Source organism: Atractosteus spatula, chromosome 22 (assembly GCF_055471065.1).
Source record: "Atractosteus spatula isolate fAtrSpa1 chromosome 22, fAtrSpa1.hap1, whole genome shotgun sequence".
NCBI lineage: Eukaryota > Metazoa > Chordata > Actinopteri > Semionotiformes > Lepisosteidae > Atractosteus > Atractosteus spatula.
This window is the reverse complement of record NC_142727.1, coordinates 1,826,122-1,963,147: the sequence shown is the minus strand read 5'-3', so window position 1 is coordinate 1,963,147 and position 137,026 is coordinate 1,826,122. Positions and strand designations below refer to the sequence as shown.

General features: G+C 44.5%; 10 protein-coding genes across 19 annotated transcripts; 9 read left to right on the top strand and 1 right to left on the bottom strand.

The window, feature by feature from the left end:
* The first annotated feature begins 9,652 nt into the window (after nucleotides 1-9,652).
* LOC148816486 (CD209 antigen-like protein C) lies at nucleotides 9,653-15,098 on the top strand. The gene is made up of 6 exons (XM_088940023.1): nucleotides 9,653-9,837; nucleotides 10,493-10,594; nucleotides 11,431-11,604; nucleotides 12,460-12,611; nucleotides 13,197-13,303; nucleotides 13,814-15,098. The coding sequence occupies exons 1-6, from the start codon at nucleotides 9,696-9,698 to the stop codon at nucleotides 13,971-13,973; spliced, it is 837 nt and encodes a 278-aa protein (XP_088796149.1). The 5' UTR covers nucleotides 9,653-9,695; the 3' UTR covers nucleotides 13,974-15,098.
* Nucleotides 15,099-19,205: 4,107 nt separating this feature from the next.
* On the top strand, nucleotides 19,206-50,303 carry ptpn6 (protein tyrosine phosphatase non-receptor type 6). 4 transcript variants are annotated; one of them, XM_088939491.1, is made up of 17 exons: nucleotides 22,119-22,239; nucleotides 23,865-23,889; nucleotides 25,676-25,798; nucleotides 29,469-29,663; nucleotides 36,540-36,732; nucleotides 36,930-37,046; nucleotides 37,350-37,472; nucleotides 38,092-38,188; nucleotides 40,427-40,506; nucleotides 41,739-41,885; nucleotides 42,780-42,911; nucleotides 44,083-44,237; nucleotides 45,353-45,420; nucleotides 46,277-46,428; nucleotides 47,491-47,561; nucleotides 48,528-48,654; nucleotides 49,374-50,303. In XM_088939491.1, exons 2-16 carry the CDS (start codon nucleotides 23,882-23,884, stop codon nucleotides 48,628-48,630), a joined length of 1,764 nt encoding a protein of 587 aa, XP_088795617.1. In that variant the 5' UTR covers nucleotides 22,119-22,239; nucleotides 23,865-23,881; the 3' UTR covers nucleotides 48,631-48,654; nucleotides 49,374-50,303. The 4 variants fall into 4 exon arrangements, with proteins under 4 accessions (XP_088795615.1, XP_088795617.1, XP_088795616.1 ...); XM_088939490.1 differs by having other exon boundaries at nucleotides 22,131-22,370; XM_088939492.1 differs by lacking the exon at nucleotides 22,119-22,239 and adding an exon at nucleotides 23,196-23,494.
* Nucleotides 50,304-51,257: 954 nt separating this feature from the next.
* On the top strand, nucleotides 51,258-55,954 carry rbp5 (retinol binding protein 1a, cellular). Its single transcript, XM_088939629.1, has 5 exons — nucleotides 51,258-51,979; nucleotides 53,102-53,280; nucleotides 54,340-54,441; nucleotides 55,531-55,637; nucleotides 55,882-55,954. Exons 1-4 carry the CDS (start codon nucleotides 51,907-51,909, stop codon nucleotides 55,582-55,584), a joined length of 408 nt encoding a protein of 135 aa, XP_088795755.1. The 5' UTR covers nucleotides 51,258-51,906; the 3' UTR covers nucleotides 55,585-55,637; nucleotides 55,882-55,954.
* A 2,479-nt stretch (nucleotides 55,955-58,433) lies between these two features.
* Nucleotides 58,434-67,380, bottom strand: LOC148816483 (tumor necrosis factor receptor superfamily member 5). 2 transcript variants are annotated; one of them, XM_088940129.1, is made up of 8 exons: nucleotides 67,115-67,380; nucleotides 66,036-66,164; nucleotides 64,707-64,853; nucleotides 63,743-63,836; nucleotides 62,913-62,995; nucleotides 62,619-62,777; nucleotides 61,682-61,807; nucleotides 58,434-59,482 (listed from the first exon to the last, which is right to left on the bottom strand). In XM_088940129.1, exons 1-8 carry the CDS (start codon nucleotides 67,173-67,175, stop codon nucleotides 59,280-59,282), a joined length of 1,002 nt encoding a protein of 333 aa, XP_088796255.1. In that variant the 5' UTR covers nucleotides 67,176-67,380; the 3' UTR covers nucleotides 58,434-59,279. The 2 variants fall into 2 exon arrangements, with proteins under 2 accessions (XP_088796255.1, XP_088796253.1); XM_088940127.1 differs by having other exon boundaries at nucleotides 62,619-62,735.
* Nucleotides 67,381-68,242: 862 nt separating this feature from the next.
* c1s.1 (complement component 1, s subcomponent .1) lies at nucleotides 68,243-86,764 on the top strand. 3 transcript variants are annotated; one of them, XM_088939328.1, is made up of 11 exons: nucleotides 68,243-68,311; nucleotides 72,518-72,731; nucleotides 74,327-74,504; nucleotides 76,577-76,699; nucleotides 79,831-80,024; nucleotides 80,466-80,613; nucleotides 81,589-81,710; nucleotides 81,911-81,986; nucleotides 82,571-82,702; nucleotides 83,278-83,352; nucleotides 85,481-86,764. In XM_088939328.1, the coding sequence occupies exons 1-11, from the start codon at nucleotides 68,304-68,306 to the stop codon at nucleotides 86,284-86,286; spliced, it is 2,076 nt and encodes a 691-aa protein (XP_088795454.1). In that variant the 5' UTR covers nucleotides 68,243-68,303; the 3' UTR covers nucleotides 86,287-86,764. The 3 variants fall into 3 exon arrangements, with proteins under 3 accessions (XP_088795454.1, XP_088795455.1, XP_088795456.1); XM_088939329.1 differs by lacking the exon at nucleotides 68,243-68,311 and adding an exon at nucleotides 69,539-69,581; XM_088939330.1 differs by lacking the exon at nucleotides 68,243-68,311 and adding an exon at nucleotides 70,507-70,570.
* A 1,864-nt stretch (nucleotides 86,765-88,628) lies between these two features.
* Nucleotides 88,629-95,534, top strand: LOC148816481 (complement C1s subcomponent-like). 2 transcript variants are annotated; one of them, XM_088940170.1, is made up of 7 exons: nucleotides 88,629-89,007; nucleotides 89,464-89,677; nucleotides 89,992-90,175; nucleotides 91,381-91,512; nucleotides 92,813-92,944; nucleotides 93,530-93,604; nucleotides 94,114-95,534. In XM_088940170.1, exons 1-7 carry the CDS (start codon nucleotides 88,982-88,984, stop codon nucleotides 94,917-94,919), a joined length of 1,569 nt encoding a protein of 522 aa, XP_088796296.1. In that variant the 5' UTR covers nucleotides 88,629-88,981; the 3' UTR covers nucleotides 94,920-95,534. The 2 variants fall into 2 exon arrangements, with proteins under 2 accessions (XP_088796296.1, XP_088796297.1); XM_088940171.1 differs by lacking the exon at nucleotides 89,464-89,677 and having other exon boundaries at nucleotides 88,924-89,007; nucleotides 94,114-95,462.
* Nucleotides 95,535-97,582: 2,048 nt separating this feature from the next.
* Nucleotides 97,583-105,260, top strand: LOC148816480 (complement C1s subcomponent-like). 2 transcript variants are annotated; one of them, XM_088940172.1, is made up of 7 exons: nucleotides 97,583-97,728; nucleotides 98,173-98,386; nucleotides 98,736-98,913; nucleotides 99,676-99,807; nucleotides 101,413-101,544; nucleotides 102,522-102,596; nucleotides 103,313-105,260. In XM_088940172.1, the coding sequence occupies exons 1-7, from the start codon at nucleotides 97,703-97,705 to the stop codon at nucleotides 104,119-104,121; spliced, it is 1,566 nt and encodes a 521-aa protein (XP_088796298.1). In that variant the 5' UTR covers nucleotides 97,583-97,702; the 3' UTR covers nucleotides 104,122-105,260. The 2 variants fall into 2 exon arrangements, with proteins under 2 accessions (XP_088796298.1, XP_088796299.1); XM_088940173.1 differs by lacking the exon at nucleotides 97,583-97,728 and having other exon boundaries at nucleotides 98,202-98,313; nucleotides 103,313-105,259.
* Nucleotides 105,261-107,650: 2,390 nt separating this feature from the next.
* Nucleotides 107,651-116,032, top strand: LOC148816479 (complement C1s-1 subcomponent-like). 2 transcript variants are annotated; one of them, XM_088940169.1, is made up of 7 exons: nucleotides 107,651-107,933; nucleotides 108,250-108,463; nucleotides 109,413-109,596; nucleotides 110,501-110,632; nucleotides 112,054-112,182; nucleotides 112,612-112,686; nucleotides 113,117-116,032. In XM_088940169.1, the coding sequence occupies exons 1-7, from the start codon at nucleotides 107,851-107,853 to the stop codon at nucleotides 113,857-113,859; spliced, it is 1,560 nt and encodes a 519-aa protein (XP_088796295.1). In that variant the 5' UTR covers nucleotides 107,651-107,850; the 3' UTR covers nucleotides 113,860-116,032. The 2 variants fall into 2 exon arrangements, with proteins under 2 accessions (XP_088796295.1, XP_088796294.1); XM_088940168.1 differs by having other exon boundaries at nucleotides 107,652-107,933; nucleotides 113,066-116,032.
* A 1,187-nt stretch (nucleotides 116,033-117,219) lies between these two features.
* Nucleotides 117,220-122,177, top strand: LOC148816478 (complement C1s subcomponent-like). Its single transcript, XM_088940069.1, has 7 exons — nucleotides 117,220-117,273; nucleotides 117,809-118,022; nucleotides 118,277-118,460; nucleotides 119,226-119,357; nucleotides 119,654-119,782; nucleotides 120,576-120,650; nucleotides 121,342-122,177. The coding sequence occupies exons 1-7, from the start codon at nucleotides 117,248-117,250 to the stop codon at nucleotides 122,127-122,129; spliced, it is 1,548 nt and encodes a 515-aa protein (XP_088796195.1). The 5' UTR covers nucleotides 117,220-117,247; the 3' UTR covers nucleotides 122,130-122,177.
* Nucleotides 122,178-126,779: 4,602 nt separating this feature from the next.
* Nucleotides 126,780-134,383, top strand: LOC148816477 (complement C1s subcomponent-like). Its single transcript, XM_088939972.1, has 7 exons — nucleotides 126,780-127,045; nucleotides 127,513-127,726; nucleotides 128,276-128,459; nucleotides 129,465-129,596; nucleotides 130,940-131,068; nucleotides 131,873-131,947; nucleotides 132,231-134,383. The coding sequence occupies exons 1-7, from the start codon at nucleotides 127,020-127,022 to the stop codon at nucleotides 133,040-133,042; spliced, it is 1,572 nt and encodes a 523-aa protein (XP_088796098.1). The 5' UTR covers nucleotides 126,780-127,019; the 3' UTR covers nucleotides 133,043-134,383.
* The last annotated feature ends 2,643 nt before the right edge of the window (nucleotides 134,384-137,026 follow it).

The following is a 137,026-nucleotide window of genomic DNA, read 5'->3' as shown; positions in this document are numbered from 1 at the left end:
CGCGCGGACAAGAAGCCCTTTGTACGTTTTAACACTGGCAAACAGCCCAGTAAGCTCACTTCACATTTTAAGTCATGCCGTGTCCTGTTAGTGTGAGAGTGCAAAATACACAATTTAAAAAATAATACATTTCTTTTTTACAAGTCAGCTATCCAAATGATTAGTCTACAGCTGAATGGAGCAATTTAGAAAAAGCGAAGCATAAAAAAAAGTTGACTGTTGCTCGCCGATACAGTGAAATTGCTTAACAAGTAACTGCCTTTCGAGGCTGTACTGTAGAAAACTCCTAAGGGTCCTTTTAAATCTGTACACATTAAGGAGTCCAATCTGTTCTGGGAGTTAGTGAGCTAATGTTAAACCACAGAGTAGGTCTAGTTATTGAGCTAATGTTAAACCACAGAGTAGGTTTAGTTATTTAAATGTTTAACAGTAATATGCAAAATGTTCTAACACTGCTGTCCCCAACGAGGTGTCTTCTAGGTAACTACCTTTAAAGGGACGATTTGAGTAATCAGCTATAGAAGACTTAAAAAAAATCTTCTGTGCAAGAAAATAATGAGGTTAATTGATTAATTGACACCTAAGGTTATAACAAAAGCCTGAAGACACTAGGCCCCCAGGAATGGAGTCTGAGGCTCCCGATTTGCTTAGTAAACACTGGAATAAATCTATTTATTTTAAGCACAGTGTCATGGCATCTTTATTTTAAAATGTGTGTTTTAAGTTTCACACCTGAGACTACAGAAGGGCATCATCATCTTCTGCTATTTGATTGGATCCAAACTTTTTTGGAAAACGTTTAACTTGCGAATGGGTCTCTCCAAAGAGAAAAAATCCCCTGACCTTTGCTGTTACAGGTTTAGATTCAATAAAAACAACAACAGCCCACTTTTTAAGTGCTATGAGCTCTCTAGCTTAAACCAATGAAAGCACATTTTGCAGTACACTGCGCACAACACAGTTTTCACACCCGTGCTTAAGAATCCTCCTACCTTCAGCAAGTTAACTGTACCAGCGAATATCATTTGTCATCGTCACCCAGACACGTACGCAGGTGAAATTGACAGAACAGTTTAGAGAGAGAAGCCAATCAGTTTTAAAGAAGTATTGCTTTAAGAATTATTGTAGGTCTCCGTAGGAAATGTTACTTGGTTAATACATCTTTGTTAGTTTAAATGAGAAATGCAAAACTAATTAAATCCTTTAGAAAACATATATATATATAATTAGAAACAAGAGCTTTAGCCTTCAAGCTTTATCTTTCCCATCTTTTAACCTTGAGTTTACGAAAGGGCTGTAATAATTTTCCAGGGTTTTCACAGGCTGTCATATTAATAACATGGGAAACGACATAAGATGCGCAGTACATGATTTAATCCCACTGTCCCTTATGGGGAAAGGGAAAATAAAAACTAAGATGACCCCACTCTTCTTACTTTTCACACTCTTACTAGGGGCGGAGCAGTTTCAGTCAATTAGATCAACCGAATGCACCGGGTCATGGCTGCAGCCATTTGCTCGGTTTGACATTTAGAAATGATATCGTAAAGAAAGTCCTGTGGAGGTGATAAGGAGGAAGAGCTTCACAAGATGCGCAGCCCAGGAAACTCCTCGAAGATAGCCGAGAACGAGATCTTCCTATTCACTAAAACTGCAGTCGTCACTTTGCTTAAAAAGTGATGTTAAAGTCAACTTTTTTTTTTTAACCAGAAAAATGGAAAACCTTCTAGACATATACTAAAAGATCAAATTCAATTTGATGGGAAATTAAAATCCACATACCCCACCTAACATCGAGTGCAGCCCATTTAAGATTAGATCACTTTATTGGCCATATACAATTTCTTGTGTGAGGAATTTGTCTTTTCGCAGACCCCAGCTTGCTCTCCAGGAGACACACAGACAGGGAGAGAAGCTGGGGGTCAGAGTGCAGGGTCAGCCATTTATACGGCGCCCCTGGAGCAGCTGGGGTGAAGGGCCTTGCTCAGGGGCCCAGCGGAGTAGGATTCCGCTGCCGGCTACAGGATTTGAACCAGCAACCTTCCAGCCACAGGCGCAGATCCTGAGCCACAGTGCCACCACTCTGATTTCTATCATTTAGGGAGAAAGAAATGAGTTTGCCTTATTTCAACAAATAACTAAACGGTACTCAAATTCAACAAAGTCTAATCTGGCCATCTCAACTACTCACAAAAACGATGAGGCACTACGTAGTAGCTGTGCCCTTGGGTGTAACTTAAATCCATGCAAGAAGAGGGGTTTAGCATTTTATTTCCACCCCTGCTATGCCAATTGTGATTGGCTGAGCCAGATCTCTTAAGCACCCTCTTGTGGTCTGGAGGGGGAGTTCGTCTCCTCCTCTTGTTATTCACACTGCTGTGGGGTATTAGGTTACATACTAACAGCTAACAGTGGCTAAAGATCTGCACCTGTGGCTGGAAGGTTACAAAACGTTAATTCTAAAAGCTGTTATATAGGTAATCTGTTATTCAACCACACAATGGGCTTTCCAACTCCAGGAAGACTTCTAGACAATCACTTGAAGAGCAACAATTCCAGCTGACTTGTCATTAAAACCCCTTTACCCTGCCCGACGCAGAGCTCAGCTCGTCTGGGATCTGCAAGACCACTTCAAATTCAGGCCGTAAAAGGCTCAAAGCGGCCTTCAACCTGCACGGAGATTCAAAACGCAGACGCAGAAACCCAACGGGGCCTTTGCACTCGGGTGTAAAGCCTTCTCCATACAAGATGGAGGCTTAAGGTTAGATTTCCAAAACCAACACGCAAAAGTAAGATCTGGCTCAGGCAAATCAACAAACAGCATGGACTAAAACGCCAAACCCGACTGGTCCCTCACAATGAACTCTTCCACTCTGAGACTGTGGAGAAGAGAGCTATGGTAGAGTACTGACCTAAAGACGGTAGATTGGGTATAAACCCACACTGGGCACCATATTTCAATCTTTTGTAATGGAAGAGGATTGCACAACTGACTTGGCACGCTGACCGCACTACACACACAACATACGTACTGCGTTTAAGATCACTGTTGCACCAATGTAAAATGCAAAGTGTTTGCTCCAACACTACAGTACGTTTTCAGGTGCAAACACCCAGGAGGCTCGCAGGGACCTGTGCTAATCCAGCCCTGGCAGCCCACTTGCTCAACAAGATGATTGCCAACGAACAATCGCAGCTCTGACGGGTTCAATTCTTTCTCCGTACACCCTGTTCAGCAAAACACAAGTCGCAACTTTAAAACATAGCCGTCGCCAATAAGACTCGGAGCCGGCAAACAGAAAGAAAGCTTATTTTAAGAATTCCAAAGAACTGTTCTAGTGCAGAAGCCCAAATCGCAACTGTACCCACTTTCAGAAAAATGCTGACTCAGCTCAAATCACGTAGACATCATACGATCAACTGAGGTCGAAGTTTGCTTAACCAAAATCAATTGGATACAAGTGAAGTCTTCCTTTTTGAGGCTTATAGACAAATGGTTGAACTGTTCTTGTCAGCGCTTCTCTCCCGACTTCTGAGAGGGCACTCTCCCCAGCCAAGTATTCAATAACCGTCTCTTCTGCTCAGCAAAAAAGTCTCCAGTGGATTTTTTTGCTCTACAAGTTCTTGAATTGAGAACTGTAGACAATGCCGTAATAAAGTTTATTTGCATTAAAAAATGAAATGAAAGCATACTTATTAGCATCTAGAAAGGGGATGGGGATTAGGAATAGTTTGTCATGTTTATAGCTCTGGCAATAGTTCCATGGTTAAGAAACATGAGGCACAGAGGGTTTGGAAGAGAAATCCTATCTCCCCCTCCCCCCAGCTGTACACATGGTACTCAAATTAACAGGCAACAGTTAACGGTAACCGTATGCTTTGTACTGTAAGTTGTGCTGGATAAAAGGCATCATCCCTCCATTTTCTAACTGCTTCTGCCAATGCAGGGTGGCAGTGGAGCCTGAGACTAACCCAGCAGGCAACAGGCACAAGACAGGGTACAGCCTGGACAGGACACCAGGCCATCACAGGAGACAGACAGACACACTCACACCAAGGCCAACTTTCCCAGAAGCTAATGAACCTACCAGTGTGTTTTTGGGCTGTGGGAGGAAACCACAGCACCCACACAGACACGGGGACAACATACAAACTCCACGCAGATAAGACGCCAGGAATTGAACCCAGTGCTCACCACTGCACCTCCCAAATATTCTCAAACCACATTTGCCAACCGTGCCCTTAAGCAAGATCGCCGATTGCACCACACTCTTCTTAAGGAGGATTTTAGTGAGCTGAGCCCTGCTAGGAAACAGACTGTGAATCACAGTTACAGGACACGTGGCAAGCTCTGCTGAGCTGTCATCCAAGCGATGAAGGCAACTTGACTTTTTCCACTCAGATGCAAAACTAGGAGGTATGGATGGGCAGCTCAACTCCTTTTAAACCTTACAAACAAATCCTGAAGCATAAATCATCCACTTCCAAAGCCAGGCTGCAGCTCTCACTGACCGTTGGTCAGTTAGTTAAGGGGGAGCTGCAGTCCCAGTTTCTCGGACCAGCTGAGAAGTCTCAATAACAAAATAAATTCATTGACGGCACAGGGGGAAAAAAGTCAGAATTCTGAATGAAACAAGGACACTGTGGAAGTACTGTAAGTCGCCATATTGTTGCAAATCCCTGGTCTCACCACAGGTGAGAACTGTGACGGGAAGAAGCCCTTCCTGCTCACTAGTCCCTGTAATGACTGATGTACTGTGATGGACGGGCGAATAAGTACAGGTTGTGCAGCAGACCTTTCACCCCAGAAATGTTCCAGCGCGATCTGTACAAGTAGTATTTGTCAGCAAAACCATCTCGAAGTGGAGAGCAATATTTCTACTGGATGAAAAGAGAGGGATTCACAAGCCTGCTTGTTTACAGTGTAACAGGGCCGCTTCGCTTCACCTCACCGGAAGTTTTGTTGCCTAATTCTGAATCGCAGAACATGGTTCTGCACAGACCTTGAAATTTTGTCTAAACTTGTGATGTAAAGCGGAGGTTTTTCAAACCTGAAATATAAAAACAGCCTTGCAGCTCCCCTTTAAGCCTGGGCCTGCCCCCCGGGCAAGGCAACTGATCACATCAAGGTTTTAAAAGATGCGTTGCTCCGAGAAAACTGAGCTGCTCTGAAACGGGAAGCAGTTGTTTCTAGTTAGCCATCACTTGCAGGCGAAACCCCAGCTAGTACCGAGACCTAGAATCTCCTTGCGTTGGGGGTATTACAACCAGGGTAACTTCCTCACTTCGTAAGGCTAACTCTTCCGTGCTTAAACTGCATCTGAAATTGAACTGCCGCACAACAGGTAGAGCGCTTCTAAAAAAAGACTCGCGTTGTTCCGAACACTTATAGGTCCCGTGTGGAAACAAATCACGCACCATTGGTTCCGCTTCCATTCCAACAGGTTTGCAAGTTTGCAAGTAGCAGTTGTGCTTCAAAATAATTTTACAAACAGTATCATACAAAGTTATTAAGCCTATGCAATGCCCGGCATGTTACAGAACAAATGATTCAATGTATAGCTCAAAGATTAATATACACGCTAAACACTTACAAGCATTTCAACTACAAAACCTTCATTGATACTTCTGCAATAGCGGCACATTTACAAAATAAGTGACACGTTGGACCTAGAAATAAATATGAAAGTTACCTTTTCGCATTCTTTCTTAACGGCGATTTTCCATCGCAGACCTCGCGGCGAGAGATCGTCGAGCAGGGGATAATTTTCGCCGACGGCAGCTCTCCACTTCTTCAGGACAATGCGATATCAATAACAAAATGCCGGGTTCCTCTATCCCCCTCTTTCCACAGCGCTCCAAACTGCCCGTGGTCTCGGACGCGCGTGTATTTACCACGGAACCGGCCGATTCGACCTGTGTGCGCGCATCCAGTTTGACTTCTGTGAAAAACTATATGAATCAAGTTTTTTAATTATTACTTTGCGTGTTAAGGCCGTTCACCCCACCTTCTCAGATTTTTTTAAAATTTAAGAGCAGAGCTTTAGGCGCGTTTCAATACGACATACCTCCTTTAAATCTCCACAACTCCACCTAAACCACCCCCCACAGGACTGCAAAAGAAAAACATACTTTTCATGAAGACAAACCTCCGCCAGAACAGTTACTCTCTCTCGACTGGCGCGAAAACACCTGACTGTATTTGATTGCTTAAGCGTCTCTTTGTTCTAATTGGTTAAAAAATTAAGACGCCACTTCCTGATTGGCTACGAAGGACAATCGACGTACGCAGGCCGAACGTTCATGCCCGTTGCTATGGTTGCTGATGAGTACGTGTCCAGTTCTCGCCTGCCGTGTGTTTCGCGTCCCATCCCATTACGAAAAAGCCATAAGGACACCATCCCGGGCTATTGCGTGTTAATGTCACAACTGTCAATTGTTGTATGATAATGCATTATAAGACCTGGTCTGATTCTCAAATCTGCCCCAGGGTGAGATTGGATTTGTTTGCAAGGCAGGCGTTACTCAGTTGGTCCCTCAGTTCTGTGGCTCATTCCCTGACGAAGATGATGGGTTTTGAGGGCGGGGACTGTTTCTGCTGCAGCTGGAGCCGTAGATGGGGGGGGGGATATTCATTTTGATTTCTTCTGAAGCAGCTCCTAAACGAGGCGACAAGGTATTTTGTGCATTAAGCACGTTGTTGGCATTTGCTAGGTAGCCCACTCTGTCCATCTCCCTCCACGCTCTGTGGGTTTCCCTTGCGTCTAGTCGACTTTGATTACTTTCCAGAGGAACAAGTCTGCAAAAGCTGTTAACGACATGTTTTGACCTCAAAATAACCTGAAGTGATTCAGCACACTGCACTACTTGGACATAATGTATTGCATACACTATGGACACAGAGCAGCTCTATTCATATTGACTTTTATTCCATTTCTATTACATTAATATCTCTTATCATGAAACATTATTTTTGTGAGCTCGCAGAAAAGACATTCCATTGCCAGCAACTACTGCTGCACGCTGTATTGTTGTGCATTTGATAAATAAACTTTGATTTGATGACAACTGCCTGCTCTTAAAACACAACACAAAGTATCTAACGTGTAATACATATATATGCTCATGACCTCAGTCCAAGTCAGCTGTGTCACGCTGATGATTGCTAAGAAGGATTAGTCAGCTGTCTGTGGCTGCTAAATGTGACTGTCCTAGAACGTTTTCATTTTAGATATTTATCGGTATGATTGGCACCCAGGACAGCAGTCCAGACACTTGTGCACAGATCATATATGTGAAATGCCCTCATTTCCCAACGTTGTCTTTGTTACCATTCTTTAACATTGTTGTGGCCCAGTTAGGTGCTGATTGGCTGTGTTTTATTTATGTGATCTGTATGTAAGGCGCTATGATCTGCTGAATAAAGCTTTATTTAAACTGCTGTCCTCCTCTAGAGCCAAATGACGTTCTCTTTCTTTAGCCCTTACTCAAGTTATCCCACTGCTACCACCACTGTCCACTGATGAGGACCTACCAGCACACTCTCATCCACTGTACTGGAGAACCACTAACAGATCCGAATGTCCACAGTCCTGCTACCACTGATCTTAGCTCAAAGCCATTCAAGGAAACACCCCATCTTGACCCTAAAAACAGGCTAAAGGCCATGAGTGCCTTTATTCCTTGAATAGCTCGTTTCACATTCATGACTCACCGTTGGAAAGACGCTCACAGACATTAAAAGCATCATACCCTTTACACAACGTCCTGTGATGCAATCAAGCCCTTTTTCCTACAGCACTGGAAGTCAGCTCACAGTTCTCACGCTACTTTGTTTTTTAACGGAGAAACAGTCAGGCCTCACAATACAGATCAGACTATCATGTCGGCACGGTTAGAAAGAACCCCTTCGCAGTCCGTAGGATGAGAAGGAATTTAAAATAATCTTCAGTTCAATGCGGATTGTGTTCAGCCAGCAGCTATATCACCCCGCAGCTCCCAGCTGGCAGCCCCACTGGAGCTCAGCAGGTGTGAGCCTGGTCAGTACCTGGAGGGGAGACTCCTGGGAAAGCTAAGGCTGCTGCTGGAAGAGGTGTTAGTGGGGCCAGTAGGGGGGGCTCACCCTGTGGTCTGTGTGGGTCCTAATGCCCCAGTATAGTGACGGGGACACTAAAAAGACTGTAAAAAGGTGCCGTCCTTCAGATGAGACATTAACCCGAGCCAGGTTCACACCCGCTGAGCTCCAGTGGGGCTGCAGGGTGATCTAGCTGCCCTCCTGAGTTGGGGAGGAAGGGAAAGGCGGCTCTGTCCGAGGCCTGTGGAGGTGGACGAGTGTGACTGATCTCGCAGTCACGGGACAGAGGGAGGCCCTCAGGCAGGCTGGGATTTCCGTGGCATTCCCGGGATGACGGGAGCTCTGCCCTTTGGGTGTCCGTCGGGCAGGTGGAAGAGGTCCGGAGCCGCGGGGAGATATCCGGTAAGGACGGCCGCTGATCACGTCATCCTGCGAAAAGGAATTACTCAAACACGTAAGCCGGTAACATGACATCTCGACACAGACGTGGGAGAAGTGACACTTTAGATCCTTTAAAGAATAATAATAATAATAATACCTGTGCTGGTCAGTGCTTTAGGAGCTTGGCTTACCAGTGCCTGATCACTGGTACGATCACCAGCCTGAAACAGGTGTGGAGACGGAGAACATCACCATCATGCATGACATGGCTGTTACCACCGTTGGAGCAAACCGACGGGGCATCCTCCTCCACGAGCGGAGCAGGAAGCGACGGTTCCTCGTCGATGTAGCTGTGCCAGGTGACGCGAATGTCTGCCTGAAGGAGGCTGGAAAATCGGGCCAATACAGGGACCCTGAGAACGAGATATCGCGCCCGTGGAACACAGAGGCAGGCGGGGCTCTTGGAGCTGCTCGAGTCGGGTTTCAGAAGCACCCCGAGGAGCTGCCGGGCAAAGCGGGTGCGGCTCAGGTGCAGACGATCGCTCTCCTCGGAACAGCCCACATACTCCGCCAAGTCCTGACCATCGGACAATAGCAGGACCTGAGGAGCCAGCAGAAAAGCTGAGAAGATAAAACGTTTAATAATAATAATAATAATAATTCCTTACACTTCTATAGCGCTTTTCTGGACACTCCACTCAAAGTAATGGGGAATCCCACTGTTACCACCAGTGTGCAGCCCCACCTGGATGATGCTCCAGTCCTCTCCCCACACACCAGCTCTCAGTGGGGAGGAGAGCAGAGTGATGGAGCCAGTTCAGAGATGGGGGTTATTAGGAGGCCATGACTGGGAAAGGCCAGGGGGAAATTTGGCCAGGACACTGGGGTAACACCCCTACTCTTCTCGAGAAACACCCTGGGATTTTTACTGACCACAGAGAGTCAGGACCTCGGTTTTACGTCTCATCTGAAGGACGGCTCCTACCCATCATCCTTTTTTTTTGTACAGTATATTGTCCCCATCTTTAGCACGAGTGACACACGCGCAGATTCTGATAGCCTTGCACTCTCTCAGATCTGCTGGACACAACAGGCCTTGCACAATTTCCGGGGATCAGAGCAGTCATTTTCCTCTCAAGTTAAAATAACAGAGAGAGAAGGAGAAGTAAGATCCAGTGCAGTGAACAATACTGAAGACCGACTGGCACTGTGACTGCAGCACACCGATCACAGCAAGGACATGGACAGGGAGTACAAAAACATAATCATATCTAAGATGTCAGAAGGAATATACACTGATTTAATCAGCCCTGATAATCATGTGTACAGCACAGTGGACCGGCGCCTACATGAAAACAGAAGACCGCAGGACAGACAGAGAGGTAACGTATGTCTTTAGAATCTGTTAAAGCATTGCTGTGATTAACCCTTGTATAGTGTGTCGGGCTTATGTTTCAACTCCCACTGATCCATTTCTGTTCTGCTGTGAATACTGACACACTGGGAGAATCTAAATTTCTACCTGCATGTTTAATGCAACAGCTTTATAGAAGGCTGCTAAACAGCCATGCCTTTGAACGGGACGGAGCCTTTGGAAGAGTTCAGAAACTGAAGTCATAAACACGGGCCATTTCTGAATGAACTAGATTCGAAACCAAGGGATGCTGTGTTAAAATCGCACAACTAAGGTGTTAGAATATCGCATACAATATTCAACATCCTCAGAGTCAACTCTGAATCCACAGGGAGACACTTTAACAGAGGGTACAGGAGGAAACGGTGTGGAAGTGCATTTAAAACTGAGAACGAGTGGCACTTCTTTACACAAAGGGTGGTGGGAGTATGGAACAAGCAACCGAGCCAGGTGGTTGAAGCCAATACAGCTGGATCAGATCTTTGGATCAGGCAGCCTGCAGGAACTACATGCGTTAGTTGTGCTGAAATGCATTTACTTGTTTGTAAACTTCCCTGTTTCCTTATGTCCCAGCGTGAGACATCAGCGTATAACCTTCTGTCTACTCATGTCTGTGTTCACAGTGAAAGCAGGGCGTGGGCCTCCTCCTTACAGACTGGTCGCAGTGTTTCTGGGGCTGCTGTGTGTTGTTTCACTGACTGGCTTCATAATCCAGTCCGTCTACTGTGAGTATAACACTGTATGGAACTATAGCCGTTTAATAATAATAATAATTAATAAAATCCTGCAATGAAGTCTCCCCCACTCTCCAACGGTGTGGTTGTGAGTTTTGATGTGATAAGATCCTTGGATCCACCTCTTAATTGCTTTTAGGAATTTTTGAACAATCTGATCTGTACGGAGACCACCAATCAAATAATAATAATAATAATTCCTGCATTTATACAACAATTTTCTGGACACTAAAACACTTTACAGGTAATGCTCCAGCCCCACCTGGATGATGCGCCAGCACTCTCCCCACACACCAGCTCTCAGTGGGGAGGAGAGCAGAGTGATGAAGCCAGTTCAGAGATGGGGATTATTAGGAGGCCATGATGGGTAAGGGCCAGGGGGAAATTTGGCCAGGACACTGGGGTAACACCCCTACTCTTTTCGAGAAACACCCTGGGGTTTTTAATGACCACAGAGAGTCAGGACCTCAGTTTTACATCTCACCGAAAGGACTGCGCCTTTTTTTACAGTCTAGTGTCCCTGTCACTATACTGGGGCATTAGGACTCACTCAGATTGCAGAGTGAGCGCCCCCTACTGGCCCCACTAACACCTCTTCCAGCAGCAGCCTTAGCTTTCCCAGGAGACTCCCATCCAGCCAGGTACTGGCCAGACTCACACCTGCTGAGCTCCAGAGGGGCGGCCAGTTATGAGCTGCAGAGCGATACAGCTGCTGGCTGAGAGCTTGTGTCGCTGCCTGAGTTTTTTTGTCAGCACCTTTCTAACGGCTCGATACCAGTGCCTGCGTGCTTCCATATGGTAAAGACCGAATGTCTATTCCCCACCAGGTTACGGATTCCTCCACGTCAACCAATCACAGAGCTCTCTACCAAGAAGGAACGAGCTGGATGAGCTCAGTGCCAACTATACTGCTCTAGCTGCTGCCCATGAGAAGTTAGTGGAAGAAAAAGAGGAGTTAGAGAGAGAAAACGAGAGACTCCTGTCCCTGACCGCAGATATCAGTAAGCGCTTTCACGTGCAATGTTACTGGAAAACAGGGATGATGGGAGATTTTTTATTCTGATGCACAAAACGAATTGTCTCTGCTTTGTTCTGCACAGTCTGCTCTCCCCAGTAGCTGAGAATGCATGCAAGCAGAGCCCATTCGTGCTCACGAAGTTACCTATCTTACTGAAAGCATTTCCAGTGTAAATGAAGGTTGCAGGTTGCATTCCTCAGAAATTGCCCATTGCCCCCTTTTAAAATCCCCAGCTAAGATGCATTATGCTACCGCAAGCTGTTCAGTCCTGTGACGGGTCAGCCCCTGCGAGGGGCAGAATAACTCTTTCGTTCCAACCTGCTGCAAAATCCATTTAGCGCTTAGTCAATATCGCATTGATCTCCAGCACCTGGGTCGCTAAAGCAATTAAGCACCAATTGAATTCATTTATCAGAAAGGTTCAAAGTCAGACAGCATGATGGCCCAGTGGTTAGCATTGCTGCCTTGCATGGGTGCTCCAGAGACGTACTGGTAGGTTAATGAGCTGCTGGAAGAGCATCCCTGGTGTGAGTCTGTGTGTACCCTGCAATACACTGGCGTCCCTCCCACGGTGTACCCTGCCTTGTGCACGTTCCCTGCTGGGATAGGCTCTGGCTCCCCTGTGACCATGAAGTGGATAAAGGAGTTTAGAAAAGGGATTGGAAGGAGACTCAAAGTCCTGGCAGGGCATTTAGACACGTTTGTCTAACCACTGGGACAAACTGAGGGCTGGGATGTCCCCATACACTCAAGAGATATGGGATTAAAGTACACTGTGTTGGACAGGGAACTGGACTGAGAGGAATCTCCTGTCATTGTCTGCGTTCTCCCTGTACAGAGAGACTCTGCAAACTGTGTCCACAGGGCTGGGATTTTTTCCAGTCCAAGTGTTACCGCTTCTCGACCGGTAGGCGGAGCTGGAGGGACAGTCAGGCTGACTGCAGGAGCCAGGGGGCTGATCTGGTGGTCATAGACAGCAGGCTGGAGCAGGTAAGTGACTATGAAGGAGAGCAGGGGCGAAAGCATTAGGGGAACCATTGCGTGTTATGGAGTTGACAAGAGACGTTTGGGAAGAAAGCTAGAGCCTGATCTTGCTCATTTCCTCCCAGCCATCTCCCTCTCTCCCTGGGACCTCCCTTCACTTATCTCTCTCACACCCTTGTGGCAGCTCCTCAGCTCATTCCTTGCAATAGTAAGGGGGCGGGAGGGATCAGCCTCATCCTAGTAGCTAGGCTGCCTTTCCCTCAGCTAGGAGAGTAACATTAGTTAGGACCCACACAGACTGCAGGGTGAGCGCCCCCTACTGGCCCCACTCACACCTCTTCCAGCAGCAGCCTCAGCTTTCCCAGGAGTCTCCCCTCCAGGTACTGGCCAGCCTCACACCTGCTGAGCTCCAGTGGGGCTGCCTGGGTGATGTGGATGTTGACAAGTTCACAGATAAAGGGAACTAAACCACGTCTCCCCACCAGACTTGACCATAGCACAACGCTTGTAATGGGGGAGTTCTAGTGGCTCCCTTTGCTGTCACGTTAATAACCAGCATCACGGATGAGTAACTCTGCGTCTCCCGTTCAGCTCTTTATATCGAGACAGAGCAAGGGAGGCAGTTACTGGATCGGACTGAGCGATGCCGACTCCGAGGGCACCTGGCTGTGGGTGAACGGGGCCAGAGAAACCGGAGGGTGAGTTCGGCGGAAAAGCCACCGGCCCCTGACTGTCTGGGCAGAACCGGGAAGAAACACACACGATGGCCGCAGAGAGACGTTAAATTGAGAGATTCTGCTGTTGTTTTATATTTTGTTAGACCTGATTCGGCGAAAGGGTGTGTTTTTATTATTAATCTGGTCATTATTTTTGGCGAAATCCACAAAAGTAAATGGCCTAATACTGCTCCTGTCCATTCGTGCTTTGAAGGTCGAATTCCTTTTTTTATTTCAAGGCAAGTAAGACGTGCAATGGAAACATGTCAACAGCTTTATTTTCAGCTTCTGTCACTGAGACTTTCTCTCTGGCTGTGAAGTGCGTCTATTTCTGTATCGGTTTGACTATGTTGTCTCCCTTTTCGTCTTTCTGATGTTCCAATGAGAAACGGTTCGGTTCCAGCTCAGTCCTGGAACGGTAGCACCACGCTTCACTGCTCTCTCCTGCTAAAAGGCTGGAATGACGAATACGCGTGAACTGGAACTTGACAGGTACTGGATGCCGAGACAGCCGGACAATCACCGGGGCGGAGAGGACTGCGCGATGATCTCCTCCCGAGCCATGGGAGCCGTGAGGAACTGGAATGACGACGAGTGCGGCCGGACACTGTCCTGGATCTGCGAAGCCGACAGTCCGCTCCTCTCCGCTTAAGACGCTTGGCGGCTCCGAGCAACAACAAAAAAACAACAACCCCGTGCTGCTCTTCTGGAGCCGAGCGCCTCGCCATCGGGCCACGGAGAGGCCGAAGAACCCACAGGGCTTGCGTGACGGCGGCGGGAACAAGCCGTAACTGCGCTTCACAGGCAATACGCTCGCTTCACACCTCACGCAGACTGCAAGCGGCTGCCGAGGAGGACGGCAAGGCGATCCCAGGATCGCGCAGCCCCAGAAAATTCAGTTAAACTCCGTTGCGATTAAGAAAGCAAAAAAAAACAACCAAAACAAACAACAGCCCGTAGCGATGGGGAATTCTGACCTTGGACGTTATGTGGATTTGGCTATTGAAATTGATTTTTTTTAAAAATCTAAATGTGCTTCGGTGTTCGCTTCGAGCTTTTTTTTTGTACTTCTGCCGTTTGTACTAGCGTACGGAGCCCGGGAGGGGCCATCGGTAGGGGGAAAAAAAAAGTTCTATCGAGGGAACGACTTACGATTCGTGCGCACGAAATAACGTTTTCTGTTTCCCCCGTTTTCGCACGCGCATAGAAAGTTTAAAACGCCAGCATTATCCCCGGCTCCTGACGACAACGCTATCAAACGCTAGTTAACACGTCACTGTGTCTTTATATCGGTACAATAAAGCCAAACTGTCTGACAGTGCTGTAGATTAGGATGATGGATAGAGACGAACTGATGAAGTTTTATTTCGGCTGGGGGCTGAGTTATTAGGGCACTGTAGCTACTGTACTCTTGAACTGTTGGGACTGCAGCTCTCTTTCACTGCTTGTGCCACGTCAGTCCTTGCGAGGGAGTTAGGAAACGTTATTTCGTGCGCACGAATGAAAGAAAACGAGGGAACGATTTAGGTATTTCGTGGGCAGGAACTGTAAGTCGTTCCCTCGATATAACCTTTTTTTTCTTACTGATGGCCTCCGCGCTAGCGCGTCCTCCTGACTCTGCAAATGTTGGCGGCTGTTTGAATTGAACCCCCTCCTGCTGTCGCGCTCGCTCAGATAAATGAACCACTGAGACCTGCCCTGTCACTGCTGCAAGAATCCCATTTTGTTCTGAAACTCCAGAGCGAATTGCGTATCGAGTTTTGTAGGCGGTGCAATAAAAAACCAATGTGTGCTCCTGTGGATATCCGCTTCAAAATGTTCAGAATAAAAAGTTACGATTCTGCACTTGTCAGAACATGTTCTGTGCCTTCGAGCTTGTAGCGTTCTGGTAGCCATGGTTACCCTCGGTTCCATGCATTCCGGTGGCTATGACGACCATGGATTTGCGGAAGGTGAGGTGTAGTGCTGTACGGCAGAAAAGCCAAACTACAACTCCCATCAGCCTTTTAGGCACGCTGGGCTTTTGCTGAGTCCTCATGGGTAGTGTAGTTTTGTGTGCCCTTTTTTTTGGACCGTGCCATTTGGTTAGCATTAAGAGGTCTTGGCAGACTGCGTGTTCACACACGAATCTCGCCGACATCATCGTTACTACACTTCTACAAACATCCCTCTGGACACCGGGGGAGAGAGTTCGGGTAGCTCGCTAGTGCTCTCTCCACTCGCGATACCTCCCCCCGTGGCTGTTACACGACCCCGGAACCAAGCAGAACCACAAACCAGGTGCGTTTGAGGGCCAACCAGCAGTTTTCCCCCCTTTCTATCTCTTTCCTACCAGCTCTGCAGGGCTCCGCTCCACCGTTACACTAACGGCTCACAAACCTAGTTAATATGTAACTCGACGAGTACAGTTTATTGTAAAGATTTACCCAACGCTAAACTAATATTTCATTCCCCTTTTCGTTGACATTACAAGGCTACCCAAGCGAATCATTAACTGACGCCGTCTGCCCCCAAGTGTGCAGAAGCCAGCGCTTCATCCGCCGAAGTGCGCATGCTCTGCCCTCAAGTATACGTCACCGTGCTTGCTTATAGGATAGCCGTCGGTATCGAGTTACCCAGCAGCGCTGTCCGGAGGAGAGGGAGCTGAAATGGTAAATGCATCGTTCATTTATCTCTGTGGTGCAGCTGTTCCTGAAATAAAACCGAATGGCTGTCGCTGCTGTACCTTTCCATCTTCATTTTGAGCTCTGCAGCTTTCAGTTCCAGTGTATCATAGGTCAATGTCAACCATATCGGTAGTTCTGATGTGCTCTCTTCTTACCTGTTCAGTCTGCGCTGAGTGCACGTAGCCTACTCTTATTGCGTTAGAGACATATGTACACAACAACGTGACCTGAACTTTTTAAACTTGCCCACAGTTTTAGTTTTTTGCTTGAAATACGGCAAGTCGCCTTAGACACGCATAACAAATTCGTCCCCACTTTTTAGATGACAAGCAAACAAGGTTGGTTTGCCCCCAGAGACGCTTTGCAACTTCTCTTGTGTGTGTCGCTGATGACTTCTGAGCGGCCGTGAAGTAAAACGGATAGGGATTGGACAGGGGGTTTTGAACAGTTCAATGGGGTGTCAGTTTGTATCAAGGTTTCGATTGGGAGTATGGGAAACGTAGTTTTTCTTCAGCCAGAATGCGTATACGTCAAAGTGACTTCTGAGGGAGTTTGCAAAGGTATTAATCAGCATGGTGCCGAACTACCAGAGCTTCACTGGTGCTAGAAGAATAGTTTCTTCTATGGTAAAGCGCAAAAAAAAGGTTGAAGATCACTTTTAAAGAATGCAAATTCTTAAAGAGTTATTATTGGTTTTTCAGCATTGCTTCAGATTATGAAACGTTGCTGTTTATCTTTAATACATTAAATTACACTCAAGATGTAAGGGCATTTTTCGCAGAAAAAATTAAATCTGAAAACAAGTAGCTGTAAGACCCAAATCTCTTATATGGTACTGAAAGATCTCACCTTTTTCTGTTGCACAGTCCAAGGGTTATTATTGTCTGGGGGAAGTTTGTTTTACGACATGGTCCAATACAATAATATAACAAGGAAGACAAAGCTTATAATCAGAGAAGACAGGACAGTAGTGCCACAGGAGTTCATTTACATTGTCTGGGACAGATGTTGCAGAGGGGATGAAAGATTTCCTAAATCTGTGACTTTTAGAGCTGGGAACACAGAGGTACTGTATCTCCCGGATGGTAGTAGTGTAAATTCACAGGGAAGCGGGCGAGACACACACTCCATAATGCCCTTGGTCTCCTTTAGCCATGAAACCAAAGCAAAATTTAGCACTTTCTCTTTTATTATCTCCCTTATTTGCTGTATCGCAACACGTTGCCCCTTGGGGATAAAAAGGACTCTCTCTCACATGCTGTTCTGAATATGTGGTGGGTTGAACTTTTACTGAATACTGTGTAAATTAGATTTCAAAAGGAAAATAAACAGCCTGATTAAAGCTATCCCCGAGTGAGATGTTGAAATGTTTGCACGCAGAAGTTTATGTGTCTGCTTTGCAAGTCTGATTAGAGCTCTGTTCGTGTGTCAAGTGTTATATTGTTACTAAGCAGAGAAATCAAATCGTTTAATTTCAATAGAAACGGATTGAATGGCAGGTGGCAGTCTGTGTGGAGTTTGCATGTTCCCCCAATGTTCGCATGGGTTTCCTCCCACATGCTGGGCTGCTGCCCCCTACTGGACATGGGACTGTACTTACATGAGTTAGCAGACACATGTAAACAATAATTATATACATTACCTCTTGTAGAATAAAGGCTTTTATCTGGCACTTAAAAAAGCTTAAGAAGGGTCTTATTGCAGAGTATGTTTTCTGTTGTTCTATATTTTTTACTGGCGTCTGTCTGACAACGATATTTCTAGCTTTGTAGCTGGGTTAAATATAGAGTTATGCGTGCTTTTGGAAACTCTACAGACTTCTGCTGTGTGTGTGGTGCCAGTGTGGTGTCAGGAATATAAAAGTGTCTGTTTTATTTAAATTTGGAGATTTTCTATATCGATTACTTGTTGTTGACATCAGTTTGATTATTTGTGATTTAGCACAATACACATGCACAAGAACTAAGTGACTTAAATAAAATAAGTAAAGTCCTTACACTTATGTAGTGTCTTTCTGGACACTCCACTCAAAGCGCTTTACAGGTCATGGGGATCCCCTCCACCACCAGCAGTGTGCAGCCCCACCTGGATGATGCTCCAGTCCTCTCCCCACACACCAGCTCTCAGTGGGGAGGAGAGCAGAGTGATGAAGCCAGTTCAGAGAGGGGGATTATTAGGAGGCCATGATGGGTAAAGGCCAGAGGGAAATTTGGCCAGGACACTGGGGTAACACCCCTACTCTTCTCGAATTTTTAATGACCACAGAGAGTCAGGACGTTGGTTTTACGTCTCATCTGAAGGACGGGGCCTTCCTTTTTACAGTACAGTGTCCCCGTCACTATACTGGGGCATTAGGACCCACACAGACTGCAGGGTGAAGCGCCCCCTACTGGTCCCACTAACACCTTAACCTTAACTTTCCCAGGAGTCTCCCATCCAGGTACTGGCCAGGCTCACCCCTGCTGAGCTCCAGTGGACTCTGGGTCGCAGAGCGATACAGCTGCTGGCTTAGTGAGCGAGGTGATTGAGCCACTTCAGAAGTGTCCAGGTCCTGTGAGCTGTGAGCGGGGACCGAGCAGCAGCAGCACAGCCAAAGGGAGATGAATGGAACAGCGATCGCTGGTGTGTGGGTAAAGGTGAAGAGGCGTTCTCAGTCACAGCCCACTTCCTCATAGTTTTTCCCAAATGTGCCCTCGGTTTCGCGTTTCGCCGTTCATTCTCAAGGCTGCTGGGACAGTGCGTCAGAGCCTGTGAGGAGTACAGAGACTTGGCTCGGGGCCCTCTCGTACGACCCTGAAGAAGGCCAGCCCCCCAGCCCCGTCGGTCGGTGTGGAGTCGATGTTAAAAGACGCAGCCCTCCGGATCTGTGCAGAGCAAGAGATAACCATGCAAACTGACTGAGCCGGCAGCACAGCGCCTGGGGAGTGACCCTGGGTCCTGGATCGTGTGCTCAGGACGGGGATGAAGACGAGCTTGCGCAGTTCAGAGCAGCCCGGCGCAGAAAGATAGTGAGACCAGCCAGAGGAACAGACATCCAGGAACGTAGTTATTAAGGGACAGACAGGTTATTAAGATAATTGAGGGAAATTATAGGGAGGGGTGAGAGAAGGGAGGGGCCTGTCAGACACAGGGGAACAGGGCAATTTCGTCAGCAGATATCTTATCAGAGTAAACATTATAAACAAGGAACAGAGGTTCTCTGTGGTGGTGGTGTGGGGGGGGGGGAGGGAGAGAGGGGGGCAACTGCACTGAGACTGCTGAGAAAAAGAGCGAGGGAGAGTGGAAGAGAGCACAGGGAAGGGTGTGATACAGATATCGGCTGGCTGGCTGGACACCCCGCTCCATTGGCACCAAGACCAGCAGGGGATAAAGAGAGAAAGAAGTGGCAGACCCAGCTCCAGTCATGGCCTGTGGGTGAGCACGCAAACCTTCTTCTTCCCTGAGCTGTGTGCTGCTCTTGTCTGGGAGCCCTGCTGGACTGCGCCCTCTGGCTAGTTACTGATTACCAGCCCGGCAGCCCTTGCCCTCTCTGAGCAAGGTGTCAGCTGGCCCTGGCCGTCCTGAGTCAGTGAGGGGGGCTGATTGTGAATCAGTGTGTCGGGGAGGGGGGCTGATTGTGAATCAGTGTGTCGGGGAGGGGGGCTGATTGTGAATCAGTGTGGCAGCTTGAGAGTCAGTGCGGCAGTTCGTGAGTCAGTGTGTCAGTGTAGCTGCTTGAGAGTCAGTGCGGCAGTTCGTGAGTCAGTGTGTCCATTTGTGAGTCGGTGTCAGTGTGTCAGTCTGTAAGTCAGCGTGTACGTTCGTGATTCAGTGTGTCAGTTCGTGAGTCAGTGTGTCGTTTTGAGAGTCAGTGTGTCAGGCTGTGAGTCAGTGTGTCAGTTTGTGAGTCAGTGTGTCGTTTTGTGAGTCAGAGTGTCAGTTTGTGAGTCAGAGTGTCAGTGTGTCAGTCTGTGGGTCAGTGTGTCAGTTCATGAGTCAGTGTGTCATTGTGAGAGTCAGTGTGTCAGTCGTTGATCACTCATGCAGTATCTTTCAGTACTTCAGTGTGGCAGAGAAGGGCTTGGTTATTCATTCAAGCAGCTGATCAGCTGTTCTGTGTATCAGTCAGTCTGTACATCAGTGGGCCTGTGAAATAAGGCTTCATTGTTTGACCACACCGTTTCACTTTTGCTCCTGAAAATTAATTTGATTACAGTGGTGAAGTATTCAAATTAGTTGCAGTGGCAACAAAAACAACTGATTTGAATACTTCTCCAGTTCCTGTAGACGAGGTCTTGAAACCTACTGGTGTTTACCTGACATTGTAACGAGTATGCAATGTTTGTGCTACGATATGTAAATAGAGAGTGTATATACGGTACTGTGTGCGCACACAGCAGGATTGTAAGGGTTTGTAAGGGCTATATTCAGTGTATGTTGGTCTTACAGTTTATATACTGTACTCAGCTGTCTTATTTACTGTCCATGTAAAAACACTGCATACAGTGTGTCTACTAGTGTTATAGGCTATATACTTTGAGTACTTACTATGTACATACAGTACACTTTGTGTGTACAGAGTAAGTATGCACAATCAGTCTCAAACCCTAGTGTCCAGTGTCTCTTCATCTGGGCTCTCAGGTAGTTGGTGTATCATTTTAAAAATTAAATGCATGGTTGCAGTACTCCTATGTTCTGATGTGCGTCTCGGGAACCGTGCCTTCAGGTGAGCAAAGTGAGTGTTTTGAGTAATCGGCTGTAAGAGGTCGAAAATAAAAAGCCTTTGTGTAAGAAACCCATGAGGTCAATCGACTGTTCATGTGAGCACAAACAACAGAAATAGGTAGTAGGAGCTCCAGGAACTGAGTTTGAAACCCCTGGTATACAGAATTTGCATGTGTAGAGTGTGTTTTTACAGTTATCAGTGTGTAGTTTTGATCCAGAGCAGCAGACATTTGTACCCATTGAGAGCTGTGTATTCCATTGGAGAAGTTCAGCTGTGCCTCGGCTGGGATTTGAACTCGCAACCTCCCAGTTATAAATCCTGGACCCTAACCGCTAAGCCACACGGTTGCCCCTGTATATAATGTGCAGATCAGTGAGTGCACCGTAAGTAAAGTGATCGTATTAGACTGTGCCAGGGACTCAAAGAGGAAATGCTGGGGAACAGCATAGGCAGATGGAGAGGCTGTGTCCAACACTGTAGTTTGTGTGCCAGCAGAGGGCAGCACATAGCAGGTTCCAAACACAGTTCTTCCTCACTTTCACTCTCTTCTATGGGAAGTGCTTTCAGCGGTGGAAGAGTTTATTTCCTCTCTGTGACAGCAATTGCACAAGCTAGTTATTATCTGCATGATTGCTGGACAATCGGTTGACTCACAGAAGCCCTGGGCGATTGCTCTACTGCTCTCTTTAGTACGTAAGCAGTCAGGAGTAACAACAGGAGTTAGCTCCTTCTTTGAGAGTCACGGGCTGTGTTCTTCTGATTGTTCATTACACTCCTCTACATATATATGTAAAGCCCATGATGATTGTAAACTTTCCCATCTTGCTCCATGGGCTTTGACTCCGTTGGCCTTTGTGGGAGCTGCAGTTTAAGGACTGTCAATCTAGCTTGAAAGAGTTTTAATTCTGAATTTGTGAACAAATTGGCTGAAACGCGCTCCTTATTGCATCAAATCGATTTTGTCTGATGAGATTTGTTTTCATTACAATCACATTATTTGCATGTAAAGTATATTGTGCATTTCTGCATACACACTATATGTGCCATATATACAGAACACAGTGTGTCTGTCTGTATATGTCTGGCTTGAGTCCTTACTGTAAAACAGATTTCTAAAGTGATTTCCGAACACATTTATTTCTGCAGACGCAGAGCTTTAAATAGTTGTTATGCAGGTAAGCACAGCTTATAAATACATTTCCATACTTATTTTTGCAGGCACGGATCATGCACTGACACACAGAGAAGTGTACGCTTGCAGCCCCGCACACTAACTCTCTCTCTCACACACACACACACATCCGCTGACAAGCAGGCAGAGAGACATGGCTCATCTCTGCACATGTGCGTCTAGGGAAAGAGAAACAGAGAGGATGAAGTGTGTGTGTGGGGGGGGAGGGTTGTGACAATGAGGAAGTTGCCTTGTTCTTACTAGTTCAGTTGAATGCTGTGCACCAGGCGGCACAGAGAGCTGTACATCTCTGGAAGGACTCTGACAGCCACAGAGGGGAAAGAGGTGGTTTGAGAAAACGAGGGGCTGTGGAGAGGTGAAGACAGTGCGTGGACCAGGGATTACAGACAGGGAGAGAAGGAAGGATAGATCACTGACAGCGAAGAGTGCCGTTACCCTTTTCTCCAAAGGATTTCAAACTCCTTCCACTGGACCACGGAGCAGACTGTAATTATTATTATTATTATTATTATTATTATTATTATTATTACCATCATGAGTCACGTGAGCTACAGTTCCCCTTCTACGCCCGTACAGTCACAGGGAACGCTCTCTCTGCAATAGGACCAGTGGTGGCAAAAGAGCAGTGATTGCAACAGCAGCAGCAGACAAGCCGAGAATAGCAGTAACAGCACTAGCGCTTGCAGCAAGAGTAACAGGGCATTCAGAGCAGGTCGCGGCCCATGCAACAGTCATTGCAAAAGCGACATTGTCGCATTCGGTAGCAGAGCCCGAGTTGTAGCAAGGATCTCGGCTACAGCAGTCAAAGAAGCGACGATTGCGATACCAGACTTGGCAATTCAGTGGTAGCAACTGCAATGATGCTGGTGCAACATCAGCTGAGGCCGTGCTGCAAACATAGCAGCACGCGTTGGGGGAGCAGCAGAAGTTAGTAAACTGTCCTGATCACAGGGCACAGAAGACTCGCAGCAGCTGCAGTGCGGCTTGGGGTGTGTCTCTCTGAGCAGATCTGTTTGATGGTGCCTAGCTAATGTAAGGAGTTGGGGGATAATCGTATTTCAGCTCAGGGGTGGGGGACTTGATCTGAATCGTGTCTGGCAAGGGACAAGAAAAAAGACGAAGAGGGGCAGGTTTTGACACCTAGCAGTGCACAGATGCACCAAAATGAGAAGCGGCCCCAAACACCAAGTTCTTGATGCATTCTGGGAAGCAGGTTTTTTCTGTGGGGGGGTGGGGGTGGTGGTGGATTATTTCAGTAGATTTCCCCCTCTTCCCCTCTTCCACTTTGTAACACGGTTGCACCATTCAGTCCATTCTGTCATTTGCAAAAGCTGCCTTTCACTTCTCTCTCTCTCTTTTGCTGAAGAAGCCACAAAAAAGGAAGGAAAAGAGACAGAACAAGAGAGGAGGGAGGGCGAGAGAGGCGGAGAGAGACATATATAGGTTTCTGAAGATCGAACGAGCCGCTTGTAGTACAGAAAGGGGCAGTAGGATCATAATACTGAGATATTTATAAATACCGAACATCTAAATAAATCCCAAATATTTATAAAGGCAGGAGAGAGAGAGACAGTGCAAAGAGAGAGTAAGATATTTATATATATAAAGAGGTAAGGATATCTAAATCTATATATAACGAAGATACTAGACAGTAATGGATTCATAGAGAGGAAAGCATCACTATGTGGAATCGAAAGCAGCAATCAGAGTAGTAGTAATAATAATAATAATAATAATAATAATACAATTCAGAGGCCTCTGTGATATTTGGCGAGAAAGGATATTTTGATGATGAAGTTTGGTCTCTAAAATTGCAACATTGCACTGAATACACTTCGGATCACAGGCAGAAGCTACGTTCATATACTTCCGAGTAAAAGTCGCGAACAGCTTCTTTATCATTTTTCGTTTATTATAATATGTATTTTTAAAATGATTTTTCTTTTTTTCTCTTAACTGGCCTTTTTTTTTAAAAAAAAGAGAAGACGCGCTGAAATATGGTTAGGTAAGTACTGCATATGAATTCCTTGCTTTTGATTTTGATCGCTGCGTACCTCCAGACTGGACTGACTTCACTTTGCGTTTGATTAGGTATTAAATGAGATTATAATCAGAATCCCCATTAACACCGACAGTGGTTTGAGTCATTCCTGGCTTTTCTGGACTGGACTGACTTGACTGTAATCTTGATTGGTTGTAAACTGAAATTATAGTCGGATACACTTTGATACTGGCATAACAGTTGGAGAAACTCCAGGCTTTACTGTACTGACTTTACTGTGCTCTGGATTAGTTAAGAACAGAGATTATATTCCGGCATCAACATTGCTGTGTGATTTAATACAATCTGGCAGATTACATTGGATTGAACTGAGACACACTGCTCATTAATGTAGACTGTTACCTGGACTCTCTCACATTAATTATATTGACTGAGACCAAAAAAAGAGGAAATTCTTGCCCTTTAAATATCAGAAGCCTTTCTATTAAATGAAAAGATTCACAGGGGACGATTGAGAAAACAACACTTCCCACAAGTCCTGGCCACCATGTTGTCTGTTTGGCAAGGTAGCGTTTTTTGCCTTTCTAGGATCGTGGGACTTGTAGTTCATTAACATCGGCATGGCCTAACAGCAGAGTGTTGAGATAGCTGACTAAAAAGCCAAGAGAATAAAGTCTGAACAAAACCTTAACAACTACCTAGGGAAATCAACATGGAAGGATGGGATCTCTAGCAGTATTAGGGAACTACTTTAATATGTAGTTGCTCCTCTTAATCATTGTGTTTGTTCACTGTTTCTTCCACTTGTACATGGGAACACGGTGTTGTTACTCTGGCTAGTTATGTGACTGTGGACATACATTCGCTCACTCTGGCCATAATAAAATAAGCAGTCAGGACCCCCGGCACGAACTGGCGCAGACTCAAGAAGAAAGTTCTGGCCCGGGTTTGTGTGCGAGTCCCAGGGTGATGGTGCCAGTGATGTTGCTGTGTGTGTTATGGACCGTGTGTGAATACGGTGTGTGTTGAAGTAGGACCAGCGAGATCTCTCGTGAAGTGAGGTTGGTGTGTTAATGATGCTTGTGTGTTAAGGGTGCTTGTGCATGAATGTGATTAGTGTGAGAATGATGCTTTTGTATAAATGATGCTTGTGTATTAAGCTTGTGTGTTAATGGTGCTTGAATATTATTTAAGCTTGAGTGTTAATGCTGTTAGTGTGTTAATGATGCTCGTGCGTTAATTATGCTAGTGCATTAATGCTGTCAGTGTGTTAATGATGCCGGTGTGTTAATGGTGCCAGTGTGTTAATGGAGTCAGTGTGTAAATGGAGTCAGTGTGTTAATGCTGCTATGCTAGTGTGTTAATGGAGTCAGTGTGTTAATGGAGTCAGTGTGTTAATGCTGCTATGCTAGTGTGTTAATGGAGTCAGTGTGTTAATGGAGTCAGTGTGTTAATGCTGCTATGCTAGTGTGTTAATGGTGCCAGTGTGTTAATGGAGTCAGTGTGTTAATGCTGCTATGCTAGTGTGTTAATGGAGTCAGTGTGTTAATGGAGTCAGTGTGTTAATGCTGCTATGCTAGTGTGTTAATGGAGTCAGTGTGTTAATGCTGCTATGCTAGTGTGTTAATGGCGTCAGGTGGCGATCGTGGTGTACATGATAATCACGCTGGCTGTGTACACACCACATTGTGTTCATGAGCGCTGCCGCTCGTGTGGGCGCCAGCAGCGTTCCCGCCGGCGGGCAGGGCGTCGGCGACGCCGGGCTGACTCCCTGTCTTTGTACGGGCAGGTGGTTTCACCGGGACCTCTCGGGGATCGACGCCGAGACCCTCCTGAAAGCGAGGGGCGTCCACGGGAGCTTCCTGGCCCGGCCCAGCAAGAAGAACCAGGGGGACTTCTCTCTGTCCGTCAGGTAACCCGCAGTCTCGCCCGCGCTGTGGGCACTGCGCCGGGAGTGACGCCAACACCGGGGTCCGGAATCGGTACAGACCCACGGCAGACCTAACGCTGCCGTGCTTGGCGTCGGCCATGAGATCAGGGCGAACAAACCTTCCACCCAGACCCTCAGTCACCAGGAATGAGCCAGGGAGGCAGCTGTGAGGGTGAAGTTAGGGCAGAGGGAGCAGGGCTGAGAGGCTCCGAGATGCCCAGTTTAACAGCCCCTGTTTCTTTAAAAGGTGTTTCTTTCATCCTCCTTGGGGAACGATATCATACTAAAGGATGGCAGGAAGCCTCCTTCAGTTCAAGCCTTTCTCCTGAAAGAGCTCCTTGCCGTTCCTCCAAGCAGGACTCAGCTCAGTTCATGCCAGCAATTTCGGAAGCTCGTTTAAATTTCAAGCCCAGGAGGCACTTCTTTACACAAAGGGTGGCAGGAGTGTGGAGCACTAGCCAGGCACTGCCGTTCTCTGGCTTCTCTGAAGGAAGGGCTGGATCAGATCCTCAGCCAAATGAACTACTAATTGAGGAACGGGCCAGACGGGCCCGAAAGGTTTGATCGCGTTTTTTGCAACGGCCAATCAAGAACTTGGATTTTCGGCTCCTGCAAGCCCTGGGCCGTCAAGTCAGCCCGGGGCAGGTGCTTCAGGGATTTATCTTCGCCAGAAGATCAATCTGCAACAGGGCTGGAACCAGGTCTTTCGGTACAGCAGCGTGGTTTAGTGAGGAAACCATCTGTCTGCTCTCGGGAAGGTGCGGGGGCCAAGCAGGGCTGCCTCCCTGCTTCACAGAACGCGGCGGTCTTTCTCGGCTTGAGAAGTGATAAAGAAAAAAGAAAAGATTTTAAGGGCAGATCAAAAAAGGCAGATAAAGGAGTCTAGCCCATTTGCTAGTTAGTAGTAGTTCATTTGGCTCGTCCGGCAGTTTATTGAAAGGCGCCAGGGTATTGGCTTCAACAACATGGCTGGGCAGCTTGTTCCACCCTCCCACCACCCTCTGTGTAGAGTAGTTCCTACTGTCCCGATTAGAGGATCTCATCCAGCTGTTTTTTTAAATACCGGTTCCAGCCTTTTTGTGTAAAGTAGCACGTTTGGAGTTTTTGGACCAATTAACTACTAATTACCTAATTGGACCCCATGAGTTAAATGCCCTCTTCTTGTCGGTCAACTCTCTTAGGAGTTCTGCGTACTCTGTTTCTTTGTTCATCTGCCTTTAACACTGAGGGCCAATAGAGGTGATTTCCAGAACTTTCTAAAGCCGTCATGAGGGTTTGTGAAACTACCAGCTGTCTGTAACAAATTCATTCTCTTTTGTTTTTTTTTAACACTTATTGTTGACACAGTGACAGGGTTTGAATAGATTGGAACAAAAAATGATCTCCACACGCACTGACCGCCAGTACAGATCATCTTCGTATTTTTCGTGTGTTCATTTCCGCGAGACATGCAGAATGTCCAGTTGAAATGTGGTTTTTGCTACAATCGGCGCTCAGTCGATACAGTCGAGGGCATGCATGCATTTGGAAGCCGAGTGTATGTAAAAAAAAAAGCTGCATTTGGAAATTCTCATTTTTCAGACGCGTTTCGCAAAAATGAGAAACCCAGTCCTGATCAATACGTTCATTAATCAAACCATCAGGAAGGTATTTTTTTCAAGACTTCAGTTAGAAAAAAAAACCCTCTTCCAGTCGTGTACTAACGGATAGTGGCTTTGCGGCAGGTACAGCGCTTTATAGTACTACGGCCACTTTTACTATTATTGCTGAAGTTCTTTGTGCAAAATCGGGCCACTTTGATGTGGTTGTAAACGAATAGGTTGGTTTCGAATCTTGGACCACCTACGCGCAGTCAAGCACATTTTCTTAACGTGTTTTTCGCCCCAGATCCGAGCTGTTCTTGTGTTTCAAATGAACCACATCATCTGGACCGCTCATCTTTATCTGGACCTATTGTGGACAAGTGTTTATTCTTCGTTTTGCTCTCGTTTTTACTAATCGTGGGCGACGTTTTCACAGCCGTAACCCTAAAAAAAAAGATATAAATACCACGTGTGAAAAAACCGCTCCATCAAACTCGCCAACAAGGTCTCTCGGCATTCTCTTATTTAGGCCACATGAATCGTGTAGTCATTTATTTAATGAGACGATTAAATGTTTATTCCCCTCTCCCGTGTCGCTTCGTCGGGCCGTCGAAGCACGGAAGGGGCGAGATCCGGCTCAGTTGGGGGAAACTTGCGCGACGCGTCGAAAGGTGGCCAGACGCGAGGTGCCCCCGCGCCCGCCATCTTGTTGCAATGTGGGAAATTTGGAAGGAGGTCTCTGGATCCCGACCGGCTGAACGCGAGAAAGCAAGACCGCAATGAAAAGGTCGTTCGCTGCCGCTGACACCACTTCAGGTGCTCCTTAGACCTACATCTGCACGGAGAGATTGGCCAAAGCGTCCCCTCCATGTGTAGACTTCGCATGAACTCGCTGTCTGGCGCCCTGAGGTTGCTTGGGCACGGGTGGCCGTGTACAGCGCAGACACGCACTGCGTATAGGTGAACTGGAAGAGGTGAATTCCACGTTGAAGAGTAGAAAGAATATTAAAAAAAAACAACAACTGGTTTCTGCCGTGCAACCTTCCTGAGTCCATAAACTTGACAAGCATGAAAAAGAGACCCCAGCCGGAGAGACAGTTGTACTTCAGTGTAAATTGACTTCTGCCACACTCTAACACACAGCTTGTTACATGAAGAGGAAATATTACCTTAAAGGAACTGGCTTATATCCGTCCCTTTTAAAACTCTTGAAGCACACGAGTAGCCACGTGAAACTAATTGCAAGTGGAGAGCCGTCATTTTAACCTTCCGTCCCTGAGCGCCTAGGCTTCGATGGGTGACTTTTTAAATAGGAACCGGAGAGGGAGACAGTAGAAATCTGAAAAGCAGAACGTCTCGATGTATTTTAAGCTGGGCGTTTACTGACCAGAGGTGCATTTACTGCTGCTGTGCCGGGCCCGTAAGGATGGAAATGAAAGCTAGAATTGCAGGAGACGGAATCGCGCCGCTGTTTTTTCCGAGGGCTTGACTCGCTGCCGTGCCCTGCTGGAGGCAACAGGCTGTAAGCGTGTCTTCCAGTCGTTCTTCGATAAACGCGTCGACGGTTCGCCCGGTAACCCTGTGCGCTGCTTTTGCTGAAATGGCAGAATCCTGAAATAAGCCCTGAGTGAATAATGTTGTCTAAAATGTGCTGGGAGTCCACAGTACCGGGATATAGCCTATCCGTGTCCAGGAACGGGAGAGGGGGAAACAATCTCGTTTTGTAATTAGGCTGCTTTTAACAGGTTTCTCTTGCAATATTGTGATTCTAAAACGCGTATGAAAGGGAGGACATCTCTTTTTGAGTAAACGTCGCCTTTCCTCGCTCCTCTTCAGTGTTTGTTTATCCAAAAGGTGAAGTAAAACCTGAGTCACCTGGTCTTCATAGGACAGTGAGCTGCTGTAGATAATGCGCAAGGTGCAGCCCCTGGCTCTGACTCTTTAGGGGAAAAGACAATCGGTTTTAATCATTTGAAGGCTGTTTGTATTCTATTAAAATGATCGCACTGCATTCGGCCGCGGCTGTTTCCCCTGCGAGTGAGCCGGCGGTTCGTGTCGCTGTCGCGCAGGGTTGGGGAGCTGGTCACTCACATCCGGATCCAGAACACGGGGGACTACTACGACCTGTACGGGGGGGAGAAGTTCGCCACGCTGTCCGAGCTGGTGGAGTACTACACCGGGGAGCACGGCACGCTGCAGGACAAGGACGGCACGCTGATCGAGCTCAAGTACCCCCTGAACTGCTCCGACCCCACCACTGAGAGGTCCGCCCCCCGTCTGTGTGCCCGTCCGGCTGTCTGTCTGTCCCTTTGTCTTTCTCTCCGTCCATTTGTCTGCACATGTGTCTGTCCTTCTGTCTGTCTGTCCATCTGCTGTCCTTTTGATTATGTGTCTGTCCATCTGCCTGTCTGTCCACCTGCTTGCTGGTCCATCTGTCTGACTGTCTTGTCCACGTGTCTGTACATGTCTGTCTGTTTGCCTGTGTCCATCTGTCTGTCTGCCAGTCTCTCTGTCTGTCTGTCTGGCCATGTGTCTGCCTGTACATGTGTCAGTCTGCCAGTCTGACACTTGCCCTGAATGGATGGCAGAACAGCAGCCGGGTTCAGTCCAGGGCATGAAGGTGTGTCCTGCACTGACAGGCAGAGAGATCCAAATCTTTCTAGGCCTCAACAGAAAAGACTGGGTGAGGGGACCTGATGCAGTCTTCTATAGGCATTTACAGTATGTCAAACTATGTGGAAGTGCATTTTGAACTGGGGAAGCAGTTCCTTACACAAAGGGTGGTGGGAGTGTGGAGCCAGCTGGCCAGCCATGCTATTGAAGCCAGTAGCCTGGCTTCCTTCACGGAAGGGCTCCACAGATCAGTCATATTCACGACCAGACTAGGCTCGATAGGCCCAATGTCCTGCTCTTGCTCGGAACCATTCTTGTGTTCTGCTGAATCCTCTCTGATCCTCAGCTTTCCTGATCCCAAATGCCAAGCGGTTATTTCTTTTTTCTTATCTTTTTAACGTGGCAGAACATTATGATGGAAGTGTGTCAGTTCCCTTACCTTAGTATAGTATGGCTCGCCGGGATATTTTTGGGGGTAAAAACTATAACTCCCACCATGCAGTGGAACACAGCTTCGCCTAAGGCTGGAGGAGGGAAAAAGCTTCATGGGAATTTTTTTTTTTAATCTCCATCGAGAGTGGGTGACAAACACCCACTGCTTACAACCCTTCGTTGGAAGTCATTGATCTATTTATTCTGGCTTTATCTTGCACCAATTCATTTCCAATTCATTGATCCGGCTCCAGATTTCCCCTCACAGCTTCAGTCATGCTCATGACTTTACGTGTCCATTTTTACTCTGCGCACAGTAACGCTTTCTCTCTCTCTCTGTCTCATTTTTGAACTTCCTCTATTCTCTGCGGTTGGAAAATTCAGTCTTTATACTTCTCAAAATCTTGACCAGGCCCCCCCTCCCTCCCTTCCTCTATCTCTCCCCCCCCCCTCCCCTCCTCTCTCCACCCTTCTCTCTCTCTCTTTCTGTCTTCCTCTCATCACAGTGTTCATGTATTCAAACAGGGATGAGCACGGCTCATGCATTTTGCCAGTCTCTTTCAGCAGCAGCTGAATAAGACTTTCTAGGGACTGATCGTGGGGCTATTACACTAGGTTGTTGGCACCTCAGCACCTGTCTGAACTATTATCGCCCTACTCCCCACCTCACAACCTTCGCTCTTTGAATTCTGCTCTCCTTACTGTCCCCCAAGCCCGTCTACACTCTGTGGGTGACAGGGCCTACTCCTGTTATGCCCCCAAGCTCTGGAACTTTCTGTCCAAGGATATCAGAGAGTCACCTTCTCTAAACTCCTTCAAATCCAGACTCAAAACCCTCTTCTTCAGAAGACCCTTTACTGAACTGGCTCCCTTCTTCACCCCTCTGCTCTTCTTAGAACCACCATCCACGCTCTCCTCTGTGTGTTGTCATTGTTTTTTATCTTGTGTATTCTTCTTATTTATTGTTGTTGTCATTCTGTAAAGCGCTTTGAGAAGCCACCTTTAAAGGCGCTATATAAAATAAAATTTATTATTATTATTATTATTATTATTAGCCAAATCATTTATTGAAAACTCTTTTGACACGCCATCTGGCTTGTTGGTTTGCCTACGGCTGTGGCGTTAATCACAAGAGGGTGGAACAATTTGTGAAGGTAACCAGCAAGATCATTGGAGCAAAGCGGATCGGCCTAAATATACTAGCAGAGGCTTGTAAAAGAGGCAGAGAGCATGATGGGGTGTGTGACTCACCCCCTCCGTTCCGAATCCACGCTCCGCCCCTCCGGGAGACGCCGCTGTGCCGCCAGGTGGATCAGTAACAGACGCAGGAAGTCTTTCTTCCCCGCTGCGATCTCGCGCCCTCGCAGTGCAAAATCACCGTCTTGTCTCCAGACATTCCTGCACTGGCTTCTTTGTTCAGGGACACTTTCCTGCAGGGCTGGCCCCGTCGCCCAGGGTGTCAGTGTAACCCTTCAGCCTGATCTCTCCCCACCAGTGACACTTTACTGCAGGATTCCCTCAGTCAGCCGGTGTGTCTGTCTAACCTCTCCCCCACCAGTGACACTTTACTGCAGGATTCCCTCAGTCAGCCGGTGTGTCTGTCTAACCTCTCCCCCACCAGTGACACTTTACTGCAGGATTCCCTCAGTCAGACAGTGTGTCTGTCTAACCTCTCCCCCACCAGTGACACTTTACTGCAGGATTCCCTCAGTCAGACAGTGTGTCTGTCTAACCTCTCCCCCACCAGTGACACTTTACTGCAGGATTCCCTCAGTCAGACAGTGTGTCTGTCTAACCTCTCCCCCACCAGTGACACTTTACTGCAGGATTCCCTCAGTCAGACAGTGTGTCTGTCTAACCTCTCCCCCACCAGTGACACTTTACTGCAGGATTCCCTCAGTCAGACAGTGTGTCTGTCTAACCTCTCCCCCACCAGTGACACTTTACTGCAGGATTCCCTCAGTCAGCCGGTGTGTCTGTCTAACCTCTCCCCCACCAGTGACACTTTACTGCAGGATTCCCTCAGTCAGCCGGTGTGTCTGTCTAACCTCTCCCCCACCAGTGACACTTTACTGCAGGATTCCCTCAGTCATCCTCTGTCTGTCTAACCTCTCCCCCACCAGTGACACTTTACTGCAGGATTCCCTCAGTCAGCCGGTGTGTCTGTCTAACCTCTCCACCACCAGTGACACTTTACTGCAGGATTCCCTCAGTCAGCCGGTGTGTCTGTCTAACCTCTCCCCCACCAGTGACACTTTACTGCAGGATTCCCTCAGTCAGCCAGTGTGTCTGTCTAACCTCTCCCCCACCAGTGACACTTTACTGCAGGATTCCCTCAGTCAGACAGTGTGTCTGTCTAACCTCTCCCCCACCAGTGACACTTTACTGCAGGATTCCCTCAGTCAGCCAGTGTGTCTGTCTAACCTCTCCCCCACCAGTGACACTTTACTGCAGGATTCCCTCAGTCAGCCGGTGTGTCTGTCTAACTTCTCCTGTATCAGTGACACTTTACTGCAGGATTCCCTCAGTCAGCCGGTGTGTCTGTCTAACCTCTCCCCCACCAGTGACACTTTACTGCAGGATTCCCTCAGTCAGCCGGTGTGTCTGTCTAACCTCTCCCCCACCAGTGACACTTTACTGCAGGATTCCCTCAGTCAGCCGGTGTGTCTGTCTAACCTCTCCCCCACCAGTGACACTTTACTGCAGGATTCCCTCAGTCAGCCGGTGTGTCTGTCTAACCTATCCCCCACCAGTGACACTTTACTGCAGGATTCCCTCAGTCAGCTGGTGTGTCTGTCTAACCTCTCCCCCACCAGTGACACTTTACTGCAGGATTCCCTCAGTCAGCCGGTGTGTCTGTCTAACCTCTCCCCCACCAGTGACACTTTACTGCAGGATTCCCTCAGTCAGCCGGTGTGTCTGTCTAACCTCTCCCCCACCAGTGACACTTTACTGCAGGATTCCCTCAGTCAGCCGGTGTGTCTGTCTAACCTCTCCCCCACCAGTGACACTTTACTGCAGGATTCCCTCAGTCAGCCGGTGTGTAGACATGAACCTCTTGCCATTCTTTACATCTCTGTGCAGAGCAGAACATGAAGACGGCACAGAAGCACAACAGCTGCTGTGGGAAAGAAAAAAAGAAGTGAATTTTATTAAAACCCCTGTCACATATCACAGAACCATGTGTGGGACCCGACCTGCGTCTAAACCCCCAACATTTTCAAAAAAGGCGATTTGAGTTAATCATCCAGGACTGGTAGGTTGAGGCAGACAGAGAAGTGCCTCATGTTGGAAAAAGACAGTCAGACTGAAAGAGAGACAGGGAGGGAGAATTTAAAACAGCCATGCTAACTGCCCATAATTAACGCCTGCTCTGATTTTCTGAAGGCATCAGGCTCCTCAGTCACTGGGGCTTTCAGAAGGTGAAACACAACCAAGAGAATCTGTAAAGCTCTTATGTGCACCTGGAATTGTGAAAGTACATTTTTGAGCCAGCAGTGAAACATCCAAATTTAAGAAAGTTCATTCAGTTCACCTGGGCCTGTTTGGTAGTTAGTTGCTAATTGATCCCATTAATCTCATCCGGCAGTTTCTTAAAACTTAAAAGAAGGCAGGGTATCAGTGTCAGCTTGCTTGTTCCACCCTCCCACCACCCTTTGCGTAAAGAACCCCCTCCTGCCCTCAGATGTGAATCTACTTTCATGTAGTTTACACTCGTGTCCTTAGATTCTTTTTTCACTGTGGATTTTGAAGAAGTCTGCTTGGTTTGTCAGAGCCTCGGAGTATTTTGAATGCCTGGGTCAGATTGTGCAGTTTTTAAGGTTCTTATAATACCATGTGTTAAAGGCCCACTGTTAGATATATGAAGATGCTTTTTCTGTGCCTATATTATACATGCTGTTTTCACCCCCCTATTTCTCTTGGTGCAGTGTATCCCAGCCAGCTGGTATGTCTGCATTAAATTCATCACCACCAATACTTGCAATATTAGTGTATTACAGTTAGTCAGCATGTGTGTATTAGCTGCCTTTTCTCTCTCAGTGCAGCATAAATGGTGTCCGGTCCTGCCTGAACACTGTAGCACATTAGACTATGAGCCCCTCCAACAGCAGGACTGTCTGGATCCAGATTTCCACAGAAGTCTCTGTGCAGAACGCGTCTCCGAGAATATTTAATTCAGTGCATGAAAGGCTTTATGCCACGAGTTGCGGGAGTGTGGAACAAGCTGGCCCGCTCTGTCGTCGAAGCCGATACTCTGGCATCCTTCGGCTTGTGGCTAAATGAGGTCATCAGATCCGTTAGCTGCTTGCTGTTTAAAGGGGTAGGGAGGCTGAGTGGCTGCTTTTGTGCCTTAAGATCATGCGTTCCTGTAGTATTTCTACATTCATGCTGTTCACCAGGTGTGTCTCTGTGATCGCCCTTCAGTACAGTGCTAATGTACCGTAGTATCCTGGCAGTGATAAGGCAGAGTGTCTGTATTATGATACCGTCAATCCATGACTTTGTATAGTGTTGTACTTCATTACTTAATTTATTATGACAAGTGTATCTGTCCCTATACATCTGGGCAGCCATGCGCTGAGAGAGACAGAGTGGGGGCACCAGGCGGGCAGAGAGGGCTGAGGGTGAGAGGAGAGAAAGCAGAGAGAGAGAGAGATAGAGAGAGAGAGAGTAAGGCAGTGAGCTATAAATAACGCTTGCTTTTTTCTGCTGTGTCGAGAATCTGAGACCAAATTTTCCAACCGCCAAACAGGAAGTTCAGACGGAGCGAAGAAAAAAACGACACAAAACTGAGAAGTCACACTGCTAAATTTACACATTTACACTTTCCACTCGTTTACACGAAACGCGCGCGCGCTCACACACACACACGCACTCACACTCTTGGGGTTACACTGGCTCCTACACCAACACGCAAGGCTGACACTTTTCTGTGTGTGGACTGTCGGGACCCAGGCCTTCAGACAAATCCTGTCCCTTCCCGCCTTGTCCTTCCTGGGGGGGGCGTTTTCTGTCTCTGCCAGAAGCCACAAGATATAAGATAAGATAAGTTCACTTTATTGGCCATATACAATATCCTGCATTAGGAATTTCCTCATACCCCAGCTTGCTCTCCATGAGACACACAGACAGGGAGAGAAGCTGGAGGTCAGAGTGCAGGGTCAGACATTTATATGGCGCCCCTGGAGCAGGTGAGGATTAAGGGCCTTGCTCAAGGGCCCAACGGAGTAGGATTCCTCTGCCGGCCGTGGGATTTGAACCAGCAACCTTCCAGCCACAGGCACAGATCTTTAGCCACAAAACCACTGCATTGCCCCCAGAATAAGCCCGAACCGCCATCTCCAGAGCACTGGCAGCCCCTGATGGCTGTTTCTCTGCCAGCCTCCTGGGTTCATCTTCCTGGTGAGTGTCTGCACTAGGCCTTGCACGACGCCCACAGATGAGCCGTGCCGCACACCCTGGGGCCTCGTGCCCGTGGTGTGTCGAGGGAGTTTACAAACTAGCCCTGATCCCCTCCACTCCCACTGCAGGGCTGGGGTACTGTAGCGACCCATCAGTCAGGTAACAGTCTAAATGAATCTCTTCTCTTCCGTCTCTCTGTCCCATTGCAGTGGTGCTGTGCTGTAGTGTCCAGTCGGTGACCTCATAATCTGAATTAATCTCTCTGTTGTCCTACTGGAGTATTACTGTTCTGTAATGTCCAGTTAGCTAACAGTCTGAATTAATCTCTCTGTCTTCCTAGAGTGTTACTATGCTGTAGTGTCCAGTCAGTGAGCTAATAATCTGAATTAATCTCTCTGTCCTACTGTAGTATTACCTTTACTGTAGTTTCCAGTCAGTGACCTCATAATTTGAATTAATCTCTCTGTCCTATTGAAGTGTCACTGTACTGCAGTTTCCAGTCAGTGACCTCATAATCTGAATTAATCTCTCTGTTGTCCTACTGGAGTATTACTGTTCTGTAATGTCCAGTTAGCTAACAGTCTGAATTAATCTCTCTGTCCTCCTGGAGTGTTACTATGCTGTAGTGTCCAGTCAGTGATCTGATTGTCTGAATTAGCCTCTCTCCCTTTGTCCTGCTGTTTTTCTCTCAGGTGGTACCATGGACACCTCTCTGGGTCCAACGCAGAGAAGCTGCTGTGGGAGAAAGGGGAGCCGGGGACCTTCCTGGTGCGGGAGTCCCTCTCCAAGCCCGGAGACTTTGTTCTGTCTGTGCTGACAGACGAGAAGAAGGACGTGGGTGGGCAGATAAGGGGGCGCGTGTCACACATCAAGATCATGTGTGAGGTGAGAGAGAGAGAGAAAGTGCAAGGCCAGTGGGAGGGGCAGTGGCGACGCACAGCCAATGGGAGAGGTGGTGGCAGGCGGAGTCATGGCGGTGGGCGGGGCACGTGTGGTGGGAGGGGCCAGAGCATGACAGACTGTGCAGGCTCACTGGCTGACAGACTGACAGATGGTGCTCTGTCCCCTTTTTTGTCTTTCAGAACGATCGGTACACAGTGGGCGGTCTTGAAATGTTTGATACTCTGACAGATCTGGTGGAACATTTCAAACGCAAAGGAATTGAGGAACTAAATGGGACCATGGTCTACCTAAAACAGGTAATAATAAAGGTCATGTAGCAGCGATACATAGACGAGTTTTACAGCTAGTAATGCAATACTATGCTAATCCAATTGCTGATTGCTAAAAAAGCAAAGCAGTGTTTTCTTCACGTCTGTGGGATCAAAGGGAATTATTTGATCAACAGCTCTGTGTTTCCAGCATTACATAGACCTCCATTTCCTTGATTGATCGGTGTTGTATTGTATTGGACATTCTGATGGTCGTAATTGTTAGTCATTGCGGACGTCCGAATGAGATAAAGATGGTAACGGCAGTTCTCCCGATCTTCTGTGTCCCAGCCGTACTACTCAACGCGGGTCAATGCGGCCGATATCGACAGCCGTGTCCAGGTCCTGGCGCAGACCGCTGGGAGAGAGGACGCCCAGAGCTCCAACAAGGCCGGATTCTGGGAGGAGTTTGATGTAAGGTCCAGTGGGACAGAAGGGGTGGTGAAACAGAGGCAGACGTAGAGTGGGGGCCAAGGGAGATCAGGGGTGTCCACCCTGCAGTTTCCTGCTTTCAAAGTCACCACCTCTTCTGGAGAACAGAGAGAGCAAGAGAGTGTGAAATTGATAAAGAAGAGAGGGAGTGGCCAGGGAGAAGAGGGAGTGGTCAGAGCCTGAGACAGTGTGACATTAATGAATGGGAGAGGGAGTGGTCGGAGAGGAGAGGGAGTGGCCAGAAAGAAGAGGGCGTGGTCAGAGGGAGAGACCATTATAATAGTGGGTGATAAGGATAATAGCCTGGATAAGGAGTGGGAGTGGTCAGAGTGGTCAGAGAGGTGTGTGTCCAAATGGGGGTGGGGTTGGTCAATGGGGAGGTGCGGTCACACAGGGAGTGGGAGTGCTCAGAGAGAAGGCAGCAGAATATTGAAGATTAACACAGGAATGGAGGATGGAGAGAAGAATGGGAGAATGAATTTGGGAGGTGCCATTCATTATCGATGGGAAGCACCATATGCCACAATTCCCCGTGTGTCTCCAAGACCCAGTGCATCCCTGCTCAGCCCCAAATCGCGCTCTCTCTCTCTCGCTCTTCCAGGCTCTGCAAAAACAGGAGGCGAAGCTGAGGAAGAGTCGCGATGAAGGGATGAGGCCAGAGAACAAGAGCAAGAATCGCTACAAAAACATCCTTCCCTGTAAGGACGAAATTGCCGTTGTGTTCCTGTGAGCAGAAGGTCTCTCCTGATGTCTTCTGGTGTGACCCTTTCAGCCTCACACCCGTTTACCACAGTGCGGCTCCTTCACAAAGAAGTGCTGAGATCTGGGTGGTGGAAAATATTCACACCGTGGCGACCTTTCTTGCTGCTGTCGCTGCTGTGCTTAATTTGCATTAATCACCTAGGTGCTGGTAGCTTTAGCGAACCAGTTAAGCTTTGCGGATTGCCCCCAAAGAGGCGTTGTAGAATCTGCCTTGCGAATCCAAGATGCTTTGTAAGACTACGCAAACACCTGGCGGAGGCTGTTTGCTGTCGGACGAGCGAGGGTTCGACATGCAGGGAGCAGAAATACGAATCGGAAATTTAAGATGGGGAAACGCCGAGTCGGGGGGAACTGCGTATGAAAAAGACTCGGTTGTCTTTGTCGACCGTTCATTTCCATCTTCCAAGACAACGTGGGGAAGCAGTGGCCGTTTAAACATTAGGATATGTGGATACAAGTCTAGAATTTAAATCACTGGATGTTATGTTTCAGTTGTGCAATGCACAACCTCAGACAGGCAAGAGATCTTGTTTAGGATGGCAGCCATGTTTGTAGGAGATTCCCAGGCTAAAAGGCATGTCCCACACTGAGAACAGAGAAAATGCTGAGGGGGGACTTGATTCGTGTATCCTCAAATCCTCAAAGATGTTAGAAGAGACAGCCCAGCAGGTTTTTACGTTATTAGCGGTGGAGCAGGAATCAAGGACCACAAATGGAAGCTACACAGAAGTGCATTGACAACCGAGAGTGGCGGGGGGGGGTCCATACACAAAGGGTGGCAGGAGCAGGGAACAGGCTCCCCAGCTATGATGGAGCAGTAACCTGGGCTCCTTTCAATAACCGGACAGAGAAAGCCCTCAGATACGAGTGGCTGTATCTTTGTAACCTTTCTCACATTTTGTGTTGCAAGGGAACGAGTGCTGGAGTGGTGGCAGTGATATTTTACGCTACAGGGCTGCGAGGCACGCGGGGTCTGGAGTATAGGGTAGGCCAGGGAAGAAGACTCAGCAGGGCCCAAGAAGTTAACAGGATGTTGACAGAGAGAAAGGCAGAGTGTTTGAGTGCAGGGTTTTTGTCATTTCCTGTCAACGGCAGTGCTGGGGTTGACACAAGCTCTCCAGGCCCTGATTACTGTACCTCGTTACCGGTACAGGTGACTCAACCTCTCGTAACAATCTGAGGCCGGTGGTAAGGGGTCGAACTGAGGACCTGATGACTCACCTGCGTCGTCTCGCAGACAGGAGGCTACAAATGAAAAGCACGCAGGCACCAAGTGCCAGGCTGATTCGAACAGTGCACAGAGGGGTGCGTTTCCTCATTGCGGGGGGCTGGAGAGCTTGAACAAAAGATGAGGCTGTCAGGCTGGACCCGAAGTGTTCATGCGTTCAGAATCACGGCTGGCGGTTGTGCTTCTCTTTGCACTGTGGAAGATAATGCTACGATGTACAGTTGCTCCTCAGGAAAACCACATCCGTGATTTAAGGTGGCAGTCCTCACGCTCTTCAAGATGGCAAAAACAAGAGGAAGCCGTTTTAAGGCTAATCAGCGTTTGGTCGTTAGTAGCTAACTGGCATGAGGATCTGATCCAGCCCTTTCTTGAGAGAAGCCAGGGGATTCGGCTTCAACAACGGGGCTGGGCAGCTTGCTCCCCCCTCCCACCACCCTTTGTGTAAAGGAGAGCCGCCTGTTCTCAGTTTCAAAGGCACTTTCACGCAGTCCTCGCCTGTGTCCTCCTGGTTCTTGCTTCGCTGCTGATTCTGAAGCAGTACACTGGGTTGACTCTGTCAGTGTCTCTGAGGGTTTCGGAGCGTGCATAAGGTGCTCTTGTAGTCTTCTCTGTTGGACTTCCCTTTAAGCCCCAGAATCGGTATCAGTAATCTTTCATACTGGGACAGGCTCCAGCTCCTCCACAGTCCCTGAATTGGACAAAACAGTTAGAAAATGGATGGGTGGCGACTATGGGAGAAGGAAATGGTTGCTTTCCAAGATCCAGTGTCCAATCGTCTCATAAGAGATGGCAGATCGGTCTTGATGGCTAAAATACCCTGGCCATGCCAGCCAGAAACACATGAGAATAGGAGGTAAATGGGGTAGTTTCTTTCAGTCTGCGTGGAGGCGTCGGTCTGTCCTTGTGTCTGTGGTAACTCTCTCTCTCTCTCTCTCGCCCTCTCCAGTCGATGACACCCGAGTGGTGCTGGAGTCTGGAGACCCCAGTGTCATCGGCTCGGACTACATCAACGCCAACTATGTCAAAGTGAGTCTCTCTCTGCTCGTTGGGCTGGAGACCCTGAACTCCTGTTGTGGTGCAGAACGTTCTGAGAGAGTGCTGGATTCCGTCTCCTGCATCGGAAATCCTTCAGTAGCACTCCAGCGCGACTCCGGCTGGTCTCTAATAATGCCGCAGACGTGCTCTGATAGTTAAGGAACGGTGTTCCAGTGGTACGCCAATAACTCTGCAACATCAGTGTGAGGAGTTCATCTTAACCAGCAGGGCTACCACCCTGTGGTCTGGTCCCATCAGATCGCAGGACCAAGGCAAGGCTGGGCATCTTGGTGGAGACCGTGGACATTGTGTTGTAGGATGAGGCCGTAAACAGATGTCCTAACTGCTTGGCCATCACTGGTCAATCAGTATCATTAACTCTGCTCTAACAGTAGTTAGTACAGTCGTTAACTGTAACATAACAGTAGTTAGTGAACTGTGTACTGGGTATTATGTACGTCTTATCACAATAGGAGTGCTATCACCATTGTCCTAGATAAATTCTACTCTTAAGTAATTGCTTCTCCATTACAGATCCCACAGCTTCTGTGTGTCACTTAGGTGGGGCAGCATTTCAGTGGTGAGCGAAGCATGTTGCAGGTCCTCTCCTACATGCCAAGAGTTTTAGGATCCTTTGGGATGCTGTTGTAAATGCAACAAACACGTATTCTAATTAAAACTACGGCGGCAATTTCGGATTATTGGACTGAAATCAGAAGGAATCCCTCATTGATTGATTCAGTCAGTTCCAGAAATCCCTGCTTTGTCAGAAATATTCCTGCGACCATCTGCAAATCCTCTGATCTCGCCACCACACTAACCCTGCGACCCTTCATCTGCTGTGCTGCACACAGAAGTCAGGGAATCTCCACTCGTACAGCAAGATCCGGCATGGCGTGGCTGTAATTTCGCTGAAAGGTTCTGAATTAATCCATCCTTCCGTTTCCTGACCTCTTTATCCACTTCTGGGTCGCAGGGGGGGAGCCGGAGTCTATCCCAGCAAGCAACCGGCACAAGGCAGGATACACCCCGGATGGGACGCCAGTCCATCGCAGGGTGCACACAGGCACAAAGAAACACACACACACAGTTTTCCCAGAAGCCTATTAACCCGTTTTGAATGTTCAAATACGGTAACCAGACTCAAATGTTAGCCTGTAAATGCCGCTATGTTAGTGCTCGGAAGCTCTGAAGACAACCCGTCGATTGTGTCCTGTCCGCAGAACCTCGTCAGGGAGCCCGGGGATCAGAAGGTCTACATTGCCACGCAGGGCTGCCTGCAGACCACAGTCAACGACTTCTGGCAGATGGTGTGGCAGGAGAGATCCCGGGTCATCGTCATGACGACCCGAGAGGTGGAGAAAGGCAGGGTGAGTCGGACCCCCGTTCTTCCGATTCCCCACTCCGTGCCAGGGAATGTGCCGCTATGGAGAAAAGACTAAATACTGATGGGACTGCCAGCAGCCAAGTCACCCTGCGACTCAGCACTGGCAGCCCCACTGGAGCTCAGCAGGTGTGAGCCTGGCCAGTACCTGGATGGGAGACTCCTGGGAAAGCTCTGGTTGCTACTGGAAGAGGTGTTAGTGGGGCCAGTAGGGGGCGCTCACCTTGCAGTCTGTGCGGGTCCTAATGCCCCAGTATAGTGATGGGGACACTAGACTGTAAAAAGGCATAAAACCGAGGTCCTGACTCTCTGTGGTTGTTAAAAATCCCAAGGTGTTTCTTGAAAAAATTAGGGGTGTTAATCAGTCATCCTGGCCAAATCTCCCCCTGGCCTTTACCAATCATGGCCTCCTAATAACCCCCATCTCTGAACTGGCTTCATCACTCTGCTCTCCTCCCCACTGAGAGCTGGTGTGTGGGGAGAGTACTGGAGCATCATCCAGGTGGGGCTGCACACTGGGGGTGGTAGTGGGATTCCTGCCTGTAAAGAGCTTTGAGTGGAGTGTCCAGAAAAGTGCTATAGAACTGCAATGAATTATTCTCAAATGAATTAATAATAATAATAATATTGATATGGTGCTCCCAACAAGGAGATGGAATTGATGCAAAGATCCTTTCTGCTAGTTACCTTCAAGGGCACGGTGCTTCCATATCTCTCAGGACAATCTAGCTTCTCTTCTGCCGCAAGAACCCAGCCAAGGTCCTTGGAAACCAGGAGGTATCCGATCGGGGTTTCCGAGTCGAACGCAGACCCGAGAACTGAGATCGAAGTTGCAGAGAGATCCCGGCCTGCAACGCGGTTGCCTTTTCTCGCCCTCCAGAACAAGTGCGTTCCGTACTGGCCAGAACTGGAGGGGACGAAGGAGTGCGGGAACTACCTGGTCCGGAATGTATCCGAGCACAATGCCGCCGACTACAAAGTCCGCATTCTGGAGATCTCGCCCCAGGACGAGGTCTGTGTGTGCGTGTGACTATGTCGCACATCATCCCGCGCGTCACGGTTGTCTGGTGCTGAAAACGCTAGCCGTTCATCCTTTGTAGCAAGAGGACAGTGGGAGGGGCTGGGAGAACCCGAAAGAAACCAGAAACAAAAAGGAAAAATCCAAAATGCGCCGTTTAGTCAAGTTCATGTAGAGCAGCGCCCAGGCTGGACCCCGTTAGATAGATAGCCCCCCAAATAAAGGCCAAAATAAAAACTCCAATTGTGGAAAAAGGTCAGCCTTCCCCGGTAAAGATGCAGGATATAGGCTAAAGGAAACGGGTACATAAAAAGGAGGAAACTGGCACAATCCCCCTCCGGGACTGCCGGTGTGTAGTGATCCTCCCCTTCCGGGGTAGCCCTGCTCGTCCTCTTCGGAGGAGGTGCTCAGTGTGCCTTTAAAGGAATCACAGCTGCACGCGCTACTCAAAGAGGAGGTTCCAGATTCCACACTGAACAGGCCCCTCGCGTGTAGGGCCGCAACGCTACTTCTTTAACAACATCATCGCGCTGAGTGCATTCTCCACAGTTCGCGGCTGTGCTAGACACTCCTCCCACACGAACACAGCCACAGCAGGGAGACTTCCATTCCAAAATGACTGCACAGTAAATACTCATTTTTAATAATAATATGCTAACACTACAAATGCACAAACTCTGCAAGCAGCTGACATAAACGAGCTGAAGATTATTGACTTTTACAGTCAGTACTTTACACGCTCTTGTTTGGGTGATATCTTAAAACTGACTGGACTAAAGGCTGGACTGTCAATACGTCATTGCTGTGATCATCATAAGTGAGACTGGGTTCATAATGTGAGTCCTCATGTGTCCATCTTGACCTTAGTCAAGGTTGGACAAACAGTACTTGATCACTGTGATCGTCATGAGTGAGACTGGGTTGATCATGTGAGTGCACATGCGTCCATCTTGACCTTAGTCAAGGTTAGACAATCAGTACTTGATCACTGTGATCGTCATGAGTGACACTGGGTTGATATTGTTTGTCCATCTTGACCTTGGTCAGTGTTTGGTGATCAGCATGCTAGTTAGCTGCTGATCACCAAACAATGGTGATCAGCAGCTACAACAGTGTGACAATGGATCAGCGGGCATGAAGTGACCCAGCCCTCTCTCTTTCTCAGAGTGAAGACACCAGGGAAATCTGGCACTATCAGTACATGAGCTGGCCTGATCATGGTGTCCCCTCAGAGCCAGGTGGAGTGCTCAGCTTCCTCACCCAGGTCAACAACAAGCAGCTGGAGATCCGTGGGGCTGGACCCATGATTGTGCACTGCAGGTACCCAGAGATCCAGCACAGAGTTACAGGGAAGGAGGGAGCAGACCGGGCGGCTCACTGAGTTGCTGGCTAGTTTAACAAGTAATAGGTTTATTCCCTGCTGAAAAAGAGAAGGATGAAAACACAACATTTCAGCTGTGGAGCCTTCTTCAGGTGTGTTCCAGAAGAAGGCTCCACGGCCGAAACGTTGTGTTTTCATCCTTCTCTTTTCAGCATGGGATAAACCTATTACTCGTTCCTTTGCAGCCTACTCGTGCTGACGCAGCTGCCCACCTGAACTATTGGCCAGTTTGTGTTGAGCTTGAATAAGAGAAAGAGACTCAAACCCGACTTTTATCAGCGGGTGTGGACAACCAGCTGTGAAAAGAATGATCATTTCAGAAGGCGTTCTGAACGCTTTTCTCTTTAATAAGTCTCTTTCTTAACCTCCCAACATATTTCTTGTATTTGAATAAATTAAAAAGTTTCCCTCTTTTAAACACAGCTCAAAGGAAACCTGCAGCAAAAAGGTTGATTGTGTAACGAGTTGCCTGGTGCTTAATTCCTTCGTCTTTGGTTTGCAATCTGTTTGTCCTGTCACTCCTGGGGAAAGCATTTATTGGCAATTTGCAGCACAGCATGCCTCCAAATATTTAAATAGCAAAATTGCTGGTGGGGGCTGTAGTTTTTTTGCAGTGGATTGTGAACAGCTCAACCTACCCTGCTTGTGACAACAGAGTTTCAGAGATGCTGTTTGCAATGTAATGCCATTTTCTGAGCTCTTTAAAAGATAAGTTGTTTTTTTTTAACGTGTACTGTATTTATAATTGCTTACTTTTCAATAATGCTGTATTAATCTCAAAATTCATCTTCTTGATAATGAAAAAGTATACATTTCACTGAAGGGTGATATATCTATGTAATATAATATAATAGCAAAGAGTATTATAGAGTACAGCATGAAGTCTGCCCAATGTCCTTAAAACGAACAATTCAGACAACCGAAACAAAACTTCCGGTTGTATCAAAAACCTCTATAACGAAAGGAGTGTCCGCTCATGCTGTGTTTGCAGTCGGTAGGTTGATAGTTGATAGTCTGTTCTTGCTGAGCTCACTCGATTTGTCTCCCCCTACAGTGCTGGAATAGGACGAACCGGCACCATTATTGTCATTGACATGCTGGTAGAAACCATTGACACCAAAGGTAAATATCTGACTCACCGTGGACACATCGTGGCAATATTGTTTGTATGTGAACTTACGTAGTGTTGAAAATGCTCTAATCCCAAAACAATGACACGGTTAGAAAATAAACTACAGTTCCCACAAAACCACAGCTAATTTGTTATGAGATTAAAAGCATTGTGGGATTGTGAGCGTTGGTATAGTTATAAGGAAGAAACACTTTTATAATTATATCCTTACAATTATAAAGCACTTTTTGGGACAGTCCACTCAAATGGGGACTACCCTCCACCACCAGCCCCACCTGGATGATGCTCCAGTACTCTCCCCACACACCAGCTCTCAGTGGGGAGGAGAGCAGAGTGATGGAGCCAGTTCAGAGATGGGGGTTATTAGGAGGCCATGATGGGTAAGGGCCAGGGGGAAATTTGGCCAGGACACTGGGGTAACACCTCTACTCTTTTCAAGAAACACCCTGGGGTTTTTAATGACCCAGGAGACAGGACCTTAGTTTTATGTTTCATGAGAAAAACGTTTAATACATTTTATGTTTATACTGTACACCTTTTGTACAGTACAGTGTCTCCATCACTATACTGGGGCATTAGGACCCACACAGACTGCAGGGTGAGCGCCCCCTGCTGGCCCCTCTAACACCTCTTCCAGCAGCAGCCTCAGCTTTCCCAGGAGTCTCCCCTCCAGGTACTGGCCAGGCTCACACCTGCTGAGCTCCAGTGGGGCTGCCAGCTGTGAGCTGCGGGGTGATATAGCTGCCGGCTGTTTGCTGCTAGCCAAACCAGAGGAATTACATTTCAAGACGAGCTCTCAAAAAATGTTTTGCGTGATGCGGACAATGAGACGGCTCGTGTTCGCAGGGCTGGACTGCGACATTGACATCCAGAAGTGCATCCAGATGGTGAGAGAGCAGCGGTCGGGGATGGTGCAGACCGAGGCGCAGTACAAGTTCATCTACCTGGCTGTGTCCCAGTACATCGAGACCACCAAGAAGAAACTCGAGGCCTCGGGGGTAAGAGAGAGGAGGGGTGACTACTGCAGATTACTGTTTCTGTCGAAATCAACTTTATGTCAAAGAAAACATCTCACATTCCAGCATATTCTACATTATATGATATGATAATATATATCAGATTATACATTGCAACAGAATGTCAGACTAACATGAAAGCAAAACTTTCCATTATCAGTCAGTGCAAGCAGACGTTACAGCAGCAGATGCCGCAAGTGCTGGACTGAAAGATACGGAGGAATTCAGGGAGCTGCATGAAAGGAGTGATAAATGTTGTTGTCACGCACAGACTTGCTTCCTGCTGAATGACATTTTCACATTTGGGGTGTTACACTGACCTCTGCTGGACCAAATGAGAAATCGTTTTCAGCGGTACTTTCTTCCTGATCGCCATCTCGCCAGGAAGTCACCTGGTTTACACCCCTCCCTGTGACAGTCCTCCTTCACCGCTTCGCTAAACGTCAGGAAAGGGAACCACCCACAATCCCCATGAGCCCTCAGCAAAGAGCTTTGGGGAAAAGCCTCGTGGGAGTTGTAGTTTTAATTTTTAACAGCAGTCCAGTACCAGATAGCAGACGCATTCATCCTGCACCCCCCGAGATCTGAGAAATTTAACAGGAAGTGGTGAAGGTGGGTTCCCGAGTTTCAATTTCTTTTAAAATACAGAAATGCCCACTCTTTTAGTGAGTCGGGCGTAGTGTAGAAGAGGGATCTGTTCTAGAAACCAAAGCTGAAAGTACTGATGTGTCGCTTAGTGTGTGTTTAGCTCTACAGATGTACATATTCTGGGACATCACACTATGCCTGGGGCAATCAGTACAGAGTATGCACCTCCAATCCTTAACATGTGTCAAACATCCTTGACATAGACACTGATAAGGAACACAAGGCAGAAGGAGAGGAGTCTGTTTGGCCTGTCTGGTAGTTAGGAACTAACTGATCCTAGCATATCATCCAGGTGTTTCTTGTAGGAAGCCAGGGGTCTTGGCTGTGCCTTAAGACCAGTGATTGTGCTTGTTTTTGTTCATTCTCTCTTCTCGTTTTTTTTCTCCTGTTTTGCAGTCCGCCGAAACGGAATACGGCAACCTCTCCTTCCCAAACAAGCACACGAAGGCCAGCCGCAAAGTGTCCAAGTGAGAAGACTACATTTCCCATGAACCCGCACCCTGGCGGCACCTGTCCCAGGCTGTGCTGCTGCCTGCTGCCCTGACTCTCTGCCTTTGTAGTTGCAGTCTTAGCCAATAAGAAGAGTCAGCTATTGGCGAAAACACACTGGTTGTTGCTTGTAATATGATTATTATATAACAATGATGGCAGAAGAGGGAGAAAGAACGCCCTGGGGAATTGCAGGGAAAATCATTTTAAACTATAATATTCTCAGCAGCAGCATGGTGGCACAGTGGTTATCATTGCTGCCTCACAGCTCTGAGGCCCTTGGTTTAATTCCTGGGGTGCTGTCTGGGTGGAGTTTGCATGGTCTCCCGTGTTTGTCTGGGTTTCCTCTGGGGGCTCTGGTTTTCTCCCACAGTCCAAACACATACTGGATGGTTAATTAATTAATTGCCAGCAGCCATATCACCCTGCAGCTCACAACTGGCACTGGAGCTCAGCAAATGTGAGTCTGGCCAGTACCTGGGTGAGAGACCTCCTGGGAGAGGAGTTAGAGGGGCCAGTAGGGGGCGCTCAGCCTGCGGTCTGTGTGGGTCCTAATGCCCCAGTATAGTGACGGGGACACTATACTGTAAACAGGCGCTGTCCTTCTGATGAGACATAAAACCGAGGCCCTGACTCTGTGTGGTCATTAAAAATCCCAGGCCAAAAAGAGTAGGTGTGTTACCCCAGTGTCCTGGCCAAATGTCCCCCTTTACCAGTCATGGCCTCCTAATAACCCCCCTCTCTGAACTGGCTTCATCACTCTGCTCTCCTCCCCACTGAGAGCTGGTGTGTGGGGAGAGTGCTGGAGCATCATCCAGGTGGGGCGGCACATTACCTGTAAAGCGCTTTGAGTGGAGTGTCCAGAAGAGAGCTCTCATTATCATTACACTGATGACAATGATGTTGTTATTAGCAGTGAAATTCCCAATAATTATTCATTCCAGGAATAAAGAGGAGGTGTATGAGAACCTTGGAGGGAAGGGGAAGAAAGACGTGAAGAAACAGAAATCGGAAGAGAAGAAGAGTGGCTCTGTGCGCAAGAGATAAGAGAGGAAGAGTCGAGAGAGAGAGGTGAGACACACATTGACAGAGGGAAATAAACTACATTTCCCACAGTGCACTCGTTTCCTCCCACACTTCCTGTATTTTACAGGACTACACTTTTTCTATAGGCGTGGAGGTCTGATATGTTATTGAATTAAAAAAGAAAGGAATTTGGCTCTTTTAACAGCACAACAAACCGCTGCGGCCATAATGCTCAGCTGGCAGGGAAACCGGTGAGGTCAAAAGCCAGGCAGGGGGAGGCATCGTAGGAGCTGTGCTCTAATTTTCTTTAAAAGGAGCAAAGCAGACACCCACTGTGGAGCTACATTCCACAATGCTCTCAGGTGGCAACGTTTTCTGTCAGCACAGGGAGGGAACAACATTATGGGATATGTGTGTATCACTTCCAAGTACAAAAGCTCCCTTTTCTGGCAGAACATCATCTGTGTCTGTTTTTTTTTTAAGATATGATCACTTTATCGGCCGTATGCAGTTTCTTGCATTACGAATTTGTCTTTTCGTGTACCCCAGCACGCTCACCATGAGACACACAGACAGGGAGAGAAGCTGGGGGTCAGAGCGCAGGGTCAGCCATTTATACAGCGCCCCTGGAGCTCAGGGGCCCAACGGAGTAGGATTCCTCTGCCGGCCGCGGGATTTGAACCGGCAACCTTCCAGCCACGGGCACAGATCCTGAGCCACAGAGCCACCTCTCCGCCCATAAGCTTTTGTTCTGTCTCTTCCAGGACGTCTAGGAAGGAGCCCAGAAGCAGGAACGGGAAGAAAGTGGAGGAATGATGTTTCTTCGTAGTGTTAAGGAACAGCCGCGTCGGATTTCCGTTACGAATGCTTGTGAACAGTGTACTGCGAGTGAGCCGCCTGTAGTTTCCTCATGAAAGGGTTCTGGGAAAACAGCACCCCTTTTTGTCCTGTAGTAACCTGAGAACAGTACATAAATATCATTGGTAAATGATCTTGCAAAGGCTTCCTAGCAGTTTTTGAGTTAATTATGCCAAAGCGAGAGGGCTCTTTAAAAGACTGTATTTTGGTTACATTACAGCCTCTCCCTCATTCTCTGTTTCTCGTTTGGCCTCCATTATTTAATAGCGAGTGTTTTTTGAAATGTTACAAGAGTTGAATTTGAAAGATGACCATTGCCCTCTTTCACTGTGTAGTCTCGGAAGACACACAGCACTAGAGGAGCTGATCGTGGATAAAGAGAGGAGAGGCCTGAGAAATCAAGGGGATAGGAGATCACAGAGTAATAGGTGCACGCAATTGGATAGGAGACACAGTTCGAGCGAGGAGATCACAGAGAGCCCATCTGTAAACAACACGCAACAGCACAGGAGAAACAATGAGAGGAGATTGCAGGGGATTCCTCAGTAATAAACGCACACAATTAGACAGGAGACACATTGAGAGGAGATGACAGAGAAGCCCGCAGTAATAGACACATCATAAGACAGGAGACACAGTGAGAGAGAGAGAGGAGATCACAGAGAATCCCTCAGTAACAAACACTCTGAACAGGACAGGAGACCCAGCGTGAGGAGATCGCGGCTGATGGCGCAGGACACGTTCGCATTTAAACACCTTTTTGCTGTTTGTAGTTCGAATTAACTTTTGGAATACATACGTTTTTGTTAATAAAGAAAAGTGCTTATTTAACGGGACGCATGCCTCTGCTCAGTAGAATGTGTGCGCCGCGTAAGAGCGCCGTTTGGAAATGTCTGGGCTTGGACGTGGCTGCCGTTTGAGTGACTGTGGAGCAAAGAAGACATCGTCCGAGTAACTTGTGCGGGACGCCCAGCTCCTAGACAACCTCTTTAAATATTGGGAGCCCTCTTCACAGGACACTGAAAGCCAGGACTCCAGGACTGACCACCAGGAGTCACTAGAGTGTGTTGCACAGGGATTTGGGGGCACCTGCACATCAGACTACACTGTAGCAAAATTGCACTGTAAAACTTTGCTAAGGGAATAGAAAAGCAGGATATGCAATTAGCTGCTTTATTCAATGGAGGGGAGAGCAATGGGTACAAGGTGGGATAAACCCAGGACAAGACACCAGTCCATCACAGGACACACACATACATACAGACACAAACAGCAGGGCTAATTTTTGCAGAAGCCATTCAACCTCCCAGAATGTCATTGGACCGTGGGAGTAAACAGGAGCACCATGTGAAGCCGGGGAGAACATGCAAACTCCACACAGACAGCCCCTGGGGAATCAAACCCCAGGCCCCCAGCTCTGCCAGCCACTGGCTGAAATCCTTTGCACAATCACTGATGAGAATCGATCCACGTCGAGCCGCAGACCTTTCTTGGAAGGTTAAAGCATCGCAACACATATTTTAAGCATTTGCATTCATGTTCCTCTTCTTTGATGGAATCGGGACAGAAAACGCTTAAAAGAAGAAGGAAAACATATGTAATCTCTGGTATATCTGGAAAGCTTGTTTAAAATTGTTTTTCAAACGCAAAAGTGCTCTAATCCTTCAACTTGCCCCCCCCCTCCGCCCCCCAAACTCTCCCGCCCCCCACTGTCGTTTCTGGTATTCAGCCCGAGATGAATGAGGGCTGCTAGCCGAGCAGCTGAGTGACCCCGACTGTGAGGAGAGAGAGAGAAGGGCCAGAGCGAGCGAGCGAGGTGGATGAACTCTCTCCCCTTTCCCCTCCCCCGTGGAAATGGAGATAAAAGACTTGGTTCAAGAACTGAAAAGGAGGCGAGCGTAGCAGAGAGAGGGAGGGAGAGAGAGGAGAAAGTTGCTGTGGACCCGCAGATACAGGAAAAAAAGCCCTCGTCCATGAAACACAGAAACAGGACGGGGAGGAGAGGTTCAGCGAAGGGCAGGCGCACGCACCGAAAAGGAGAGAGTGTGCGCAAAGTTCAGGGGCTTTGTCTGTCGAAGAAACAGGGACGGACTGTTCCTGCAGAAGCAGCGAGGGGGAGAGATTAGCGAACTTCGCCTAAACAAAAAGAACAGAACACGGCCAGGGGTGGATATTCGCGGTCCTGCACAGGCACGTCTTTTTAAGGAGCTACCGGGACAAAAGAAAAGGAGCCTGACGGTGAGAGAAAGAGAGTCAGCGACGGTAGGAGAGTGAAAAAAAAATCCCATTCCAGTGCGGGAGGCAAGTTCTTTTTCCAGTTCTGTCCCAGGGGGAGCGATTGGAGCACGGACGCCGAACTACGGTCTCGGGAGAAGGAGGGGTTGACGCACGGGAGCAGACAGCCACAGCGCCCGCACCTATAGGTCCGAGACGAGCACGATGCCACCCAATCTGACTGGAGTTTACCAGCTGGTGTCGCAGGAGAACATGGACGAGTATCTGCAAGCGCTGGGTAAGACACTCCGCTTTAGTAACCAGCGAGCACAGCGAGACCTACCTGCACAGGGTTCTGCTGAAGTTAGTAATTTGATTAACCCGTTCTCTTGCCTGCGATGTATTGAGTTTGGATGAATCCAGGTTTTCAGACAATTTCCGAGTACCTGTTACCTGTGAAGGGCTTTGGGTGCAGTGTCCATAAGCGCTATATGAGTGTGAGGAATTATTATTATAGTATGATCTCTTTCTCTCAGTGTGGTGTGGAGCTCATGTACTGTCTCCGAGCGCAGTGTTCTCCCCCACTCTGTGTGATGTCAGTGTACTGCACTGTGTCCGGTCATTAGGTTTATCTCTGTTCCGGGATGTACTGTGGGGGGGGGGGGGGGTTGGTGTGTGTCTGTGGGTTTTCATTCCAAATCTGCTCTTAATGAGCTGGACCAGCTGGCTGACGTGGAAGAATTCAACAGCTTCTCCCAGCTCTGGTGCTGCTGCTTTAAAGAGACCTGGACAGCCCTGCTGCAGACACACTGACCCCTCCAGGAGCAGGACTGGACAGCCCTGCTGCAGACACACACTGACCCCTCCAGGACCAGGACTGGACAGCCCTGCTGCAGACACACACTGACCCCTCCAGGACCAGGACTGGACAGCCCTGCTGCAGACACACTGACCCCTCCAGGAGCAGGACTGGACAGCCCTGCTGCAGATACACACTGACTCCTCCAGGACCGGGACTGGACAGCCGTGCTGCAGACACACACTGACCCCTCCAGGACCGGGACTGGACAGCCGTGCTGCAGACACACACTGACCCCTCCAGGACCGGGACTGGACAGCCCTGCTGCAGACACACACTGACCCCTCCAGGACCAGGACTGGACAGCCCTGCTGCAGACACACTGACCCCTCCAGGACCAGGACTGTACAGCCCTGCTGCAGACACACTGACCCCTCCAGGACCAGAACTGGACAGCCCTGATGATGCAGGCACACACTGACCCCTCCAGGACCAGGACTGGACAGCCCTGCTAAAGACACACTGACCCCTCCAGGACAGGGACTGGACAGCCTTGAACTCCCTCCCTCTCTGATTGGTGGAGTGGGTCTGAGAGTGTCTCCTCTCCCCTTTCTGCGTTAGATATTAACTTCGCTCTTCGGAAGATCGTGTGCCTGCTGCGTCCGGACAAGGACATCGTCCAAGAGGGAGACCACATGGTCATCCGTACCCTCACCACCTTTCGGAACTTCATCATGGACTTCACGCTGGGCCAGGAGTTCACCGAGGACCTGGGCCCTGTGGACGGCAGGGTCTGTCAGGTCAGGGCCTGCAGCTAACTGAGCAGGGTGACCACTGGGTGTGTGGGTGTATGAGCATACTGACCGCCTGGACATTCACACTGCAGTGTGCGAGAAGGAGAGAGGGAGGAATCAGTAATAAAAACATACTGACCGGTCATCTTCTCTTCTGACAGTGTTAGAGGAGTCAGTACAGCTGCGCTGACTGGTCAGTCATCTTCCCTTCTCACATAGCAGTGTTAGAGGGGTCAGTACATGCACACTGACTGACCGATCATCTCCTCTTCTTACATAGCAGTGTAAGAGGGGTCAGTACAGCTGCACTGACTGAGCGGTCATCTCCTTTTCTCACATAGCAGTATTAGAGGGGTCAGTACAGTTGCACTGTCCAGAGAGTACAGACACTCAGACTTTGTTATGTTGTTGGTGTCATGAGAACTAGAGTGGTTAATGATCTGTTTACTGGCCAGTCAATCATTCACTGCATTAGTCTGCAAGCTGGTCAAAAGGACATTACGATCTTGTACATGGGGAGAGGCTGTGGAGGGGGCGTTCTCAGAGATGCATTGTGTCACATTTTGTCAGTATAGGATCTGCAAACCTTATGTAGGCAGACGTTACCATTTTGTTCAGTGAATGTGGTGTCACGTAACCCATTTCTTCATTTCTAAATGCTGGTTGCACAGACAATGAATAAAGGGGCTCTGTCCTGAAAAAAAAAGATCAAATCTGATGTTGCTGAATGTCATTTAGTGAGTTTGTAAGTTGCACTCCAACATCTTGGCATTGCTTCATAGTGAATTGCTGCGGAGAGCCCCTCTTGCTGAACAGTTAGTGTGTGGCCAAGAAGGTGCTTTGTATGGATGCCTTTAGAGGTGCATTATGGGAAAAGTAGTTTTATTTGGTTATTCTATTGTACCTACCTTTCTTATTTGAGTGCATGCACTACAGCCTCCAGAGCTCCCTGGGACACAAAACCAAACTTGTGTGCACTACGGGAAGTGTAGTTCTCCTCAAGGTTCCTCCTGATCATGCCTGGCAGCTAACTGGTCTTTCTCTCCCCCCTCACCCCCCCAATAGACGACTGTGCAGTGGGAGGGAGACAGACTGGTGTGTGTTCAGAAGGGAGAGAAGGAGAACAGAGGCTGGACCCACTGGCAGGAGGGAGACCTGTTGCATCTGGTGAGTGTGTTGTTCAATACTATTCCACATATTAGAAAGCGGTACAACATACAACTCATAACAAATAAAACAACACATATACAGGCATTTGTTATGAAACAATGTGTAATATTTAAGAAGGTATTGAAGTGCATGCACTTGTAGAGGGGGATCTATGCAATAGACATCATATCGATAAGATGTCTTTACTGCCATTGTTTGAAAGCGTGATGGCCTCTAGAACGATGCTATGTTTCCTTTTATTTGTCTTGCACTGTGGACAGCGAATATGTCTTCTTAAAGGCAAAACGCCAGCAGCCATATCACCCTGCAGCTCACAACTGGCAGGCCCACTGAAGCTCAGCAGGTGTGAGCCTGGCCAGTACCTGGAGGGGAGACCTCCTGGGAAAGCTAAGGTTGCTGCTGGAAGAGGTGTCAGTGGGGCCAGAAGGGGGCGCACACCCTGTGGTCTGTGTTGGTCCTAATGCCCCAGTATAGTGACGGGGACACTATACTGTAAAAAGGTGCTGTCCTTCAGATGAGATGTTAAACCGAGGTCCTGGCCAAATTTCCCTCTGATCTTTACCCATCATGGCCTCCTATTAATCCCCATCTCTGAACTGGCTTCATCACTCTGCTCTCCTCCCCACTGAGAGCTAGTGTGTGGGCAGAGTACTGGAGCATCATCCAGGTGGGGCTGCACACTGGTGGTGGTGGAGGGGATCCCCATGACGTGTGAAGCGCTTTGAGTGGAGAGTCCAGAAAAGCGCTATATAAATGTAAGGCACTAATTTATTTAAAGTTCAAAAGCCTTATGAAGGATATGGATCTTCACTGACGGTACAGATCGTCCTCAGGGTCTGCTGGGGTCTTAAAGACTCGCCAATGACTTGAGAGTTGAGATTTCCAACACTTTGAAGGCATTTTTTGTCTTTTTGCCTGAGTGAAGTGAACCAGTTCAAATACTTTTCGATGAAAGAGCTGTACAATGTTGATGGAATTCTCTTTTGGACTCAAGAGGAACTCAGCTTTCTCAAACCATAGAAGCGCTGCTGGAATTTCTTCTCAATGTTTTAATCTTCATCAACCTTCGTCTGCCTCTCTCTGCAGGAGATGCGAGTACAGGGAGTGGTTGCTAAGCAAGTCTTCAAGAAAGTCAAATAACAGCCGGACCTCTGCGGCACCATGAGTTCTGGTACAGCCAGATCCAATCCAAGGTAGTCTAGTGATATCAAAGAAAAGATTAACTGTTCCTTGTAGTTCTATTTAATCAGTTGTTATAATGCAAAAAGCACTAATGTCTCTGTTAATTCAGTAGTCTAACATTAGTGATGTTTACAATACATCTGTCTCTTTTACTTTTTTGTTGTCAAAGGGACTTATTGTATAATTAAAGATGCTAGGGTTTTTATCATTTTAAATGATAAGATGTTATAATACATTTCATTCATTTTGGTCCAGGCACTCCGGGAGCCTGCTGTAGTACCCACCTTTAGCCACAAGATGGAGACATAATAAAAATGAATGTGGATCCTGGATTTGTGACGGTGTGCTTCATGAACGCAGGCGCCTTCGGTGCGGTACAGCCGTGATTTCTTCTGGCATTAGTGCGTCTCAAAACATCAGTCGCACACAATAAATGGAGTAAACATGCTTCTGTTTATAAAACAGTATTGTAAAGGTGGATGCAGGTAATAGAAACATGAACTCCAGATATAAAATGGGAAATATTAAGCTTGTAGAGGTTACCAAAGCAAAATACTCCAGTGTTTGTGTTGCGAGTGACACGGTGGCACAGTGGTCAGCTTTGCTGCCTTGCAATGCTGGGTTCAGTTACTGGGGTGCTGTCTGTGGGGAGTTTGCATGTTCTCCCCAGGTTAGTGTGGGTTTAATGCAGGAGCTCTGGTTTACCTTCCACAGTCCAAAGACATGCTGGGAGGTTAATTGGCTTCTGGGAAAACTGGTGTGTGGGTTAGTGTCTGTGTGTGCCCTGTGACAGACTGGCGTCCCGCCCAGGGCGTATCCTGCTTTGTGCCAATGGCTTGCTGGGATAGGGTGGGCTCTGGCTCCCCTGTGACCCTGTATTGGATAAAATAGGTTGTGCGGCAGACATTTCATTTCACTGCAGAAATGTTCCAGCGTGGTCTGCATGCAGAGTTAACAAGTAAGTGGTATTTGTCAGAAAGATCCTCTTGAAGTAGAGAGCAATATTTCTATTGGATTATAAGAGATGTATTCACCAGCCTGCTTATTTACAGTGTAATAGGGACATATCACCTCACCAGAAGCTTTGTTGCCTCGTTCTGAATTACAGAACATGGCACTCTGCCAATTTTGTCTGCTTTACAGGTTTTACAAGTTACTTTTTACTTAATTGTGGTTTGAAATGCACTCTTCGATGCAGATTCTTTCTCACCCTGAAATATAAAAATACCATTGAAGTTCCCCTTTGAATTGATAAATCTGTATCTGCATTCTGAGGGGAGTAACTGGAATTCATGAAACAAAGGGTCTTCTGGAATGGACCAAGCTTTATGGAAGACTCATAACCGATAGATGTAAGATATAGCCGAAAACATCAGCACCAGTGACTTTCTGACATACAGTCGTTTCACAAGACTCCCCAGTCTGTTCTTAGTCCTCAGATTCAAATTCCCAAACCAGCCCATCAGGGTAATAAGGCAGAGTCAATAAAAGATGATCAGCAACGAAATATCAACCTTAAAATGTTCTCGCTTCCTTAAAAATAGACACCATTTATTTTTCCCATTGTATTGAAGGGGCATCGATGTCAAAAAGTCTAAAAATAGCAAGAATGCAGAACTGGCCTGGGATGTCTGTGAATCTCGCAGAGAAAACAGCCCAGGTTCCTCCATAAAGGTGATCAGCAGCGTTCACTCACATGGGGATGTGAAACCTGGCGAGCCAACACAGAAATGATACAGAAAGGTGGAACCGAATGGGTCTGGGCTGGTGCTTTCGACAGGGGATTGAAGAAATGCTCCAGGGTGTCCCCAGAAACACAGGCGCTTTCCCCCACAAATCGGGGACCAGTTCTGGCTGGGTCTGTGTGACTGGGCCCTGTTGCTGACCAGTTGTCTTGGTTCCTGATACGAAAATAATACTACAGAGGCTCAGAGGTCCTCCTTGGACAACCAGGGGCAGTCTGTAGTCACTGCAGCCAGGAACTGCAGCTATGTTACAAATTTGCTTTTTTTTTCCAAAGAGGTTTTTTTTGGTTTATAAAAACCCCCCAGCAGGAACACCAAAGTCCTTCTTAAGTGTAACTAGAGTCTACGTTCGCTCCGAAACAAAACAACTCTGTAGGAGTAAGGGACCGCCCAGAGCATAACTGGGCTGCTGGCCGGCGTTTTCTTTCAGAAGTCCCTCAAAGTCATTCTGCTGCTGAACATATTCGTTTCAGAGGTTCCCCAAAGGCAAGCCGCTCCTTTCCAGACAATGATACAAAAAGATCCGCCCTTCCTCCCACAGAAATGCTCACATAAGGTATCGGCTGTATTTTCCTAAGACAAATATTGTGGACGCTTATACAGTAGTGTGATTTAGGGGTAAATGGTTAGGCACCAGCCGGTTTCAAATTGATGGGGAGCCCATCTCCCCTCCAGACCACAAGAGGGCGCTGCAGAAGCTGGTCGGCTGATGACTGCAGCCTGGGCTATAATGTTAGCCTTGCGGTTGAATGTGGTTTTGGCCTGTAGTGTAGGTGGGATGCACAGGAGCTGCTGCTTTCAAAAACAAACCCAACAATCCTGTTTGCAGCTACTTGCTCAGTTTTTTTTTTGTTAATAGCTTGCAGTCGTACCGGGCAGCACGGATGTTCTGAAACGGGTAAGTGCACAGCTTCCTTTTGATTTGAAAACAAACCAGCTGCCTCAGCCTGTTAGCAGAATGGGACTGAAGCTGGCAACATGGCGACTCAGCTGGGGACCACTAAGGGCCCCCAGCTCCGACGCACACCTTGAGCCTGAACAGGCCCCACGCATCACTGCTTGTTTCGGTTATTATCGTTTATTGATTTTTGTTTTCAGAATTCCCGCTCCCAAACAATTGTTTTTGTCAATGTATATACATAGAAAAACCAAGTCCAAGTCCATCACATGGTACACAGTTCTTATAGAACAAATCTGAACCCAAATGTACAAAAATAGATTATAATAAATAATTCTACAGCATTTAAAATATATACAAACTTTAAAAGAGACAAAACTGAATAATCAGATACGTCGATTAATTCAAAATTCACAGCTCTTCTGATGTAGCAGTTGGCTCCCATATATTTTTTTTTCAAATGCGCTAGGTTGTCCCTTGGCTTCATTCCGATGCTCGATGATGCACTGGGATTTTAGTGGGATTAGCGAGTGATTCATCACTGCAAAGCGTTTGTGGTCCAAATGGATTTGGCAGCATTTGAAGGTGGGGGGGGGGAAGAAATATCCTTTACTTTCATTCCGAGAAGCGGGACGTTGTCTGGAAACGCGCGTGCAGTTCGCAAGCTTCTCACGCAGACGTGCAGTTTGTAGGGTGACGCTGGTGCTGCCTTTCAAATAAAAATTGCTTTTTAAAAATGTGCTTAAAAAGAGTGAGTACCATGCATAACTTAATGCATGCCATATACACAAAGAGATTCTCTCATGTACTTATCAATGTACTTGCACAGATATACATAAAATGCATTCATGTATCTGTTAGCAGTCTTCTGTTCTAATGGTAATGAACTAGAACTATTGGTCTTAAACAGTCAGGGAAAGGGAGACGGCCGAGACATGTGCTGACCCTTTCTGGGGACTGTAGCTGCCCAAACGCAGTATCAGTGCACAGAGCAGAATTATCAGTGTCCTTCAGTACAAATCAGTCCATTCATCTTCCTGGGGCTCTGAGTAGTACATGGGTACACTGAAGCCATTTCCTGTCCCAGTGCCCTTGATGGCTGCTCGGTCAAACCTCTCAGTGGCCGTCAGTGTTGGCAGCATCACGCCATCCTCTTCAATGTCAAAGATCACGGAGGGGTCGCATGTCTCACTTGGTATGCCAGGACAGAGACCTGCAATATCACGAGGGCAATGAGGCTGATGGTTTTCATATGAAAAGGGAAAAATCGTATAAGTTAATATAATCTAGTGGTTACCGATGCTACATTGTAGCCCTGGTGCCATTCCTGGGCTGCTGTCTGTGTGGAGTTTGCATGTTCTCCCCAATATTTGTGTGAGTTTTCTTCCCACAGTCCAAAGACATGAGGTAAATTGGCTTCTGGGAAAATTGCCCCTGGTGTGAGTGTGTCAGTGTGTATCTACCTTGTCATGGACTGGTGTCCTATCCAGGGTGTGTCCTGCCTTGTACTTGTTGCAGGCACCAGTTCCCCCCCATGACCCAGTTTTGGAGAAAGTGGTTAGAAAATGGATAGATAGAAAACCTGAAGGAAATTCACGGAAACCTGGGGAGAACATGCAAACCCCATGCAGACACCACCCCAGGAATGGAACCCAGGGTCCCAGCACTGTGAGGCAGCAATCTCAACCACTGAGCCACCATGCAGCCCTCTAGGATGACAAAATCGCCTGCGTGCACCAAGCTGTGGGCGAGAGGATCTGTGAGAACTGATCATTGTCAGTGTCTCTGTCAGTGGTGTCAGTGCTGACTTCCGCAATGTACTGGAGAGAGATGCATTCCTTTGTCCCACAGATATCAAAAAGCAATGGATCTGCCAATCCCGATGCGAAATCAATCAAGAGTCACTCATCCGTTCCTCTACTTGCTCAGGACTAGAGAGTAATTGATGAACGGGCCAGGAAACCTCTCGCCTATCCTAGCTAGTAAGTGAGACCTCCGTGCAACAACATCAAAAACCAGAACTGCACAGAGCCGGCATCGGAACCCTTCATGATCACGGCCTTCACCCTTCTTATTCCCAATACATGCTTTAGTAAGTGCTCAGTAACTCAAAAGACTGCACAACAGTGTGTTCCTGTGGATCTGACATGCTGTGGCTTTTCTTTTCCTGTGCCTTTTGATGTAGTCAGTGTGTAAAATTGCGCATGACTGACGAGTATGAAACAACCTAGAACAGAGCAACCGCCTGATCAACCCAACAGAGCTCTTTCACTGCAAGATGTGCAATTTCACCTTGAGGGAACGGCACTGCGCCGAGGGAGTGGGGACTGTGGTGAAATGTGTAACGGCAGTAGTAGTGTTCTAAGAAAAAGAGCCTCCTTACACTGGAAACCCACAGTGGGGGACCTGTAGCTCACACGAGTACTAGTAACAGCACCCTCAGTACTGATGAAACTAGAATTCTGTAATGGCAGTAGCCAAGGGGATTTTGGTGGAGTACAAGTGTTAGGGATGGATGAGCAGGTTACTGGGTAGCAGGGGAACTATGAGAGGTAACTAGGTGGGATGTTCAAGATTATATAGAGGGTATATATGTAGATAATAGCATGTTGGTAGTACTTTAGGGTGTATTGGGATAGTTTTAAGAGTTTTGAGGGTAGTAGAGGGGGTATTAAGGACAGATAAGGAGGATACTAAGAGTATAAGGTGTAATAGCAACAACTAAATCAGCCTGCAACTCACAACTGGCCAATAACCTGCTCATTTATCCTTAATACCTGTACTACACCAAAATCCCCTTGGCTACTGCCAGTAGCAAAGTCAAATTTCATTAGTATTGAAGGTCAGTAGGTGTGAGCCTGGCCAGTACCTAGATGGGAGACCTCCTGGGAAAAAATGAAGTCGTTGCTAGAAGTGGTCTTAGTGGGGCCAGTAGGGGGCGCTCATGCTGCAGTCTGTGTGGCTCCTAATACCCCAGTATAGTGATGGGGACACTATACTGTAAAAAAGCCATTGTCCTTTGGATGAGATGTAAAACCAAAGTTCTGACACTTGGTGGTCATCAAAAGTCCCAGAGCGTTTCTCAAAAAGAGCTTACCTCAGTGTGCTGACCAAATTTCCCCCTGGCCTTTACCAGTCATGTCCTCCTAATAACCCCCCTCTCTGAACTGGCTTCATCACTCTGCTCTCCTCCCCACTGAGAGCTGGTGTGTGGGGAGAGTACTGACGCACTTTGGCTGCCGTCACATCAAGGATGATGATGATGATGATGATGATGATTATGGTTATTATTAATAATAATTGAGGAAAGGAGAGGGGGAATGTTAAGGGTAGCCGAGGTGAGGAGGTTATTATGGGTAATAGCGTGTAACCGTGAAGGGTTATGGAAGAGACTGAAGGTTGCGGTTTTTACCTCTAAGTTCAGGTTCGCAGATCAGTGTCTTGGGGCTGTCGGGAGAGAGGACTGGAAGCTTCTGATCGGACAGTGGGATGACAGGAGGGATGATGAGCTTGACTTCAGGGTCCGCAGACTTGGCCACTGAAAGGGACGTATGAGCCAGTGAGAGCAACAGCAGCCAAGGAGGAGAGATAGTGGAGCACACAGAGGAGATGGAGAGACACGCAGGCGGAAAAGGCAGCCAGATGAACAGACACAAGTAAAAGACAAAGACGGGCAGTTTAGACCAGACAGGGCATTCTGACAAATGGATCCATACAGCAGTATGATCCCAAACCTTGTCCTGGAGAAAGGTGGTTTTTGTCCCTCCTGAGGTTTTAATCACTCAATCACAGATTAATAAAAGTTATTTTCCTATTTGGGCTATACCTGTAAATCTACTCTGAGCTCTGAATAGATCAAGGGGGGATTTGTAATTTGTATCAGCCCAATACCCATTTCTGAGTTTCAGATTTACACTCATTGAGGGGTACTGTCTGTAATGTAACCAATTGTAGGAGAAAGACATGGCTCATTATGCTCCTTGTGGATGCGTTGGATGCAGTGTCTATGGGCGTGTCGGACGCAGTGGCACTCCCATTGTGGGTGTGTCGGATGCAGTGGCACTCCCACCTGTAACTGTTCATCACCGATCGACCATCTAGCACTTTTTGGTATTTTTGGATTGACCAAAGAAACGTGTTAGATAAAAGTTTAAGTCAGCAAGCAGAACAATGAAGTCGTCAGTTAGCACTATAGATGTAGAGCTCAGCTGGGATGAAAACCAGCAGAGACAGTGCTCCTCCAGGACCAGGATTGGGTACGACTGGAATAAAGGGATGTCAGTCGAGAACAGAGGAGCCAGTGTGAACCAACAACATGGAGAGTTACCTAGACAGCCAGACAGACCCACCTGTGAAGATTGTTTGCCGTTTGTTCCTCCAGGAGCGAAAACCCAGGAAGATGAAGAAAACCACAACGAACAAAGTAAATCCAGCCCACAGGCTTGCAGGTAATAGCCAACCACTGCCTGAGACAGTGCAGAGAGGGTTAATACAGGAGATCTGACTGACTACAAGAAAAGAGAACATCTGCCCTAAGAGATACTAATGAGAACATGTTCTCCAACGAGAGTCACACCAGCTTAAACAATCCAAATGACTTCAGCAAGTAGAGAGAGGAAGTAACAATGAAAAAGGTTTCTTACTGTTGGGGCATTGGTATGGACCACAGATGGAATCTGAAATGTTGGTTCCTGCTGTTTTCAAAACTTTCCCCAGAGTGGTGCAACTGTTACATAGAATGAGAAGTTAATGTAAATGCTGGAGGTGTGCGGAAGAAAGGTCGATTGAAACAGACGACTGTATGTGAATTTAAGATGGGAATTCTGATTGATTTATCTTGTTGTATCTCCGGTTTCCAATTGTCAGTCAAATCAATGATAGTTGTGGCCCTTGTGCAAGCGTGGGAGCCATGAGGACAGACCACACCCTCCTCTGAATCATGTGCTGGTTAGAGCCATCTGCCCTTTTCCCCAGTGCAAGTCTCGGAGTGCCCACGAGGAAAACGGACTTGACTGGAAGAGCACGGGGTTTGCCACTGGCCTCACTGTCATATAAAGTCCTAGGATCCACTGCTAGATATCAAGCTAGGAATAACCTACTGACCTAATTTCACCCTCACTGTGCCAGTGGTGTTTGACTATTATCTATTATCTATGATCTATTATCTATTATCTGGCTGACCGCACTGCTCACACATGAACTAGAGACATTTGAACTATTGGACCTCACCAGTATTACAAACAAGGTACAGGTCCTTAACTCTTTATCCATTTCAGAACAACAAACCCTAATATATATCCTACACTTAGCAGAGAGAGTTCCATATACTGTAGATCCCAGCGTAGACCCCAGAGGCACACCTGACACTAGAGACATGCCTAACAGAGAGAGATCAATGCACAGGGGCCTATATGAAGATTAACGTCGGGTTTGTAGAGAGAGGCAGACCGGCTGCAGACGGACAGATGCTCACTTGGTGTGCTGAAGGCAGGGGGTGTGTGAGTCAGTCACGTTGTTATAGGTTCCGGGAGGACAGGAGTCACAGAGGGTATTGTTTCTGGGGGTGGCTACAATTACCGCGGTGAGAATAAAAAGAGGAAGAATAAGAAAAAAGGCTGCTTGCATCACTAGAGCACGTCTTCACTCCCTTTGGTTTTTACTCCTCGCAAGAACAGCAATGATAATGAGTTCATGCCAAAGAGCTCTCCATCAGCCATGTAAATCCTTTTTCCAGTGATAAGAAATGCATTCAGATCTAGTGTAGGAGCTCTATTTTACAGTAAACATATTGCGTTGACCCAAATATAAAATCTTGTGCTATTTTAATTCCTAAAGAGCCATGATTAAAAATATGCAACAGCCCAGAGCCCCTCTGAGCAAATGCTTTCTCAAGTGCAGGATTACATTCAGTGACGCACGAGGAGAAATAAGCACTGACGTGCTATTGGGGCTGTCAGTGATGTCTAATTCAATGAACATACAAGTTGTTCATGATGACTGGAGATGTTCTGTGTTACAAGTATGGTAATGTCATCAAATTATTCAAGCATATTGTAGTCTACTTTTTCTTAGCAAGTTTTTGATGTTGCTTTCTGGTCTAGATTATCTGCCGTTATTGCTTCGCAAAGAAAAAAGAATCGGATATCATCTGCGTTGCTGTGGTTAACCCAGGATCAGGGCAGGTTCACACAGTAGGCGAGGAACTGGATAGTTTTCATCTAAATATCTAAACTATGCAGTTTGTTCAGGCATTCCTCTTGGCACAATCAAGGAGTCCGATTTTTGTTCCATTGCATCAGTCTATGAAAATAGAGCAACGTGCATGCATCGTAACCTTCATTTTTTAAAATAAAGCCTTTATTTGGGTCAATATAGTAATTCTGTTTTCCATGCGGTCATATGTGCACGTACACTATACGTGCAGATTGTAGTCTCACCTGGTATCCTAGCCCCCTCTCCAGGTTTACAGATCGTCCAAGGCAGACAGTGTCCACAGCTGGTGTCTTCACAGTAATACCCTGGCACGCACTCGCACTGCGTGTTTTTGTCTGCTGAACACTTGGATACTGTGATCTGGTGACTGTCTGAGAGAGGAGGTAGGTTAAAATAGATATGGTGTCTGCCTAGAGGTTTGTACAGTAGACACATTCAACCTGTTCCAACCTGAGCATGAGGTGAGCCCATATAAAGAGTGTTGAAGTCGGCAGCCCAGGGTAACACAAAGGTATTAAGGAAGGGATGGGAGGAATTCATGCAGAGTATTTGACCCATTTCATCTTACACTACAGTAATGATGAACTGTATGAGAGGACACCAGGAGGCTAGATCAGGGTTCCACATCGCTTGTGCTGGATGGTGTTTGGTAAATGTCGCCAATTTTATTGTGATCCTATAAAATAGGGGATTCGTATAATCAAGCAATTTAGAAGTCATTTAATACTAAAATATAAATACTCTTCAGTCCTCAAGGACAAGATTTCTATTAATTGAATAGATTTCTTGCTTGGAATGAGATGACGTGTAAGACGAATCGAATTGAAGCTTTAAGACAGGGTCCAAGACCCCTGGAGTCACTGGACCGGGGTTACAGACCCCTGGAGTCACTGGACCGGGGCTCTTTGAGACCGGGGTTACAGACCCCTGGAGTCACTGGACCGGGGTTACAGACCCCTGGAGTCACTGGACTGGGGCTCTTTGAGACCGGGGTTACAGACCCCTGGAGTCACTGGAGCGGGGCTCTTTGAGACCGGGGTTACAGACCCCTGGAGTCAGTGGACCGGGGCTCTTTGAGACCGGGGTTACAGACCCCTGGAGTCACTGGACCGGGGCTCTTTGAGACCGGGGTTACAGACCCCTGGAGTCACTGGAGCGGGGTTACAGACCCCTGGAGTCACTGGACTGGGGCTCTTTGAGACCGGGGTTACAGACCCCTGGAGTCACTGGACCGGGGCTCTTTGAGACCGGGGTTACAGACCCCTGGAGTCACTGGAGCGGGGTTACAGACCCCTGGAGTCAGTGGACCGGGGCTCTTTGAGACCGGGGTTACAGACCCCTGGAGTCACTGGACCGGGGCTCTTTGAGACCGGGGTTACAGACCCCTGGAGTCACTGGAGCGGGGCTCTTTGAGACCGGGGTTACAGACCCCTGTAGCACTTGGACTGGGCTCCAGACAGCATGGATGGAGAGGAGATAAATGGAGAGAATGAAATGAGGCAACAGATGATCCAGGGAAAGGAGGGAGGTGATGTAGGGATGTGGTCACTCACTTGTATCGCAGTGTTTGCAATTGATGCATTTATACAGGTAGTTCTCATTATCCATGTACGTCCCTTTCTGACACGGGATGCAGTGTGTCAGAGAGATAGAGTCCACACACGACCCATTGACATGCTGTCCTGAGAGAGGAGGAGACGGGAGAGTGTTCACACTGAGTGCGCACTACAGTACGTCAATACAGATCTGAGAGATAAGCAGGAAGAAGTGTGTTGATACTGACAGACCGACTGAGAGAGCACTACAGAAAGTCAACACAGATCTGAGAGATGAGCAGGCAGGAGAGTGTTCATACTGAATGAACACTATAGTACGTCAATACAGATCTGAGAGATGTACCTAGAGTAAACTGTAAATACTGACACACCAGCTGAGAGAGCACTACAGCAAGAGCTGAGAGAGAAACAGAACACCACTCTAGCAAACTGTAAACTACTGACACCAGCTGAGAGAGCACTACAGCAAGAGCTGAGAGAGGGACAGACGGCAAACTGTAAATACTAACACACCAGCTAAGAGAGCACTACAGCCAGAGCTGAGAGAGAAACAGAACACCACTCTAGCAAACTGTAAACTACTGACACCAGCTGAGAGAGCACTACAGCAAGAGCTGAGAGAGGGACAGACAGCAAACTGTAAATACTAACACACCAGCTAAGAGAGCACTACAGCCAGAGCTGAGAGAGAAACAGAACACCACTCTAGCAAACTGTAAACTACTGACACCAGCTGAGAGAGCACTACAGCAAGAGCTGAGAGAGGGACAGACAGCAAACTGTAAATACTGACACACCAGCTGAGAGAGCACTACAGCCAGAGCTGAGAGAGGGACAGACAGCAAACTATAAACTACTGACACCAGCTGAGAGAGCACTACAGCAAGAACTGAGAGAGAAACAGAACAGCAGAGTTTTAATTCTGACACGCCAGTATTAAACTGAGTCAGCACTACGATAAGTCAACACACATCTGAGAAGGGACTGAAGTAGGGGAGGCTGCAGACCGACTGGATGCTACATTTTAAAAGTGAGCTGAGCAAGAATATTAACACGATAGGACAATATAGACCCACCTTTAGGACACATTTTGCAGCATTTCTCCTTGTCTTTATATTCTCCCACTGGGCAAGTCATCTCGGAGGAGTCTGAATGATGTCGTCCCTTCTTCCTCCCTCTGTGTCTGAAACGTGATCTCTCTCTTTCTCTCCTCTGCTCGCCCGTGTTTCGCTCCTCTCCACCGTAGTTACAGTAGGTCTGCCTTTGTGTTAACACTGTCCACCTACGTCTGGCCTCTCTCTCCCCGACCCCACACCTCACTATTTCTGAGCACACAGCGGAAAACCCCTCCTCCCTCTTCCTCTCCTCCCCCTTCCCCGTCTCCCTCCCCTGTGCTCTCACTTCCTCTGAACTTTAAAGTAAAGCTCTCTTTTGTGGTTTCCTGTCTTTAGCGTATCTGAAGTGACAGTACTGTATGCTGTGAAAAGAGTTACTGTACATCTCTTCCTCGTCCTTTCCCTCTGACTGTCCTGGGCAACCTACAGTGGTACTGTACTTTAGAATTCCGTCAGAGAGAGTCTGTATTCTTTGTCTGCCTGTCCATTTTTCTGTGTCCCTCTTTCTCCTAATGTGACCATGCACTCGGAGCGTGTGAGCACTGCAACCCCGAGTCAGCTATCCCTCACACAGAGGACTGTCGATGCACTGCTAGTGTTCATTCAGGGTGTTTGTGTCTCACCCCTCCTCTCTCACTATCACAGCTCTCTTCCTCTGGCATCTCGATGTTCAAGATGTTCAAGACAATCTTGCTGAAAACAAAAACAGTGCTGGGGGAAGGTCCAAAGATACGACAAAGCTACTTTTAGAGCAGCTAAACAGAATGATTGACAACCTTCTTATGGTTGCACACAGACTGTATGGATTAGCTCACAAACGTGAATTACTGCCGTGCGCAGTGTGGATACGGCTTTTCTCCCTCTGTGTGGTTGGTGGTGACGTGATGAGTACTATCAGTTGTGTCATCCTGTCTTCCTGTCTGTCTTTTTCACCCTGTCTCACCTTTTGCAGTGCTGTCTGCATGTCCTGTACTGCCTGGCTGGCCCGTGCGTGCGATTCCAGTAACCCTCCCCTCCTCCCCTCTCTGACCAAAAAGCAAACACACAAAAACATTGATTTTGGAAGAGAAAAGAGAAAATGTTTGGAAATTGAGCGAGTCACAGAAAGGTAGAGAAATCAGAAAAGTGACAGGCAGTGTCTTTGTGCAGTATGATCAGGTAGGTCTGCTTTTAATTTGACCAAATATCCACCATTTATAGCTTAATTTGCTCATTAGCTGAATTAGCTGAATGGCAGGCAAATAAACTGTTTGATGGTGTTTTGCTCTCTCGAGAGGTGCTTCAGCCTGTCTCTGTATTCCTTCCCTCCACAGACACCTTTGGGCGTTGTGTTTAGAGCCCCTTAAAAATCTGTTTTGGATCTCTAGATACAACCTGAAGGGTCTGATCCTGCTCGAAATTCTGGCCTTTTGAAAAGCCGATGCATAAGCAGAAAAGTGGGTCGTCTTATTTAAGTACGCTGGCACTAATCTAGGCAGAATCAAAAAGTCTTTCTGCCCAGAACAGTTCCAAAACCCTCTCGGAAATCGGGAGATCCTAGCTGTTTGGATGTATTGGAGGCACCGATGTCTGTGCTTTGCGAGTAGGTGAATCAACTTGTTTTGCCGTCCACGGGCATAGTGGGATTGTGAAACTCTCTTTCCAGGAGGTTTCTGCATGGGTATGCTGGATTTTCACTGCGAGACAGAGTCAGGTAGCTCTCAGCTGCTCCAGAGCCTTGTATGGATTCGAGACGCATTAAAAACACAAGAAATGCTGATTGATCCAGTATGTTTTTAATGCCACACGGCATATACAGGGAAGAAGTCTAAATCCAGCTGTTTCAATAGTGGATAAAATGCCGTGTGAAGTGAGAACAGGAAGCTGTTCTCTGTTGTCATAATGGCTGCCCTGCCCGTCTCGAGCGTTCCGCTACTGTGCTACGTTCTGCGCCACAGGAAAGCAACCCTGACAAGACGTCTTCCCACACCGCAGGAGGTCAGCTTGCCCCCGGAAAGTTAGCAGGGTGGAGGAGCCGTTGGAAGAGCCGGGGACACTTGGCTCCAGGGGTTTCTAGGAAAAAGACCCACTGCTCTGGTGCATCTGTTTTTCCACTTTAGCCTGGAAGAAAATTGAATAGGCGTGCAATGTTTTTGAGAAGCAGCGGGTTGGACGTCCTGGCTCAACCAGCTTGAATAAAAAGTCCAACCAAACCCCTCCCTCCCCTCTGGATTGAGGAAATTAGGAATACTTCCTAAACAGCTGGAAGAGATCCTCCTCTCGCTTTGGAACCATCCTTGTGTTTTTCTTCCCGCGCAGAGAGAGATGTTAACTACGGGGCAGCTGCTCAGGTGGACTAGACTGTGACTCTAGGTGACTAGAAACATAATGCAACTATTCAATTGAAGTAACTACTTCGATCCAGTAAGGCTTCACTGATCTAATGCAGGTGGGTTGGAATGAAAACCAGCAGGTGTGTGAGTCCCCCCGATCAGGACTGGGCCTTAACATGGATATGTCTCTATGGCAGGCCAGCTCCCATCCATGCAAATGGAGAAGGGTGAGAGTCACGTTCTCACATGGGTGTCATTTAGAGTACCTCTTGTGTTACGTTGCTAGAGCAGGTTTCCTTTGGTGTCTGTCGTGGAACATAGCTGAAATAATGTCTCATTTCGCAGTCGCCTTTGTTTCCATCGCGGTTTGTCGCGGCTGACCTGTCCCGCCCTCAGCTTCACCAGAGTCGGCGCAGCCTCGCTTGCGTTCACAGTTGTACCTTTTTATTGTGTGTGGTGCATCAGTGTCCTCGTAGCCAGTCTCAGTAAAATCTTTCAATGCTGCCCTTGTGCTGCACGAAAACAGCAGGACTCAAACGAGCTAAAAGGATTGACTGAATTCCTTTCCAGAAGGTTCATTGTCAAAATCCTCTGGATTGTGCTCTATGCCATCTTTGGTCTAAGTCCTTTTTTATTCTATTAATACAGCGTCTTTGCTGGCCTTTGTATAACTTAGTATAACTTTGAGTGTTTTTCAGGCTGATGTCTAACTAGCTCATCTAAAAGCTCTACTTTTGCAGGTGGGTCTTACAAAGAAAGTCATATAAGGTCACACCTTAAACAGAAAACCCACTGCCGAAGACAACGGTTAGAATTTTTCATGGGTCTAAAAATATCCCCTTAGGGCTAATCTTAGATAATGTAGGAGTGAACGCTTGAGTTAAAAATGTTACCTGATGTCAATTTTACCTATCTTGGTGTTAAATGAAAAGCTTCTTTTTATGTACATTTTGTTTCAGATCGTTTCAACCAAAGCACTGTTCATGTGAGCTGAGACTGATGACTAAGACAGAGGCTTTCTGATTTATTGTGCTTACTTAGCGACGTTTGAATCTGCATCTATGCACATAGTCATTCGGTTATCAGTGATCTATCTAGTTTAATGGTAAGACGGTGAGAATTGAGGTTTCAGTTTTTCAGCTTCTTCAGTTAGCAAGTCATTCAATCTAACACTAAACCACACTGGCTGCTAAATACATCTTACATTAATTTGTGGATAATTCACACTTATGTTTGAAGATGACACACTGCTTTTCTCCCAGATTTGTTTATTCTGTTATTCTCCTAGTCAGACTGCACCTTATATTCAAAATTCAAAATATATCCCCAGTTTTAGCACCTGACAATACCTGAAAAATGGACAAATTTCAACGTGTGACTCAAGGGAACTTTCAGAAGTTTGTATTTTTTGTGGTGCATGTTCTCAAGCAACAAATAACAGATGATGATTTTCTAAGACCATTCTTCTGGCAGTAGAAGAATTTGTAAATCCGCAAAACTAACACTGGGGCCTCAAACTCTGGTCCTGCAGATCCTCAGTTCAGCATGTTTTAGAGGTAACGTTCGAATCATCAACGTCTAATGCCTTGAAACTACTTCACTGCAAACAATGAAGCAGTGATTAGTTAAATTAAGTAAATTAGTGATCATCTGGGGTCAGACATCTCAGTACCAATTAGCTCACAAGGCTGGAGATCCCTGAGCTCACCTTTGGGAAATCATTAAATTATAAGGTCACTTTAAGAACTTAAGAACATAAGAAATGTTACAAATGAGATGTTGCCAGTCATCCCATGGTAGTTAGTAGCAAACCTGAGGATCTCATTAATCCATTTCTTGAAAGACACCAGGGTACTGGCTTTGTCAGTGTGGCTGGGTAGCTTGTTCCAAACTCCCACATCTCTCTGTGTAAAGTAGAGCCTCCTGTCCTGATTGGAGGATCTCATCCAGCCGTTTCTTGAAAGAAGCCAGGATGTCGTCTTTGACAGCATCCTGGTTCCGGATTCCCATCCCATTTTGTCCCATTTTATCTGCATTAAAAACCGTTGCCTGGATAATGTTGTGCGTTGTGGGACAAGGTCCTGTCAGTGTTGGGTTTCTGAATCGGTGGCAGTTGTGCTGCCACTACAGTACCGTGAGACGGTGTCTTGATGGAAATGAAGTGTCTAGACCGTAATAAAAACCAGCCGGTTCAGGAGTTTTACTATTCATCTGCAAGATGCCGAGATGGGCAATCTGTGGCAAAGAAGAATGCTGGAACGTCATCAGCACAACATTTTAAAACCCCTCCAGTGACCAATTTAGCCATCTGGTAAAGGCGACTAATCTTATCAGTGATTGTGGTTGTCCTGTTACCGCCCACGTCATGACAAAACAAGAGCATCTTTATCTTCAACACCATAACAATCAGCATTGTCACCAGGCTCGAAGCGGACCTTTCAGGTCACACTGGTTTGTAGATCTGTAAGAGCAATTCATTGGAAGTATGTCTTTTTATCACGGAGAAACAAGAAATGCAATCTACGGTATATAAACGGCTGCTGTTTCAGATACAGGATAAAACAAGAATTGTACAAGTGTTTAAGTCACTCTAGTGTGATCTTACACACCCCCTCCCCTCCTCCACCCCTGCCCCCACTGGAAACTTAAATGCAATCTTTCTCAAACCACTTTAAACGCCGCTTTACGTCACAGCCAGCACTCTCCGACTCGCTGAGCTGTGCCTGCTTCCTCTGCTCGCTAAATTGATCAGCTACCAAGTTCAAACAAACCGTTTTGCCGGACAGACATTACTGGAGTCACAAAATGATTCAATTCTCAGAATTGCGCTTTTCTTGTCTGCGCATGTAGTCAAGAAGCAATTTTAGTTATAATCTTGTTAATTTCTTTCTGCTCTCTCTTGCTGCCCTCCTTCTACTGCTCTTGCGCTCATTCTCTCTCCTTGTCCCTCTTTCTCGATGAAGGCAGTGTTAAACTTATGTGCTGAAGTACAGTATTTGTTCAGGATGTCAGCACCTTATTAACGCACTCCTTTTTTCCATCTTTGCTCCAGGCTTTCTCTGCTGCTCTCTCTCTCCCTCTTCCTCTCTCCCTCCCTCTCGCTGGCTCTTTCAGGCTGGCTGCAGTCGCCGCAATATCCTGAGGGGTACCCCGAGGATGTAAACAAAATGTGGGAGCTGCCAGTGCCCCAAGGGTTTGCCCTGACGCTGCAGCTCATCCATCTGGACCTGGAAGAAAGTGAGGGGTGTCAGCATGATGCACTCAATGTGAGGAGATGTCTTCATCACCATCATCTCCAGCACCATTAAGATCTGAACTGTCATCTTCATCACCGTCATCTTCAGCACCACTAACATCTGAACTGTCATCTCCATCACCATCATCTTCATTACCCACTAACATCTGAACTATCATCTCCATCACCTTCATCTTCAGCACCACTAACATCTGAACTGTCATTTCCATCACTGTCATCTTTGGCACCGCTATCATCTCCATTACCATAATTTTCAACAGCATATCTTCACTATCACAATTGCTATAATCTCCAGCGCTACAATTCAATATCACCTCCATCATCTTCATTCTCAGCAGTGCTGTTATCTTCATGATCATCTTCATTACCATCATCTTTACTGTTTTCTATCATTACTATTATCTTTGCTTTCATCATCATCAATATTATCTTCTCTGTCATATCCATTATTATAATCATCAGTGCTATTATTCTATTTACTATCACCTTCATTATTTTCAGTCTCAGCACTGTTACTATCTTTCCTATAATTATAATTACGATCATCTTCAGCCACATTATTATCCTCATTGTTGTGTTCAGCAACATTACCTTAACTATCATCTCCATCACCATTTTTATATTCACCATCATTTCCATGACTACCCTGCTCAGCACTAACAGCACCGTTATTATCTTCACTGTCATCGCTGTCAACAGTTTCAACTGTCTTCTTCAAAATTATGTAAAATTAATGCAAAAATATGCATTATCTCCAACACCAGTATCTTTATCATCATTATCTTCATTGTCTGTATTATCATTAATGATGAAAAACAAAACTAAGTGTATATTCACTATATATGAATTCACACATATATAAGGAGGCACAAAAACAAGTTCTGTTACTATTATTAACAGAATTAATGACATTTGTATGAGATGTCATGATGTTCTCTGCTAATTTGTAATCCTCCATGACATCACTAAAGATCTTAAAATACCACCTTCGAAAGCGTTTTCATTGCCAGCCTCATTTTTCAATGTTGTAATCAAATCACTCAAGCACTTGGCATCATCGCACTTTGCCTCCTGCTCTGAAGAGTGATCGACAGCTCCAGCCAACACATCTCCCACCCAAAAACCATGGGAGATACTTTTTCAGATCAGGAAATACCTCCCGTCTGCCCTCTATTAACTGAAGGACATGATTGTGTCTGACCACCACGTGAAAGATGTCAAGAACAGCTTCCTCACGTAGGGCTCATGGAGACCCATTATATCACAAATGAATACCAGGACAAAAAACATGTTTGTGTGTTCCAGGCTCGATCAGTCATATCAATGTTCACGATAATTCAGTTGATTTCATTTCATTCCATTAGTGCACTTCTCCCAGCTCACACATCTGTTGAGGAGAGTTTAAGAGGGAGATCCCAGCTGCTGCCGATCAAGGCACTAAGTGGCAGCAGCTGTGGTCTCCCAGGGGAGAACTCACTGTCACGCAGGTCAAAAAATAATAATAATGTTACATAGATCTCTACGAGCGCCGTTTCTCTGAGTGCTCTGCCTCTCCAAATGCGATGCTGGCATGAGAAGGTAGACGTGTGTATCGTTTTTGGACAGATCTCAACTGATGGGGTACAGCTGGCATCGCTGTGTGGTCAGCTGTCCTTCGAGGAGCTGCAGTCCCGGGTTAATCCCATGCTGCACACCTCTGGCAGCTCTCTCGTCGTACGTTTCCATTCGGACTATTCCAACACCGAGAGACACACCGGCTTCCGGGCAATATTTTCTACCCAGGGTAAGAAGGAACAATACGAGCTTCGAGCGCGACATAATGTGTTACCGGAGCAGTAAAAGCAAGGTTAATTTGACTATAAAATGCAGAGACCATATCATGGAAAATATATAATATTGCTTAGCATTTGAACCAGGTAGAAACATGGCTGTGGCTGCTCTGTATGTGATCAGGTGACAGGAAACAAAGCTGAGCATGATTAAGGTTTTTTTGCTTCACCTGGAAATTATGATGAGTAGACTCACATGTGCCGTGAGGTCATGCTGTTGGCAGTATTGCTGAGAAAATCAGAGAGGCTTTTAATAGCGATGATGTCCACGCTGTCACAATCACTCATCTCTGACTTAAGCTGAGTTTCTCGAGCTCAGCTGTCTATAGTCCATTGCAAGCAATGCCTTGACACATGTTGATGACTTCAAATACACTTACTTTACTTTATTGCTGATAGCTTTCATACTATTTCTGCAGGAAGAAGACTAATAAGAGAAATGCTTTTATAGAGGCTACTGTACATAATGTGCTATGATTTATGACTTGTCCTTAACAACATAATGTGTACAAAAACATTTTATTATACAGTATAATACTTGTCTCATTTGTACCAGTGGTTAAAGTTGAGATCATGATTTGTGGTAGAATTTTGCCTCCACCTTATTTATTTTTCAATGTGTGGCATGACATTGTCTTCCGAATACTATTTTTAGTATTTCTACTTGTACTAAAAGTTGATTGCTGCTCAGCATAGAAAGTCATTTGCCAGTTTGTGATTTGATCTGCACTGAGTGTGAAAAACTGTCTAGACCTTCCAGATCGGGAGGAGATTTGTGAAATCTTCCCCACATATCACTTTTTTAAGCAGAAATGTATATGACTATAACTTGAGGATGTTTAAGTCAGTGCTCTCTGTGAGTCATGTCTGGTGGCTCTGAGAAACAAGCTCCATCAGATGCTATTGTGAAAGGCTTCTTACTTAGGAAATTGTTTGTTAACTTGAAATTTAACTTCCTCATTCTCAACCAGCCAACCATACATTCCAACCAGTCTCCGTCGCAATTGTGTAGCAGAAGAAATGTTTTACTTCATAAGATAAGATCACTTTATTGGCCATATATAATTTCTTGTATTAGGAATTTGTCTTTGCGCATACCCCAACTTGTTCTTCATGAGACACATGCAGGCACATGGAGAGACGCTTGGGATCAGAGCTCGGGGTCAGCCATTTATACAGCACCCCTGGAGCAGTTGGGGTTAAGGGCCTTGCTCAGGCGCCCAACGGAGTAGGATTCCTCTTCCAGTCACTGGACGAACAGGCAACCGTCAACCGGCAACCACAATGTTTCAGCTGTGGAGCCTTCTTCGGGTGCCACACTGTAAAATGCCCAGCTAAGTGACGAAAAAGATAAGTGATGGCACATATATGATGCTTTGGATAAAAATAACAGCCAAATAAATGTAAGAAATATATTCATAAGTTAACAATTACTGTATTACAGGAATCTGCCAATTCTTAAGTTCTATAGATGGGACCAGGAGGTGGTGCTGTCATTGAGCTGATACTAGAACTGTTAGATCACGATGGGGACTCTAAAGAGGCCACGTGTGCTCTGCAATTTCAGGGAGAGGGGTGTTACAGACTGGGCGGTCATGCTTATTTCAGTAATCCAGCTGGGAAAGAGGCCAGCTGGGGCTAGAACATGAGAGAGGTTACAAAGAACAGAAGTTGTGTTGCTCGCAGGGTTGCAAGGAACTAATCGATCTGAGGATCTTGTCTGACTAGTGGCAGAGGCTGGCAAAGCAGTCTGGTTTAGATTGGGTTGCATTCAGGGTTTGTTTTTGAATACTGAGACTTTGGACTTCTGCGCTAATTTTACACCTGTTACATGTTTATATATATAGAACATTACTGTACTTAAGAACATTACTGCTTGGATGAATCTCATGTCACAAAGCCCACCCCCTCACAATCAATGCTTTAAATTTGTGAATCTATCCCATCGATGTAAGTGTTCTGTCCTTTGTGCTTCATTGTGCATAAACCATTCATTCTGTGTTCCTCTCTCTTTTCTCTCCCTCAGATATTGATGAGTGCTCAGACCCATACAATGAATGCACACAATTCTGCAACAACTACATTGGGGGATACTATTGCTCCTGCCAGCCAGAATACTCCTTGGACCTTGACAACCACACCTGTACAGGTACACTGAAATCCCGACTGACACCAGTACAGGTACTTGTGAATACATGACCTACACCCGTAACCAGCAGCCATATCATCCAGTAGCTCAGCAGGAGTGAACCTGGCCAGTGACGGGGACACTAGACTATAAAAAGGTGCCGTCCTTCAGATGAGATGTATAACCAAGGTCCTGAGTCTCTGTGGTCATTACAAATCCCAGGGTGCTTCTTGAAAAGAGTTGGGATGTTACCCCAGTGTCCTGGCCAAATTTCTCCCTGGCTTTTACCAATCATGGCCTCCTAATAATCCCCATCTCTGAACTGGCTTCATCACTCTGCTCTCCACCCCACTGAGAGCTGGTGCGTGGGGAGAGTACTGGTGCATCATCCAGGTGGATGCTGCACACTGGTAGTGGTGACAGTGGAATTCCCTCTTACCTGTAAAGCACTTTGAGTGGAGTGTCCAGAAAAGAGCTATATACAGTAAGTGTAAGGAATTATTAGTAATTATTATCAAGTACAGGTAGTACAGGTACAGTGAATACACCACCTACACCAGTACAGGTAAAATGATACAAAATGGACACCTGTACAGACTCGATAGGTGCAGTTCATGCAGAAAAGATCAACAGAAAGATCTGCATAGACAGATACTCAGACAGATGTGTTTTCACAGGTAGATACATCAGTGGGACAGCTTGCATGGGGAGGTACTGTACACAGACAGAAGGCCCCCAGTGCTCATGTACAAATCTGTGGTGAAGCTCTGATCTCCTGATCTCTATCAGAAACAAGACCTTTGTAGGAGGATTTAAGCTGTGATTTTGATAAATATGGAACATTTTTCCTGAAAGAGTATTTTACCTGCCCACTAAGTGCACAGTTGTATTCTAAAAGAAGAGATGTGTACCCTTACCACTTTTTTTAGTCCCAGTACTACCAGCAGTGAAAGCAGTAATGTTAATGGGTTTTTATTTATTTATTATTTACTACACTATAAATGAGATAGGAATCATTCATAAAAACCAAGCAAAATGTCCCTCAGCATCTGACTTCAAAATGGTTAACTTATGCACATAGAACAATTTTTATTTGTTACAACAGGAAGTGCTTTTTACTCACAATATAAACACTAAAAATGATAGTTTGATAACTGGTTAGAGTTCTGGACATGTACTGTACCTGGCAGGCTGTGGATTCAGATTCCAAGTAGGGCACAGCTGTTGTATTCTTGAGCAAGAGACTTTCCTCACACTCCTCTCAGCTGCATATACTGTATGAGTAATAATATATGGCTTTGGAACAGGAGTCAGCCAAATTATATGATTATAATAATTTAGCTGCAGTGCCTGACTTATAGTTTAGACTGCAGTCCAGTTTGAGACATTCTTGGTTGTGCAATATCAGGATCTGCTAAATACCAGAGAGATCTGCTTCTACAATACATGTAGCTCAAAAAGTAGTTGTAGTACTGTACATGCGATTGGGTTGCAGAGACTCTGTGATTGAGATCTGATGCCAGCTAGTGGAGAAATAAAAAAAACCCATTATATCAGCTCGTTTGTGTTACCCGTGACTTTTATTACCCTACTAAACGGCATATAGTATGTCTTTTGTCAAACTATCATTCCCATTTTATTGTTTTGATCTGTTATGGATTATTGTGGTTTTAACTGAGTAAAATAAAGATGGATTGTAAACGTCCTTAACTTTTAAACCGTTGAGCTGCTAGCAGAGTCAACAACTGTGCTGGTACAGCTTCATCACACTAAGGAATTTAGACTTGCACATTTCTTACTAATGTGTTCCTGTTGTTACCAGTTACCATGTGATAAATCTGGGCTTTCTCTCTTGCACATACAGTATAGGAATGCACTAGGTATATTAGTAACAGTTATTTTTATATACTGTATGGTACCAAAGATTTATAGAGGGGAACTTTGGACAGGAAAGACTGGACAAAGCCCAGAATGGAATAAAAGCCAAAACACTGGATGTCTGAATGACCGCAACATGTAGTGATCATTCTGCTAGAGCATGGTTGCTGTGTGTCACCCAGGTGGCTCCACTTTAGAAAAAATAAAGTTGGTCCCCTATATGTGAAATACCCTATATGTTAAACACCCTATATGTGAGATCCTTTGGGATGAAATAAGCTATATTATAGCCATTAATTATTATTAGATTAATATTACTATAGACTCGGGGTAATTATCAATATATGACAGCCCTGAACCTCTCACCCAAAAAAACCCAAACAGTTATCGGTTTTGAGTAAGCTGTTAGGTTGTTTGATGTATGGTATGTAAAATCAGATGTTTTTTCCTCAATTCAGGACAAAATAACAGTAAAGAATTAATTACTCCCCAAACTCAAAATTAACAAACATTCAGTCCCCCCCCCCCCAAAATAAATCTGTTTTTAATTATTATAGCAGCTTTCAAGTTTTGAGTATTACGCCGCGGTCCCTGAGATATCAGATGACAAGCCGAGCTCCAAGTGCAGGGTCTTCTGGACAGCTTGGTGGAGGCGAGGTTTATAGAGGGACTGCAGTCCCAAGTTCTCAGACCGGCTATGACATCTCGGCAACACAACAAATTCATTGACAGTATAGAAACATTTCGCAAATTCTGAACGGAGCACAAAACAAAATTGTGAACTTTGGGAGAGTATTGCAAGTCGCCTTTGTTCTCACAAACCCCTGGTCTCGCCACGGGCGATAGCGAGAGTTCCCACAGACTGTGACGTGAAGTGTGATACGAGGTACTGCATTTTTCCTTAAATCAATGACCAGCTCCTTTGTTTTAAAAACATTTAATAGCAAAAAGAATTTGTCGCACCATTTCGTCATTTGCTGACATTGGGCACTGATCAATTGTTTGCAGTTGTGTCATTTTTTGGATTGTGGTAACACAGGGTTACATCTGATAAGAACATGTGAGTGGGATATTGATGCTAAAAAAGGACCAATGTCTATATGTAAGGGGGTGTCGTTGCAAATGTATCATCTTTATTCATCTGTTAAGATGATGACATGTTTGAAGCATAGTAGGTGAGTGTTCTTCTATGTTTAAATTATATGTTACTCCCACTCCTCTTGTTAAAACCCCCTGACCTAGTCCAGTGGCTCAATTTGTCCCTTTCCTCTCAGTCAATTGCAGTGTTGACCTGGGGAGCTCCAGCAGGGGCTCAGTGTCCAGTCCTGGACATCCCGGCTCCTACCCAGAACACGCTGCCTGCTCCTACCGCCTGAGCATTGATGAAGGATTCCAGTTGGTCATTGACTTTGAGGATCCCTTTGACATTGAGGGACAGAGAGGAGGACCCTGCATAGACTCATTGCAGGTCAGTGTTCGGTTTCTCTGTATTAATCAGTATTAATAAACATCTCTAGGATGTACATAAAATTCTGAATGAATCTATGTTAGGTGTGTCTCTAAAGTCAATATGGGGGTATTAATCCCTCTGCACTAGGTGTGTCTCTAGGGTCTTTATTAAGGTCTGTATTAATCTCTCTGTGTTAGGTGTGTCTTTTGGGCCTATATTGAGGTCTGTATTGATCTCTGTGTTTTAGGTGTATCTGTAGGGTCTGTACTATGATCCACATTAATTTTTCTGTGTTAGGTGTGCCTCTAGGGTCTGTACTAGGGTCTGTATTAATTTCTCTGTGTTAGGTGAGCATCTAGAGTATATATCAGGCTCTCAATTAATCTCTCTGTGTTAATTCTGATTTAAGAGACTATGTTAAAGACCATATTGATCCTGTAAATACTTTCTACTTCTCAGATTAAGACCCCATCTCGTGTATTTGGGCCCTTCTGTGGTGACCAGGCCCCCCCTTCTCTGATCACTGGGTCTCATCAGATGGAGATTTTATTTAACACAGATGGCTACGGAACCAACACTGGCTTCACACTCACCTACAGAGCTAAAGGTAAAGAGCGAAACACGTGCGAAAGAGACAACGACAAGTTCCCAAAGGTCAGGAGAGTTATGGAAATTAAAAATGAAAAAGTTCTCTTTTCTATAATACATCCCATCCTTTTTGAATTTCCAATATGAAAGTGTAATCAGTGTCTCAAGCAAGGGAGAGATTGTGTTTCTAAATCTAATGCAGTTGGAGATATCCCATGTGGTGTACTCCACTGAGTGGACTGGTATCTCTTCCTCAGTGGGTGACTGATTGTGCTGGTGTCTTCCCCAAGATGGACTTACTTACTGAGCAATGAAGAAAGATATGAGATTTGAAAAGAGGGTTAACTAACTTCTTTTTGCACAAAGACTTCTTTTGGTACAAAATATTCCATGCTTCAGCGCTAGAGTTAGAGTAAGAATGGGAGTTAACTGATAAGAAATTCCAAGTGCAAGCTAGAGACTCCCTAACTATGGGAGGATGAGACCAGCCATTCAAAGTGTTCAAGGCCTTGAGAATGTCCGAACACAGATGGTCTTCCCCCCCATTACCATGGTAACAATTTGCATCAGAAACAGATGAAGTTTTTTATATAAACTGGTGCTCTGCACCTATAATCTTTGAACAGTTCCGATTGTAGTGTTCCTTGCATGCAATAAAACTCACTTGTTCAGCTTCATCTCGGGGGTCCAGAACTTATTTGTTTGTCATAACAAGCAGATACCTGTCTCCCCAGGTGGATGACTTAATGATTAGACGGGCATCTGGCCCTGAGTGACTGACATCTTGTGCAGGTATCTGCTTTTCCAGCCTATAAGACATTTTGGGATATACAACACTCTAGGCACGCTGTCAATTAAGGGCAGGAACCTTTGTCTCCTTAAATGTAAAACAGGTTCTGAAAGATGTGGTGAAAGTAAACTTCTCATTACATTAGTGGTGATGGTGTTCATCATGAAGAGTGAGGAGATGATGATAATAATTATGGTGTTTCAGCCAAGACGTGTCCCAGTACAGTGACAGCTCAATCCAGTCTGATCCCTGGATGGCCCCAGTATGAATATGGAAACAAAGTCACGGTGCAGTGTGACACTGGGTTCGAGGCTGTGATGGACTCTGTGAGTACATACAGTTGATATATAATAAAAAAATAAACAATATGTACATTCTCTGCTTCTATTTAAAGCAGTATCAGTGTAATTTATGTGTTTTTCAATAATCCTACTCTTTCTCTTTTTTCTAATTTTTCTTGTAGAATTATTGCACAGAAGTGACCTCTATCCCACCTGACTTTATTCACTTATTATTTTTTCTGCAGAAGGGTGACATGAAGACCAACTATACTTCATTCTGTCAGAGAACTGGAGTCTGGAGCCCCATTCACCCCTGTCAGCGTGAGTCACTGAATACTCCTCTACACTGTGCACACATAGTGTACTGTACTGTACACTGACCACACCCTCACTGACCCTGCACACTGACCACACCTTACTGTACACTGACCAACCCTCCCTTACATTGTACACTGAGCGCACCTTCACTGACACTCGACACTGACCATGCCCTCCCAGATACTGCACGCTGACCACACCCTCAGTGATACTGCATATTGATTTCAGCATCAGCTAGATCAGTTTCATATTCTCTGAAGCTGCAGGACTTTTTCACATATTGTACTTTTTGTAACTGAGAGGAGAGGCACCCACATAGTTTTTCAGCTTAGTTTGTCTGTGCCTGCCACTAGTGTTGACAGTGTTGACCTGATTGTGATGGAAGTGCTGTGCAAAAGGTACCAAAGCACAACTGATTGATGTACTTAATGGACTTTGAAAACAATAGCATAGACCACAGACTGGAAGACAGAGAGATTCAAACACAAGGAGATGCAGTGTCCTACAGACACGCGGGAAGTCATAGTCACTTAGACAGGACCCTCAATGTTGTGCTACCATCCAGATGTGTATGCTCGCCATTCCAGGTGTGGACTGTGGCACACCTCTTCTACCTGAGAGCGGAGTACTGCAGCTGGTCAACAAGAAGCCGAAAACTCTGTACCAGGATGAGATCCAGCTGAAGTGCGAGTCAAAATATTACAAGCTGGAGGGAGAGGGTAACATTCCTGTCCTGCTCTTGTTTGACTCACTCACCCGTTTTCTCAGTACTAGAACTTGTGAGATTTACAATTAAAGACTATTGATTTTTTTGTAAGTTTGTCTTTAGAATCTATATGGTCTATACTCTATGGTATGTGTCTCTATACTGGGGCAATGTGGTGGTTTTGTGGCTAAGGATCTGCGCCTGTGGCTGGAAGATTGTTGGTCCATATCCTGCAGCCGGCAGAGGAATCCCACTCTGTTGGGTCCCTGAGCAAGGCCCTTAACCCCAACTGCTCCAGGGGCGCCGTATAAATGGCTGACCCTGCACTCGACCCCCAGCTTCTCTCCCTGTCTGTGTGTCTCATGGAGAGCAAGTTGGGGTCTGTGAAAGGACAAATTCCTAATACAAGAAATTGTATATGGCTGAGAAAGTGATCTTATCTTAGCTCTCTCATATTGCATATTAGAATTGTTTTGACTGTATGGTGTTTCTATTGTGTGTTTGAAAGAGCCTAACACTAATGTCTGTTATACTCAACACTGTGATATAGTGTCATATCATAATAATGAAACTCTCTCTCATTTCCAGATGTGTACAGATGTGATGCGCAGGGTGAATGGAGTTCTGTGAAGGGAAGCAGTGATTGGCCAAAATGTGTTGAAGGTACACACGATCACTACTCCTACTACTGCTTATAATAATATGACTTGTGATGTGCTGGTGTAACCCACCTTGAGCCCGTTGCTTGCTGGGATAGGCTCCGGCTCCCCTGTGACCCTGAATTGAATGAATTAATTTGAAAACAGATAGAGGGATTACTACTGCTACCAATAAGTCACTCCACTCAGAGCACTCTACATAACAATAAGTGGTCATTATTATTAGGAATAACAATATAGGAATGAAGGCTTTCCACCCATTTTCACATCTGTTCAAGTAGAGTAGGGAAACTCCAAGTCACAAAAAAACACTGGTTTTATACTGTTTTGACTCTAGGATATACTTTATAATTGCTTTGTTATACAGCGGGCTCACTGTCAAATTGGTAAAGACGAACAAAAATAAACATATAAAATAAACAGCACATCCGATACTTCTTGAGGAAAAAATTGCTGAACATTTGTTTTGAAAAAAAATCGTATTAGAATAAGAGCCTGTGGTTTTCTCATTTTGGAGGCCACCAAATATAGCTCCTTATCTGTGCTGTTTATTTTATGTGGCTTTTTTTTGTTCTTCTTTGCTGATGGTTCTTGAGCCCCCTGCAGCGGCAGTCATTGATGGTCCAGCTTATTTGTTAAATTATAACTGTTGTTTAATTAGATCATTAGTATTTGTAGGAGTTTTGTGAATTTGCTGGGACAATTTATTAATTGTAGCAGTGACCATGAGGTGATACTTATATGGCTATTAGAAAATCAATCGATCAGCGACACACACACACGGGTTCAATACACGAGATACATTTATTAATACATAAATTGTGCATATAAAACATATACCAGTCTGCCTGGATACAGATGGCAGATCTTACTGTGAGGGTTATCAAAGTGCAAGGTATATAATCACGAAGAGATGCAAAGCAAGGAATATACTTCAGTATACCATTTGGCTATACCATCGTTAATCAGTCTCATTATTACCACTTCTACATTAGCTACTCAAAAGTCAATATTTACTCATATGAATTGAATTGATATCAACTTGTGGTGGGGTAACAGCTGAATTCTCGAGATGCAATGTAGAACATTGGGTTTACTTATCCAGATGTGGATTCGTATTTCTGGGCATGGACACCAAAGACCAGCTGGCGGGCTCTGTCCAATCGGCGTCCTCTCGGCGTCCTCTGGCTCAGTGTCAGTCCTGAAGCTGTTCCAAGTCGGAGAAATTAGGAGGAGAGATTTCTGCTGTCAGACAGTGTCTCTCTCAGGGACCTACTAGTAGTCCGGCTGACTAGTAGAAGGTCTCTATGCACAGAGGCTGATCGCGGGTCTGAGCAAGTCACTCTTTTGGGGGAAGAAACGTGGTTTGTTTCCAGTATCCAGTTGTCAACAAGAGTCCAAGCGTTGACTCCGGTGATGATCAAGCAAAGCATCCACGTTGGCGACTAGCAATTTGAATTCATACGTACGGGCATTCCCCAGGCCAGTGCTTTCCTGAAACAGGCTTCCAGTCAACAGACAACACTGGCTGTTACAAGTTACAGACAACACTGGCTGTCACGTGATTGTCTCTGAGGGTGTGAAAACGGCCGGAGAAGCCAAGTTCTGATTCTTTCCAGTGCCTTTTAAACTAGAACCAAAATGGGTGATGATTGGTGGAGAGTTTAGCGGGCATTTGAGACCCACGTGGGGTTACCTTGCCCTGAAGGTTCCTGATTGGTTGGTCAAGGTGAGAGATGAGTTACAATGACTTCTGACATCTAGGACTGCAATCCAGATGTTCCCAGGAATTCCATGGACAGATAGGAGCTAGGAATGGCAATTGATTGTGATAGTGAAGCATGGCTGGGCGCATCCCCATTTGGGAGCTGCTCGTTATCGGAACGAGAGCACTTTAAATCAGAAAGCTACATGAGTAGCTTCTCTGTGGCTGCACCACAGAGATGAGGAAGAGAGATGGGGCCTCATTTAGGAAAGCACAGCAACACCTAATTCTGTCTTATTAATAAGCATTGCCGCGACACAGTACATGATAGTAGAGAAATTAATCAATATTAAATTGCATGGCAAATGAGTTCCTCCAAAGTTTCTACTCTTTCTACTCTTCTCTCTGCTGTACTCTTTTCTCTCAGTGTGTGGAGAGCCCGAGAGCAAGCACTCTGATTTTGGCCGTATTTTTGGAGGCAGTGAGGCAGAACTGGGTCAGATCCCCTGGCAGGTCTATGTTGAAAATCCAAGAGGAGGAGGAACTCTGATCTCCGACCGATGGGTCCTCACAGCTGCTCATGTGGTTGAAGGGCAGCAGAGTGTGCTGATGTACGGGGGGGCCGTGGACATTGAGAATATAGGAAACTCAGAGAACGCTGTGATTCTGGAGAGTGAGAAGATCTTCATCCACCCAGGATACCCAAAAACCCCAACAAGTGGGAGACGCACCAATTATGACAACGACATCGCCCTGGTCAGACTGAAATCCCGCGTGCCCCTGGGACCCAACCTTCTCCCCATCTGTCTCCCCGAGAGGAAAGACGATGGGACTCTGATTCCCGAAAGACTGGGGTTTGTTTCAGGATGGGGCAGGACAGAACACGACACACTGAGCTCGAAACTGTTGTATGTTGAGATCCCTGTGAAGGACAGAGCCACCTGCTCCAAGAGGAAAGATAGAAAACCACTGGCGCAGACATTCAGTGAGAACATGTTCTGTGCTGGTGAGAAGGATAAAGATAGCTGCAAAGGAGACAGTGGGGGTCCCTTCTTCCTCCGAGAGTTTCGGAGAGGAGCAGGAGGACAGATAGAAAGGGGTCCATTCCGTCTCTATGGTGTTGTGTCCTGGGGAATAATCTGTCAGGAGAGGGGTTACTACACTAAAGTAGACAATTACCTGGACTGGATTACAGAAACCATGGAGACAGAGGAGAGAGATGAACAAGATTAAGAATAGACTGGTTAGCGCAGATCATGGGATTATTCCACTGTAGGTTAAGCAAACATAACTTTCATTAGCTGAGGATAGGTTAGACACAAATAAGTGGGTAATATAGAGTGCATTAGGTTAATTTAGATTATAACAGTGTTGTAGAACATCATCTTAGATTATACTACATTCACCTTCAATTAAATGTGTGGAATTATCAGTGGTGAAATCAATATATTCTGACACACTTCAAAGGGTTACAAGAAAAAAGTGCACCAGAAAATAGGTTTTACTGAATAAAACAGATTTAATCTGGAGTACATTACGTAAAAATAAAATATCCTTATTTTTTAATTATATCATGTGTAGCTGAAAGTGTGTTGTATTTAATTTCATACATTATAATAAGAATATATTATATTATATTGTGTTAAATATACAGGTAATCATAGTATATTAGATATAGAGTTAAGGGGAAAATTGTGGATAAATTAATGGACTTTATTTTGTAATTACAACAAATAATGTTTTATTCTATTGTGTGTCATTAGATGGCAATAAACTACTATATATTGTACAAAAGTATTGGAATTGTCTTTTGTTACATTGCAGGAACCAACTTCTAATACATTAATTACAGTGAACTGTGTAAATAGTAATAAATGATATTACTTTGGTCAAGATAAAATAAGACATTATTTTCCTATCCTGACCTATTCTATCAGATCACAATAGGTCTAAACAGATCATAAGAAACTTCCTCTATGTAAATTGGTATTTTTTTCAAAACTATATTGATTCCCCCAGAAAGCAGAGACCATAATATTATTTAATTGTTCTTAATTTTAATTAATTATACTTAATTGTATTTAATTACACATTATCTAGAAGATGAAAAAGGTATGAAAACATACCTTTCACTTGTACATACAGTAGTTGAAGCTTTTTCTATTTATAGTTTGATTTTTACTTCCCTTATACACAAACACAATCTATGCAATATTAAATGTCATCAGCCAGGAATTTTCCAGTCTTGAGGTTTGTCTTAATCTTTCTGTCATGTCCTTCACAGCTTCTACAGTGTTTACCTATCTTACCAGTTTGGAGTCAGCTGTGAATGTGACTAGTTTGCTAACTGCACCGGAATCTGTGTCACAGATGTGAATAAGGACAGACAGCTGTCCTAGTACTGATTTTTTTGGTACAACACTAATCACAACCAGATTCCTTTGGTACAGCATTAATTACAGCACCTTAGCTGTACATTGTTTTCTGTCCAGCTCTCTTATCCAAGATATTGATTACGTTCAATGACGACTCTAAATTAAGAATTCGCTACAAGCATAAAAATGAAATTAACCATTTTTCAGTTCTCATCCATACCACCTCAGTGGTACTCCCTTCTAATTGTGAAATCTAAAGACCTCTAAATTATGGTCAAGTAGCTACATTGCATTCCCCAGGGAACCAGGCTTTGACTGTGTCAGGAGCGGCATCCAAAGTCTCCACTATCCCACGACTGGCACCACGGGCCAGGCGATCAGTTGATCCATGTAACTAATGTCAAGTGCCACGTAAATGATATCTTGATAGATCAAGCTCCAGTAAAGATTCCAGGAGACTGAGTTCCCAGTTCAGCTAAGACAGCCATCCAGATCTGTTTCTGTCCTCATGATCCAGACAGGAGTCATCGACTAAGCAAAAGGTATTGAATACAAAAGAGGAATATTCCTATTTCGAACACTACACATGAGTACCACAGGGATGACAAGAAGTCTTTCTTATAGCTTGTACAGTATAGCTCTTGCCTTTTTAAATATTCTATACTAGTGTCTTTGATGTGTTGTACTTCATTTGTTTATCTGGATACTCTTCTTTTTAAACATTTTACATGGTAAATTAATGAATTTTTAATCGATTTATTAAACTGTGCCAATGCTGCACAATTATTTTTTAGATAAGACCTGTTTTTGTTTAATTCAATTATTATTTAGATAAGAACTGTTTTGTTCATAAGGAAAACTGTTAGCTTGGATTCCATAGTTATTCTATTTTATTTCTATTGAAGTATGTGTCATTCTTTCACAGACTGCATTCCTGAAATTGAAGACCACAGATTTGGACACGACCTGCACACTTGACCAGATCAGTAGAAGTGTTTAGCATGGAGCTAAAGGAGTTAACAGACCTGAATATACAGAGTGTATACTTGTACTCTGCACTTGTACTTTAATGAACAAACAAATGGTTGTGATATCAAACACTGAAATACAACTGCCTGTACAGTCCCTGCCCCCAACTGTCTGCCTCCCTCTCTTACCTTGTTCTGTTTCACTCAGTAAGGAAAGAGACAGGCACATTGACCCTAGTTTCTCACTGCGTATGTCTTGCCCTGCCGGACTTTCCACCCAGTCTGAGATGTAATCTGTCTATTTCTTCCTGGGGTTTGATCATCTTCCGTTTCCCTCTTTTCTTCCGCTGTGAATTTAATGTAGTGTTTTTAAGTCCACCTCTGTATCTCTATCTCTCTCTTCTTATGTTCTCTTTCAAAAGTTAATTTTTGACTCCGTTAAGACCTATTTTTTTATTTGTTTTTGGGAGGCACGACACATTGCTCTTGAAAATAACACTGCCCTGTAATAACTGCCCGAGCTGTAATATTAGTGCTACATGGAAAAGGAGTGTTTGCAGTGATCCAGCACTAACGGTGAAGAGTATGAGTCTGTTCACCCATGTGACATGGTGAGTGAGATGCCCAGCTTTCATGTGTTTATATGCACAGAACGATAGTATAGTACCAATGTACAGAATCAAGCATAGTTGTATTTCTCTTTATAACAGTCTGTGCAAAAGAGTAAGAAAAAAAAATGTTTTGTAGATATACACATCTGAAATGTATTGTTTTATTCTTCATTTGCTGATATGTAGTTTCTCTACATATACCATTAAATATACTTACTTGCCTGATTGTATTATGTGGTTATATATAATGTAGATTTTTTTATCCATAACTCTACTTTTAACACTTAATAAAATCCTTATTACTTTGCCTGTTTTGCTGTTTTGGGGACAGAGGACAGCTAAATGGAATAAGTGTTTCTGGCATCTATGTTATTACAGTTTCTGTTGTGTACTGTTACAGGTCTCACTGTGTTATTACATTGTTATTACTCCTCATTATAGTCAACATTCTTCCAGGTTGCTGTGTGTGTTCCAGTATTTGGGAGCAGTGATTTCAGGGTCCGCTCCAGTAAAGTATGGGGAAGTGCAGTCGCCTGGTTACCCTGCTCCTTATCCTCCCTCTCACAATGAGATATGGGACCTATTTGTACCCCAGGGGTACACCTTGAACCTCACATTCCGTCACCTTGATATTGAGCCCTCAAAGAACTGCTACTATGACTCTCTTATGGTGAGATACACAGAATGACAGGAAATCTATTGTAAAAACTACTGGACAAACTCAATTTTGTTTATAAGTTTTATATCATCTCTCTCTTGTTAGCTTTGCCTCTAGAGTACCTCTTTAAGATCTATATTATTGTCTTTCGTAATTCTCAGTTTTGACTTTGTATCTTAGGTCTCTATTAGTCTTAGTATCAACTTCTCTTATTTAAATTTGTGACTTATATCCATCAATTTATTTTTCTAGACTTTTTCTGAAGTCCTCATTTTATGCATCTATTGTGTGTCTGTTTTTTTTTGTTGTTCTCTCTTTTGGTCTAGGTTCTTTATGAGAAAAGAATTCTGGGAGTGTTCTGTGGTCAGAATCATGTCTCCAAGGGTGATCACCCTGGCAACTATACCGTCATGTCACCCAGCAACAGTCTGCGCCTTGTCTTCAAGACAGACGCCTCATCCCCAGGACCACACAGACACAGCGGGTTTTCGGCCATCTACCAGGCTGTGGGTCAGTCTACGTGTTTGTGTTAAAATTTTCCAGTTCACCTAGAATTTGAACAGTGCCACCAAATTTATCACTGGATAGAGCTCTCAATATGATGAGGTTTAATATTAAAGGCAGAGGTTTTTGGAAGATTACTAGTCCCTTAACAGTAATACTGAGGCCCCAACTAGCTCTGTGGTAGAGCATGAGACTCATAATGTCAGGGTAGTGGGTTCCTGTCCTGGGTTGGGTGCAGGATTCCCTAATAACCCATTCTGGGCAGCAGCAGTATGGGGCGGTGTTGGTGGCGGAGAATCACATTCTTGCCATGAAAACTCTATGGATAGTGACAGGGGAACTATCCATAGGGTCGCCATGAGTTGGCACTGAATGATTGAGCGAGCGAGCGAACAGTAATACTACAATGGTTGTAACGGATAAAGATTTAAACTATATTTTCTGTCGATTATAAATCTAGATTTTGTTATAAGTTTATTCTTTGCTACTAATATCCTTACCATCAAGTAACACCGCTTATATATCAGACCGTTTATATTTCAAACATTCCATTCATCACACCCATGTGACAATGTCCCCTCTAAGGCCTTCAACTGTTATTTAGCTAATCATCACCCGGTGTGACTATTGACAGGTAACGGATACCTTTAGTGGCCTTCCTAGCCTGCCGCAACCATGTTTCAGTGTCCTATACCTGTCATGAGCCCCAGTTCAGTAGGCATTCCAGGTTAGACATGCAAACCTTCTTCTGACACTCTCTTTAGTAGCTGAGCAGATATGCCAGTTGATCATCAGTTGGCATGTTGGGATCCTGGGTCATGTCTTGTCCATGCATATTTAAATAAACAATCCACTTTTTTGTTGATTGCAAATGGCCTGTGATGTTGTTGTCACACTGCAGTGAGCTCACTGTCTGAAATGCGTGCCTCGCTGGGCCATCTTGTGGAGTTGTACAAGGTTTTATCTCCTCAATCTGAAGGTGCTTGGCTCTGAAAGCTCATTGAACACAGACGTGTGAAGTGCTCAGCTCTGGGAGATCTGAGTTCACCGCTCGCGAGTGTAGGGATCCAGTGTTACATTCTTTAATCTTAATGTCTGTCAAAACTAAACTGAACTACCTGTATCCCTCTCTGTTGGTTCAAGGTTGATGTATTATATAGAGGTGGAGTGAGTCAGTCAATGGGTTTGCTCAACTCTCTCTTCTCTCTCAGATATAGACGAGTGCTCTGCAGAGGATGAAAAGGGGCAGGCGTGTCACCATGAGTGTCAAAACACCCCAGGCGGGTTTGTGTGCTCCTGCCGCCATGGATACCAACTACAGCCTGACAACAGCACCTGCCAGCGTACGTATAGGGGGAGAGAAGACCTGAGAGATCAAGTACACCACAGAGAAGCAGACAATCTTACCTTTGGACCAGGCAGTGTAATCTTTGCTCATTTACCATCTTAATAGTTTGAGACTAACTGACAATATGCAGTAGCAAGGTAGATTTCATGACTTCTTCTGTGGGCCAGTCCTATGCACTGGCACCTTAATTCTGCTAGCCTTGATTTCTATAAGGTCTGACCCTACTATTTCAGGTAGGAGATCGAGAGTAATTTGGGACAAAGTGTTAATTTACCCAAATATTGAAGAATATGTGTAAACCTGAGATTGTTAATCTACATTAACATTGAAACTACATTTCAGAAAGAAAAAATGGTGATTCATCTGATGCCCGCCAATGCAGAGTAGCATAATCTGAGAGATGAATGATCAGGTTAGCAGCTGATCACACTGGGTTTTTGCATACACGGTGACAAAGTGGTAAAGCATTGGCTCAGAATTGGGATCCTGGGTTCAGTTCCGGGGGTGCTATCTGCATGGACACTGGCATCCTGTTCAGGGTGTATCCTGCCTTGCTACTGTTGCTTGCTGGGATAGACTCTGGGCCACCGTGAAACTGTATTGGATAGAACAGTTGGAAAACGAAGGGATGTTACTGTCCAGAACTTCTGTATGGCAATGGATTTTGAATGGTAAAGAATTTGTATAAGCTGAGGTTGGCTGGCCATTAAAGTTTTTAACTTGTAGACCTGGGCCAGGGATCAATTCTGTGCTAGGGCACCTTTTTGATAGAGTTTGCATGTTCTCTCACATTTTCCTCTTACAGGCATGCAGGCTAGGGATAAATTCCTAGCATTCTGCATTCTGCAAAATTCTGCATTTTACCTCCTGGACTTTTCAGCCATAGCCAACTGAAAATATACGAACTTGCCATCTCTTGGTGACACATGCCATCATATAGGAGGAATATTCCAGGTTTCAACGAGCATGAAGAGAATCACATGGTTTCATTCTGAATCTGAGAACCTGTTACTGTACATACATGATAAGTGGCTCATCGTGAAATGATTTACTAAACATTACTTAAGTCAACACATTACCCGCCTTTGCTGTAGATCACATCAAGTACAGAGAAATGCACCACCTGAGTGTTGTATGACTGTGGACAGAGACATTACTGCAGAGAAATAGTCAGATCAAGAGACACACAGTGGTAAATCTCTCACAGAGGTGCACCCAGTGGAGATGTGCAGGGCAATACTGGTTCTGTTGTCTTGCCTGACACTATCCTGATGTTTGAAATATTACTCTTTCAGCTGTGGACTGTGGCACACCTCTTCTACCTGAGAGCGGAGTACTGCAGCTGGTCGACAAGAAGCCGAAAACTCTGTACCAGGATAAGATCCAGCTGAAGTGCGAGTCAAAATATTACAAGCTGGAGGGAGAGGGTAACATTCCTGTCCTGCTCTTTGTACTTGTTTGTCTCACTCACCCATTCTCCCAGAAACAGAACTTGCGAGATTTATAATTCAAGACTATATTAAACTTTAAAGGACTTCACACCTGTTGTGTTTCTTTCCTCTTCTTTTCAGCAGGGAATAAACCTTTATTTATTTTTGCAGCCTGCGCACACTGATGCAGCTGCCTACTTGAACTATATTAATCTTTCTCTAGGTTTATCTTTAGAGTCTGTAGAACTCTGTGTTATGTGTCTCTATATGATGTATTGTAGAGTCTGTTTCAACCTGTGCTAGATAAACCACCAGTGATTTTATACTGTCATTTTCATCTCTACGGTATGTGTGATGTGTTATCGCATATAAAGGTGGTTTTATGGTCTGTTTGTATTGTGTGTTTCAAAGTGCTTACCAGTAATTTCTGTTATGTTCAACAAATACATAAAAGTCTTACTGAACATGTATTTTGGGCCGCAATCAAAGTCCTTCAGTTGTCATGCAGTTTTTCAGTGTTTGAGGTGCATGTGTGTGACATAGTGTCATACATATTAATCAAATTCCCTGTATCATTCCCAGATGTGTACAGATGTGGTGCGCAGGGTGAATGGAGTTCTGTGAAGGGCAGCAGTGATTGGCCAAAATGTGTTGAAGGTACACATGATCAATATAATAATCATCATCATCATCAGCATCAGTGCAGTACAGCAGCGCTGTTGCTTCATAGCTCTTGGGTCTTGGGTTTTATTCTAGACTATAGTCTTCTTTCTGTAGAGCTTGCGTGTTTTCTTGAGTGAGTTTGCGTCACTTTCCTTGGTGCTCCGGTACACTAATTAGTGTCTCTTGATTCTTTCTGTGTGTTTATGTTCTCTGTGATTAACTGGTAAACTATCCAGGGTGTAGTCCATCCCTAAGCCTGTGGTTCCAAAATAGGCTCGGAGCTGCCATTCTTGTTAGGAATAGCAATAGAACAAAACAGTTAACGACCACAGTTTTTCATCAGCCCCATGGTTTTTGAAACATAGAAGTAAATACTTTATAGTAACATTTATTTGATATAAGCAGACATTGACAATATCGCTTCTTAAACAACAGTTTTGATAAAAAAACACTAAATATTGATGGCAACTGAGTTCTTTGAAGGTTTTTCTCTTTTCTCTCAGTGTGTGGAGAGCCAGAGAGCAAGCACTCTGATTTTGGCCGTATCTTCGGAGGCAGTGAGGCAGAGCCTGGTCAGATCCCCTGGCAGGTCTATGTTGAAAATCCAAGAGGAGGAGGATCTCTGATTTCTGACCGATGGGTCGTCACAGCCGCTAACGTGGTTGAAGGGCAGGACAGCCTGATGATGTATGGGGGGGCCGTGGACATTGAGAATATAGAGAGCTTCAAGAGCGCTGTATCTATGGAGAGCGAGAAGATCTTCATCCACCCAGGATACCCAAAAACCCCAACAAGAGGGAGACGTACCAATTATGACAACGACATCGCCCTGGTCAGACTGAAATCCCGCGTACCCCTGGGACCCAACCTTCTCCCCATCTGTCTCCCCGAGAGGAAAGACGATGGGACTCTGATTCCCGAAAGACTGGGGTTTGTTTCAGGATGGGGCAGGACAGAACACGACACACTGAGCTCGAAACTGTTGTATGTCGAGATCCCTGTGAAGGACAGAGCCACCTGCTCCAAGAGGAAAGATGGAAAACCACTGGCGCAGACATTCAGTGAGAACATGTTCTGTGCTGGTGAGAAGGATAAAGATAGCTGCCATGGGGACAGTGGGGGTCCCTTCTTCCTCCGAGAGTTTCGGAGAGGAGCGGGTGGAGAGATAGAAAGGGGTCCATTCCGTCTCCATGGTGTTGTGTCCTGGGGAATAGTCTGTCAGGAGAGGGGTTACTACACTAAAGTAGACAATTACCTGGACTGGATTACAGAAACCATGGAGACAGAGGAGAGAGATGAACAAGATTAAGAATAGACTGGTTAGCGCAGATCATGGGATTATTCCACTGTAGGTTAAGCAAACATAACTTTCATTAGCTGAGGATAGGTTAGACACAAATAAGTGGGTAATATAGAGTGCATTAGGTTAATTTAGATTATAACAGTGTTGTAGAACATCAGTTTAGATTATACTACATTCACCTTCAATTAAATGTGTGGAATTATCAGTGGTGAAATCAATATATTCTGACACACTTCAAAGGGTTACAAGAAAAAAGTGCACCAGAAAATAGGTTTTACTGAATAACACAGATTTAATCTGGAGAGAGAAGAGAGAAGAAATACAGAGAGAAGAGAAAAATGAAGAAGATTAGGAATAGAATAGATTAGATTAGGTTTGTGGGACTATTTCATGATAGGTTATTCAATGTTAAAGACTAATTGAGGATAGGTTAGCGGAGGGTTATGTATAGTGGACTAGGTTATTTTGGATTATAGCACTCAAGAAAATTAAGACTACCTTTAATTAAATGCAATTGAAAGTATTGGATTATGTGTTTTTCTTGTCTTGACTGCCTTGCAGAGAAGCACAAGAGTGTGTTGCAGATGTAGTGGGGACAGGTCACAGGTTACTGAGGAGATAGTATGAAACTTTAAGCAGCTGGTTGCAATGAAAAGCTGCATTGCAACAGTAAATTGGTGTAATTTTTTCCAGGCTATTTAAAGTGAAACTGCAGTCCCAATTTCCCAGACTGGTTATTAAATCTTGGTAACAAGATAAGTTAATTGATTTGAAATTAAGCACAAAATCGTAAACTTTGTGAAACTACTGTAAGTTGCAAACCCCTGGTCTCGCCACAGGTGAGAGCAAGAGTTCCGATGAATTGTGACGTGAAGTGGCCCTTCCTGCTCACTAGTCACTCTAAGGATTAATGTAATGTGATGGACGTGCGAATAAGTAGAGGTTGTGCAGCAGATATTTCGCTGCAGAAAGCTCTTCGCAGTGTTTTGCATCTGGGGTCTGACGTTGTTTGCAGCCTTGCAGTTTCACCTTTACAGATGTAGGAGTGCACAGTTCTTCATAAAGATGGAACAAGATCGCACAGCTCCAATATGTCTCTCCTTGTTTTGCAAAAACAAAAGGATATCTCTCTGAAAGCATTCTGAGTACTGCTCCCCATTCATTCATACACCCATATTCGATAAGTTCTTTATCCAAAACAGGGTCATGGGGGAAGTCACATAGGTATCCCATGCCTATTGCTCCCCATGCTCTGTGTTAAACTCCTCAAGAAATGCCTGGGATTGTAGTGATTTAAGTCTCTTGTCCAAAGATGCAAAGATGAGGCACAGCGGTTATACCCTAGGGAAAGATCCTTCACCTGTACTGGTTCATTAAAATCCTCGACTGTATGAATGAGAGCTAGCATAAGGTATTTTGGATAGAATAATTTAGCAAATTATAGTAAACCATTGGGAAGCATGGTACAGTAGATCAGGGGTTAGTATTTCTGCTTCGCAGTGTTGGGGCCCTGTGTTCAGTTCCCTGGGTACCGTCTGGGTGAGGTTTGGACGCATTTCCCTGTTTTTCCGTGGGCTTCCGCTGGGCGCTCCTGTTTCTTCCCACAGTAGATACTGGTTAATTAATTGGCTTCTGGGAATGTTGGCCCTAGTGTGAGTGAATATGTCTGTGTTTGTGCTCTGTAATGGACTGGTGTCCCATCTAGGGTGTATCCCGCCTTGCACCCATTGCTTGTTTGGGCTAGGCTCTGGCTCCCCTGTGAACCTGTATTGGTTTAAGCGATTAGAAAGGGGGAAGGGATGAAGACATGGATGGAGACTGTATGTGGGCTGTGGGCCATGATTTTGACAAGTTTCCCCATAGGAAAAAACGTAAAACTGGATAGTGTTGTCATATTGTCCAGATGCGTATTTCAAATCCATCTGTGATCTTTTGTTCTGACATCATCAGGATGATGGAGCTTCTATGATGCTTTTCCTAACTTGCCATGTTTTAGATTAATTAAAGCATTTGGTCCACTGCTATTCTATCCTTCTACTTACATCATTTAGGAATGATTCTGTTCTGGGTTTCAGGTGGACTGGTGGTTTGTTTCTACCTGTTCTCAAGCGATTCCACATTTATTCTATTTCTCTTGAACTCTGTCATATTTCTTCATATTTCTTCACGGTCTGCGTCTGTGATATTTGTAGATCGTGATTTTAAGCTCTACCTGCACACTTGACCAGATCAATAGAAGTGTTTAGCATGGAGATACAGGGGTTAACAGTCCTGAATACACAGAGAGTGGAGTTTGCACTTTAATGAACAAACAAATGGATTGATATCAAAAACTGAAATACAACAGCTTGTACTCCCATCTCTCTTTCCCTGTCTTACTTTGCTCTCTTTTATTCAGTAAGGAAATTGACCCTGGTTTCTCACTGTGTTTCTCTTGCCCTGTCTGTCTTTTCTCCTCATGTGAGACACGATCCGCCTCTGTCTCAGTTCCTGTTATCTGTGGATAATATACCATCACCTTCTCTCTCCCCTTTTCTTCCACTGTCAATTTAATGTAGCGTCGTTCAGTCCACCTTTGTATCTCTATCTTTCTCTCCTTATGTTCTCGCCCTGAAGTTAATTTTTGACTCAGTTAGATCTATTTATTGATTTTGTTCCTTTCGGTCTTTGGGAAGGACAACACATTGCTCTAGATCATTACACTGCCCTGTATTAACTGCCCGAGCCGTAATATTAGTGCTACACAGAAAAGGAGTGTTTGCAGTGATCCAGCACAAACGGTGAAGAGTATGAGTCTGTTCAACCATGTGACATGGTGAGTGAGACACTCCGGTTTTATATGTTTAAATATGTGTCTTTAATCTAAGCAGTCAAACATGGCCAAACAATTAAATCAAAGTATAGTCACACTACATATTTTCTCTGTCTTTGAGTAATGCATGCAAAAAAATATATAATTTTGTTTTGTGGATATACTCATCTGACTGTTATTGCTTTATTGTTGTTGTTTCTGATCTGTACTTATTCTTTTTTCACCCACATTAAATAGACTTGCTTACCTGTTATTACTATGTGGGTACATGTGAGTATGATGTTGGGTGCTAATACAGAACCCTAGTTTCAATACTGCTAATTAAAGCCTCATTACTATGTCTTTTGTGCTGTTTTGGGGATAGAGGACAGCTAAACGGTCTAAGTGATTCTGTTGTGTACGGTTACTGCGTTATTACATTGTTATTACTCCTCATTCTCGTTCCAGGTGTCTGTGTATGGTCCAGTATTTGGGAGCAGTGATTTCAGGGTCCGCTCCAGTAAAGTATGGGGAAGTGCAGTCGCCTGGTTACCCTGCTCCTTATCCTCCCTCTCACAATGAGATATGGGACCTGTTGGTACCCCAGGGGTATGCCCTTAACCTCACATTCACTAACATTGATATTGAGCACTCAAAGAACTGCTACTATGACTCCCTCATGGTAAGATACACAGGAGATATGACAAGAAATCGATTAGAAAAACTGCTGAACAAATTCAATTGTGTCTCTAAGGTGTACTGTATATCACCATCTGTCTTTTGTAAGATGTGCCTCTGTTATTGTGGTGGTTGATTTATGTTAATGCAGTCTTAAAGGTTATTAGATATTAGATATTTCTAAATTCTCAGTCCTGAGCATACAGTATGTCTTAGGTTAGATGTCAGACTATAAGTGAGTGTGTATAATCTCTGCCAGATGTTTCTCCAGACACTTTCCTTAGTCCTTAATTTATGCATCTTTGTTTGGTGTGTCTACATGAGCATTTTTACTGTTCTCTCTTTCTGTCTAGGTTCTTCATAAGAAAAGAATTCTGGGAGTGTTCTGTGGTCAGAATCATGTTTCCAAGGCTGATCACCCTGGCAAATATTCCATCAAGTCACCCGGCAACAGTCTGCGCCTTGTTTTCAAGACAGACTCCTCATCCCCAGGATCACACAAGGGGTTTTCAGCCACCTACCAGGCTGTGGGTCAGTCTACTCTTTGTGTTTGTGTTAAAATCTTCCAGGTTACTTATGTTTTGCAAAATGGTAATTGCTTTTGTCACTGGATGCAATTCCCAATGTGATGAGGTCACAACCATATTTTTATGTCCTACACCAGCTATGAGCTACAGTGCAGCAGGAATTCCAGATGAGACATGCATGTCTAATGTCCGTACTGCGTTTAGTATTATGGCTGACATGCCAGCAGATGATCTGTTAGGATATTGGGGTCTTGGATTGAACCTTGACTGTAATGAATTGAGATTTGTGGATGGACTGTGACCATGTTGGTTTATGACATGAACTGCAGGTCTTCCCTCATTGTGGGGCTGGGAGATGGGTGTGGAGGTAGTAGTGTTTTTTATGCAGGGCATGGTGGAATTGTAGGGCCACTTCTGAGGAGCTCACTGTCTGAAATGTGCGGCTATCTAGGCTAGTCTTCAGGAGATTGACAAGGATATATCTCCTGGGTGAGAATCTGCATGACTTTTAAAGCTCATTGGACTCGTGTCAGTGCTCAGTTCTGCAAAGCTCTTCAGGCCTAATGGCAGCTGATACTCCCTCCCTCGTAAGGATTTGGGTTCACAGCTCAACAGTGCAGGGAACCAATATTCCATCCTTTCACTTTAACGTCTGTCAAATGCAAACTGAACATTCTCTCTTTCTCTTGGTTCAGAGTTGATGTATGGCAGAGGTGGAGAGAGTCAGTCAGTGGGTGTGCTCACCTCCCTCTCTCTTCTCTCTCAGATATAGACGAGTGCTCTGAAGAGCAAAACAAGGGGCAGGCGTGCCACCATTTGTGTCACAACACCCCGGGTGGGTTTGTGTGCTCCTGTCGCCGTGGATACCAGCTACAGCCTGACAACAGCACCTGCAAGCGTATGTACAGAGAGAGTGAGAGATGAGCAGCATAGTATACATGTGTTCTAAAAACTCCCGCACAGTGTGTTCCAAATGCTCTTTTCACCTCTAGGTCCCCTTTCCTTTGCTTTTGTCTGGCACATAAGTGCCATAACTCTACATATGTTTGTGTCTGTGGGTTGTCTAGGTCTATTGAAAGCAGCAGCTGGTCTATTCAGTTGGTCCAGTAAAGCCAATAACAAGCAAGCAGCTATGTCACCCTGCAGCTCACACCTGCCAGCCCCACTGAAGCCCAGCAGGCGTGAGCCTGGTCAGTACCTGGATGGGAGACCTCCTGGGAAAGCTAAGGTTGCTGGTCTGTGTGGGTCCTAATGTCCTGATATTAAGTTTAAAATCAACCGCTGCCCACCCCTGCAGGCACCTCCACCATGGGCAACCTCCCCCCCCCCAAGACAAACAGAAACAAAATTGCAATCGCATCCAGTAATGGAGTGCCTGAACTTCCCAGATGGGGTTAGTAGCAGTACATGGTCATGTGATTACCCTCCAAAAAGGCGCTATATCTTGGGATTGAAAGCAGCTCCTGTGACATTGTAGGGGGGCAGAGTGACGTCACTCCCACAAAGAAATATAAGGCATTATATCTCGGAAACTAAAGCAGCACAAACGCTACTTTCAAGGGAACAAACCAGCACAAACGCAGCACTGAGAAATGCAGTGGGTTTCATCGTTTGTGCTTCACAGAGCTTGTCTTTCATAGAAGATGTAAAACCGAGGTCCTGACTCTGTGTGGTCAATAAAAATCCCCAGGCGTTTCTCGAGAAGAGTAGGGGTGTTACCCCAGTGTCCTGGTTAAATTTCCCCCTGGCCTTTACCCATCATGGCCTCCTAATAATCCCCATCTCTGAACTGGCTTCATCCCTCTGCTCTCCTCCCCACTGAGAGCTGGTGTGTGGGGAGAGGACTGGAGCATCATCCAGGTGGGGGTACACTCTGGTGAGGAGCAAGGTGAGTCCCCATGACCTACAGTATAAAAGTGCTTTGAGTGGAGAGTCCAGAAAAACAAAGTGCTGTGTAAGTGTAAGGATTCTTCTTCTTCTTATTATTATTATTATTTGGAGTTCAGAGGGAATGATAACATGGAGGTACCAACTGCTGAGTTGGATCACACTGTTCTTTTTCACAAAATGACCAAATCCTTGAGCTCTCTGGTGTTCATTACAACTCTAACCTTAACAATATTACTGAGACAAGTCAAGTTTTGAGTGTTGAGTACAGGTTTCGAACATGTGGACAGAAACAATACAGAAGAGAAACAAATATTCAGAACACAGTACACTGGGTGATAAATCTCTCCCTAAGACACAATATCTCTTTGCAATGGGCAGTATCTGGAGAAAAATGTTAAGCTTTTCCTTATTTTTTAAAAAATATTTAAATATTAATGAAACCCTATCACTTTGTTGGGGTTTTGGTGTCTGACTACTGCATAAGCATATGGACTGAGCTCTCCCCCAGGAACATAAGTATCTATGCAGGCCCTTTCTGCAGACATTACATTGCAATGCACTGACAATTCTGTTGTCCTGTGTGACACCCTGATGTTTGATATTGCGGTTCTAGCTGTGAAGTGTGGCTACCCAAAAATACCGGAGAACAATCATTTGAGAGTCGTCACGGAGAACCCAAAAACTGTGTACCAGGATGAGATCCGGTTTGGGTGCGAGTCCAAATATTACAGGCTGGAGGGAGACGGTATGAAGTTTTTTTTTCTGCCTTTTCATCTGTGCCTCACTCTGTTTCTCTTTCCGACTGCAGCCCGACTGTGTCTCTTCGTTGTGCAGATGTATTTGTCTTTACTGTTTCTCCTGGGTCTACGCAGGTAAGCCAGAACTTACATTTAGGTTACACAACCTTATATAAGCAAAATGTACAGAATGCTTGCTTATAAGGTATGTTCACACTTACAACATGTTCATATCCGTGTTAATACACTATCAAGCTGTTTGTATACTATAGGTTTGTGTTTATATACAAAAAGATAGTGTTAATATACTATGGATATGTGTTAATACACAGCAGGTATGTTTATAGATAATAAGTCAATTTTAATATTCTGTATTAATTGCGTTAATAAGAGTGGGGAGTTGTTTCACAAAGCGAGATTACTCAGTTAACCTGATAACTTTCGTAAACATGATGACAACAGTCAGGATATTCGGTTGCACGAAGCAGGTTTAATTGTATCCTATTAAATTACTATAGCAACATAGCCTCTATAAGCTGCTTCAGGGCTTTGAGGTTAAGAGTTTGGCTCACAGACCCCCGCAAAATATGACTTACTTTTCTTCAGGGCTCCAGTTGGCTAGAGATTTCCAGAGAGAACTGTTAGGGATCACCTTTTATTGTTCAATGATAACTTTTCTTTGAAAGATACTGTTTCAGCAGAAAGAGTATACTTCACATTCTCAATCACTTAAACCCATAGCTATGACAAGTGGCATTAACAATGTATTGCTAATGACAAGCGACATTAACAGTGTATTGTTAATGCTGCTTGTCATAGCTAACTATTAAAGAAACTCTGTTCACAGGATTGAGATTCCTTGTGCCTGGTGCAGTTTATTTTACACTGCTGGCAAGTTGGAGTGCTTCTTTGGGTTTTTCAGGGTCTATAGTAATCTTTGAGTGCTTTCTGTGTTGATTAATCTCACCCTGTTTCTCCCTCTCAGGTGTGTACAGATGTGAAGCTCAGGGCTACTGGGGGTCTGTGAATGGCAACCGGGCATTTCCAAAATGTGTTGCAGGTGGGAATCAATACTAAACAATTTAATCCAATGAGGTACCTGCTGTATTACCAAGGTTGGGGAACTTGGAAAAACCAGGAAATGCACTAAGCATTTTATTTAGTTATTACTAGTGACTCTTGAACTAGAAAGGTTTTCTCTTTCACAGTATTCTCACTGTTTCTCTTTGCTGTAATACAGGTTTGTGTTAATATACTGTATTTTTGTGTTAATAAACAACCAACTTGTGGTTAAATACTGTAGCTTTGTATTAATATACTTCAGGTTTGTGTTGATGTACTGTAGGTGAACCTTAATATATGTAGATACACCATAGGTTTGTTTACATACTATAGGGTTGTATTTAAATAGAACAGGTTGGTGTTAATATACTGAAGCTTATTAAACTACAGATTTGTTTGAATAATAGCATATAGTATATTAACATCTTTTCAAAATGGCCTCCAGGTCTGTGTTAATATCTTTGTCCATACACTATGTTGAACAGCTTATTTATGTTCAACAGGTTGGTATTAATATAATAGAGGTCTGTTTTCATACATTGCATATTTGTAGTCAACATTACATGCATACCTGTACATTATATATTGCATTAACATCCTATGGTCCTTAAAAGGATAATCCGTCAACATGCATGTATGAATCCCTACCTTTGTCTTTGTGATAATTTTCTGAAATTCTGACCATTCTTTCTTTACTCTTTCTTTTTCTCTCAGTGTGTGGAGAGCCCGAGTTTGAGCACTCTAATTTTGGTCGTATCTTTGGAGGCAGTGCAGCAGATGCTGGTCAGATCCCCTGGCAGATTTTTGTTGAAACCCCGAGAGGAGGAGCCTCACTGATCTCCGACCGATGGGTCCTCACAGCCGCTAACGTGGTTGAGGGGCAGGACAGTCTGCTGATGTATGGGGGGGCACTGGACATTGACCATTTAGGGGACTCGAATAACACTGTGTTTCTGGAGAGCGAGAAGATCTTCATCCATCCAGGATACCCAAAAGCCCCAACAAGAGGAAGACGTACCAATTATGACAACGACATCGCCCTGGTCAGACTGAAATCCCACGTACCTCTGGGACCCCATCTGCTCCCTATCTGTCTCCCCGAGAGGAAAGACGATGGGACAGTGATCCCGGGGAGAGTCGGATATGTTTCTGGATGGGGCACGACGGAGCATGGCACAATAAGCTCACGACTTTTGTACACCCAGATCCCTGTGATAGACAGAAACCCTTGCTCCAAGAGGAAAACCGGAAGGCCACTCTATCAGACTTTCAGTGAGAACATGTTCTGTGCTGGTGAGAAGGGCAAAGATAGCTGCTATGGAGACAGTGGGGGTCCCTTCTTCCTCCGAGAGTTTCGGAGAGGACCAGGTGGAGAGATAGAAAGGGGTCCATTCCGTCTCTACGGCATTGTGTCCTGGGGGTTGTACTGTCAGGAGAGGGGTTACTACACTAAAGTGGACAATTACCTGGACTGGATCAGAGAGATCATAGAGAAAGAGGAGAGGAATGTTGGACACAACTAGATTGTAATTAACAAGTAGGATGCCCTTTTTGACAGACCTGAGTCCTTGAGTGATAAGATGCGACATGTGGCATCCAGTGCTCAGATACCAGCAACCAGGCACATGTTTGTCCGGGTTCTTTAAGAGGAATGAGACAGATTCACCCAAGACATCCTATATCGTTTCCAATGTTAGTCACAGTACTCAAGGCCTAAACCTTCTCAGTAGACAAACTGGTGATGACTCATGTTAATCAGCATAATGAATTGATCTGTGCAATGTGCATTCAATATCAATGTAAGTGAACATGCTACATTTGTTTCTGTCATTGTCCTGCAAATAACTTAGTGAATTCATGTTTCTTTTGATGCTCTATATACAATGCCAAGAAAAAGTTTACCCAGCCCCTTAGATTGGCCGTATTCCCTGTATGTTTCAGACCTAAAACGTAATTAGATCTTCATGGAAGTCTTAATAAAAGTCTTAATAGTAGCAATATCTAAGGATTCACATATTCAGACCCTTCAGACACTTCAACGTGTCTTCTATCAGTAGATCCCCAGCCCCGCTGTCAAGCACAGTGGTGGGAGCATCATGATTTTGGTCTGCTTTGCTGCCTCAGGACCCAGATGACTTGTCATCATTGATGGAACCAGGAATTTGGGTTTGAAGACTTAAATAGATATTAGGTCTCAAACAAGAATTCCCACCAGCCTGGGGGGTTCACGATTGCTTTCTCTGCGCAGTGGAAAAGATAGTACAATTATCTGTGTCGAGAGAATAAAAATAAATTCAAACAGTCTTCCATATTAGAATTAACGGTCTGTGGTCAATTATTGCAAAGGGCACTATAACAAATAAAAATGGAGTTTTAAAGTAAAATTGTGGTACATAAAATGTAGACAATATTTACATTTTATTTAACTCCTTAATACTAATCTTTTTAGTAACAGAAAATGGTATGCCAGAAGTACTTTATATGTAGATATATACTTTATATGTAATGTGATAATTTTACTTATAGAAGTGTCATAAAATAATCAGTGTTCTGTGACAAAACGTTTTCTGAACATAAGCCTACCAGCACTACGGACATTAACCCTTCACTCAGCTGAATAAAGTGTCAGTTGTCAGAGGTGGAAATTCCCCACACAATCCCTGTCCACCCAATTTTGATACGCATGGTATGAATGGTAAAAAAAATGGTAAAATATGAGCTTTGAGCATGACACTTTTCGCCATATTATTGCCTCCAAAAGTATGCACCTTTACTGTTGCACCCTGGTTGAAAGCGTGATTAACAATTTCTACATTTTGTTGTAGCTCTCTCTTCTAATCACTTATTAATCACCATCATTTAAGTTCCACTTTTCTGCAGCTTGTGGCAACAAAAGCAGCTCCTTTGTCAAATGTTTTTTATACATGATTTCCAAATGAATAGCTGATTCATACTGAGGATCCGGAAAGCAGCGTGGCAGGTGAGTATTGCAAAAGCAGCCAAACTGCCAATAGAGACCAGCAGAGTCAGAGTCGTTAGAGGCCTCTATCAGTTGTAAATAGACACAGGTGCTAATTATTTATGTAGGAGATTCAACATTCTCACATGGTGTTCTTTAGTGGAATATTTGGGTATATAAGAGGTTTCACAGAGTTGGAGGTGGTAGTCTTTTTGATATTGGTCTGTGCAGGCTGCATTAAAGTCTATCTGTTGGAAAGCTGTAAAGGAACAAATAAAGGTTTATTCCGTGCTGAATATGTTTCGGCTGTGGAGGTGTAAGGGAGAGAGGAAAACCAGCAGATGATAAAGAATGTGAGAGCATGGAGAAGAGAGGAGGTGGAAGCAGGAGAGACGCGGTGATGACCTAAAGACGGTTGAGGGGAGGTGTGAAGGCCTGCAAATGAACAGAGAGGATTAGAAGGAAATGAGTCTGTCGCTGAGAGAAGGAAGAAGGTGTCATCCTAGTTTCAGGATAATTTTGGTTTTGAATGTCTTTCTGCAATGGGAGTTCTGAAACCCTCCTGTGAGAATGCAGGTGGAGAGATCAGCGTGAAGTGGGAAACTGTGGGCTTGGAGAGATCTTTGATCCTCACAGCCCGGACATGTTCCCGGAAACAGTCTCCTAGTCTCCTTCCTGTCTCAGCAACGTAAATAGCTGGGCGTTTTCTGCAAGAGATGCAGTAAGTAATGTTGCTGCATAGTGTTGTGTTGTGCGTAGTGTTGGATATATATTTACAGGTGATGCAATGAGTTCTGTTGCTGGGGGAAGTGCCTGGTGTGGATGATTGCTGAGGGCGGTCAAGGGAATCGTGTTCAAGAAGGTTCAGTAGATTAGGTGGTCGGCGATATGAGATGATGGGGCGGTCAGAAAAATGGTGTACTAGTGGAGGGATCATCCTGTAAGTTGGGGAAGTTGTCATTAATAGTCCTGGGGAAAGAGAGGGTCTTAGGGTAGTAGGGAAGCACCAATGGAGTGCGGTTCTGAGTCCAGGATTTACTGATTGGATCCAAGGGCTATTTTTGGCTTGGGAGAGGGCCCAGTCAATAACATGGGTGGGGTAAAGCTGTTGAAAATCCTACAATGAAGTCTCCTGTGCTGTCCAATACCGTGGACTTGAGTTTTGATTTGATAAGATCCTTGGGTCCACCTTTTAGTTACTTTTAGGTAGTTTTGAACAATCTGATCTTTATGGATACCACCATACTAAATGAAAACATTTGCAATCACGGAATAATAATGATTCCTTACTGTTGCATAGCTCTTTTCTGGACACCACTCAAAAGTGCTTTACAGGTAATGGGGACTCCCCCCCCCCCCCGCCCTTACCACCCCCAATGTGTAATCCCCCACCTGGTGATGTGATGGCAGCCAAGTAGTGCCAGTACTTTTACCGCACATCTGCTATCAGTGGGGAGTAGAACAGAGTGATGAAGCCAGTTCATAAATGGGGATTATTAGAGGGCCATGATTGGTAAAGTCCAGTGGGAAATTAGAGCTGAACACCAGGGTAACATTCCTATTCGTTTTGAGAAATGTCAAGGGGGAAGGTGCAATTTTACAGTATGGTGTCCCCATCACTATACTGGGGCATTAGGACCCACACGGACTGCAGGGTGAGCGCCCCGTACTGGTCCCACTAGCACGTCTTCTAGCAGCAACCTTAACTTTCCCAGGAGGTCTCTCATGCAGGTACTGGCCAGGCTCACAGCTGCTGAGCTTCAGTGGAGCTGCCAGTGGTGAGTTTGCAGAGTGATATAGCTGTTGGATGAAGCGATGGAACACCTTGGCAATCACAGACAAATTGAACGCTCATTTTGATGTGCTTTCAAAGCTGCCCTTCCAGCCTTCACAATAATAAGAATAATGACAATCTATTACTCGGTGCTAAAAGAGTTAACAGACCAGAATACACAGAGATTGGAGTTTGCACTTTCGAGAACAAACAAATGGATTGGACAGCTAGCATTGAAACTGCAATACAACAGCCATTTCCCCTCTGCCAGCCATCTTTCCCTCCCTCATAGATCATTCTGTTTTTTTTTTTTAATAGCGACATACTGTATGCATTGACTCCTTTCCTTCCTTGCTGTGTCTATCACTGTCTGAGACACTTGTGACTCTTCCAAACCATGGTTTGTAAGAACAATAAATTTCTCTCCCTCTCTCGCTGCACTGTGATCTTACTGTAGCATCTGGCAGTCGGTCACTGTGTCTTTGTATTTTTGAGCGCTGCTTGGCTAGTCAGTGCTACATGGGGAAAAAAGGAAGATTTGGACTGATACAACAGAAACGACAAATAAAGCAGACTATGAGTCTGTTCATCAATGTTCCATGGTGAGTGAGACACCAACCTTTTCTATTTAATCTATGGAATCTTTTATTCAAATAGACAGGGACTGGAATAGTGTTCAAATACCAATGTGTCTGTCTGTGCCTGTGAGTAGGAAACAGGCTAAAACGCATGCGTTATGTTCATTTACAAAAGTCTTTCCACGTTTAAAAGTATATCCCATTAAAAATAAGCGTTAAAAGTTTGACCACAATGTTTTTCGTGTTCATGTACAGTTAATCCAGTCTTGAACATCTCTTGTATATTGTTACTGGTTGCACTGTGTTATTACATTGTCATTACTTTTCATTGTCATTCCAGGTTGCTGTGTGTGTTCCAGTGTTGGGGAGTTGTGATTTCAGGGTCCAGCCCAGTACTGCATGGGGAAGTGCAGTCACCTGGTTACCCTGCTCCTTATCCTCCATTCCTTAATGAAATATGGGACCTGTTGGTACCTCAGGGGTACACCCTCAACCTCACATTCCAACACTTTGATATTGAGCCCTCAAACAACTGCGACTATGACTCCCTCATGGTGAGATATACAGAATGACAGGAACTCAACTGGAAAAACTCCATTCAAGACTCAAGATTCAATAATTTATTGTCATGTCACTAAAGTTGATTGGAATTTGCCCCATTGATGCCCAAACAAAACAAAAATAATACCTATGCACATAAACATACAGTTATTGAATCAGTCAATCTTAGACTCAAAGTTTAAAATTAAAAAAAACATCAAAAGGTCTGTTCCACTTACAGTATATTGATATTTGCTCTCATCTGATACTTGCATCAATCAAGATCTACATACTGCAGCGCCTAATGGCTTCTAGATAGGTGCTAGTTTGGAACTGAACAGAACTACTTTTGATAATTTGAAACCTTCTTAGCTTTCCTTTTGATACGAGTGTCATATACAGAGGTAACAGAGGGAAGATTGTATTTCCTCTCTTGGGCAGTTTTATTGCTGTTTCACAGTGCTATTGAAGAGGTGATCACACTCAGTCACAGTTATATAGAGGTGTGTCATTGCTTCCTGATTATCTCCCAACTTTCCCAACTGTCATAGGGAGTAGTCTTTGATGGGCTTTCTTCATGATGAGACTCCATTTTGTGTCTCTATATATGTTTACGGCATGGTATTAATCTCTCTTTATTAACTGTGCCTTTTGTGGTGGTTTTTCTATGTTAATTTTGCCTTTATATTAGGGACTTTCTAGACCCTCTGTCCTGACCAATTGTCTTAGGTGTAAATGGATAACCTTCTTTTATTTCCATTTCTGTCTCTAGTAGGATGATTATCTAGGATAGTCATGATTGATTATGACTAGTGATGACTAGTCGGATGATTATCTAGGATGATATCTAGTATTATTATCTCTGGTCAGGTGTTCCTGGTCACTATTTCATAGGCTTTTAATTTTTGCATCTTTGTTTGCTGTGATGGTATTAGTGTGTGAATTTTCTCTCTATGTGTCAAGGTCATGTTTGGAAGGAGATTTCTCGGAGTGTTCTGCGGTCCGAATCTCGGTTTCCAGGGTGATCGCCCCGGCAACTATTCCATCATGTCACCTGGCAACAGTCTCCGCCTGGTCTTCAGTACAGATGACTCGTCACCAGGACCACACAGATACAGCGGGTTCTCAGCCGTCTACCAGGCTGTGGGTCAGTCTTTGCTTTGGTGTTCAAGTCTTCCAGTTCACTTTGAATGTGAAATGCCCTACCAAAATTTTCACTGGATACAACTCGCAGTGTGCTGACATTAAACATTTTTATAATACAGAAGCTTTACAATGTGTTTAAATCTTGTGAACTTCAATTATAAATGTTGCCGGACTGGTAACAGTTATATCAAACCTTTGTAAAGGAGGAAACCCCGGAATGATTCTTGGGTTATATTTTCACTGCATGCCAGCTGGCTGGTAGGGTTACGCCTGTGTTGCACGGTAGCTCACAGTAATTCTGGAGTGTTTGCTGCAATAGCACCCTTGAACCTCAGTGAATTGTGCATATCAGGTCAAGTACACAGAACTTATTCCAACACTGTACACAGGATCTCACCAGAAAGTCAGACCAAAACTAACTCAACCCACAGGATTGTGGCTTGTAAGTTGCAACGTCCAGATAAACCACTTGATCATCAGTCACTGTGAATGGAATGCTGGACCTGACCTTGTCCAGAGAGATTGTGCCCCACTGGATTGATGGGCTACGACAGCACAGGGCTTCCCCTACTTGTGGGATAGTGCATTTTACTTTAACAGCACTGGTCCTGTTCTGAGGAACCCACTGGCTGACATCTGTGACTCACTAGGCTGCCCTGCACACTTCTACAGTCTTATCCCCTTGATTAGTTCTGTGATGCTCTTCGGTTCTCACAGTAGCTTGTACTCTCTCCCTCTCGTGACGACACGGATTCACAGTTCCCAGTTGTATGGAACCAATGTTATATCTTTGTGATGTCTGTCAAACTGAACAATCTCTCACTGTGGTTCGGCGTTGATGTATTATATGGAGGAGTGAATCAGTCAGTGGGTGTGCTCACCTCCCTCTCTCTTTTCTATCTTAGATATAGACGAGTGCTCTGTAGAGGCCGACAAGGGGCAGGTGTGTCACCATGTGTGTAACAACACTCTAGGCGGGTTCTTGTGTTCCTGTCACCATGGATACCAGCTACAGCCTGACAATAGCACCTGCCAGCGTATGTATGAGGGCTCTGGGTTCTATTCTTGGGGTTTTGTCTGCATTGATTTTGCTTGTTCTCCCCAGATTTGCATGAGTTTCCTCCAGGTGCCCCAGTTTCCTCCCATAGTCCAGAGAAAGATTGCTAGGTTCATTGGCTTCTGGGAAAATTACCCTCCACCAGCATCAATGTGCAGCCCCACCTGGATGATGCACCTGTACTCTCACACACCAGCTCTCAGTGGGCAGGAGAACAGAGTGACGAAGCCAGTTCAGAGATGGGGATTATTAGGAGGCCGTGATTGGTAAAGGCCAGGGGGAAATTTAGCCAGGACACTGGGTGGCACCCCTACTCTGTTCGAGTAACACCCTGAGATTTTTAATGACCACAGAGAGTCAGGACCTTGTTTTTTTTGTCTAATCTGTAGGATGGCACCTTTTTACAGTATAGTGTCCCCGTTACTATACTGGGGCATTAAAACCCACACTGACCCTAAGTTGAGCTCCCCCTACTGGCCCCACTAACATCTCTTCCAGGAGCAACCTTAGCTTTCCCAGGAGGTCTCCCATCCAGGTACTGGCCAGGCTCACACCTGCTGAGATTCAGTGGGTTGCCAGTTGTGAGCTGCAGAGTGATACAGCTTGCTTTAAATTGAGTGTTTGTGTCTGTCTGACCTGTGATGAACTGGTGTCCTGTCCAGGGCATATCCTGCCTTGAGCCCATTGCTTGCTGGGAGAGGCTCCACGTCTCTCAAGACACTGTATTGGTTAAAGTGGTTAGAAAATGGATGGATTTCTATTGCTGCGGATGTAACATCAAACATTAAAAACATTAAATCTCCTTCCTCAGAACTACCTACTCATCTTGGTATTGTCTGGTACACAAGCTACATGATGTTCTTTGATTTTTTTAAAAACATCTAGAGTTGTTAGATGTTTGTGGATGGGGAGGGAGATGGCTGACATTAAAAAAACAACAACAACAAAAATGTTAAACCAGTGGTATACGCCACGTCCCAAGAGACACTCTCAGACTATTTGGAGCCAACAGAGAAGAAAAACATAGCGAAACAAAGACAGAGTGGGGAAACTGGAGACAGAACAGACCCCTTGTTGTTCAGTTTCTGTTGTCTTCTGATCTCATCCTGATTTTTCTTCTTCTGTTATTCCAGTTGTGGACTTCAGATTTGCAGAGGTGCTAGAGACCGAGATACTACGAGCGTACTCAATAATATTAAAGTGGGGGTGCAGTAATAACACAGAGACTCATTTCTATATTGTGTAATGGTACAAAACTCTCACAAAAGCCCTCCCTGAAACAAAGACACCCATCTCTACACAAAGTCAGAAGATTCAAACCAAGACATGTGATGACAGAGAAGATACTTTGCTGTGCTGCTCCTGATGTGTTCAGCAATCTTATCCTGACTGTTGTTCCAGCTGTAGACTGTGGCTTTCCTGTGCCAAAGAATGGGACACTACGAGTGGTCAGGGAGAACCCCAAAACTCTGTACCAGGACGAGATCCGGTTTGAGTGCGAGTCCAAATATTACAGACTGGAGGGAGACGGTAACCCTTTGATTTTTTTACTTCTGTGCTTCTGTCTGTGAATGGAGTCACAGGAACATGGCAATACAGTGTCTCTCTGTTGCTCAGTGACTGTCCCAATTTCTCCGAGTGACAGGTCCAGCCCTCGGTATTGTCAGTATATGTCTTTCTGTAAGAGCTTGTACAGAAAGCTAATAGTTTCTCCATGGCCTGTATTATTGTCTTTATTGATTTCTCCAGTCTAGAAAAACTAGTCTGTACATTGTCTCTTACTCTAAAACACCTGAACTGCTGGAAGAAGTTGTCCAATTAGCATATTTAAGCCAAAAATTAACTGATTCGTGTTGTTAGAAGCTGTGTTAGACACACTGGCAAAACTGAACACTCCTGCTCTATGGTCAGTGTTGTATATATGTGAACTGTGCCCCCACTTGCCTTTTGACTTCTCAGATGTGTACAGATGTGAAGCTCAGGGCTACTGGATGTCTTTGAATGGTGGTGTGGATTTGCCCAAATGTGTTGCAGGTAGGAGTCACTCCCAATCAATTTAATCCAATAAGAGACCTGTTCTACTGTCACATTTGAGAATTTATATGTAATAGGAAAAATATTAAGGAATTCTTCATTAAATTACTAGCTAGTTTTGAACTATATCTGATTATATGATGAATATTTTTGTCTCAATATGCAACTGGTATGTGTTAATATTACAGGATCGTGTTATTATACTCTGGGTTTGTGTTAATGTTGTATGTTTGTGTTAATATACTAAGGGGTTTAGAGAATAGGTCAGTCAGTATGCTTTTGTAAATCCCTACCTTTGTGTTAGAGACACTGTGATAATGGCCTGTAATTCTGATAATTGGACATTTCTCTCTACTTTATTCAAACTCTTTTCTCTCAGTGTGTGGAGAGCCCGAGAATGAGTACTCTGATTTCGGCCGTATCTTTGGAGGCAGAGAGGCAGAACTGGGTCAGATCCCCTGGCAGGTCTATGTTGAAGATCCAAGAGGAGGAGGATCTCTGATCTCTGACCGATGGGTCCTCACAGCTGCTCATGTGGTTGAGGGCAAGGACAGTCTGCTGATGTACGGGGGGACAGTGGACATTGAGAATATAGAGAGCTCCAAGAATGCTGTAACTATGGAGAGCGAGAAGATCTTCATCCACCCAGGATACCCAAAAGCCCCAACAACTGGGAAACGCACCAATTATGACAACGACATCGCCCTGGTCAGACTGAAATCCCGCGTACCCCTGGGACCCCATCTCCTCCCCATCTGTCTCCCCGAGAGAAATGATAATGTTACTCTGGGTCCTGAAAGACTGGGGTTTGTTTCAGGATGGGGCAGGACAGAACACGACACACTGAGCTCGAAACTGTTGTATGTTGAGATCCCTGTGAAGGACAGAGCCACCTGCTCCAAGAGGAAAGATGGTAAACCACTGGTGCAGACATTCAGTGAGAACATGTTCTGTGCTGGTGAGAAGGATAAAGATAGCTGCCATGGGGACAGTGGGGGTCCCTTCTTCCTCCGAGAGTTTCGGAGAGGAGCAGGAGGACAGATAGAAAGGGGTCCATTCCGTCTCTATGGTGTTGTGTCCTGGGGGTTGGTCTGTCAGGAGAGGGGTTACTACACTAAAGTGGACAATTACCTGGGCTGGATCAGAGAGACCATTGAGAGGGAGGAGAGCTAGAGATATCTGGACAAGAGTAGACTAAATTGGACGTAAGAGCACCGGATTTGTTGGTTTACATGGTGCAACAGGTTGTTACGTTCATGTTGGAAAATCGTTTTCTTTGTAGGCTGAATTAGCCTAATTTCGATTGGATTTTAGGTTAAATCAAACTTTTCAATACATCAGCGAAGTGGAAAGTGAAATCTATGTTCCAGAGTGCAGAAACCTTATGCTGTTGAAAATAAGGACCTACTATTACCTTAGAGTTGGCTTTGCTTGTGTAGACGTAGATGCAAAATGAGATCGGAAAGAGATTCATGACGTATTCAAGAATACATGTCAGAATATCAAGGCCTAGGTTATTCACAAACAAAATAATGGTGTAAAATTATTCCTAATGCAAGAAGATAAAGAAATATATGTAGTTTAACGATGTGGGCGTTGGAGGAGCCATAGCGAACACCGTCTGAGGGGGTGGAGGCATTGGTGTGAGGCTAGTGAAAACTGAAAAGAAACCAGAAAACAGGAAAGAAAAAAAACACACTGTTTTGCACGGTGGCATCCAGACTGGACTGTCCCTGTCAAACGGGGTTCGGTCTGGGGAAAAAGACAGACCGCTTAGAGCAGAGCTGTATCCAATCTGGACTATCTCTATTTCACGGGGTCCAGCCTGGGGGGGAAGAAGAACCACTTGGTACAGCAGTACCTAAAAGAAAAAGAAAATCTGTGTTGTCTCAAAGACAAAAATGTCTTGTGATGGACATCAGTCATGGTGTTGTCTTTGTGTTTTAGATCTCAAATATAAGAGAATATCGAGTAAGCTAGGGGTTTATTAACATTTTCTTGTTATGTTCAGTATAATACAATTAACTCAATGTCCTGAAAATTAAAATTAACTTCTTACAGTCTTTCTATGTTAGAATCAGTGTTTTATGGAAATCTGCATTTATTCTGTGGCAATCCATTGTCAAAGACACTATAACAAATAAAGACTGATTTATAAAGAATGATAACGAATGTGTAGTTCGTAAAATGTAGGCAATATTTACATTTTATTACAGTTTTCTATACTGTGCTTTTTAGTAATAGAAAATAGAATTACAGAAATAGTCTAAAAGTAATCTGATCATATTAAGTAGTACATAAAGTAAGAATGTAGTAGACTTAAGTTATACAGTAAGCAGAGTTTTGTAACAGAATGCTTTCTCGCTAGAGCCCTTAATTCAGTCTAACACAGCGTCAGTGCTTTGAGCTGAACTTCAAAATAGAACTCTTGGGTTACAGTTCCCGCAGACACACACCTGTCTTCCCACCTTGTGGCTCTGGAATACTCAATCCATTTCAAGTTACATCGAAGCCATAAACAGGATTTAAGCAAGAAGTGAATTCTAAGTAAAACTGTTCATTGACCATATTGCAAAATAAACCTTCCCCTACTTTGAGCACACAAATGTGGCTACACTTTTGCCCCCAGTAGCAAGCATCCTTATTCTCACAACCTGCTTGATGACAGGATCAACAATTTTTTACATTTTTTGCCGTAGCTTTTTCTCTGTCGTCTAGACCCGAACGATCTCTGTCCTTTCAATTCCACAATTCTTTGGAAACTTTGGTAACAACAACAACTCCTTTCTCAAAGGCCGTTTATACATAGTTCCAAAATTGAAAAAAAAAAAGTTATGTTAATAAAAGTTGACTGAGTGTCCAGGTAGGAGTTATTTGGCCCATTTAAATGTTAGGTGTCTCTTAGCTCATTATCATCATGTGTGTTTATCTTCATTGAGTTCATGCATGCCAAGAGCTGTGGAATGCCAGTCTTTGAAGGGCATGTAATTGTTTTGGACTTATATATTTATGGCTCCCATCTAGTGGTAGTGATTTGTTATATCTAGTTCTGTAAACAACAATCTGTAAACAACGTCCTGTGTCAGGTCTTACTACAGGAAGTAGTATAAAAATGTAGCAGGAAGTTTTGTTTAAAGTGAGATTAGTGCACAAGTGGGGCGATCGTTATATATTTGTGTTCGGTAGCTCTAAGATAGCAATATCTGTAAACGCTCATGCTGTAACACTCTATATCTGTCTATTTAAGACATTATTTTGACATTTTTTAAGATGAAGGTAAATTATTTTTCGGAATTTGTTACTGTTGCATAGAATAGCGACTATCAAATTATCTAGTGTTTTAGGACTAGCATTTCAGTTATTAGTATTATCGAGAAATTTGTATCGATTGTAATATGGATAAAATGCTCATGTTGTTTGTATTGTGTAGATTCACTCTTTCTATCCAAATAAATTATATAAACGAGATACAGACCTGCTTTATCTAAGAGTTCTTCGGATGAGTGTTGGGCTGACTGTATAGGTGGATAGGAGATATATTCAGCGAGACCAGTGCAATAATAGCAACAACTTGTCACTAGAGGCCATCAAAGGGCTCCATTAGTTGTAAATTACCGGGTGGTAATTATCTGCAGTAGGAGATTATTGATGGTTAATTCCATGTTCTCACACGGAGTTAAATAGTGGATTATTTGGGTATATAAGGGATTTAACAGAGTTGGTGGTGTTTTTTTCTTATATTGAGTTGTGTAGGCTGTATTGGAGTCTACCTTGAAAGTGCAATCTTCAACATGGGTTTCGTCCCCAGCAGTTATCCATTGCGTCTGGCTCTCTGATGCTTACCAGCATGTCTGTGCTTGTGAATAGTTAACAAGTGTCAGCACTTCACCCTGGGTAGATCTGAGTAATCTGATCTTTATGGACAGAGCCAACAACCTGAAAACATTTTCGCTCACAGCTGGAACAATGAATACAGTCAAATATAGTTATTGCAACAACGAAACTTCAGAGGAAAATATATAGACATTCATACACACTTCGTTTGCCACAAGACCCCTCAGGTTGTGATGCTATCAAGATATTGTTTTCAAATCCACCTGTAAACCGTGCCTTTCAAAAATTGATAAGTTAACAATTTTGAGCTCTTATAGGTAGTATTAAAGGGGTCAATAGACCTGACTGCTTAGAGAGTGGAATTTGCACATTAGTAAAGAAACATGGATTAGACAACAAGCATCAAAACTGCAAAACATCAGCCATAACACTCGATGATACCATCTTTCTATTTTTTAATAGTGACACAGAAAGATACATTGACCTCGTTGCTTTCTCGCTGTGTATCTTTCTCAATCTGTCACTGAGTCACGTGATTCTGTTCCAAGCAATGTTTCCTACGAATGATAATTGAACACCTTCCCTCTCCCTCTCTCGCTGCAGTCTGAACTTACTGTAGCCTCTGGCAGTCTGTTGTTGTATCTTTGTGTTTTTCAGTGCTACCTGGCGAGTAATTGCTACACAGAAAAGGAAGATTTGGACTGATCCAACACAAACGAAGCAGAATATGAGTCTATTTATCCACGTTCCATGGTGAGTGAGATGGTGTTTTTCCAATTTTTAAGTATTGAATTGTTTATTGAAACAGATAAGGACTAGAATTGTTTCCAAACAGGCATTCTGAAGTGCACCTCTGCGCCTGTGAGAGAGAATCAGATTGTAATGCGTTTTCAGCTCTTACTAATGTGACTCACTGTTTTTCCCCGATTTAAAATATTTTTATATCTCATTTAAAATGGTTGCATGCTGTTCCAAAGTTGCTGAGTGCATTGCATTTGTTTGTTTGGCAGCAGCGATCTTTCAGAGTCCCCTTACTAAGGTGCATTTACTAAAGTGATGTGATAATTTTCCTTAATAAAAAAGGTGATAAAACACATTTGTAAAACATTTTCACATTCATATCCCTATATGAATTTTAATCCCTATTAAAATGGCTTTAAAACTTTGTGCTTGCCTATAATTATGTGTTTGCTATGTTAGTGCACTATTAATCCAGTCCATTTCTTGTGTATTGTTACAGGAATAACTGTGTGTTTTGCTTTGTTATTACTCCTCATTTTCATTCCAGGTTGCTGTGTGTGTTCCAGTGTTGGGGAGCAGTGATTTCAGGGTCCATCCCAGTACTGTACGGGGAAGTGCAGTCTCCTGGTTACCCTGCTCCTTATCCTCCCTCCCTTCATGAAATATGGGACCTGTTGGTACCCGAGGGGTACACCCTCAACCTCACATTCACTAACATTGATATTGAGCTCTCAGAGGACTGCTACTATGACTCCGTCATGGTAAGATACACAGATAGGTAAGGTCTATATTAGGGACTTTCTAGACCCCCTGTCCTGAGCAAGTGTCTTAGGTCTATATTTCGTTCTATGTGATATTCTTTTATTTAAATCTCTTTTTATTTATTTTTACATCTCTAATAGGACATACAGTATATTATCTTTCTGTCAAGTGTTTATCCAAACTATTTCTCAGTTCCCTTTTGTTTGGTTTGGATATATTAAGGTCTTAATATATTGTTCTTCTTTATTTCAAGGTGATGTTTGGAAAGAGATTTCTGGGAAGGTTCTGTGGTCAGAATCATGTTTCCAAGGGTGATCACCCTGGCAACTATTCAATCATGTCACCTGGCAACAGTCTGCACCTTGTCTTCAAGACGGATTTCTCATCCCCAGGAGGAAACAGATACAACGGCTTCTCGGCCATCTACCAGGCTGTGGGTCAGTCTTCGTGTTTGTGTTCCAGTCTTCCAGGTCACTTTGAATGTGGAGTGGAAGCAAATTTGCACTGGATTCAGCACTCAATGTGATGGGGGTTAGTAGGAAAGTGAGAGCTTTTTGTAGCACGAAAGGATGAAAAATGCTTTTAAATCATGTTAACTTCCATTTTTGAGTGTTGCGAGACCAGTAACAATTATTAATTAACAATTAACAATTATTAACTGGCTGATGAGGATGCAGCTAGTTCGATACCGCAGACCAGCTGTTCATTATCTGTACTGTCTTTACTGTAGGAATCTTGGCTCAGGTCAAGTGAAGCCAGTCAACTGCTTGATTGATGATAGAATATAACCATACTGGTCTATGTCAGTGCTGAATGTCCCTCATATGGGGAATCTTGCATTCTGCTGGAGGTGTGGTGACATTATAGGTCCTATTTTGTGTAGCTCACTCTATGAAATGTGTGGCTAACTTGTGTGTATTGTGGAGCAGTACAAGGTTGTATCTTCTGAATGTGAAGGTGCTTGACTCGGAAAGCTCATTGAGCTCAGATGTGCTCTGTGAAGCTCTTGACAATTGCTACTCTTTTCCTCATAAGGACTTAAGTTCACAGCTCCTCAGTGTAGGAAACAAATATTCCATCCTTTGACATAATGTCTGTTTTAAAACTGTACCAAACAACCTCTCTTTCTTGGTTTAATGTAAATTTATTGTTTAGAGGTCGGTCAGTGGGTGTGTTCACCTCACTCTCTCCTTCTCTCTCAGATATAAACGAGTGCACTACAGAGTTCGACAAGGGGTATGTATGTCACCATTTCTGTTCCAACACCCTGGGTGGGTTTGTGTGCTCCTGTCGCCATGGATACCAGCTACAGCCTGACAACAGCACCTGCTTCCGTACGTACCAGGAGACAGAGAGACGAGCTGATAGACGAATGATGTCTCAGAGAAACAGACAACCTACCTGTGGACCAGGCAGCGTACTCAATAATATTAAAGTGGGAAGGAACAGTAATAACACAGCGACTCATTTCTGTATTGTGAAATGGCACAAAAATATTCTCTGGCACAAAGACACACATATACTACACAAAGACTAAAGATTCAAACACTGACATGTGATGAGATATTGAAGATATATACTGTGATGTGCAGGACCTGTTCTTGTGATCTCCTCCTGACTGTTGTTCCAGCTGTAGACTGTGGCTTTCCTGTGGCAAAGAATGGGACACTACGAGTGGTCAGTGCAATCCCCAAAACTCTGTTCCAGAACGAGATTCAGTTTGGGTGTGAGTCCAAGTACTACAGACTGGAGGGAGACGGTAAGAATATGGTTGGTTTTCTTCTGTGCATCTCTTATTTACCTACCCACCTCTCTCTCTATTGTTCTCTGAGACTAAAATCCCAGGAACAGAAGATAGTGCTGTAGAGTCTATTGTGATGCAATCTTGAGTTGGGGACAGTATATGATAGTATTTATACTGAATGAGCAGTCACATAAAATAATTACTCATGTAGTTTTTTTTGAGAAATAATCTATTTTCAATTTCTCCCGGGGGTATTGCAGTTAGCCGAGAGTCGACTTAGCAATAGAGTAAAAAAATATAAGCCAGGGTGATAACTCCAGTATCAAAATAAGTAGAATAATCCATGATCAAAAACAAACAAAAAAAAGATTTTAACTTGCTTTCTTTAATGTGCTAATTCTTGCTTCCACCAAGTTGGCTTTCATGCTATTGACCTGTCAGGGTTTGACTTGTATAGTCTGGCATGATAAGCAGGTGATTCACTTTGTCTTGATGACAGATAGACCATTTTCTTGTCCTCCATTTTCAAGCTCCAGTTTGCCATCTTGTTAGAGGCTGGTTTTAGATTGCATAGCTCATTTTTTTTTCAATTCAATTTAGTTAAGTTCAGTTTTTTGTCAAGTGCAATGCAATCCTTATAGCATAATAGTTATAAACTACAGCTTATAGCTGTAGTATATAATGAGGAAAATACCATCCTTCTATTACTCTTCCCCTGGTGACATTACACTATATTAGAATACAGTGCATGTTTTAACTGTGCCTCACCTGTGTCTGTAAAGTCTTATTAATCTCTTTCTAAACTCAGATGTGTACAGATGTGAAGCTCAGGGCTACTGGAGGTCTTTGAATGGCAGTCGGGATTTGCCAAAATGTGTTGCAGGTAGGAATCGATACTATTCATTTTAATCCACCGGGATACTTGCTGTATTCTTCATTATAGATTGTTTGTGGAAATTGTAATACAGAACCATATATTAAGCAATTATTAAGGTAATAGTAAGTTTTAAACACTCTCTGACTAAATAAGGAGCTGAATCTATATCTCTTTAACTTTGTGTAGCCAGCAGCCATATCAACTTGCAACTCACAACTGGCAACCCACTGAGGCAAAGCAGGTGTGAGCCTGGCTGACAAGACATAAAAACGAGGTCCCGACTCTCTTTGGTCATTAAAAATCCCAGGCTGTTTCTTGAAAAGAGCAGGGATGTTACCCCGGCATCCTGGCCAAATTTCCCATTACCCTCTATCAATCATGGCCTCCTAATAATCGACGTCTGTGAATTGGCTTCATCCCTCTGCTCTCCTCCCCACTATGTGGTGTTTTCCTCCTCCCTGTGTGGTGAGTGCACTTGTGCATCATCCAAGTGGGGGTGACACATTGATGGTGGTGAAGGGGATCTCCATTATCTGTAAAGTGCTCTGAGTGGAGTGTCCAGAGAAGTGCTATACAGTATAAGTGTAAATAATAATTATTATTGCATTATCGAGAGTGTGATAATATTCTGTAGCTCTGATAACTCTGCATTTCTCTCTACTTTTCTGTCTATTTTATTTATCTTTTTTTCTTTCAGTGTGTGGAGAACCTGAGATTGAGAACTCTGATTTTGGCCGTATTTTAGGCGGCAGTGAGGCAAAGCTGGGTCAGATCCCCTGGCAGGTCTTTATTCCAAGAGGAGGAGGATCTCTGATCTCTGACCGATGGGTCCTCACATCTGCTCATGTGGTCGAGGGGAAGGACAGTCTGCTGATGTACGGGGGGACAGTGAACATTGGCCATTTAGGGGACTCTAATAACACTGTAACTCTGGAGAGTGAGAAGATCTTCATCCATCCAGGATACCCAAAAACCCCAACAAGTGGGAGACGTACCAATTATGACAACGACATCGCCCTGGTCAGACTGAAATCCCGCGTACCCCTGGGACCCAACCTTCTCCCCATCTGTCTCCCCGAGAGGAAAGACGATGGGACTCTGATTCCCGAAAGACTGGGGTTTGTTTCAGGATGGGGCAGGACAGAACATGGCACACTGAGCTCGAAACTGTTGTATGTCAAGATCCCTGTGAAGGACAGAGCCACCTGCTCCAAGAGGAAAGATGGAAAACAATTGGTGCAGGCTTTCAGCGAGAACATGTTCTGTGCTGGTGAGCAGGGCAAAGATAGCGGCAGTGAAGATGGTGGTGGTCCCTTCTTCCTCCGAGAGTTTCGGAGAGGAGCAGGAGGACAGATAGAAAGGGGTCCATTCCGTCTCTACGGCATTGTGCCCTGGGGAATAATCAATCAGGAGATCGGTTACTACACTAAAGTAGACAATTACCTGGAATGGATCAGAGAGACAATTGAGAGGGAGGAGAGCTAGAGATATATTTGAACAAGAGTAGACTAAATTAGATGCAAGAGCACTGGATTTGTTGGTTTACATGGTACAAGAATTTGTTACATTCATGTTGGATAATCGTTTTCTTTGTAGGCTGAATTAGCCTAATTTCGATTAGATTTTGAGTTAAATGAAGCATTTTGATACATGAGCAAAGTGGATAATGAAACTCTTGATCGAGAGTGCAGAAAACCTATGCTATTAACAGTAAGAACCTGTTAGAAAGCTTTTAGAGGCTCTAAAGAAAAATAAAAGCACTTGATATGGTAGTTTGATTTTCTCATTTGCTGTTGTCTGCACACAGTCTTAGTGGAAAGTGCAGCTCTGTATTGTGTTAAGTGAAATAGAATTCTCTGAATTAGCTTGATTTCTGGTCTTTTCCCACAGCTTGAACTGCAGACGTATACATCACATTGTAAGTCCGGCAATGACTTTGCCGATATCTTTGAGGAGTTTACATAGTATCAGGTCCCCTCACAGCCATCTTTGCTCAAGACCCTGTGCAGCAAAGCACCCCAAAGCATGATACTTCCACCACCATGCTTGGTTGTTGGGCTGAGTTCTTCTGTAGAAGACAGTGTTTGGTTTTAACTACACAGATTGTTTCTTGGAGAGGCCAAAAAGTTCACAAGTCCAGAGAACATTCTACCAGACATCTTGTGAAAATATGGACATCAGTCATGGTATTTTTTTTGTGCTTTACATCTCAAATATAAAAGAATTTGGACTAAGGTAGCGATTTCATTAACATTTTCACTGTGCCATATTGAAGATAATACCATTAACTGAATATACTGACCTTTAAAATTAACTTCTAACAGTCTTCAATGGTAGAATTAGTGCCCTATGGAAATCTGCAATTATTCTATGGCAATCCATTGTAAAGGGCACTATAACAAATAAAGATTGATTTATAAAGTATGACGATGAATGTGTAGTTTATAAAATGGAGACAATACATTTTATTACAGTTCTTTTTAGTAATAGAAAATAGTATTACAGAAATACTCTTAAAGTGATCTGATCATATTAAGCAGTACATAAAGTCAGAATGTAGTCGACTTGTAGTAGAATGTATTAATGGTACACTGTAATCAGAGTCTTGTAACAGAATACTTTCAAACACAATGTCAGTGGTTAGAGCTGAACTTCAAAAAAGAAATCTTGGGTTACAACTCTCGCAGACACACACCTGTCTTCCCACCCCAGTATCTCTGGAATACTCAATTCATTTAAAGTAAAATAGAGACCATAAACAGGACTTAAGCAAGAAGTTAATTCTAAGCAAAAATGGTCATTGACCATATTGCAAACAACTCATATTCCCTGCTTTGTGTCCACAAATTTGGCTACACTTTTAGCCCAAATAGGAAGCATCCTTATTGTCATACCCTGGTATCCGGCGGGATTATAAATTTGTACATGTTCATTGCTGTCATCTAGACACTAATAATCTGTCATTTCAATTTCACAACTTTGAAACTTGTGGCAACAACAGCAACTCCTTTGACAAAGGACTTTTATGCATAGTGTAGCGGCGAGGCTTAATAATAAGGCAGAATTAAGTGTTTCTGAGCTTCCCAAATGAGGCCCCATTTCTCTGTTCATCTCTGTGGTGCAGCCACAGAGAGACCATTAGTGCAGGGTGATTTAAGGTTTCCTAGGACAGCTCCCAAAGGGGGATGCACTTAGCTAAGTCTGGCTATCATGATCAATGGTCATCCACTGGCGCCTATCAGTCTAGGGAGTGCCGGATGGACATCTGGACTGCATTACTAAGTGTCAGGACTAAGTGACTCATATCTCACCTTGATCAACCAATCAGGGACTGGTAGGGCTGAGTAACCCACGTGGGACTCTGATGCCCATGGAACTTTCAGACAATCAACAAGCTGAAGTTCCTCCAGGTAAAAACAGGCAACACAGGCCTGGAGATTCAGATTCAGAGAGCCTGAGAGATTCAGATTCGGGAGATTCAGTAAGATTCTGGAGAGGATTCTGTGGACTGTTCTAAAGGGAATTCAAAGGAGAATTCCAGGGCAGGACGGCCCAGGAGCAGAAGGCTCCCAAGGGCAGGACATTCTCGCAGCGCGCCTCCTGACCATCCCGAGACTCAGCCCGGACAACCACGGAACGGCCAGTGTGTCCGAGTGCCAGAACTTTGCTTTGTTCTAAGAGTCTAGAGCGGTGGTTGCCAGAGAATAACCAGAGGATCCACCCGAGGTTAGCACCAGCAACAGGCCTCGTGAACAGGTCAGAACTGTGGACAACTGAATCACTATTCAGAACTAGCTCTTCATCAGGAACGAACCGGTCCTCTTCCTGACTTGCTGGGACCCACAGTCATCTTTTCTCCTGTGCACAAACTTTGCTAGTTAAAGCCAACACTAACTAGCCGGTCAGTGAGCATCAGCAGCGCACCGTCGCAAGCCGCACAGCACAGCCTGGCACGGAGCCAGAGAGCGCGGATTGGACAGCAACAGCCTGCAACTGTTTCTTTGTGCCTGCAGGAGATCTGAATCCCCAGAAATTGGATGAGTATTCAACTTCAATGCATTACAGCTCGAGAATTCAATTGTTATCCCAACCAGTTGATATCAATTTAATTCCTAAGAGTTATGTACTTGTTTTGAGTATCTAATGTAGAAGTTATAACCAAGTTCATTTACGAAACGGTCTTAATGAATGATATACTGAATGTATGTCCTCTTGATATGTGTAACACTTCGTAACTGATTGAATATATACCTTTGTATTCTGATAACCCTCTCGATAAGATCTGTTAGGTTTACATGCATATTCTATGTATTAATAAATGTATCCTCGTGTATTAGTACCTGTGTGTGTGCGTTGTTTGAGTTATGTCGCATGGTTGGATTCTAAAGCCATCAAAAGAATCAACTTTGTGATTTACTGCTACAATTGAAAATTGTCTCAGTAAATGCCCAAACCCTACAGAACTGGTGCCTTCAGAGAGCCACAACGTTACATATTTGGCATCCCTGAACGGCTATGAAACATTACAATAGTTTCAAAATTGTAAAAGGTTACATTATTAATAATTGCTTGAGTCTTCAGGTGGGGAGTATTTTATCCCTTAAATGTTAGGTGTCTCCTAGCTCATTATCGTCATTTGTTTTTATCTTCAGTGCGTTTATGCATAACAAGGGGTGTGGAATGCCAATCTTTGAAGGTAATGTAATTGTTCTGAACTTATATTTTTATGGCTCCCTCCTAGTGGTAGCTCTTTTGATTTGTTATATCTTGTTCTGTAAACAACTTCCTATGTTAGGTCTTACAACATGAAGTAGTATAAAATTATAGCAGGAAGGTTTGAGGTTAGGGCACAAGTGTGGTATTCCTCATATATCTGTGTTTTGTGGCCACAAGTATTCATTATGTAACACTTCATACCTTTCTATTTAAGACATTATTTTGTCATTTTTTAAGATGAATGTAAGTTATTTTTGGAGTCCTGTAATAATCATAATATTGATAAAATGTTCGTATCATTTGCATTTTGCAGTTTCACACTTTCTTAGAGTTCTTTGGATGAGTGCTGGGCTGACTTTATAGTATAGGTGTATCCACCACTGTATAGGTGGATAGGAGCTGCATTCAGTGAGTCCAGGGCAGTAATTTGCCAGTAGAGGCCATCAAAAGCCTCCATTAATTGTAAATAGACACACTGGGTGGTAATTATTTCCAGCAGGAGATTATCAATGGTTAATTCCACATGTAAGTAATTAGTGAATTATTTGGGTTTATAAGCATTTTATCAAAATTGGTAGTAGTTGTTTATTACAGCTCATCAAAGACTTCTATCAGTTGTAAATAGACACACCGGCTGGTAAGTATTTGAAGCAGGATATCAGTGGTTAATTTGACATTCTCACATGGAGTTAATTAGTGGATTATTTGGGTATATAGGGGGTTTAACAAAGTTGGTGGTGGTTGTTTTTTTTATATTGATATGTGTAGGTTGCATTGGAGTCTAGCTGTTAAAAAGCCTGCAGTAAAATCTACTGGATTCAATGTTTGTAAGCCTTTGTTCTGTTCTTTGGTTGGAATTGTTTTTTTGGGGATGATCACCCTGATTACTAACATAACCTATCGCCTTGCACAGTCATATGTCTCCCAACAAGGTTCTGCTTGTGAATGTTTAACAAGTGTCAGCACTACACCCTTGGTAGATTTGAGTAATGTGATCTTCATGGAGACAACATATAATCTGAAAACATTTTCCCTCCCAGCTGGAGCAATGAATATAGTCAAATATAATTACAATGACAAGTAAACCCCAGAGGAAAGCATATGGACATTCATACGCATTTAGGTTGTCATGGGGTACCTCATGTTGTGATGTTATCCATATGTTTTTTTTCCAAATCCAGCTGTAATTAATTTCCAAAATTAATACCAGGTTAATGATAATCTGATGAGCTCTAATACAGGGTGCTAAAGGGGTTAACAGACCTGATTGCACAGAGAGTGGATTTTGCACTTTAGTGAACAAACAAATGGATTAAATAACGAGCATCAAAACTGCAACACAACAGCCATAACATCCCCTGCTGTCTTTCCCTCCCTCTTACGTCATTCTATTTTTTTAACCAGAGACAGATACATTAACCTCCCTGATTTCTTGCTGCGTATCTCTCTCAATCTGTCACCAAGTCACTTGTTTCTGTTTCAAGCAGTTTCCTCCAAATCATAAATTCTAACTTTTCTCTCCCTCTGTCGCTGCTCTGTGAACTCACTTTTGCTTCTGGCAATTTGTCATTGTATCTTTGTGTTTTGGAGTGCTAATTGGCTATAGGAGCTGTGTGGGAAAGGAAGATTTGGACTGTTCCAACACAAGTGAGGCATACTATGAATCTTTCCATCCATGCTCCTTGGTGAGTAAAACACCCTCCTTTTCACTTTTTATGTATGGACTCATATATTTAAACAGATAAGGACGAGAATGGTGTCCAAACAATCATACCGATGTGTCTTTCTGTGCCTAGGAGAGAGAAACATATTGTAATGTGTTTTGTGCTCTTACTAAAGTGACTCAATGTTTTTCCTGATAAAAACTTTTTTTCTGTCTCATTAAATGTTTTTGTATGCTGTTGCAGGTTGCTGAGTGTATTGCAACGTTGGGTAGCAGTGATTTCACTTGCTAAGTTGTATTTGCTAAAGTGACTTACTATTTTTCCAGACAAAAGCATATTCCATTTATGTCCCATTAAAAATTGTTGTACTTGCCTATAATGATAGATTTGTTGCATTAATGCACAGTTAATTCAGTCTTCAACATCTTTTGTGCATTGTTACTGGTTGCACTGTGTTATTGCGTTATTACTTCTCATTGCCATTGCAGGTTGCTGTGTGTGTTCCAGTATTGGGGAGTTGTGATTGCAGGGTCCACCCCTGTTCTGTATGGGGAAGTGCAGTCACCTGGGTACCCCAATCCTTATCATCCATCCCTTAATGAAAGTTGGGACCTAGTAGTACCCCAGGGGTACACCCTCAACCTTACATTCCGTCACATTGATATTGAGCCTTCACACGACTGCTATTATGACAACCTCATGGTGAGACAATTAGAAAAACTTCTGAGTGAACTCAGTTGTGTATCTATCTACAGTAGTTCTCTCTTCCTGAACTGTACTGTACCTCTTGTTGTTGTGGTTTTTCTATATTTGTTTTACCATTAAAGTCTGTATATTATATTAAAATATATCATATTAAGGTCTATCTTTTGAGACCCTCTGTCCTGACCATATGTGTTAGTTCTACTGTATAGTAGGCTCAGTGTCAACTTATTTTATTTAAATCTACATCTTTAATGAAACAGGTGGGTAGCTGCGTCAGCATGTATAGGCTGCAAAGGAACAAGTAATAGGTTTATTCCATGCTGAAAAAAGAAGAAAGAGAACACAACGTGCTCACACTTGAAGAAGGCTCCACAGCCGAAACTTTGTGTTTTCTTTCTTCTTTTTTCAGCGTGGAATAAACCTATTACTTGTATCTTTAATAGAATGTGTATTATCTCTCGAGTGTTTTTCAGTTCCTTATTTAACGTACTTTTGCTTGGTGTGGTTAAATTAGAGTCTTAATAAATTGTTCTTTTTTATGTCAAGGTGATGTTTGGAAAGAGATTTCTGGGAAGGTTCTGTGGTCACAATTATGTTTCCAAGGACGATCCCTCTGACAGCTATTCCGTCATGTCACCCGGTAACAGTCTGCGCCTCGTCTTCAAGACAGACGCCTCATCCCCAGGACCACACAGACACAGCGGCTTCTCAGCCATCTACCAGGCTGTGGGTCAGTCTACGTGTTTGTGTTCTAGTCTTGCAGTTCACTTTGAATGTGAAGAGTGGCACAAACTTTACTTTATCGATGAATACAGCTCTCAATGTGACAATGTAAATATAAACGTATTTAAATCAGGTAAACATTTTTGTGAAAACAGTTATATTGAGCTACTGTCAAGAAGGAGGGAAACCATTTTCACTTTGGTAAATATAATTTTAAATAAAAAACAAATATAAAATAAAATAGCGTGCTCAATACATTGGTTTATTTCACCCGGCTGAGGCAATGACAAGGTTGGTTGGAGATCAGATATGAAGGTTGATACAGGGAGAAAATGCTCCCTGGTGATCTTGAGGTGCGAACAGTATATTTCTGTAATGTTTCTGCTTGTACCAGTCTTCAACCTTAGTGTTGTAGGCATACCAGACTAAGCTCACTAACATAATGTTAACACTGTAGGTTGTATTTCTCTAGGTGTTCAATACAATAGGCAAGCTGTTAACAAACCTTACTTTCAGAACCCTGGTTTAAGTTAAGTGAAGCTGTCAACTACTGTATTGATGATGGACTATGACCATACTGGCCTGTGACAGTACTGGTTGTCCCTCAAATACAGGATAATGTATTCTGCTAGAGGTGTGGTGACATGGTAAGTCCTGTTCTGAGGAGCTAACTGTCTGAAATGTGTGGTTAGATGGTATATCATATGGAGTTTTACAAAGTTTTATCTCCTTGACATGAAGCTTCTTGATATTGAAGACTCATAGAACTCAGACGTCTGAGTGCTCACTTCTGTGAACCTCTCCAGATCTCACAGTATTCTCTCATTCATGAGGGATTGGGTTCATAGCTTCCCAGTGTAGGGAACCCATATTCCATTTTAACCTTAAAGACTTTCTGAACTGAACAATCTCTCTTTATCTTGGTTCTGTTTTGGGCGTACTCCAGGTTGTAGAGTTGGAAATAGTCAGTCAGTCAGTCAGTGGGTGTGTTCACCTCTCTCTTCTCTCTCAGATATAGACGAGTGCTCTGCAGAGGATGAAAAGGGGCAGGCGTGTCACCATGAGTGTCAAAACACCCCAGGCGGGTTTGTGTGCTCCTGTCGCTATGGATACCAGCTACAGCCTGACAACAGCTCCTGCCAGCGTACGTACACAGAGACTGAGAGATGACCTGAGAGATGAATAACACCACAGAGAAACAGACAATTTTATCCATGGTCCAGGCAGTGTACTCAATAATATTAAAGTGGTATAGACCTCTGTCTATACCAGGGGTCTCAAACACGCGGCCCTCAAAGTAATTATCTTTGGCCCGCGAGCCAGAGGGTGCTCCTTCTCTGTCCTGTCCCTTGTTTCCTGTGCTTTGCTCTCCTTCCGGTGTCTCTCTCTCTGGGGCTATATATTTCCGGGTCACTTATTCTGCTTCTCTCAGCATTGACGTTCGGATGTCCTGAGACCCGCCTAGCACCAGGTCACCGCTCTGTCCGTGGCCAGAGGGCATAGGTTTCTATATGGCACTCCAGAGCTCTTTGCACTGCTGAGCCCGGGCTAACTCCCTGTTCCGCCGCTTCGCATAGGGTCTTTTTCGCTCTCCTGCCTCTCCACGGTTTGTCCCTTCCGACATCCGTGACAGCGACTGCTGCGGTGCAGGCTGGGAAATGTAGGCATGAGATGTCACCGTGCCTAAGTATATAGTGACTATAAAACCTAAAGTAAATAGTAGTTAATTGTTTGCTCCTGTTTTGTCCGTGGTCTTGTAACCACCCTGAACCTGCGTACCTGTCCTATTCACAGCCCTTGTGAGTTGGTGTGTATATCTCTGTTGCCTGATTGCCAGCTGACGGAGTGCTGTCAATAAAGAAAGTAGACAGACAGAAAGGTTTCTGTGATTAGTCTCTGCGTCAATTAGAATCATATCAATGTTTAGCAATACGTACGTATTGAGTTTTTCTCGTCAATGCAGTTCAACAAATCAGTTTTATGGTCAAGACTCACCAGTGAACATTTACGTGCAACATTGCGATTGGCTACTTCTTGTGATATCAGGCCTAGCGTTGATGTTCTGGTCTCTGCAAAACGCTGTCAACGAAGCAGCCAGAATGAAGAACTTCAGAAATAATCTCACATGATGTCGAGGTGAAGTTAACCAACATGTTTCAAATACAAATTTCAGTTTTAATTATTTTTTTAATATTTTATGTATTTTGTATATGTATGAATGCGGCCCGCCGATTAGCGCATTTTATTTAATGCGGCCCCCATATTCATTATTCATTTGAGTTTGAGACCCTTGGTGCCTCATTTGTGTATTGTGTAATGACGCAAAACACTCACGGAAAGCACTCCCTGACACAAAGACACACAGAGATTATTTGTCGCACAAAGACAAAGTGTAAGAACACAGACATGTGATGACAGAGACAGAGGAGATACTTTGTTGTGCAGGTCCCGATGTGTTCAGTGATCTCCTCCTGACTGTTGTTCCAGCTGTAGACTGTGGCTTTCCTGTGGCAAAGAATGGGACACTACGAGTGGTCAGTAAGATCCCCAAAACTCTGTTCCAGAACGAGATTCAGTTTGGGTGTGAGTCCAAGTACTACAGACTGGAGGGAGACGGTAAGTATGTGGTTGGTTTTCTTCTGTGCATCTCTTATTTACCTACCTACCTTTCTCTCTATTGTTCTCTGAGACTGAAATCCCAGGAACAGAAGATAGTGCTGTAGAGTCTATTGTGATGCAATCTTGAGTTGGGGACAGTATATGATGGTATTTATACTGAATGAGCAGTCATATAAAATAATTACTCATGTATTTTTTTTAGAAATAACCACTGTTTTTAATTTCTCCTGGGGGTATTACAGTTAGCTGAGAGTTGACAAAGCAATAGAGTAAAAAAATAAGCCTGGATGATAAATCCAGTATCAAAATGAGTAGAATAATCCATGATCAAACAAACAAAAAAGATTTTAACTTGTTTTCTTTAATGTGCTAATTATTGCTTCCAATAAGTTGGCTTTCATGCTATTGACCTGTCAGGGTTTGACTTGTGTAGTCTGGCATGATAAGCAGGTGATTCACTTTGTCTTGATGACAGATAGACCATTTTCTTGTCATCCATTTTCAAGCATCAGTCTGCCATCTTGTTAGGGGCTGGTTTTAGTTTTAGTTTTTTGAATAGGTCATTTTTTTTCAATTCAGTTTAGTTTAGTTCAGTTTTTTTGTCATATGCACAAGTGCAATGAAATCCTTATAGCATAACAGCTATAAACTACAGCTTGTATCTGTAGTATATAATGAGGAAAATACCATCCTTCTATTACTCTTCCCCTGGTGACATTACACTATATTAGAATACAGTGTATGTTTTAACTGTGCCTCACCTGTGCCTGTAAGGTCTTATTAATCTCTTTCTAATCTCAGATGTGTACAGATGTGAAGCTCAGGGCTACTGGAGGTCTTTGAATGGCAGTCGGGATTTGCCAAAATGTGTTGAAGGTACAGTAATACTAATTAATTTAATCCAGTGAAAAACTTGCTGTATTAACAAGGTTGGGGATTTTACAAATAAAAAAAAGGAAGTATGTTAGCCAATTATTATTAAAATTGTTAGTGATTTTTTAACTATCTATGTGATGATCAGGTTTTTTGTTTCTATCTTTGTGTCAGTATACTATAGGTCTCTGTTAATATACTATCAACCTCTGAGTCATTTACTTGAAGAACCTTCTTTTCTTGAATAAATCATTGTCTTTTTTCTGTTTCTCCTGTTTCCTCTCAGTGTGTGGGGAGCCCGAGATTGGGTTCTCTGATTTTGGCCGTATCCTTGGAGGCAGTGAGGCCAAACCAGGCCAGATCCCCTGGCAGGTCTATGTTAAAGATCCAGTAGGTGCAGGGTCTCTAATCTCAGACCGATGGGTCCTCACAGCTGCTCAAGCGATTGAAGGGCAGGACAGACCAGTCCTGTACGGAGGGACAGTGGACGTTGAGAATATTGAGAGCTCTAACAGCGCTGTGATTCTAGAGAGTGAGAAGGTCTTCATCCAGCCAGATAGCCGAACAGCCCCAACAAGAAGAAAACCTTCAAATTTTGACAACAGAATCGCCCTGGTCAAATTGAAATCCCGCGCACCCCTGGGACCCCATCTCCTCCCTATCTGTCTCCCCGTGAGGAAAGATGATGGGACTCTAATTCTCAATAGATTGGGGTATGTTTCTGGATGGGGCAGGACAGAAAATGGCACATCGAGCTCAAAACTGTTGTATGTCAAGATCCCTGTGAAGGACAGAGACACCTGCTTCAAGAGGAAAGCTGGAAAACCAGTGGCGCTGAGTTTCACTGAGAACATGTTCTGTGCTGGTGAGAAGAATAAAGATAGCTGCCATGGAGACAGTGGGGGTCCTTTCTTCCTCCGAGAGTTTCAAAGAGGAGCAGGAGGACAGATAGAAAGGGGTCCATTCCGTCTCTATGGTGTTGTGTCCTGGGGAATAGTCTGTGAGGACAGGGGTTACTACACCAAAGTAGACAATTACTTGGACTGGATTAGAGAAACTATTGAGAAAGAGGAGAGAAGAACAACATTAGGATTATAAAAGAGGGGTATTTCCCAATATGTTAGTAGAGATTGGACACAAAAGACTCCATTAAATTAGATTTGAAAGTGCAGGACCCATTCAAACTGAATTATAGTGCACAAGAAGTAACTAGATCTTTTTGAAATCTCTTTTCCACGTAGGCTGAGATTGGGTAGATTAAAATAGCTTGTGTCTTCAATCAGAAATTTCAGTTCATCACTAAAGTTTTCTCTTTGAACCTTTGTATCTGATAACAGGATTGAGCCTAGTACATTTTGTGGGTTTTCCTTGTGTAGAAATGGGAACCCTCTGTTATGAGGGATTAGGAATCGGGCTGGATTTTGAGACTAGCATGGCAGATTGCCAGTTGATTCATTACCTTCTAATTCCCCCCCCCCCCATCTTGAGCTGCAGAGTGATACGAAACATTAGAAGTGGTAACTTAATAGAAGTAAACCCCTGGGTTAATTTTGGATTTTGTCTAGTCTAGTCAGTCTTGTAGATCACCCTACCGTTCAATTAATTAGTAGATTAATCAATTATGTAATTACTTAATAGGATCACCTATCCCTCCATTTTCTAACCTGTTCATCCAATTCAATGTCATCGGGTACCTGGAGCATGTCACGGTCAGCAATGCAAGGTAGGGGTACACCCTGGACGGGATATACTGTATGCCCATTGAAGACAAGATACGAACACAAACACACACACACTCACACCAGGGCTAGTTTTCCCAGAAGCCAATGAACCTACCAGCATGTCTTTGGGCTGTAGGAGGAACCTGGAGCAGCCGGAGGAAAAACAAATGAATATGGGGAGAACATGCAAACTCCACCCATGAATCAAACCCAGGGCCACGGTGCTGTGAGACGGCAATGCTAAATGCACCATTTATCACCCTAATAAGATAATACATTAATTCATTGAATGATTTGTTTTTCTAGTTTTTAATGACTGTCAGGTGGAAACAACAGTGAAACACAAATCAGAAGATGTAGATGGATATTTTGCATGATATTATAATTGAATTTCAACTTTGTTTCATGACGTATACATAACTAATGATAAGCCCTGACAAAAGGGGATATAATGTGGTATGTCTACGTTTAATTGCAACATTAAAACTTTCTGGATCTATTTTTCTTTGTGAATTGTTATCAAATTGTGCAATGTCCGTGCAAGAGTTGGAAATGTCATTATTGGGTGTTTTCTTGTAATGCAAATCATTCTATACATTTTTGGGCTAGCTGTTTATGTGGAAAAGTACAAATAAAACACAAAATATCTTAAAGCAAACTGATGTACCATGTTATATTTTATATATGGAATACAATAAAATGTAAATGAAATGTGTAAAATAAGAATACAAACAAATGGGGCATTCTGGACTATATTGTATTGAATTGGTTAAGTGTTTATTTAAATAAATCAGGTTTGTACACTCTTGGTCCTGGAGAGCCAACCGTTTTGTGGACAACCATTTCATTTTCCATCTCTAACGACAGCTTAAAGAGGACATTTGTTGTCACCGAAAGAACGCTGAGGAAATTCTGGATTTGGACGTCGGAAGAGAGAGTTTTGAGGTCAGTCTAGATCAGCCATTCATCCGACAATGACAACAATTCTCTGTCCTGGTCTGTTGGATTGTGCAGTTTTCTGTTTGAGGCCTTTGTAAAATGTGTTTTCTGCTCTTCAAGAGAATGGTAATTGGTTTGAACCCTGTGTTAACACAGTGGGCTTAGAACTGCCCTCGTTCAGCTGTGCTCTATAAAATATAGCCAACTGAACTTCAGAAGAAGGAAAGGCACTGACTCACTGTGTGTCATTCCAGTGTCTGATCTTCATCAAGCATGTACCTGTTAAGAGCTGCTTGTCAGAAATGAGGGAGATTTTGTAAGAAGCAAGTTGAGGAGAGACTTCAGAATTATTTGTGTTGAGGTTGTTGGAAATAATACACTTTATGGTATTTTTTTTAATCTAAGGCTGAATGCTGTTTTAACTTGTGTCCCCAGCTTTGTGTTTCACTGCTCATCTTGAAGACGTCCACTGCTATGAGTTTGGTCCCCTCCTGGCCTTCTTTGTTCAAGATCTTGTGCAGCAAAGCAGAGCAGCCTAAGCCATCTTACTTCCACCATCATTCTTGGTTTTTGTGGTGAGTTATTATGTTGGAAGGCAGAGATTGGTTTTTGCAACACATGATGTTTCTCGTTGTGGCCTACAAATTTCTAAATTCCAGAGAACCTACTGTAGGAATTTAGGAATACATTTTCTTGGTACCGTATTCAAGATGATACAATTAACTGTAAGCACAGCACAATAAAACGAACTTCTAACAGTCTTCCAAGTTAGAATTAGGGTTCTATGGCAATCTGCAATTATTCTATGGCAACCTGTTGTCAAGGGCAGTGCAGCAAATAAAGACTGTTTTTAAAGAATGACAAAGTTTATGTAGTTCACAAAATGTAGACAATATTTACATTTGATTTCAATTCTCTAAACAGGGCTTTTTAGGAACAGAAGGTAGTATTACAAAAATTCTCTAAAAGTAATCTGATCATGTCACATGCAGTAACATTGTAGTAGACTTTAGTAATGTCATACACTTAGATATACATAGACACACCAGGTAGTAATTATTTGAAGTAGGAGATCACTGGTAGTTAATTCCACATTCTCATCTGGAGTTTTTAAGTGGAGTATTTGTGTATATAAGTAGTATACAGTATAAGGGGTTTCACTGACTTGGATGTGATTTGCTTTTTGATATAAATTTGGGAAGGTTGCATTTGAGTCTGTCTGCTGACAAACTAGCAGTGAAGCCTCCTGCATTGTTGCCATTGTGAATCGATGTGTTTTTACACACAGGAGACAAAGGACAAAATACTTCCTGCTAATCCTTCACTACCATAACACCGAAAAAAGTGGCACGAGAGGAGCTGAACAAGGGAAGACTACTATTACTGGAATGTTTGAGGAGATATGTGGGATTTAGAGGGATGAAAGAACCAGAAGCCCTTTAGTAAACATTTCAAAAGAGAAAGTCATCATTTTTCAGACCTTTTCACACTTTCCAGCAAGATAGGGTATTTTGGGCGGTTGTGGGACATTGTCTGTCTGGGCCTGATACTAAGGTTTGAGTCAAGCCACAGATTCTTAGACCAGATTCAATAGTTTCAGGAAGACCTCCATTGATTTGGAGTTGGTGTGGGACATTTTCTCTGTGCCTGATGTTTGTCAAAGGTGAAAGAAAAGGAAGCAAGATGAGACTGATCAATGCTGATCGAAAGAACTGAGAATGGTTGTGGAGACAAGATGTCTATATCGGAATAATGGGGATTTTTGTTTTGTACAGGTGATTGCCTGGACAGGCTGAGAAAACTATTTTCAGAGGCAAATAAAACCTTTTTGGGGTCAGTCACTTGTACAGATAAAATAACATAACATGGCAAATAAGTTTGACAGAGACAGTGATCCACTGTGGGCATGTCTGATCCAGCGTCATTACTATCTGTATCCGGTCACCATCAAGTGATCACCTCTTAAGAGCTGTGTGCAGGGATAATAATAAGCAAGAATTGTTTTTTCAATGGGCAAGTTGTGGAGAGACGTCGGAGAATTGTTCATGCTGAGGTTGTTGGAAATAATGCACTTTATAATAAATTTAAATCCAGGGCTTTGTAGAAAGAAGTCCAAACCAGAAAGCAGATCATAGACACAGTCACCAGTAAGCACTGGTGATTAATGGCCCAGGTATAACAAATACCAGGAGACACTGGGGTCCCCCAAGACCAGCGTGGAACTCTTTTGTCACAAATTATGTGTGTGTTTTTTGTGTTTTTTTCTAAATATATTGCATGCTGTTCAGAATGATTCACATTCATCTTCCTTGGCTGACTGATTGGACACCACAATACATTTTCACCGGGATTACAGATAGAGAAAATGAAAGAAGGAGGATTATGTTTATTTATCTGCCAGTCACAATGTTATTTATCAGAC

Bases quoted from the DNA above. Each gene is read 5' to 3' on its own strand.
- LOC148816486 (XM_088940023.1), top strand. From the start codon at position 9,696: ATGGACAGGGAGTACAAAAACATAATCATATCTAAGATGTCAGAAGGA. The intron at 10,595-11,430 runs GTGAGTATAACA...ATTCCCCACCAG, and splicing joins CATAATCCAGTCCGTCTACT to GTTACGGATTCCTCCACGTC. The intron at 13,304-13,813 runs GTGAGTTCGGCG...GGAACTTGACAG, and splicing joins GGGGCCAGAGAAACCGGAGG to GTACTGGATGCCGAGACAGC.
- ptpn6 (XM_088939489.1), top strand. The intron at 25,799-29,468 runs GTAACCCGCAGT...GCTGTCGCGCAG, and splicing joins GACTTCTCTCTGTCCGTCAG to GGTTGGGGAGCTGGTCACTC. The intron at 41,886-42,779 runs GTGAGTCGGACC...CTCGCCCTCCAG, and splicing joins GAGAGGTGGAGAAAGGCAGG to AACAAGTGCGTTCCGTACTG.
- rbp5 (XM_088939629.1), top strand. From the start codon at position 51,907: ATGCCACCCAATCTGACTGGAGTTTACCAGCTGGTGTCGCAGGAGAAC. The intron at 51,980-53,101 runs GTAAGACACTCC...TTTCTGCGTTAG, and splicing joins CGAGTATCTGCAAGCGCTGG to ATATTAACTTCGCTCTTCGG. The intron at 53,281-54,339 runs GTCAGGGCCTGC...CCCCCCCAATAG, and splicing joins TGGACGGCAGGGTCTGTCAG to ACGACTGTGCAGTGGGAGGG.
- LOC148816483 (XM_088940129.1), bottom strand. From the start codon at position 67,175: ATGACTTGCCCAGTGGGAGAATATAAAGACAAGGAGAAATGCTGCAAA. The intron at 63,837-64,706 runs GTGAGACTACAA...CGGTAATTGTAG, and splicing joins AGAGGGGGCTAGGATACCAG to CCACCCCCAGAAACAATACC. The intron at 61,808-62,618 runs GTGGGTCTGTCT...CGTCCCTTTCAG, and splicing joins ACGGCAAACAATCTTCACAG to TGGCCAAGTCTGCGGACCCT.
- c1s.1 (XM_088939328.1), top strand. The intron at 81,711-81,910 runs GTGAGTACATAC...TTTTTTCTGCAG, and splicing joins TCGAGGCTGTGATGGACTCT to AAGGGTGACATGAAGACCAA. The intron at 81,987-82,570 runs GTGAGTCACTGA...TCGCCATTCCAG, and splicing joins CCCCATTCACCCCTGTCAGC to GTGTGGACTGTGGCACACCT.
- LOC148816481 (XM_088940170.1), top strand. From the start codon at position 88,982: ATGAGTCTGTTCACCCATGTGACATG. The intron at 89,008-89,463 runs GTGAGTGAGATG...ACATTCTTCCAG, and splicing joins CTGTTCACCCATGTGACATG to GTTGCTGTGTGTGTTCCAGT. The intron at 90,176-91,380 runs GTCAGTCTACGT...CTTCTCTCTCAG, and splicing joins GGCCATCTACCAGGCTGTGG to ATATAGACGAGTGCTCTGCA.
- LOC148816480 (XM_088940172.1), top strand. From the start codon at position 97,703: ATGAGTCTGTTCAACCATGTGACATG. The intron at 97,729-98,172 runs GTGAGTGAGACA...TTCTCGTTCCAG, and splicing joins CTGTTCAACCATGTGACATG to GTGTCTGTGTATGGTCCAGT. The intron at 99,808-101,412 runs GTATGTACAGAG...TTGCGGTTCTAG, and splicing joins TGACAACAGCACCTGCAAGC to CTGTGAAGTGTGGCTACCCA.
- LOC148816479 (XM_088940168.1), top strand. From the start codon at position 107,851: ATGGGGAAAAAAGGAAGATTTGGACTGATACAACAGAAACGACAAATA. The intron at 107,934-108,249 runs GTGAGTGAGACA...TTGTCATTCCAG, and splicing joins CTGTTCATCAATGTTCCATG to GTTGCTGTGTGTGTTCCAGT. The intron at 112,687-113,065 runs GTAGGAGTCACT...CTTTTCTCTCAG, and splicing joins TTTGCCCAAATGTGTTGCAG to TGTGTGGAGAGCCCGAGAAT.
- LOC148816478 (XM_088940069.1), top strand. From the start codon at position 117,248: ATGAGTCTATTTATCCACGTTCCATG. The intron at 119,783-120,575 runs GTAAGAATATGG...TTCTAAACTCAG, and splicing joins CTACAGACTGGAGGGAGACG to ATGTGTACAGATGTGAAGCT. The intron at 120,651-121,341 runs GTAGGAATCGAT...TTTTTCTTTCAG, and splicing joins TTTGCCAAAATGTGTTGCAG to TGTGTGGAGAACCTGAGATT.
- LOC148816477 (XM_088939972.1), top strand. From the start codon at position 127,020: ATGAATCTTTCCATCCATGCTCCTTG. The intron at 127,727-128,275 runs GTGAGACAATTA...TTTTATGTCAAG, and splicing joins GCTATTATGACAACCTCATG to GTGATGTTTGGAAAGAGATT. The intron at 131,069-131,872 runs GTAAGTATGTGG...TTCTAATCTCAG, and splicing joins CTACAGACTGGAGGGAGACG to ATGTGTACAGATGTGAAGCT.